Source organism: Acanthochromis polyacanthus, chromosome 1 (genome assembly GCF_021347895.1).
Source record: "Acanthochromis polyacanthus isolate Apoly-LR-REF ecotype Palm Island chromosome 1, KAUST_Apoly_ChrSc, whole genome shotgun sequence".
NCBI classification, from domain to species: domain Eukaryota; kingdom Metazoa; phylum Chordata; class Actinopteri; family Pomacentridae; genus Acanthochromis; species Acanthochromis polyacanthus.
In genome coordinates this window covers 39224162-39368340 of record NC_067113.1, presented here as the reverse complement: position 1 = coordinate 39368340, position 144179 = coordinate 39224162, and the positions used below count along the sequence as shown (strand labels likewise).

At 38.5% G+C, this 144179-nt stretch overlaps 5 protein-coding genes and 1 long non-coding RNA gene across 10 annotated transcripts; 5 read left to right on the top strand and 1 right to left on the bottom strand.

Annotated features, from left to right (window-relative positions):
• Window positions 1-23519: 23519 nt before the first annotated feature.
• On the top strand, window positions 23520-30998 carry LOC127535001 (interferon gamma-like). Its single transcript, XM_051951612.1, has 4 exons — window positions 23520-23747; window positions 25864-25935; window positions 29254-29514; window positions 30355-30998. The coding sequence occupies exons 1-4, from the start codon at window positions 23628-23630 to the stop codon at window positions 30493-30495; spliced, it is 594 nt and encodes a 197-aa protein (XP_051807572.1). The 5' UTR covers window positions 23520-23627; the 3' UTR covers window positions 30496-30998.
• A 17037-nt stretch (window positions 30999-48035) lies between these two features.
• dyrk2 (dual-specificity tyrosine-(Y)-phosphorylation regulated kinase 2) lies at window positions 48036-73322 on the bottom strand. 2 transcript variants are annotated; one of them, XM_022200942.2, is made up of 7 exons: window positions 73195-73322; window positions 63458-63561; window positions 59690-60023; window positions 59448-59611; window positions 58114-58503; window positions 57942-58032; window positions 48036-57279 (listed from the first exon to the last, which is right to left on the bottom strand). In XM_022200942.2, the coding sequence occupies exons 1-7, from the start codon at window positions 73232-73234 to the stop codon at window positions 56630-56632; spliced, it is 1773 nt and encodes a 590-aa protein (XP_022056634.1). In that variant the 5' UTR covers window positions 73235-73322; the 3' UTR covers window positions 48036-56629. The 2 variants fall into 2 exon arrangements, with proteins under 2 accessions (XP_022056634.1, XP_051804025.1); XM_051948065.1 differs by lacking the exon at window positions 73195-73322 and adding an exon at window positions 72763-73169.
• A 10427-nt stretch (window positions 73323-83749) lies between these two features.
• LOC110955798 (F-box only protein 15-like) lies at window positions 83750-94139 on the top strand. The gene is made up of 10 exons (XM_022200924.2): window positions 83750-83988; window positions 84061-84144; window positions 87488-87592; window positions 88654-88866; window positions 88942-89142; window positions 90821-90944; window positions 91285-91367; window positions 92091-92236; window positions 92518-92642; window positions 93490-94139. The coding sequence occupies exons 1-10, from the start codon at window positions 83762-83764 to the stop codon at window positions 93754-93756; spliced, it is 1575 nt and encodes a 524-aa protein (XP_022056616.2). The 5' UTR covers window positions 83750-83761; the 3' UTR covers window positions 93757-94139.
• Window positions 94140-99118: 4979 nt separating this feature from the next.
• On the top strand, window positions 99119-117157 carry tspan9b (tetraspanin 9b). The gene is made up of 8 exons (XM_022200925.2): window positions 99119-99311; window positions 109406-109468; window positions 110387-110506; window positions 112904-112978; window positions 113070-113159; window positions 113367-113480; window positions 114736-114819; window positions 114914-117157. The coding sequence occupies exons 1-8, from the start codon at window positions 99255-99257 to the stop codon at window positions 114986-114988; spliced, it is 678 nt and encodes a 225-aa protein (XP_022056617.1). The 5' UTR covers window positions 99119-99254; the 3' UTR covers window positions 114989-117157.
• Window positions 117158-122032: 4875 nt separating this feature from the next.
• Window positions 122033-141685, top strand: LOC110955809 (23 kDa integral membrane protein-like). 2 transcript variants are annotated; one of them, XM_022200943.2, is made up of 9 exons: window positions 122033-122194; window positions 124187-124252; window positions 126392-126517; window positions 137143-137217; window positions 137288-137383; window positions 137563-137654; window positions 138697-138766; window positions 139221-139304; window positions 141216-141685. In XM_022200943.2, exons 1-9 carry the CDS (start codon window positions 122135-122137, stop codon window positions 141336-141338), a joined length of 792 nt encoding a protein of 263 aa, XP_022056635.1. In that variant the 5' UTR covers window positions 122033-122134; the 3' UTR covers window positions 141339-141685. The 2 variants fall into 2 exon arrangements, with proteins under 2 accessions (XP_022056635.1, XP_051809006.1); XM_051953046.1 differs by lacking the exons at window positions 122033-122194; window positions 124187-124252; window positions 126392-126517 and adding an exon at window positions 135429-136376.
• On the top strand, window positions 128266-133055 carry LOC127535332 (uncharacterized). Of its 3 annotated transcripts, XR_007944186.1 has the most exons (7): window positions 128266-128433; window positions 128969-129044; window positions 129158-129213; window positions 129332-129420; window positions 130147-130229; window positions 130427-130599; window positions 132571-133055. It is a non-coding gene; the product is annotated as an uncharacterized LOC127535332 (long non-coding RNA). The 3 variants fall into 3 exon arrangements; XR_007944184.1 differs by lacking the exon at window positions 128969-129044 and having other exon boundaries at window positions 128267-128433; XR_007944185.1 differs by lacking the exon at window positions 128266-128433 and having other exon boundaries at window positions 128470-129044.
• Window positions 141686-144179: the final 2494 nt, after the last annotated feature.

Genomic DNA, 144179 nt, shown 5'->3' with positions numbered 1-144179 from the left:
AACCCTCCGACTCACTACAGAGGATGTGGTGTGTCTTAGCGACGGTTGGCCCACAGCAACAACAAAAACCTCTACCAGGCTGAGACTTCAAGGAAACATACTCATAGAGCTGGTTTTAAATACAGCACGTTAATTCCGTAGAAGAATCATTTACCTGGAAAGCACCAGTCAGTGTGTCAGTGTGGCAGACTGATGTTCTGCAAAACCAAAGCAAAAAGAAATGCTGCAGGAGCGTTTTACCTTCTCAACATGCAGTCTTTTGATGCATCTTTTCACATTGATGGGAAAATATCCTGACTTTTTACGCATACATCTGCAGAATTCTGCCTTGTGCACTGTGAAAATAAATTAAAAATAATAAATCAAATGTCATATGTCGACAACTTGGTCACCAAAAATGCTGGACAGTAATTTTTCATAGTTAAAATATATTTCCCAGCCTTAATTTGACGTTTTTTGGCAGATTAAGGAAAATTATTTAAGTGCAAAAATGTAAAATCACCTGTAATATATAAAAATTATATATATTATTAGATATATAGTGATAAATAATACATTAAATAATTAAAACTGTATTTTGAATGATCACCAGTGCTTATAGTGTACTTTTTAAAATTAAAACAAATTAATTCAGCAATTTTACTGCTGAAACCTGTGCAAGTACAAAAGTTCTTTCTCATTTAACAAACTAATCAGTTTATAGTAAGAACACTTCTTATCGTGGTCATTCTCATTCATTTGACCCAGTTCTAGAAATATATTCAATTAATGTTTCAAACATTAAAAAAGGATTTCCATGAAATTGTGATGTATTTGCACATTTCTTTGAACTGTTTTTGTGTGAAAGTATTTCAGTTTCCTCTTTTTCAAAAAAAGGATTTTTTGTTTAATCAAAGTGATGTTTTTAATGTTATTCTACATTAGGCATGTAAAGTCAGGTTCTGTTTTAGTGAATTTATTGATATTTTTGTGTACATCAAACACACAGAAAGTCTGCAAAATGAAGAACAAAAATTTCGTAAAATTGCAGATGATTTTTAAAGTCTGTGTATGCATGGTTAAAAGTAGAGAAACTGCAGAAAAGCTAAAGATATTGTCCAACATTTACAGCAATAAAATCGATTGAATTTTCTTTAAAACACCAAAACCAAATGACAAGACTTCAGAGTAGGGCTGGACCCGAATATCCGGCGGTATCCAGATATTAATTTTGGTATCCGAATGTCCCCCCCCCACCGTTGGACGTTACTACTCTTCCCTCCATCTATGTGATCACCCCTTCCTCCCCCAGACGAAAATATTTGGAGCTCGTCTCGTCCGTTCGTCTTCGGCTCATCTCGGCTTATCCTGAATGGCCGGGTTGCTGCCGACTCTGACGTCACGCTTCACTTCGTTGCATAAACACAAGACAAGATGCTGAAGACCTCCGCTGTTTGGGAATTCTTCAGTTTAACTGAAGACAAAAAGAAGGTAAAACTTGGACGTTACGGGGCGGAACGAGTATTCGGATATTCGTCTTTAATAGGGCCCGAATATTCGGAGGCCAGAAACCACTATTCGGGCCAGCTCTACTTCAGAGTAAAAACCTTCACTTCCTTATTTTATCACATATCAGCCTATATGCAGATGACATGCGATTCTATATGATTAAATATGTTTAGCCTGATCTTTCTACCTCTTTCATCAACGTGTTTATTTTCATTAATTACACATTTAATGTTATCTTGGCACATGCTTTAGTTTTTTCCTAACTTTACACTTTAATCAGGGTTGCAGCTGCAAAGAAATACGATGCTACCGTATAATCCAAATGTGCACCGTGAGGCCTGTTTCTCCATCCTGATTCCTTGGTAAGCTGGTCAGGATGTGTCATACAGTTAAAGGAAATGTAAAACCAGAAATAGAGAAGAAGTTTTCCGTTTTCTAACTGGCGGCATTCTTGTTGTTGCTATGGTCACTCAGTAACCATGGTGACCTGGAAAAACCCAGATTGCAGCAGGTTTCCTGATAAGAGTAGAGTTCCTTGAAACACTTCGTGTCTGGGTGCCCTTCGTAAGAACCTTTGAGCATTAAAAACTTCATTTCCTGCATTTTTGTTTTTATTAGACATTTTCTGCATCAATTTGTGACAGAAGTATTTTATTTATAGAAGAGAAAACACAAAATATAAGATTGTTTGTTGTAAATATTGATGTGGATGCATCTCCTGCATCACCTCTGAAATCTACACCAATGGTTTGAAAGTATCGTACAGATAGTCTTATTTAAGCGTACAGTCAGTGGTGATTACTCAGTTGTATGATTAACTATTAAACTACTCACACTGACTCATCTTTGGATTGAAGGCTGAATTAATTTTATTGGGAAATCCCTAGAAATAAATGTTTCTATTTAGAGTAATGGCATTTCTAGCCACAGTGATGATTCAGGTTTCGCCTCGCGGTTGCGTTTCCACCAGCGGAGATGCTGCCGGCACGGTGGTACCTGCTAAAACCTCCACTGATCGTATTTCCACCGGAGCAGAGGTACTTCTACCCACAGTGTTGAACACAGTTCTTCCTGCCGCATTTCTTGATTACATGACATTAGGATGGGCATTAATCTGCTGCTGTCATGAAGAAGTTTGTGAGATTCAACCAATATTTAAGTCAGGTTTATTTATAGGACATAACAGAACCTCAGATTACTCAAAACTATATATTTTTATAATCACTTCACACCAAAACATTTCTAAGTAGACTTGGACATTTGGCATGGAGGGAACCAAATGTCTTGAGAGATTATTTAATCAGATTTTCTTTGTTGGAGTTGTGTTGCTCTACCTTTCTCTTTATAATACCACCAAGGAGTGGTTGTACTTTTCACTTTGTTCCTGTGTAAACTGGTTCTTTGGATGGTTCTCCTGCTGGAATATTCCTTTTCTTCAAGCTTCTGTAGACTGGAAGTGATCTTGTCAGCCAGTATTTTGGTTTATCCACAGAGGTTTATCTATACATATCCACTTTTGCTCTCGTGCAGCCAATATCGGTGCACTTTCATCTCTGTGCTTCACTGTCAGGACTGTGGTAGTCCTGGTCAGGTTCACACCAAACATCTTAATTTATCTTCATCTCAACATTACTTCCAACATCCATGAGGCTTTTTTTCATGTTCTTCAGCAAACTCTTAGTCATGCAGTTCGGTTCTCAACAGCCACAAGAGTGTTTATCTTCAGCGCTGTGCGTAGAGCTCGTTGTTCTGAAGTGTCTGATCTCCACATAAACTCTGATTTCCATTGATAACTCCTGAACCAAGTCTGAAGCAGCTGCTGTTTGATTTTCACAGCTAGATTGTGAAAGTAGTTCATTTTCTGTGGAGTCATTTTAGGAGGCCGACCACTGAAGCCATGATTGGTGGTACTAGCTTTACACAACTTTACCTGTAGGCCGAGTCTACCACCATGAACACAAACTACTCCTCTCATTCAGTGTAATTGTTTTTAGCTGTTCGTTTGTCATTAATGGTGTTGCTGTTTTGCGACATTACTGAAGAAGAAAGCACGCCTTAATGATTCCTCTGGGTTTGGACTGAAAAAACTGAACTATTTTAGGCCTGCTGCATTTGCTTTACAACCACAACACATCAGACTGAGTCTAAATCGAAACCGCTGCACAGAGGCTGAGCAAATCTGAACCAGATTTAACTGAGATAGTTTAAAACACCTTCTCCGAGATCTGACACCTTTAAAGTAGCTGTGAAAAAAGTAAAAACGCTGTGTTTTGTCATGTAAACATCACAGCTTCTAGGGGTCCACACATCTCCAGAGTGAAACTGTTTCCCCTTTAATATTGTACAGAAATGACTGTTTAATGTCGTCACACATCAACGGCCTGCAAAAGCAACAGAACATTATAGCACGATTCAGTGGCTTTATAGCTACTGAATGAAAGCTGCCGTCGTCTTTTCTCACTTTTCTTCATTCAGGGTGAAGGACATGAAGTTACTGCTGTCGTCAGGTGTTGTTGAAGGAACTGAAATCAAGTTTTTGACACTTGTGTTTTAGTAACCAACATGTGAGGTAACATGCGTTGGAGTTAGTACAACGTTGACATTTGAAAGTTATTCACTTCACCTCTCAGTGGTTTTAATGTTGTTTAGAAACCATTAAAAGCAAAACTAAAGTCATCGGTTTTGAAGAGCTGTGAACTGATTTCAGTCAGTGAAAAGGTCAAACTTCAACTTCAGGCTGGTTCTGGGGTGCACTGAGAGACTAACAATGAAATATTTAGATTTTCATGAGTTTAAAGAGGTTTAAGTCAGAACTTTGGTCCAGTCTAGAACCCTTATTCTAGCCTGATGGAACCATTTCTTTACCACGTCTGATGTGTGTTTGGACTCATTGTCTTATTGAAACATCCAACTGTGTCCAAGATCAACCTTCTGCTGATGGTTTTAGGTTTTCCTGAAGAACATCGAGGTGATCCTCCTCCTTCATGTTTTACTTTGTGTAAAGCTCCAGTTCCACAGAGCATGATACTGCCACCTCCATGCTTGATGGTAGGTTTCGTGTTCTTGGGGTTGAAGGGCTCACCTTTCGACCTTCTTGACTCTCAAATACAGGAAATGCTGTGTAATGAACATTATGACTCTTCTTTTACTCTGTAAATGTTTGGTTTATGTAGGAACCACTAATGCTCTTTTCAGACATGGGTAATGGAACATTTCTCGGTTTTTTCAGTCTTTCAAAGTGACGGTGGTCTGTCGTTCAGACGTAGGCAACTTTTCCGATGTTGTTCGTCATGGTTCACATGAGATTTGACAATTCATCTGTCTGAAGTGAAGAAAAGTTTATTTTGAGCTCGTGTTAGATCCTGCTTCATCCTGTCTCCATGTTTGGGATCATTTTTAATTAAAATGAACTAAATAACTTGCTGCTGTTGTTGTGTAATAAAAGCACAAAGCTCAGTTTGGAGACACTGCTGCTGTTTAATGCTGCAGATATTTAATAAACTCAGAGGAAGTAGTCCTAAGCAGCCGAAAGCAACAAACTAAACTGTGATGCTGTGTAATAATCTTTATGATTCCTTTTACTTTGTGTAAAGCTCCAGTTCCACAGAGCATGATATTGCCCTCATGCTTTATGGCAGATTTGGTGGTGTTGAAGTTAAATAAGAAAAAAGACCCACCCAAGGCTGAAACCCGTCCTAAACCACTCCAAAACCAAAACTCAAACAAGTTTTAGAAACGGTCTGAAACCATTCCTAAAAAAACAGTCAATAACCAGTACAAAATTGGGACCAAAACTGAATCTAAACTAGTCCTAAAAAAACATCCAAGACCCACCCAAGACAGTCTGAAACCAGTCCTCATCCAGGACCAGATCCAGAGTAAAATAAATCCTAAACCAACTTTAAAACACATCCAAAACCAGGAGAACCAAGACCGGAACCAAACATAAACCAGTCCCGAGAAAGTCCAGAACCAGTCCAACATCCCGTCTGAAACCAGTCCAGAAGCTCTTCTGGAAAGCCCCAGAGCATGAAACTGCCACCTCCATGTTTGGTGGTAGGTTTGGTGTTCTTGGCGTTGAAGGCCTCACCTTCAGTTTTTGGTCCATCTGAACACAGTTTTCCTCCAGAAGGCCTTTTCTTTGTCCATGTGATCAGCAGCAGACTTGAGTGGAGCTTTAAGGTGTAATGTGATCCTGTGGACACTGACAGCTGTGCTCCAGCAGCTTCTCGTTCATTCAGATCTGCTTTCTGATGATTCCTGGTTGACTCTTGACCATCCTGACCAATGGTCTCTCAGCAGCAGGTGATAGTTTGTGTTTTCTTCCTGATGGTGGCAGTAACACAACTGGACCATGAACTTTATTCTGACAAACAGATGATTTTAGGATCTGAAGCTGCTTTGAAATGGCTCCAAGAGACTTTCTGACTTGTTAAAGTCAACGATTTGGTTTTTCCCACTGTTGTGGTTGAGTCTAATGAGTGGATCTAATGGGTTTTATTTAAATAAACTCAGAGGAGTCAGCAACTGTAGTCAAACGTAATAACTCTAAAGAAGTTAAAAGGCCATGACACTAAGACAATTTGAGAAACAAAACTTTCTATGTCAACAAAACCGATGATTCAAGTTGCTGTTTGTATATTTTGGATGATTTTCAGAAGATCTTTAATGAAACTGTGGAAGGACCAAAATCCCAGGTTGATTTGAGATAAAGATTCATGTGTTTCAATGATTCCTTCAGAGACAAGTCAGAAAGACAATGTATATCCTGGCAGTCAAACTCATCATCAATGAATCTTTGTCTAAAATCAATCCTACATTTTGGTTCCTACATCGTTTTATGAAAGATCTTCTGACAATCGTCCAAAATATTCATATGGCAACTTGAATGATCAGCTGTTTGACTACAGCTGATGACTCCTGAGCCAATTCCATTTTCTTTTTAGACTCAGATACAGATCTACATGCAAAGTCATGAACAAAGTTTCTATACACTTGTAAAGACCGTTTAAATCATGTTGGCTGAGTTTCCAATTACTCCCCAAACTCGGAATCTTCTATGAAGGAATCATTGAAACACGTGAATCTTTGTCACAAAAAAATAGTCATGTTTTTTTTGTAGATTTACTAAAGGTTTTCTGGCAATATGACACAGTCTTCTGCTTTAGTGCTCTGCAGCACCTTTAGTTTTAGTGAAACTAAAATGAAGTAAAGATGATGATAATTAACGCAAGAAGGCAAAGAGATTTTTGTTGAAGAGATTTCATCAATCTGCTGCACTTGCAGATGCACAAGCTGCAAAAATGCAGTTTCAGACAGCTTACATGAGGTTTTGTGCACCACTCAAAGACTTCTGATGAACTGGTCTGACTCCAGTTCAACCACTCTGACCAGGGAGTCCCCCCTCTCGCCATGCTGCTGGATGGGAGTGAATGGAAACCTGACCAGGGAGTCTCCTGTCGGCAACGTTTAGCAGCAGCTCAGTGACTTTTAGAGGAAAACTGATGTTGATGCTGCTGTTTCTGCTGCTGCTGAAAGCCCACAGACCACAGAGATGCTCAACCACACGAACAGCGATGCAGGCAGCTGCATAAATAGATCCACAGGTCAACGCAGAGCATCTCACAAACAGACGAGACTCCATCTGAGAAGAAGCTCCTTGCTGCTGACTGAAGCTCCACCATGTTTTCCTTCGCTGGTTCTATCTGCCTGCTGGTCCTAATGGGAGTCGTGTTGGCGTTGGCCGGTCCGGTCCAGTACGTCCCTGACGAGGTGAAGAAAACCCAGGAGTTAATCACTGGAGAACTGGTGAGTTTACTGGAGGTGTTCCTCAGGGATCGACTCTAGATCCTCGGCTGTTTAATTTAATGTCTTAAGTTTATATTTCAGCAAAAAGATGATAAAACAGATGTTGATTTTCGTTGCTGTACATAAGACTAAACTGACATAAAATTAGAGTCAGATTACAAACACCTTCACACTTGTATTTATGTACACTGTAAAAATATAATTAAAAAATTGGAATTTTGAAGGAATTTTTCCTTTTTAGTTTAGACTTTTCCTATGTTTTCTAAAATACACAAAAACATCAATAATATCATAAAACTGAACTTATAATTTGCATATGTTTACATGAAATAATAATACTAAAACATTTTTTGAAATTATGTAATTTCACAGATTTTTTGAAAATCTATTTTTGAAATGTACAGAAATATTTACGACTTCAAAAATAAACTGAATTTACATGTCTAATGTTTAAAAAAACACTGGAGGTGTTCCTCAGGGATCAACTCTAGATCCTCGGCTGTTTAAGTTTAACAATTTTTGAGTTTATATTTATGCAAAATCTCTTCAAGATCATCAAGGCTTGTTACTGTTCAATAACATTAAAATAACATAAAATGGCATTTAGATTCAAATTACAAACAGCTTTGCACTTTTGTCACATAAAATGTAAAAATATGATTCGAAAAAATTATGATTTTTAAGGATTTTTCAATTTTATTTTAGACTTTCCTCCTGTTTTCAAAAATACACAAAAACATCAATAATAGAAAACTAAACTTTGAATATGCACACATTTTAACTGAAATGTTTTTTCTAAATTGTTTTAAAAATTATGTAATTTTAAATTTTTTTCTATTCTGTTTTTTTTTAAAAAATATGCAAACAACTGCAAAAATAAAGTGAACTTTCATGTGTAATGTTAAAAAAACACTGGAGGCGTTCCTCAGGGATCGACTCTAGATCCTTGGCAGTTTAACTTTAACATCTTTTCAGTTTATGTTTAAGCAAAATGTCTTTAAGATCATCAAGGCAAATCACCGTACATTAAGATTAAAATGACAAATTAAGATTCAAATTTCAAACAACATCACACTTTATTTACATACACTGTAAAAATGTAATTTGAAAAATTTTGATTTTTAAGGAATTTTTCCTTTTTATTTTAGATTTTCCCCCATTTCCTAAAATACACAAAAACATCAATAATACTATGAAACTAAACTTTGAATTCATGTAAAACATTTTAAAAGCAGCGAAAAAAAGTAAATTTATTGATAATTTTTTGTATTTTTTGGTTTATTTTTGAAATATACAAAAAAAAACTTCATGGAAAATTAGGAACAATACATTTATTTTAATTATGGAAAATTAGTGTATTTTTTAAAAAATGTTTTTTTTCCCCATTTTTACAGTGTTTTGGGGCTCAAGCTGGGACAATATTTTATATATATATATATATATTACCGTTTTCCTTTTAAAGTGTACTTTCATGAACCTATGATGACTTTATTACTGTAATAACGTGGTGTGGAATCGACACGTTATCTGGAAAAATGTCAACGTCATGGTGAATGTATTTTTTTATAGAGTTAAAATGAAACTCCTCAGTCTGTGGTTTGGTTTGATTCCCACCACTCATGAGACGCCATTATTATTCTGTCTGATGTCTATTAGTTCACATTTAACTCCTCAGATTCAGATTTTATCATCATTAAATCATCATCTGAAGGTTTTAAATCAGTTGTTTCCTCTAAAAGCAGCTAAATCGCTTTAATCTTGAATCCTTTCTGACTAAACTGATCAGAAATCTGAGGTTAAATCATCTGCAGCTGCTTAGAGCACATAAATACACAGTTTGTTTATTATTTATGTTTGTGATGCTTTAAAATGAGTTTTATCTTCCAATGAGGCGACAGAGCAAAAATTAGCATCAAATTCTGTGTAATTTGCGTCTCATTTTTCCATAATATGCTATTCTAGACCTTCTTTTAGAGACAAAAATATGCTGTAAATGTGAAATGTTTGAGTTTTTTTGTCTTTAGAGGACTTTTTAACATCTGCAGGGTCCCCAGATTTAAATAAATGACTTCATTTTCTGCTTGTTGACGTTTAAATGCAATAAAATGTGTTTTTTTGTGTGTTTCCAGGGCCTGACGAAAGCATCGATCGGCGGCATTCCTCTGTTCAGTTCAGTGATGAGGAGCATCAACACGTCCTGCCAGGTAGGAGCGGATTCCCGGGTTTAAAATGCTAAAAAAAAAATCGTCTTTACATCGAAGACGTGTGGAGAGTTTATGCTCATTATTTAAGTGTCTAAAACCTGAGCAACAGCAAAGATTTTAGGGACTCGACTGCATCCAACTGCCAGAGAGTTTTCAGCTGAACTGCAGGCCGTGGAGACGAGCACAGAAATAAATACCCAAATAAAAAATAAATAAATGTATACATACATATATGACCATATAGTTACAAAACAATCATAATAAAATATATTTTATAGCCTAAATTTTAGCTGAGATCAGGTGTATTGTTAAAAAATATTTAATTATTACAATTTTTTAAAAAATTTGGCTTTATATGGAAGGATATTTAAAAGAAGAAAAACAGTTAAATTATCAATAATAATAATAAATATAGTGATATTTATATTTTCACATTGAATAACAAAAGTTGTGCTTTCATAGATTTTACACATTTATTCAATTGTTCACTTAAATCTGTAAAATTACAGAACTAATATTATTTAAAAGTCACTAATTGCATCTCATTTTATTAAATTATTATATTTGTCTTTTTGTGTCACAAATTTTAATTTTTTTTAAAGAAAATTTAATTATTTTGTCTTACATGTGTAATTCAGATTCTATTTTTGTAATTTTATTCATATTTTCATAAAATAATCTGAATAAATAAGAAAATAATTACAGTACGTGGGGTTAGCGTGTTTTCTAGTGTTGTATATGTTAATTTGATTTGATTTTTGTGAAATAAATAATAAAAGTTCCGTTTTTTAAAATGATTTCTGTCGTTCTTATTTATATTTTGGTTTAAAAAAAAAGATAAAAAGTGAGGCAGGAGAATAAAAAGAGGATTAAAACACGACATTTTCTGGACACATTTGAATTTTTTTTTCTTTTTCTGGGTGACTCTGGTCAGATTCATCAACATTAAATCAGTAAACAATAATAAAATGTTTTTCTTCCACCAGAGAGGAGAGAACCTGCAGCTGATGAACGCCACCCTGGACGTCTACATCCGGATCTTCTCCAGCATCCTGCAGAACCAGAACCAGCAGCAGCACCATGGAACCGGGAGCTCTGCTCTGCTGGGCCAGCTGCCCGACGGCCGGCGCTCTGAGGTGGAGGCGGCTCTGATGAAGCTGCAGCAGAAGATGGAGAACCTGAAGAACCACATGAACCCGAGGATCCACAACCGAGATGAGGTCCTCAACAGGCTCAACAAGATCCGGGTGAGTCCCGTCTCCCAGCATGCACCGGGCCCGGCCGTTTGTTCAGAACCTCTACATCAAATATTTAAAAAGAAACATTTGGTTTGACTGAAAACGAAACTAAAAGTGGGTCAAAACGACCACGATGTGAGAAAACAAACGGCAGAATCACGTCAGCTGGAGCCAAAACAACAAAACAATCAAAAATGCAGCATATTTTTAAAATAAACACAATTAAAATACATTTTCTGACTTTAGTTTTGCATGAAATTGGGTGTTTTTATGTGTGGAAGAACAGAAGAAACAAATAGATGCTTTGTATTCTATAAAAAAGTGCAGAATCAAAATTTTTTAAATCTTCTGGCAGCTTTTTCACCAAAAACTTCTACAAACAGAACCAGACAGCAATTATTCACAATTAAAAAACATTATCCTAAACTTTAAAGTGTTTTTTGGGCATTTTAATGCATGATAAAGTACATGTGAGATCACGTAAAAGCTTTTGTAATTCAACGTAAACGTTTTGTGAGATAATGTAAAAATTTGTGATTTAACGTAAAAGTTTTGCGGCTTCCTGCTTTTTCATGCTACTTATTATTACTAGAGGGATTAAATCTGATAAATATTTCCTCCGATCTGCTGAACTGAACAGATTTTCGTGTCTTTGCAGGTCGACGATCCGATGGTTCAGAAAAAAGCTCTGGCTGAGTTCGCTGAGGTGTTTCAGACGGCTTCTGTGATTGGCTCCCGCATGTGTTGATCCCGCCCACATCACCTCCTCATTCACAGCCGCCAAGCAAAAGAGGCGTTTCCACGGCGACTAGATCTCCAGTTTAGTCGGTCTTCACATCCTCTAGGTTTATTTTTTCTTTATTGATTTTATTTATGACACAGTTTTATTTACAGTTCACATATTTATTGTGTTTATTTAAGGGGTTACTTTTGGTCACTTCTCTAAACCAGTTCTTCATTTTTATGGGAGTTATATTTATGTCCACACAGGATAATTTAACGTGTTTTATTTATGATTTATTTATCCTAATTTATTTTTCTTGTAAAACTGCATGTATTTTTGTTTGTTTTGTTTTGAATAAACGCAGAAATTAGCATCAAGAAAAGTTTTACTTTTGCTCTTTTTTTGGGACCAATTTATCCAACAAACAGAAATATTTACAGGAAAAGACTCAACTAGTGAGTACGGAAGCCTCTAATATATAAATAAAACTAACCTTCATTTTCACTTTAATTTCAAAAATATCACCTGAAAAACATTAAACTCGATGAACCTCCACTGTTTTTAATAGTTCCAGGTCATTAAGCTCCTTTTAGTGTCGATGTTAAAATGGAAATGTAATTTTTTTTAACTATTTGAAATAAAAATGGCATTAGATATTTATTTTTTAAAACTTTAACTCAATCAGATTTTCCTAAAAGCGACTTAATGACAGTTTCACATAAAATCTTCAGCAGGTTTCGCTTTTATTTTGAAAAGCTGCCTGGAAAAGATTAAATATGTTGAATTTCCACCGTAGATTAGAATTTTATGTAATAATGCTTATAATATTATTTATATGGAACATTTAAAAATCTGCATTTACAAATACAGCTGAAGAAAAGTAAAAGATTATGTGAATAAGTATATAAATATGTAAATAACTAAAGGGGAAAATGAACATTAAAGCTGCATTCTGTCCAGCAGCCAGCAGGGGGTGACTCTTCTGGTTGAAAAAAACTTTAAATCTATCAGAAGATTCATTTGATTTGTTCCCTCAGTGAATATTTTCGTCATCAGTTTATCATCTCAACATGAGTTTGAATTTAATTTTAATTTTGACAAAAAACAGCCACAAACAAACCTGACAGTTGATCTGAGGGTTTGTTTTGTTTATTTGTTGTTGATTTTTTTATCCATTTAGCTTCTATTTCACTCCGATTTTTATCTTTTTTGGTGTGTCTTTGCATCTTTTTTCATTTTCTCCAGACCATTTTTAATTTATTTCTGATAGTTTTTCATCTTTCTCTGGTCTTTAAGAGTCTCGTAGTTGTTTTTACCTCTTTGGGTTCATTCTGTGGATCTTTGTTGTTGCTTTTTGTTATTTATTGTAGTAGTAGTAGTATTGCAAGAAAATGCAAGAGTATTGTGAGTAAATGCAGTAATGAAGTAGCGCAAAGTACTGCAAAATACCGCACAAGTTCATGTGAGATAATGACGAAATAATTTAGAAGTAAAAGTTTTACGAGGAAAAGTTTTGTGAGGGAGAACGTAGCTTCCGACAAAGTGACCAAAAGTCTTGTGAGATAACGTAAAAGTTTTGCAAATTAACATTTTGTGAGGCAATGCAAAAGAAATGTGATTTTATGCAGCAGTTTTGTGAATTAACCTAAAGGTTTTGTGATTTAGCGCAAAATCTACTGTGAGGAGCGTAAGAGTTTTGCAATTGAATGCAAAAGTCTTTTGAGAGAACCTAGAAGTTTGGCTTTTTTTTTTTTCTTTTTGTATAACATGTTTGATATGTTTATGAGGATCAAAGAAATTGTATCAACACATCTTGAAATAGTAGAAAAACTGCCAAAGTACTGTTCACAACATGTATAAACTTTACCTTGTAAAAGCTCGAAATAAACTCACTCAAACTCATTTTAATGCAAAATTTTAGAATTCAAAAGTTTTGTGAGAACGTAAAAATTTTTCAATTGAATACGAGTTTTATGATTTAACGCAAAAGTGATAAGTCCTGTGAGATAATGTACAACATTTTACAATTTAACATAAAGTGTCGCGATTTAATGCAAAACTCTTCTGAGATAACATGAAAGTGTTGCAATTTAACGCAAACTTTTGTAATATAATGTAAGTTTTGCGATTTAATACAAATTTTTTGCTAGATAAAGTTTTGCAATTTAACATAAAAATTTTGTTATTTAATGCAAAATGTTTTTAAATAGGGCTGCACAGCGCCGTAGTGGTTAGCACTTTGGCCTTGCAGCAAGAAGATCCCGGTTCAAATCCCGGCCTTGGACCTGGGGTCTTTCTGCATGGAGTTTGCATGTTCTCCCTGTGCATGCGTGGGTTTTCTCCGGGCACTCCGGCTTCCTCCCACAGTCCAAAAACATGCTGAGGTTAATTGATTACTCTAAATTGTCCGTAGGTGTGAATGTGAGTGTGATTGTGTGTCTGTATATGTAGCCCTGTGACAGACTGGTGACCTGTCCAGGGTGTCCCCTGCCTTCACCCGAGTCAGCTGGGATAGACTCCAGCACCCCCCATGACCCTAGTGAGGATAAAGCGGTGTATAGAGAATGAATGGATGGATGGATGTTTTTAAATAACATAAAAGTTTTGTGATTTTCTACAAAGGTTTTGTGAGATAACACAAAAAGTTGCCAAAAGTGTTGAAAATTGACACCAAAACAGAAAGCAAATTAAATATTTCTCTTCTGGCGTCTGCAGGCCTCCGTAGTTCCTCCTTGATAAATGACTGATGGGTGATCCCTGCAGTCAGCAACATGTTTGTTCAGGAGATGATCAGAGTTTCTACATAGTTTTAATATTTTTCATGTTTTTGTATCTGAACTTTAATAAACACACGAAAAGAAGAAGGTGCATAACAGAGAAGCCAGAGGTGGACACAGTGAAGAGGAAGGAAGAGAAAAATGAAGAAGAGGAAAACGAAACTCTGTGGAATTAACTCTGACATCAGCGTGCGGCCCGGCTCTCCACCAATCGTGCAGAGGGATTTCCCCTCCACCGTCTGATGTCATCAGAGATTCACAGGAAGCACCAGTGACATCATTCAATCATAAACTAACTTATTCAGGCAAAATTCCTCGAAATTAAACCCAAAATGTTTTTTTTTTTTTTTGGAATTTTAGCAAAATAATCTAAACTAGAATTGAAGTTCCTTTTAGAAGTCAGATAATCTGGAGGTTTAAAATGAGAGAATATTCTGGAAAACTGATCAACAAAACATATTTGCACAGTTTTTTTTACGGTTTCAGGAGAAAAAGCATCACATTTGGCTCCATTTTCTGTCATATTTCATATTTTAATTCAGTTTTCTAATGTTTCTGTGACAGTAAACATCTAGAAAACGGATCCGAGCAAACGGCAGCTCCAGCGTTTCTCTGAAGTCGACTCTTTTCTTTACTTTCACTTTCTACCTGCTGCAGGTTCAGGTGTGAAGCTCGACCTTCAGGAGGTTTAAACCTCAAACCAAAACCCAGTGCCGGGACTTCACAGCAGAAAAGGTGACGAAGGCCGAAGACAGAAATCTCCAGGTTTAGTCCAGGGTTTAGAAGAACTGAATCATCCGCCTAGCATCTGGAAAAACTGAACTTATAGAGTCAGATTAAATGAAATAAAAATAGATGCAGTGTTTGATCTGATTGATAATCCCTATAAGGTTGTATTTTACTCTCAGATTTACGGTTTTGTTGAATTGGAAGAAAAATATGAGTTGTTGCTTCAGTTTTTAGGTTCTCACATCATTTAGATTTTTCTTTGTTTTCGAAAAAACTAAAAGGAAACGTCAACATTCAATCGAAACTTACCCAGTTTTGCATTGAAATATGATCCTTTATGATCAATAGAGATGCTTTATGGACTGTTTGGGAGATGAAGACACCTCTTCAGAATAAAACCTGATCACGTGCATGGATCAGATGTTTGTTTTGCTGCTTTTGTCACCGAACAGCATAAAATACCAGCTAACATGAAAGAATTATCACAACTTTACAGATTTGAAAACAGTTTCTTAAGGGTTATTTTATGCTGATCTCGTAGGACAAAGTCAAAATATCTTCAAGATATTTGGGGGTTTTAGCTGCTTTTTGCTGAAAATCTCAGAAATTTTGAAGCTCTTTATTGTTTTCGTCTCCGGATAACATGAAAGAACAATTACAACTTTCCCAAAGTGAGAAGAGTTCCTCAAGGCTTCTTTTAATTCCATCTCATCGACACTTCTTACTTGTTTGTTCTTCTTCAAGACTTTTTTTTTTTCAATTTAGCCTAAAATCTCAGAGGCTTTAGAGGTTGTTTTTTTTTGCATGATGGACCGGATGTTTCTTTTGTTGTTTTTATCTCAAAAATGAAACGTCTGATACCAGCAAACATAAAAGCATATTTGCAACTTTCGAAAACAGTTCCTTAAGGCTTCCTTTCATTTTGTCTCATAGACGGACAAAGTTTTACCTGTTTCTTCTTCTTCATGTTTTTTGGCAGTCTGTCTGCAGTTCAGCTAAAAATATTTTCTTTTTTACATTAGTACGTTTTTAGTTGTGCCGATTGGATTGGAAAACTTTATTTTTAGGGCAAACTTTTCAAAAAGACTTGTACAATAAAATGATTTGGACAACAATTTTAAGCTTAGGTTGGGCTGGTTTAAAAACAGAGCACACAATTAGTTTAAGGTCTGTTGGAAAATTAAAAATCTGGCTTGTTTTTTGTGTTTTTGCAGTTTTTTTGTGCTGAGAAGTTGTGTTAGTTGGTGAGTTTTTGGGTTCAGCAGAAATGTGGCTGTAGAATGGTCTGACTACACCTCCTTACCAGTGACCTTAGACTGCTGTTGACGTTGCTGTTTGTGGAATCTAACTGAAACTGAAAGAGAAGAAAAATTTGACTACTTGCAATAACTTTTATTGTGATCTGGCCGATGTTTTAAAAGAAACTGCCGTGGCTTTCACAAAACGCAGCTGAAACAAACTTCCAGCTGTGAAACCCCTCCCAGTGTTTGTGGTGAGATCAGGGGATACCCAGACATGTCGACACCAACCCTGCCTGTTCGCCATCCTGTTTGCCTTCTTCTGGTTCTTCAGAAAACCTCCTGGTTCTTCAAATCACCATCACGTACCAGAACCTGTTTATTTCATGTCACCAGATTTTCTTCACTTTTATTGGAATTACTTGGTTTGGTGGAAGTTAGCAGCATTATCTTGGAGCTATTGCTAACTGTTTTTAGTGTTTAATTTATTATATTATCAGAAAGCAGTGGGAAATTCCCATCACAGTTTCCTAAATCCCAAACTTCCCTGTCGTTTTCCAATCATTAACAATCTGCTAATGCAAATTATTAGCATCTCTATGTGACAAAATGTGAGTTTAGCATCACAATTGCAACTTGGATGGCAAACTAAAAGCTCTGTGTACAAGTGGGGAAATTGATGACTTTGATATGATGTGAGTTAAACTTAAGCTAACTAGGTGGCTAACTTCAAGCTAGCTCTCGGTTAACAATCAACTAGCAAACTTGTTAGCTTCCAAAGCTTTTATGCTACACATTAACTTTATGTTGAATAAATTGATGCTCAATCTGCAGTTCGTTATACAGAAAACAGGAGGTAGCATGTAGCATTAGCATGCTCCCTACTTGTGAGCATGATGGCAGTTGACATGCTAGCTACTCTAAATGTGAGTTTAGCATCATAATTACAACTTGGAAGCTGTGTCCAAATGGGGAAAGTCTTGACTTTGATAGGATGTGAGTGAAGCATAAACTAACTGGGTGGCTAACTCCAGGCTACCTCTCAGTTAACAAGTAGCTAGCAATCTTGTTAGCTTCCAAAGATGTTCAGTTGTTGTTATACAGAATGCAGGAAGAAGTGTGTAACACTTGCATGTTCTAAACTTGATGGCTAACTGTAAACTAGCACTCACTTGTCAAGCATCTAGCAAGCTTGTTAGCTTTCAAAGCTGTGGAGCTATATATTATCTTTCTTCAGTAGAAATAGTGAGAAATTCCTGACACAAAATATAAATTAAAGGCAATTACGAGATTAAAAGTTAATTGTTAGCATATCTATATGACAAAATGTGAGTTTAGCATCATAATTACAACCTGAAGCTTTAATTTGAAAGGTGTGTACAAGTAGTGCTTCTGAAATAATGTGAATAAACTAACTAGGTAGCTAACTCCAAACTAGCTCTCAGTTGTTGGCATGTTAGAAGCTTGAAGCTTTTAAGCTATGTACTCTCCTTTATAAGAAACAAAGTGATGCACAGTAAACTGTTTGTTATACAGAAAACAGAAGGAAGTATGTATCAGTAGCATGTTCCAAACTTGTGAGCATGATAGCAACTAGTATTGCTCGCTATTCCCAGAAAAATAGCTAATGATTCTCAAAGGCTCTCATTCTTTTAAATGCCATCACCAATTTAAAAGCCTATTTATTTAGGCGGCTCTTCATGTACTTTGTGAAACTGATTTCTCTGCTCTGACTAAAAGAAGCATACGCTAACTAGTTCGCTAACTCAAAGCTAGCTCTCCACTGTCAGCATGTTAGCTTTCAAAGGTTTTTAGCATTATACTATCTTTATATTTCATAAAATAATACACAGTCTGGAGAAAACTGTTATACAGAAAACAGAAGGAAATGCACAACACTAGCTTGTTTCAACTTGTGTGCATGATAGCATTTAACATGCTAGCTACTGTCAGAAAAACAACGGTTCTGGAAGGTTTTCATTCTTCACAATGTCATCATTAAAAAGCCTCTTTATTTAGAGGATAGTTCTTTGTGTACTTGTATGAAATTAGTTTCTCTGCTCTGACTAAATGAAGTATAAGCTAACTAGGTTGCTAATTCTGAGGTAGCTCGATATTGTCAGCATGTTAGTTTTAGAGCTTTTGAGCTGTTTTCCATCTTTACGTTAAATCAAATGTGTACAGTCTGCAGTAAACTGTTCATTATACAGAAAACAGAAGGAAGTACGTAACACTAGCATGTTCTCAACTTGTGAGCATGATAACAGTTAGCGTGCTAGCTACTGCCAGAAAAATAATGGTTCCCAAAGGCTCTTCTTCTTCAAAATGCCACCACCAATTAACAGCTTCTTTATGTAGAGGATGGTTCTTTGTGTACTTGTATGAAATTAGTTTCTCTGCTCTGACTAAATGAAGTATAAGCTAACTAGGTTGCTAATTCTGAGGTAGCTCGACATTGTCAGCATGTTAGCTTTCAAAGCTTTTGATCTGTTTTCTATTTTATATTAAATAAAATGATGTACAGTCTGCAGTAAACTGTTCATTATACAGAAAATAGAAGTATGTAACTTTAGCATGTTTTCAACTGATGAGCTTGACAGCAGTTAGCGTGCTAGCTAATCTCCAGAAACAAAATGGTTCTTGAAGGTTCTCTTTCTTCAAAATGCCATCACCAGTTAAAAGCTTCTTTATTAAGAGGGTAGTTCTTCATGTACTTTGTAAAACTGGTTTCTCTTTTCTGACTAAATGAAGTGTAAGCTAACTAGGTTGCTAACTCTCAGTTGTCAGGCAGCTAGCAAGCATGTTAGCTTTCAAAGCTTGGGAACTATATGCTGTCTTTACATTGAATAAAATGATGTGTAGTAAACTGCAATGTAGAATTTATTACACAGAATAATGTTTTATCATTATATAATCTATATTTCATTTATTATTCCATCTATTCATCTATATAATTATGTATATAATATTATTCTATATCACTGGTAAGTTCATAGTTTGTGAATAAACATGTAAATATATCTCACTACTGTAATTGAAGGTTGTACTTCATTTTATACAAGCAGTCACTGAAGACTACAATACAGCTTAACTCCACTGCTAATGGGACACTATTTTCATGTATTTTGTTCAAAAGTCATATTTTATTCATATTTTGCTGCAAATTTCAAAGTGCCACTCCTACCTACTTACAATAAAAGCTTTTCTCTGAAGTGAGACCCTCCTCTGATTTCACTTTGCAGGTTTTTTCCACCTGCTGCATGTTGCAACAATATTTTTAAGCTTCTTTGTTACTCAGGAATTCATTTGTTTTTCACATCGTTGTGTCACTCTGTGTATTTATAGATAAATACATGTGCAGCTGACAAGAAAAGCCCCGTATGCACACTTGTATATTTAATCCGTTTCCTTTAAACTGAGCGGGAGGCTCAATCTGCTTCTAGAAACTCTTCACAGCTGAATCAGCTTCATGACTTTATTTCCTGTCTTGCCTGCCAGCCTCAGTTTTATTCTAATTTATTGCACCTTGTACTATGATGGTTCCTGAAATGCTGCGAGCTTAGTCATCAGATCATGTGTGATTTAGGTGCATTACAGAAGAAAAAGTCAACTTGTAGTGTCCATTCATTGTTTTCCATTTTTGCATTAGTCCAGAATGTAACTAAACCTCAACTAAGAAACTACAAAATCATTGTTTTGTTTTAAAGCTATAAGAAGTGCGTCACACCCGTATTTTGTTATCGTATTTTCCTTGGAATGGTTCTAACAGAGTGTTAGTTTATGAATGTGGGTGTAAAGTCAACTAGACCTTTGCTGTGTTTTCTTTTTTAAGGAGTTTGAAAAGCAACATTTATGTAAAGGAAAAATTAACCGAAGAAACAATAATGTATGTTAAGCATGAAACCCATAGATCTTTCTCTTAGTTGTATGACAATAAATTAAACACCATTTGTACTGAATCAACTTCTTCTCCTGCAAGAAGAGCCTGGATTCATAATTAGTCCGGAATCAGTGAATGCAGATATGCAGGAGCACCATCCCTGCATGCTGGGCTGAGCCTCAAGAAAACTATGACTGTGTTAAATAAATGCAAACTATTAAGTGTTACACTGGGATCAATAAAGGTTTACTATCTGTGTGTCTGTCTGTCCGTCCCCTAAAGCAAAAATAATAACGATGGCTATGTTCAGTCAGACGTTCTACACGACACGTTACCAGATTAGCAGGAGATGCTGCTGTTGTTAAACACGTTTCAAATAGATTTTAGTTTTTATTACTCGTATAGATTTATGCGGTTGAGACATTTTTAATCCCTAAATAATGATGAGTCAGACCATTCTACAAAATAATGGTTCCTAAAGGATCAAAGATAAATAATCTACAATAAATGGTTCGTCATACAGAAAACAGAAAGAAGAACGTTACAGTGGTATGTTAGCTTGTTAAGTTCTTTCAGAAAACAGTATACTACATAGTGTATTTTACAGCGTTCAGACGTATTTTATCGTATTAGACATATTTTTTTCATGTTATGATGTATTTTGTAGAATAAAGACGTATTTTCTGGCATTTGTACTACTGGTATTTTAAAGCTTTAAGACATTTTCTCTTGTGTTGAGAAATATTTTATAGCTTTAAGATGTATCTTCTAGTGTCAAGATGTGTTCTCTATAACTAAGACATATTTTATAGCATTGAGATGTCTTCTCTGGTGTTAAGATGTATTTTCTATCGAATATATCTTTTTCTTGTGTGTCACTTGTTGAAATATCAGCAGGTTTAAGACAAATCCATGAGTTATGGCGCTTAATATTACAAGTAAAAGTATTATTTTAAACTGATGTTTAATGGAAGCAGAGGGATGTATCACAACAAAAAGAAATAAAAGTTATATTCAAATCTGGATAATAATCTTAGAAAAACATGGTTAGTGTAATAAGAATTTATTGCAAAAATGCCGGTCAGTTCACTGTTACATTGATCTGATATGTTTTAATTGAGTGACAGTAGTGACGGAAATAATAACGCCGATACTCGAGTAAAATCTTAAAGTTTGCAGAGGAGCTTCCTACATAGTTCACTGTATAGTACTCATAGATAGGAAGGAGATATAAGTGGAGGATTTCAGACAAAGGAAAGGTATTTGGTGCCTCAAGGCCATGCTAGTCGACCTTTAACCCCCATGGTCAAAACCTCTACGCCGATGACTCCCTGTTTTACATCTCAGATACCGCTATAGGAAACCATGACCATCTGCACTTTCTACAAAGACTGAATGGCTGCTACTTTCCTTCTGCTAAACACAGATTAAACTGAACTTATTTCACCTTGGATAACAATCAGCAAACATAAAACATTCAGCCACAAACCCGGGATTTGTTTTCTACCAAAAGCACAACTTAATCAGCTCACGATGCCTCTAGAGTTCAACTTCAGATTCTCTCGATTGCTTTTAAATCACTATGTCTTCTGGCTTCACTGTGCACCTGAAAACCTTTAATGCTTTATTCTGCACCTCAGATCTGAGCCAACAGTCAGAATTAAAACCAACTTTTACTATTTTAGCTCCAACAAACTCCTCATTACAGTTAGAACAACTCAGTCTGTTCAAAAACCGCGTACACTACCATTCAAAAGGTTAGGGTCACTTAGAAATGTTCTTATTTTTGAAAGAAAAGCAGTTGTTTTTCATTGAAGTTATCATTAAATTAATCAGAAATACAATCTAGACATTATTAATGTGGTAAATGACTATTCTAGCTGTAAACGGCTGATTTTCAATGGAATATCTCCATAGGGGTACAGAGGAACATTTCCAGCAACCATCACTCCTGTGTTCTAATGCTACATTGTGTTAGCTAATGGTGCTGAAAGGCTCATTGATGACTAGAAAACCCTTGTGCAGTTATGTTAGCACATGGATAAAAGTGGGAGTTTTCATGGAAAACATGAAATTGTCTGGATGACCCCAAACTTTTCAGTGGTAGTGTAGGTAGAAGCTAGCTAGTTGTCTGTGCACAGAGAAGCTTCTAGTCTCCATCAGCTACTGCTGACTGCTGTGAGATCAAAAATTATGCTGAAATAAAGTAAAATAAGGCATTTTAAAGTTAAATTTAACCAAATTGAAGCCAAGAGGTCTATAGAATTATGTTGTGTGAGTTTTCATGGAAAACATAAAATTGTCTGGGTGACGACAAGCTTTTCAACGGTAGTGTAAGTCTTAACTAAAGTTTTATTGTCTCTTTTTTTAACATAAAGTATGACTCTGATGTATCTTTCTGCTTTGGTGGAGGCATTTTACTTTTGTAGATTCTGTCAAGTTGAAATTGCAGTTTGTCTCAAACTGGTTTCCTAATTTTTTTATCAAAAGTGCAAAAATTGGGCTTACTGCTCCTTTAGTACCTGATGTCAACGTTTCGTCAAGCTATTTTGATGCAGTTTAATTTAGAATCATATTTTACATTATACACCTGGGTAAAGTGAATATTTAAGTTGTAGGATTTAGTTGCAAACGGTTCATTTGAGAGGAATCAGATGGTTTGAGTCGATCTAACTTGAAACTGTGGTATTAATGTTCATTTGGATAAAACAGTTACTGAATGAAGCAATTCATTGAAATTGGTGCACCAATTGTCTTTTTTAATGGGATGTTTGGTATAATTTTATGTATTGTAAGGCATCTTGTATGTTTGGTTTATTAGTCTTACTATTATTCAGGTTTCTGACCACCTGTGGAACGTAAATGAACAGCTTTGAAGTTTTTTTATTGCGTTGCTCTTGTGCACATGCATGGGATCGACCTGATTTCAGTAGCTGTAAAGTGCTTGAGGTGTGTTTTATTTTGGACTATGGCACAGAATGGGGGTTGGTTTCGGGAAAGCTAAATTTGAAATGACTCTGGTCAGACTTTGGGGTATAGAAACTTGAGGGGAGATCCCGAACATCGGTGATGGTAACGGTTTCCATGACTGGATCTAACGCTTCCGACGCAAAATGTTGCGTTTTCCTCCTCTGACGTTCCATCGGTTCCATCCTCGGGCCTCTGTTCTGTCCAGCAGAACTCCCAATCTGACCAGTAGGACCACTGCTTCCAGTCAGGCAGCTGGGAGGGGTGAAGCTGAGCAGTGGGCAGGCGATTTGTGTTTGACATGCGTGAGTGGGAGACCCCTGAGTGGCTTCTATGAAGTTTGGTGATTTAAAGGAAACAGCACAACCACAGTTTTCACACCTAGATCATCGCTGCTTCGCTCTCTCGCTATAAAAGCTTCAGCTCAGGTCGAACACTCTGAGTTCAGCTGTCAGCCAGTCGAGACTCTGATCGACCTCTCAAAGCCCCTGCAGCCGACACTGGTGGAATCGAGGATCGGGAATCGAACCAACGACTCTCTGGACGTTCCTGAAGACATACAAGCGTTGCTAGGATGGTTGCCGTGGCGAGGATGGCGGTCTGCCTGTCCCTGTTCCTGTTGATCTGCCAGGTCAGAGGGATCTACGTCTCCCAGAGGGTGAACGAAACCATCCAGAACCTGCTGCGACACTATGTGAGTAACAGAAGCTGTTCTGCTGCCGCCACTCAGCTTCAGGCTCCAGCTTCCTCCTCTGGTCTGTTTCACATGTGATGCTCTCACCGCAAACTTAGCGGCTTTGTTCTGCTCAGAGCCTGTGGTTAAAGGACAGCTCTGTGTTTTAAACTGCTAGATATCACTAAGGAAGTCATAGTGCAGCTAGCTGGTGCAGCAATGTTGTGTTTCATGGTGCATTCAAGGACACTGAGTGGGTTTAAGACGAGAAAGTATTTCCATTAGCTGTCCTGTCATAGATGAGCCAAGCAACCGCAAAACATCTACTTTTAAGGAGCTGCAATCACAGAATTTTGGCTTTTTCATTGACGTGAATCACTAATGTTGATGATTTTACCACCACAGACCATCAGACTTCCTGAGTTTTAGTTTATTTATAAATGTGGCTGCTGCAGAAGAGGAAATCTAAACTGGATGCCTCCAAAACAAACATGACATGATGACCGATTTCACTGAAAGTCATTATTAAATTTGCTGAAGGACACTAAAATCAGAACTAAAAATTTGAATTTAATCATCTCATGACTGATTTTTTGGCTATAAAATGGTGAAAAATGTTGGTCTGGTATAGGTGAGCAAAGAGATCACAAAACAATCCACATTAAAGGGGCTGCAATCCAAGAATTCTGGCTTTTTCATTGGCATGAGTCACTGAAGTGGATTCATTTAGCACCACAGACCGTCATAGTTCCTGAGTTTTAGTTTATTTATAAATGTGGCTGCTGCAGATGAGGAAATCTAACCTGGATGCCTCCAAAACAAACATGACATGATGACCGATTTCACTGAAATTCCTCCTAAAATCCGCTGGAGGAGACCAAAATCAGAGGTAAAAATCAGGATTAATTCATCTTTCGGGCTTTAAATTGAAACTTTTTCCAATGGCCTTTGGTTTGATGAAGGTTCCTTCAAGTTCTGCAGCAAATTATTTTCAATTGTTGATTATTTTCACAATTAATCCATTGATTGTTTGCTCTGTAAAATCTCAGAATATTGCCTATTTTGTCCACAGTCCAAATACATTTGCATAGAGGAGCAAATGAATGACAAAGCATCCGCATTTAAGAAGTTACAAATCACAGAATTTAGGCTTTTTTCATTAAAAAAGTTGAAACTACTTGAGTAATCTTTGCTCTACTCGCAGAAATTCGTCCCGATTCTAAAATCTGCTGGTGGTGACCAAAACTGGAGCTAAAAATCAGGACTAATTCGTCTTTCGGACTTTAATCTGGAACTTTTTCCAATGGACTTGGGTTCATTCTGGGGCAGCTGCTAATTATTGTAATTATTAACTAACCCGTTGATTATTATCTCCATTAATTGATCGGTTATTCAGTTGGTAGAAATGGTGTTAAATGTCTTGTTTTGTCCAAAGATGTTCAGTTTACTGTCACAGAGGAGGAAAGAAACCTGAAAATGTTCATATTTAAGAAGCTGGAATCAAGAAGTTTACACATTTTCTCCTAAGAATGATTTAAACCATGACCAAAATAGTTGACGATTCATTTCATATTTAATCAATCAATTTCTGCAACTACAATTTAAAAGTTTTTTTAACCAAAAAAAACCAAGCTCATCATTGGTTATTTGTCAACTGATGACATCTTGTCTATGAAGTGTTTTGTAGCACAATCGCATCCCAAATGTCCGGGTGTTCTTGAATGAAGACAATGTAGGAAATCTAACACAAGAAACCAAACAAACAAACATTATCATTCAGTTGTTTAATTTGCAAATTTGTCATTTTCAAGTATTAATTGTCAACAACTCAGATGTCGGACTGCCCTTGAATGCACCAGTAATGATAGTAGAGAAGTATAATTACCGAAACAAAACTCATGTTATCTATTTGATCTATTTAGCAACATGTTTGAGTATTTTTTGTCTGTTATTTATGATTTGGTGATTTAAAAAGAGGTCGTCAGCAACATGGATTAATCTCTGATGCCCAACTGTCCCTGAACGCACCAATAAGTTCATTGTTCTCACCTTTTGATTTCATTCTCCCTGAATAAAAACATCAACGTGGCTGTGATCTAAAACTAAAAATATTTTTCTTTCTGTCGTTTCTTTGCAGAAATTTTCGAATAGAGAAATATTTTCCGGGAATCCCATCTTTCCCAGAGACCCACCGCACGGGAAAAGAGAAGTAAGTAAAACTCCTGATGCAACAAACAAACAAACAAACAATTTTCAGAACAAGTTTTAAATTCCTCACATTAAACAGTCTGAATACAGCTGAACTTTAGAGGCGTTTTTCTGGACTTTGGACAAAGACCGGCTAGCTTCTTTTAGCTTTAATGCTAAGCTGGACTGGTTAGCATCCTGACATGACATTAACTCTCAAATAGGAGATAAACAAGCTTATTTAATATTTATTTATGTAGTTTCTGAATGTTTTTTCTTCCATCACAAGCTGACATTTAGCTAAATGTAATACGATCTCCATCTGAGACGCTTTAGCAGTTAAACATGTCGGTGCATCACATCACGAACCTTTATGAGGACGATTAGTGGTAGAATCTGTTCAAAATGAGAAAAACTTGACTTAAGTGACTTGAAACTTGTATAATATTGTTCAGAAATTGCCCCAAAGAACTGAAAAATCATCCAGAACCACACAAAAATGTCCAACATGACTTGACCAACTTGCCTGAAAAGACTCACAAATTGTCCACAATTATGCAAAATCTGTCCAAATGCATAAAATTGTCCATAAACGGTGGCTTTCCCAATGTTATATACTATAGATATTGATCCATTTCTATGTTTCCAGCTTCTACAAACATTAACTGTAGAAAGATGTTTCACCATGCTGAATGTATCTCCGACAACCTGCTCCTCTGTTCACTGTTTCGGAGCCATGCTGCATTTATTTGTTCATCCATTAGCTTTGGTTTTACTCTCAGTCTCTAGAAAGTTCTGAATTTGAGTTTTTGTCCCAGTCGAACCGCTAATGGTGTCACGGTTGCGTCGAGTGAGAGCAGAGTTTTTAGATTTTTACAGAATCTCGTGCAAATCCTTTAATTTTGGTGGCTTTTTAAATGAGTCATGTAGAATAAAGTGATTTTAATGAGATGTTCTGATTTTGAGCCAGGATTTGTTTTGTTTTCGAACTCGACGTCGCATATGATGCATTCAAGGACAGTCGAAAAGTCGATAATCCGACGATTCTGTCTGTTTTAACAGTTTCTTTAATGGCGTACAAACTGCACTAGATGTTGCTTCGTCCCTGCTTACTTCCACCATCTTTGACCGATCTGTAAACACTGAGTCAGCAGCCGGCTGCCGTCTTCTCCAGGTTTCAGGTCTTTTGCGGCGGCGCCAGACTCTGTGAACAGCTTCTGGAGTTTGTGTTGAGGTTTTAGTGTTGTTTTTTTTTTTCTTTGCTAGCTCTGCAGAGTGCAGCCTGTCTGCAGTTAAACTTTCACTCTTCACCTACAATCATCGGTTTCGAGTGCTGAGCAAAGAGTCGACTCGCCGCCTCCTGGTGAAGTGCCGTGCGGTTTACAAGATAAGATAGTGATCAGTATCGGGTTTATAAATGAGGAAATGCGAACTAGCGCCTTTTTCTGGCACAAGACAAATGATATTACACAGAAAACATGTAGGTTTTTAAGTCTGTTGACTTTTTGCTGTCTGGTTTGAAATCCTAAAGCAAAAGCAGTGGAACTAGTTGAACTACGTCTTGTAGAAGTTAGAGAAAAGTGTTGGTAATGGAGCTAAGTTGGGTAAAGCTTAAGGCAACTTTGACCATTTTTTAGTCAGTTTGGATCAAAGAATGTCATGTTATGTTCATCCAGATCAGTTATTAGACTATAGTAGTATTGAGTTTCCTTTGGTTTCAACAGGATCTTATTTTCTGGTTTTTGTCATATTTTAGTGTCTGTGGTGGAACTGAAGGTGGAATTTAGCATAAAGACCACATAGTTTTTGCCCCTCTCTGGGTTTTCCCACCTACATTTTCCTTCATCTCAACAGCACAGGTGTTAGTTTTTGAATTTTTCCCGTCCTGACACTTTTCGTGACTCATCTTTTCAGTTGTGTGTCGATGTCAGACATGTTTTATGAATGCACATCGTTTGGTGGCTTTAACGGCTTCAGGCTGGTTGGAGGACTTCAGGGTTTTAGATGTAGTTTCTGCAGCTTCTGGCTTCTCAGAAGGTTTTATCTGCTTTCATCTCTGCCAGCTTTTCTTCATCATTTTGACCTCGGATCCAACTAAAACAGAGAACGAGGTGTGAGACGGTGATCAGCCTCCACCTCCTGATTCTTGCATCCAAATGAGTTTCAAACTGGTTCGCTAGAATAAGAGCTTCATGTTTCTGAGTGGTATTTCCCTTCAGACCCACTCTGCGCTCAGGTTAGCTCCTGTGGGTGAAACCACAGAGTTTTTTTCCACTGCGTGAAACATTTTCTGCTCCTTCAGGCTGGTAGAAGTTAGTCTGACACTAAAACCAACACACTGCTGCTGATCTGTAGCTTAATTAACGACTAAAACACTAAACTGTTACCTTCAGCCACCAGCATCTGAAGAAATTCTTTCCTTAGTGGATGGTTCTTAACTTACTTTACGTAGTTCTTCAAAATATTAAAGGTTGTAACTGAAATTATTAAGTTAGAGCTGCAATTAATGATTATTTTTATTATGGATTGTTCTATAAAACCTCAGAAAGCCGTGAGAAAAGTCCACCAGAGTTTCACAAACCCAAAGATGACGTCAACGAAGGTTCCAACTGGAACCAAAAATGTTTCTTTGCCATGATGCCATAAAAGAACCATTTTCAGCTCCAAAGAGGACCGTTCTTCAAAGGGTTCTTCAAAAAATGGTTCTTTTAGACACGATTAATTGCACTCTGAAGAACTGAGGCAACAGTAGGTTCTTTAAGGAACCATTTTCCAGATAGTTCTTCATTGACCCACCTAGTTTGATGACAGAACTTGATAATCAGTTTTTTTCTAACTCTAATTTCTGTGACCGGTCACCAAACCAAATAACCCCACCAAAAATGAAGAACCTTTAGGAATTTAAAGAACCATCCCCTTTAAGAACCATTGTTGTTCTGTTTGCTGAAAGATTCAGAACTCAAAATATTGATTATATGTAATATCGATGTCTAATGGAAGGAACCCTGAAAATATTTGACTTTCTCGCTTAAAAATGACAAACGATTATCAAGCACTGTCTAGAAGATGGTTCCTTGGAGAACTATCTATTTATGGTGCCGATGAAGCTTTTTTAAGTGGTTCTTTGGGTGGTTCTATCTTCAGGGGTTCTTCAAAGAATTGTTTGAAGAAATGGTTCCTCTTGCTGCAGCTCAGAATGGCTCTTCTGTGACACCGTCTTTGGTTCCAGTCGACACTTTTGAATTTCTTTGTGAATTTTAAACTTTTGGTTTCATTCCTTTAACCTGTTTTAACTATGAAGGATCACCGAGGTTGATTTTATTGTCCGTCTGTCCCTCAGGTAAAGATGGTGTTCATGAGCGGCGTTCTGGAGACCTACGAGAAGCTCTTCGGCCAGATGTTGAATCAGCTGCCCACCTCCACCCCCCCGACGGCCGACTCCACCCCCCCCAGCACCGGTACCCGTACCAGGCTGCAGCCGGGTCAAAGCGTCAGGTCCAACCTCAACTACGTGCTGGGGATGATCAAGGAAATAAAGAAAGGCTACTTTCAGGAGGAGGAGAAGCTTCTGGATGAGCTTCGTGACCTCAGGCATATCCAGGTACAGTTTAATACCACCTCACAGTAATCAGATTACTTCTGAGTTGGACAGCAGAGTATTTTCTCTTCTGATGACCACTGCAGACATGAATAGTGGAACTACGACTCCTTCTATACCTCCTGATAACTCGTTCAGCTGTGTTACGCCGGTTGAAGTTGATCTTCTAGGATCCTTTTCCATCTTTTTGAGGTCTCAAAGTCAGATTTTACACTTCCTCTCTTCAATTCTTTTCCATTTGGAGCCATGATGTAGACGTTGATAGTCACAGCTCAAAGGCCCTTTCATTTTAAAACCATGTTCATGTAGTTAGGTCTGATTGGAGATCACATGTGGACAGTTTAGTTTAAGCGATCATGGGTTTACTAACAAGTCCTTTAGTACTATTTTAATTTGGAGTAACTTTAATTAGTAATTATTATTAGTAGTAATTTTTGGACAGTTTCTTGTTCTTGTTAACAATTCTTGAGTCATTTTGCACAGAATTTAGATCTGTTTGGAGAAATTTTGATCTAATTATGGACAATTTTTCTCTGGCAATAGTTTTTCGTTTGGAACCATGGTGTAGGCCCGTTGATCCAAAAGTTTTGCCATTCACAGCTCATTTTAGAACCATGTTCATGTAGTTTGGTCTGATTGAACATCACAAGTGGACAGTTTAAGTGATCACAGGTTTGCTAATAACCAATTTTTCTCTGGCGATACTTTTACATTTGGAGCCATGATGCATTCATGGTCACGGCCCATAAAACAGACAAAGTTCGGTTATGTGTTGTGCTGTTATTATTCATTATTGTGGTTTTGCGTGATGCTAAAACTCCCCCGTCTGTGTTTCCCTTTCAGATCAACAGCTCCGTGGTTCAGGCCAAGGCATTGTTTGAGCTGCCGAGGATGCTGGAACAGGCCGGAACTGTGGCTCATAACGACTCCATGAGGCGACGGAGACGGCGTCAAGCCAAGTCCAGGATGGCTCTGAGAGGCTGAAGGATATTTCACCACAAACCAATACCCAAATGTGTAAAAAACAGTTCAGATATTTAAGTCTTCTTCAGTTCATATCTCTATTTATTATGTCTCAGTGAGCCAGCAGCCTAAGCAGAGTGAAGATTCTAGTTTTGCAAAAATGTGATTTTTCTAGTGGAAGTTTGGAGTCTGATACTTGAATGCAGTGAAAGGATTTGATAAGTAGTACCTGGAAATACTTGACTTCTTTACTTTTGTATGTTTTAAAAACTCAGATCGGTTTGTTATGAATCAAAACATGTTGGATCTTCAGGTTTATTTTTACAGTAAATTATGTGTAATTTAGCATCAACTAACAAAGACGATGATGTTTACGGTACAAAGTACCCCAGAGTTTAATACTGACGTACTTCAAAGTACTACAAGTCCTTCAAGTACTTCCCTGCAGTGCTGCAGTACGAGTACTACACTCTTCAGGGATGTTTCTACTGAATACTGTAGTTTCTTTATATTTATTTAATTTAAGCTTTTAATAATTTAATGAATCTTACTGTTGTGACTTATTATTGATTATTTATTGTCTATGATTGATCAGTACAAATGTAATGAATAAAACAGATTTATTTTGACTTTTTGTGTTTTTTCTTTTCTTTAAATATGACAATATGTGCTTTTTAATTGATTCAGCGTGGGAATTCTTATTTTGATATTTAATTATTATCTTAAAAATCACCAAAAACACCATTTGTCAGAGACAGAATCTGTAAAAACAGAAAGAATTATTGGTCTCTCAGCTTAAATGTGATGGAAACCTGGAAACGTGTCCAAAATGATTGAGAAAATTGCCTAAAATCGCTTCATAATTGGTCAAAAAAGGCTCAGAAAAGATGAGGTCAATGAACGCAAATGACAGCTTTGAAAACAGCTCCCATGGTGCATTCAAGGATAGTCAGACAGGTGAGGTTTCAGATGTTTTCGGTTTTGTCTTGTTCTGTTTAAAGCAATGCACAATTTTTTTGGTTTGGAGATCCAAAAAACGAGAATTATTTTTCTCAATCCAGTGTAAATGTGAAACAGATCAAGAAATTTATCCTGAAAAGGTTCCATATTGGTGCGTTTAAGGACAGTCAGGGCGTCAGAGTTTAATAGATGCTGCAGTAAGTCATTTCAAAGATAAAATTTAAGATAAAAACACATAATTACGCATTTAAAAATAAATATTGACACATACTTTTAGCTAAAACATACAAATCTGTCTGATTTGACCTGTCATCCTGTAGTTTGTGCTGCTGTTGATTTATATTGATGGGTCTCAAGGTGAAAAAAATTTAAATTATAATTTTTTTTTTTACATTTTTTAGCAGTAAATGCATGTAAATATGAAATTAGAGAGGCTCCATGATTGAGCTGTGTGGAACTCCACCCATGATGTTGTTCGGTCGACTCCTCGCGCTCCGTAAAAAACAACAAATGGAAGTTTTAACTGAGATAACTCTGTGTTTTTAACTGTGTTTGAGCTGCTGATGATTTCTATTGAGCTCTAAATTTGAGTTCTGAAGTAGAAAAGCTAATATTAGAATTCATTTTTTTACGTTTCATTTTTTAGCAGTAAATGCATGTAAATATGAAACTAGAGAAGCTCCAGGGTTGAGCCGTGGGGAACTCCGCCCATGATGTTGTTCTGCAACAAACTGAAGTTGTAATTGCAATAATTCTGTGTTTTTGTTGTGTTTTTGCTGTGTTTTTGTGGTGTTTTTGCTGTTTGTGCTGCAGTGTGAAGTCCCTCGGTGACCACACTAGCTCTGCTGCTTCAGCTGCTGTGGGGAAACTCAGACTGAGTTCTTAGAAGTCGCAGCAGCTCCAGGTGCATTGTGGGTAACAGGCTGGAGTTACTGTAAGAGACGGCCACCCCTCACTTACCAGAAGTGATGTCACAGGAAGTGATATCGCAGCTGTGGGTTGGGGGCTGCAAAGGATGATGGTCCTTCAGCTGCAGCTCAGCAGAGACGACACGGAGACGCTTCAGACTTGAAAACATCTCAGCTCCAGACGTTTATTTATGATTTATTTACTGCAGCATGAAGTCCTGCAGCGTCACGGGAACAGAATGAAGGAGAGAGAATCAGAAACGGTACTTAGAGCAACATTAATTAATTACAAAAAGCTGGATTTTTTTCTTTCTTTTACCAGCAATGAAATGTAGACATCTAAAATGAACACTTTGCACCAAAGATCTCCAGTGGATCATCCCAGTGCACCGTTATGAGGACGACTGCAGGCTATTATGGTTGAATCCTCCCCAATATTGTTCAAAAATTGTCCCAAAAATCCTCCAAAATAATTTTAAAAATGCCTAACATGACGAAATGCCATGAAATTTGTCCAAAATAATCCATAAATCATCCAGAATTATACCAAAAATGTCTAAGAACTTGTTCAAAATGACAGAAGCGTGCCTGAAATGTGTCACAAAGTGTCCAAAAATTGATCCAAATGCATAAAATCGCCCAAAATGAGAAAAACGTCTCTCGCATTATTAAAAAAGTGATCCAAAATCACCCCAAAAATGTCCAACGTGACGAAAACTAACTTGATTTTCCCCTTATTTTTGACACATTTAAGTCATTTTAATTATTAGTTGTAAATCATTGTGGACAAATTGAAGCATTTTGGACAATTTGGGGTAAAATCAAAGTAATTTGGGATGTATATGAGTAATATTGGAGAAGCTTTTCTTGTTTTTAACTGTAATAATCTGCAATCATCCTCATAACGGTGCATTGAGTGATCTACTGTTATAATAATGTTGGACATTTATTTGTTATTTTGGATGATTTATGAGACCTTTTGGTAAAATTACGACTTATTTTGGGCACTTAGAGAGTAATTTTTGACAATTTCAGGCAAGTTCTCGTCATGTTGGACATTTGTTGTTATTTTTGATGATTTTTGAGGCCTTTAGGACAAATTTTGAACTATATTGGAGAAGTTTCAAGTCACTTTGGAGAAATTTTTCTCAATTTTGGCGTAATCTGTTGTGGTTATAGCATCTAAATAGTTAAATATCTATAATATGTGCAGCCTGGGTTCAGTGTTTTCTGTTAAAAGTGTGTCAGACTCGGTTCGTCGCTGGTTGAAGCGGGTGGAGCTGATGAATGATGCTCGTTCTGCAGCCTCTTTGCAGCAGCTCATTGACTCAGAAGCTCCTCTGCAGACATGCAAACTCTCATTTCCTCTCTGCAGCAGCAGCAAGTCGCTGAGTCACACTGAAACCTGAACATTCACAGTCAGGGATGGGGGTCCGTCTCGGTGTCGTCATGGTTTCCATCGCCGTCCTGCAGCCTCCATGCATCTCCACCTCCACCAGCAGAGTTTATCTAGAGCCAGGCGCCTCGGCGTCGGTTTCAAACGTCTCTTCTGGAAGACCAAAAACATACAGAGTGAAATATCAGCCACGATGATAGTTCCTTTGACTCGTCTAGATGTTTTTATCGATTTTTCCTGCTCCGTTTCTCAAACATGTCCAAAATAACTTTTGTTTTATCCTAAAAATGTCCAAAATGATTCAATATGTGCAAAGTGATTTAAAATAAATATTCAAAATGACTCAAAACCTGCTGAAAATGTATAAAATAAACTTAGCTCGGCTCAGAAACAGTGAACAGAGGAGCCAGTTGTTGGAGATGCATTCATCATGGTGAAACAGATGATGAGCATAGACTCAAACTGTTCCAAAAATTGTCCAAAGTGACTCAAACTGTCCGTAGAGACTAAAAAAAATCTCATATTGAACAACTTCTGAGTCATTTTTAGCTCATGTAAAGTAATTCTGGACATTATTTTGGTGCTTCAGACACATTTTGAGGCAATTCAGACAATTTTATGTGACTTTAGATAAATTTCAAGATATTTTGGACAAGTTTTGGACAAATTTTAAGTCATGCAGCACGGCTCAGAAACAGTGCACAGAAGAGCAGGTTGTTGGAGATGCAGTCACCACGGTGAAACATACAGAAAAGGCCTCTAGAGGCTGGAAACATGGAAATGAACATCTGTAGCATTTTTCCCAGTATTCTTGGGTCATAACTCATTTTGGACAATTTCATGCATTTGGACCAGATGTGGATCATTTCAGATGACTTTTGGGCAAATTCTTGTCATGTGGGCAATTTCTTTTGGTTGTTTCTAACAAGTTTTCAGCCATTTTGGATATTTCTGTGATGTTTTTTGGATGATTTATGAGACAGTTTGCACAAACTGTTTCTTTTTTTGACAAATTTTGAGTGATGCTGAAAAAGTTTGAAGCAACTTTAGACAAAATTGATGCAGTTCAAGATGTTTTTAGCATTTATTTTCGAGATTGTTCTTGTTTTGTTAGACTACAGACGATATATTGTACAGTCACACAAAAAAACAGCAAAAACAAAAATATCAACATTTCTACAGTCACTTGTTCTTTGACTATAAAATCACTTAAGGACACATTTTAAGTTCATCTGGACGAATACTGAGTCATTTTTGGACGTATGTACTTTTAGTTTTGTTGAAAAACACAAAAATATGTCCAAAATGATTCAATATTTCTCTGAAATTACTCACAGTATGTGCGAAATTGAATGAATGTATGAATATTTGCGCTAACAAACAAAAACCTGCCAGAAATCACTCAATGCTTGTTTAGAGTTACTCAAAAAGTGGCAGCAACAATCATTCTTCTGAGCCACAGGACTTTAAAAAAAATAAAAAATTTAGAGCCATTTTGGACACATTTCTGTCATCCTGGACCAGTTTTGACGTCATTAAGAACACATTTTAAGACACTCTGGGCAAAAATGTAATCATTTTGGAGAAATTTTGAAATATTCCGGACAAATTTCAAGTCATTTTGGAGAAATACTGAGTTGTTTTGGACACATTTCTGTCATTTTAAATATTTTTTTTTTTAGAAAAAATGAGGTCATTCTGAACTAATTTTGAGTCACTTTAGACACATCTTTGTCATCACAGGCCAATTTTGAAGTAATTAAGGACACATTTTAAGTCACTCTGGACAAAAATGTAATTCTTTTGGACATGTTTATGTTATTATGGACAGGTTTTAAGAGGCATTATGGGAGTTTGTGAGTATTTCTGACAACCTTTGAATAATTTCTGGCAGATGGTTGAGAAATGTTACATAATTTTCAACAATTTCTTTTTCTGGACAAATATTGAATTATTTTGGACACATTCTGAGTTGTTTTTGACACATTTTGGACTCATTTTGAGCCATTTGGGGCACATTTTAGTCACTTTAGACACGTTTGTCATCATGGACCAGTTTTGAAGTAATTAAGGACACATTTTAATTCCCTCTGGACAACAATGTAATTCTTTTGGACATGTTTATGTTATTATGGACAGGTTTTCAGATTCCATAAGCTGCTGTAGTTTGATAAATTATCGTCACACCTTCATTTCCAGCTTCACAGTCAGTAGGTTTGGGCTGATTGTTGTTAATTTTAACTTCTAATTGGTGATTTTTTTCTTCTCAAACTAAATTATTATTAGATATGAACTAAATGACATCAGCATGATGTCCTGAACTGACCTACAAACCGAGTCAAAAATCACAATAAAATTTAGATTGTAAAGGAAAAAGAGTGTGAAGGAAACCACAGCGTTTCTTTTTCGCTCTTCATGCTGGAGGTGTCAAATGTCGAACAGATGGATGTCTAACCACCGACAGCTGATAAGGAGATGAGGAGATAAACCAAGAAGCAGAAATACTTCAGAAGTTCACCGCAGTGGAAAATCACTTAGAGGCTGAATAATTCAGAAATCTATCAGTTCAGCTGTTATTCTTCTGTAGAAAAAACCAACACCCTACATTCCCTTCTTGTGTCATTTGGTTCTTTGGATGATTCTCAGACTGGAATATTAAACTACTTTAACCCTCCTGTTGTCCTCATTTACGGGCACCAAAAATTATTGTTTCCTTGTCTGAAAAAAATCCAGAAAATTCAGCAAAAAAAATCCCCAAATTCTGAAAATTTGCAAAACCTTCAGGAAGAAAATTCCAATAATTCCTTAAAAGTCTCCCTTAAAATTTTTATTTAAAAAAAAAAATCCCCATATCTGGCAAGAAATAAAAAATTTAAAAATCAAAAAATGTAAATATTTTCAAAAAATGAATAAAAATCTTCCAAAAATATCTAAAGTGATTACATATATATCAGTAAAATTCATATTTTCTTTAAGAACATTCAGAAAAAATCAACCAAAATCCAGCGAAATTCTCTGGATTTCGTTTTTTTTTGTTCTGAATGTTCTTAAGAAACATTTTTAACATTTTTTTCCACTAAAAAATGTTCAAATATTTCCAAAATATGTTGAAAATGTGGACATCAGAAGTTTCACTTTGAAAATATATGTTTTGCAACATTTACAAACTTTAAAACTGGTCAATTTTGACCTGCAGGACGGCACGAGGGTTAAAATGTAAATTAAATATGTTCTCTGGGGTGCAATGCATGGTGCCTAAAGGAAGCATTCAAGTTTTCCCTTCCTCCTCATGGAACCTGTAGCAAAAAAAGGGTCCATGTGGAACTAAAAGTTGTTGTTTTGTGGCATGATGTTGTTCTGCCGACTACTCGCTCTCCATAAAAACAACAAATGGAAGTTTTAACTGAGATAACTCTGTGTTTTTAACTGTGTTTGTGCTGCTGTTGATTTCTATTGAGCTCTAAATTTGAGTTCTGAGGTAGAAAAGCTAATATTAGAATTCTGTTTTTTGCATTTAATTGTTTAGCAGTAAATGCACGTAAATAAGAAAGTAGAGAGGCTCCAGGGTCGAGCCGTGGGGAACTCCATCCATGATGTTGTTCTGCAACAAACTGAAGTTGTAATTGCAATAATTCTGTGTTTTTGTTGTGTTTGTCCTGTTTTTTCTGGTGTTTGTGCTGTTTGTGCTGTGGAACTAAAAGTGGTAGTTTTGTGGCATCATTGTGTTTTTAGTTCCTGTTTGCACCGTCATTTATCTGACTGTATAGTAGTGCACCATCTCCAACAACAACCTCAACTCCAAAGAAGTGAGTAAATGTCAGAGTTCTGTCCTCCAATCTAACTTCCATTCACCTCCATGTTTCTCTGAGTGGAAGTGGGCTAACGGCGTCAGAGCGTTGGCCCTTTAAGTAACCCGGGTTCATGTGAAACGGCACGATTTTGAGGAGGTGATTCAGACAAGTTATTTTTAATGTTTAGCTGAGTTTCGCATGTAGTTTCAGTGAAAATGCTGACTGTTAAGACGAGAGAGAAAAGAAAAAAAGAAGCATCTGAGCACCATTAAACAAGCATTAAGACTGAAACACACTGCGGCATTTCCATGAAGTTATGTGTTGTTTCCTGTTGCAGAGGAAGCTGTGAGTGGGTTCACAGTGGCAACCATTCTCACTCACACACACACACACACACACACACACACACACACACACACACACACACACACACACACACACACACTCAGTTATGTTTTGTATCATCGATGTTTGCAAGAAGCAAAAGGTTAGCAACAGAGCAGCAGAGAGCCAAGACAAAGTTTGATTGAAGAATGTTTTAACTCATAATCTGAAGTTTCCTGGAGCTTTCTACCACACTTCATGGTCTTCATCAGCAGCCTGGAGATGTTGTGGAGATGCATCCAAAGCAAACAGAGCTCGGCATCCACAAAGTTCTATCCTCAGAAACTCTTAGTTCTCATTTCATGAGGTCTTAAAGAACGTAATTTACTCAGTTTTAAAAATAGAACGACACTGCCAACTCGACGATAGAAACATTATACGCCGATGGAAAGCTTAGATTCTCATGAATCCGCCGGTATAAACCACTTTCAGATGTGATTACCACAGCGGGTGAGAAAAACACATTTGTCCGACAAAAACAAATATCCATCCATCCGTTCTCTGTACACGGCTTCAACGTACACAGCGCGACTCACATTTCCGGGTTCATTATTACACACAGATGAAAATATTCCACAAAAAACGGCCATAATCCAACCTTGGACATCCAGACGACACAAGCCAGTAAACTATTTTGTCCAAAACATGTCTTGAAGACAGTATATGATCCACGAATAGGTCGTTTTCAAGGAAATGCACCTCGCGATGCCCGTCCAATATTCCCTGTATTTCTCGTCATATTTTTATTTACAAATAGAATATTAGCGATTTTTTGTACTGAAAACGGCTGGAATTGACTGCAGCTTAAAGGGCTACATACAAATCTTCCCAAAAAATCCTAAAAAATATCTAAAGTGATTCCATATATATCAGTAAAAGTTCTAGTGAAATTCGCTGGATTTTGGTTGATTTTTTCCAAATGTTCTTGAAGAAAAATTCTTTAGCATTTCTTATTTTAAGTGGTGTATAGAGGATGGATGGATGGATGGATTTCTTATTTTTCACCAAAAAATGTTCAAAAAATTCCCAAAAATGCTGAAAATGTGGAAGTTTTCACTGTGAAAATAACTTTAAAATGCGTCAGTTTGACCCGTAGGACAACAGAAGCGTAAAAATATGATGGAGATCGGTCTCTAAGAGCTTCATATGTCCAGAGAAGGATTTTAGATTCTATTCTAGATTTCATAGGAAGTCAATGAAAAGAAGCCAGTATAGGATAAATATGATCTCTCAGTAGTCTGGCTGCAGCATTTTGGATCAGCTGTAGATGTTTCAGAGACTTATTGGGACATCCTGATGGTAAGGAAACATCCTGATAGTACACGGCATCACTGTGTAGAACCATTTTCAGTTCCAGTTAGTACTTTTATTTTTCTGAGAGTCCATCTCATGCCCGATGAAATCACCTAGAATAACTCTTTCTTTCCAAATAGAGCATTTTTTTCTTCTATGCTGCAGAAAAACACTAAAGGTTCCTCCATATTTTGGTGGAACCCGGTTGGACTCCAGAACTTGGCGGGTAGAAGATGTTCTGGTGAAGCTTCTCAGGCAGAGTTTTGGTTCATCAGTGATAAAAGAACCATGAGTTTGGGTCCAGACTGCACTGCTGATGTTCTGTGTTGTTCATGTAGAACCCAAAGTCTCTGCTGCCTCCTGGTGGTCGGAGTCTGAACTGCAGCAGGAACACAGCAGCTGGTGAGTAAGAACTGTTGAAGGCCTCATTGTTGATGTTAACCAGCAGTAGAACCTCACAGAACATCAGTGTCTTCTGGTTTGTTTCAGCTCATTGTGTTTGTTGTGAGTCTTTGAAGCCTTTTGTAGCCTCAGTAGTCGTACTTTTAGTGTCTTTGCTGCTGCTTTGAGTCTGTTTGAATCTATTTTCAGCTCTTTTTTAGGTTATTTAGCATCTACTTGGGCTCATTTTGTGTCTTTGTTTTGAATCTGATTGCAGGTTTTTGTGTCTCTTTCTGTATGTTTGGAGTCTTTGTAGCCATTTTACATCTGGTAGCCAACCTTTTGTGTGTCTTTCCAGTTGGTTTGTTGTTGTTTCTGATGGTTTTGCACCTATTTTGTGTGTCTTTTTAGTTGATTCTCTTTTTTGTGGTTGTTTTGCATCTACTTGGGTTAATGTTGAGTCTTTGTTTTGAGTTTTATAGTAGTTGTTGGCATCTCTTTGAGGTTGTTTTTAGTCTTTGCAGCCATTTTGTGTCTAGTCATTGTCCTTGTGTGTCTCTTTGCTGTTATTTCAGTTTTTTTGGAGTCTTTCTGCATCTTATGTCACCCCCTTTGTGTGTCTTTGCAGTAGTTTTGCATCCATTTTTATGTTTTTTCAGTTGATTTCATCTCTGTAGTTTGTTTTTTTTCATCTACTTGGGTTCATTTTGTGTCTGGTTGTGGTTGTTTGCATCTCTTTGTCATCGTTTTTGAGTCTGTGCAGCCATTTTACATCTAATAGTGCATTTTGTATTAATTTTCTCTTCATTTTTAGTGGTGTTGTACCTTTCTGTGGTCATTTTGTGTCTCTTTGTTGTTGGTTCTGCCTGTGTGGAGTCTCTACACATCTCATATTGGTTCATTTGTTTGTCTTTCCAGTTGTTTTGTTGTTGCTTGCAGTGAGTTTGAAGTTGATTCTTTTTTATGGTAGTTTTGCATCTGTTTGGGTTGATTCTGCAGCTTAGTTTAGAATCTTTTTGTGGTTGGTTGCATCTATTTATGATTCTTTTGAGTCTTTCCAGTCATTTTGCATCTAGTAGTTGTCCTTTTGTGAGTGTTTGCAGGTATTTTGTCTCTGTTTCCAGTGGTTTTATACCTATTTGTATTCATTTCGTGTCTCTTTATTCATTTTTTGATCATTCCACATCTCATATTGGCCCAATTGTGTATGTTTGCTGCTGTTCTCTCTGTTTCTAGTGATTTTGCATCCAGCTTTATGCTCTTTTTAGTTTATTCTAGCTCTTCATGATAGTTTTGCATCTGTTTCTGATTAATTTTTTGCAGCTTCTACATCTAGTAGTTTTCTTTGTGTGTTTTTGGTGGAATTGTGTCTCTGTTTTTAGTGTTTTGCCTTTAATTTGTGTTCATTTGTTTGTGTTCATAATTTGTTTTCATTTTTTTCAGGTGACTTTTGTTTCTTCAGCCCTGATATGAACATGACCTGCAGAGCTCCATGTTGCAGCTTTTAAACAGCAGGTGGCAGCAGAGCATCTAAAACTAACCGGCTGAACTTTTCTGTCACCATGACTGGATCCTCTGTCAGGTCAGAGAATATCTGAGAGTCCTGCATTTTTTTCTGCACAATAGTCACATTTAGCCAACAACAGTATAAATACACATAATTATTAATGGTTTGTTCTGTCCACTGCAGCAAATTTCACTGTAAAATTTCACTAAATAATGTATGAGCTGTGAAAAATACCATAAACAAGAAAAAAAATCCATTAAAAAAAATGGTAATAATTTGGCAGCAAAGGTGCCAGAAAAAAAAAAACATGAAAAAACTGTGGAATTTGTAATGTTGATAAATTATGTGAAACTAATGTTAAGTATTTGTAAAAATAAAACTACATTTTTAACTAATTTTAATACACAAAAATTATTATCATCATTATTGTTGTTGTTATTATTTTCAATACAGATTTTTGATGTTGACATTATTTTTTGCCTGTTTTTCTATGTAAAAATGTAAATTAATACTAATATTTCCTGTTATTTTACTAGTTATTATCTGTAATTTAAAAACAGCAAATTGTCCCTTAAAATCTTCATTTTTAATCGTGTTCGGTAAGGCACTACTCTAATCAGTGTTTTGTTGTATAAAAACATTTTGCTTACGTCCCTCTGACATCAATGATTTACAATACTCTAGCCATGCTAATGTTAGATGCTACATTAGCTTGCTTTAGCACTAGCTAACTAGCTCAATTTAAGCTATATTAATAATGTTACATGGTACCCTAGCTTGCTGTAGTGTTACCTATCTAACGGACGTCATGTCAAGTGAATGATTTCATTAGCTTGTGGTACCACTAGCTAACAAGCTGACTGTAATTCAAGCTAATAATGTTATGCAATATTAGCTTTCTGTAGCACCAGACTTTGTGTCAAGCTAAGAATGTTATCCTTGTACTTTTAACTTGCTGCTGACTTTAAGCTAATAATGTTATCCTCAATTTATATTTCTAGCTAACTATAATTCAGGCTAATAATGCTATGTGACTGTAGCTTGCTGTAACACTATAGCTACCTCGACAACTATGTAAAACTAATGGAAAATGCTATGTTAGCTAGCTGTAGCAATAGCTAAATAGTTGACTTCATGTGAAGCTAGTGGCATAATTCTATGTTATGCTATAACACTACCTACCTAGTTGACTTTATATTAAGCTAACAACATTATGCTATAATATCCTGCTATGGCTTAACTTAGTAGCTAACAGGAATTTAGGGTAATTATGTTATGCTATATTAGGCTGCTGTAGCACGAGCTAACTAGTTGATGTTTTGTGAAGCTAAAGGCATAATGATATGTTTACCTACTGTAGCACTAGCTATCTAACTGACTTTTTGTTAAGCTAATAGCATAATACTTCATTAGCTCACTGTAGCACTAGCTAACTAGCTAGCTGACTTTATGTAAATCTGATGGTATAACGCTATGTTAGCCCACTGTACCACTAGCTAACTAGTTTATCCTTTGTAAAGCTAATGGCATAATGCTATGTTAGCTTGCTGTAGCACTAGCTATCTAGCCTGAATTCTTTGCAGCTGTTGGCTAAACATCCCTGCTGATGTGAAGTTATTTTGATGTCGTGAATTTTAAATACCGGTGACAATAAAGTAAACTTTTGAAAATGAGCAATCATCAAAGTTATTTTTTTGCATGATTAACTTTTGTGTTTTGATGAATTTATGCTTGTGAATTTAAATTATTGAGGCTGACTGATGTAAAATATGATTCTTTAGGATTTCACATCTTATTTTATTGACATTTGTTGTCTAAATCCTGCTTCTTGTGTTCATATAATTCTGATATTAGATAAATATTTATTATACATTATTGTCCTGTTATTATACAAGTTTATTAACGGACCAATGGTGTTGGAAGCAGTCGTATGATGAAGACAGACGCTGGAAATAAACTGACCTCTGGCCTGAACAAATCTGACACCCAGCCAACACACACACACACACGGTTTTCCATGAACTCGTAGACCCTCTGTGTTTCTATATTAATTATACAGTCAGACGGCTGCTTTTAAATTTAACCGTCTGCAGGAGGTGAAAAGTTGGACTTGGACTTGAAAATGTTTGTGTCTCGTCTGTCTTCCCAGACATCTACTTAGTCTCTTTTTGGTTAACTCTAAGCAGTTGAGTTCATTTTTATGGCGTCAAATTTGGGTTAAAAGTCGTGCACGCGAAACACGTACCCCGCGCCAGCAGAAAAAAGTCTCCACGGGCGCAAAAAACACTCTGCGTGCACGTGGCAATGTCTCCGTGCGCGAGGAGCCTCTTACGCGCGTGGAGACATTGCTACTCATCCGTGTATGGTGCCATAATTATCCGTGGAGCTCTGATTTACGCGCACGGGGAGAAGACTTTTGACCCTTTGTGGGCGGATACCAGTGCTCGCCACAACCTCCCTATGATTGGCTGTCTGCGACAGCAAGAACTGACCCCCCCACGTGGGCACAGTCGGCTGGAGCCCCTTTGATGCTGCTGCCGGTGTTCTGCAGCTCTGCCGAACACACACAGAACCGAGCCCGGATCTCCAACTGCCGGTGGGTGAGTGTCTCCACGTGTTTCTGCCCCTTAACGGGAGGTCTCAGTGCTCCATTGCGGGGCTGTCAGCCTTTAGTACAGCAAAGTTAGCTCCATTGCTAACGGCAGTTACCCAGGTGGACTGACCAGAATCGGCCCAGAAGCCCAGCGTCTCTACACCCCATGGACTTGAAATGTACCCCTAATTATAGAATCACTCTTAAACTCCCTGTCAGAATCACTGGAGTAGACACGCTGGGCTTCTGGGCTGATTCCGGTCAGTCCACCTGGGTAACTGCCGTTAGCAATGGAGCTAACTAATGTCTAATTGCTGTACTAAAGGCTGACAGCCCCCCCGTTTAGAGCCAGAAATACGTGGAGACACTCACCCACCAGCAGTTGGAGATCCGGGCTCGGTTCTGTGTGTGTTCGGCAGAGCTGCAGAACAGCGGCAGCAACATCAAAGGGGCTTTTTAGCCTGCTTTACTACAGTTTGATGTTTATTTAGTAAATTATGGTCCCATTTAGAGGCAAATAGACGATAAAATATGAGATGTTTGATGAACAAGTCCTTTATTGTCACATAAATTCTGTAATTTATGCTCATATATTTCATTTAACCCATTAACAACAGTTGTGATGTTTCCATGACATCTTTTTAAGCATGAAATAGAGGAATATTGAACATATGTAAAAATCCAAATATAACTACAGAAAATAAATGAAAAAGAGGAAATCAAATATTTCCTTCATGTTTTGAGGCTAAATAAAATCAGACAGGCTGGATGTTCAACACAGTTCTCTGTATCTGTTTTAAATTCATGACTCAGTGCCAGTATTTACATCACAAACACTCCTGCTGACTCACCTGGACAGGTTCTGGCTGTCTCACACTCTGATTGGCTGGACCAGTGGAGTGGGCAGGGCCAGGCGAACAGCGTCAGGTTTATTTGGGGATTAATCCGACGCTGAGTCACTGGTCGCCTCCTTGTCTTCCATCTCCAGAGCAAGTGTGAACTCCAGCAGAGGAATGTTTCTCGCTTCACAGCTAGCATTAGCATAGCATTTTTCTGGTAATTCTGACCCACAATCCCTTGCAGATGAGTCACAGTTTCTCCTTTGAGTGTAAACAAGTTTATGACATTCCAATCGAGCTTTTTTTTTTGCTGCTAATCCGGACTGAGTCAATATAGTTAGTATCTGTTGATTCCCAGCCCCACGATCCAAGATAACAAACACTAGAAGTACTGCAGGTTAGTACCTGGTTGTTGAGCTTACTGTGTGATACAGAACCATTAGTAAACGCCTGACGGGGATTTTCAACAGCTTTTCACTGATGTTGTAAATAAAGGTTATTTTTACAGAATGACACCTGAACATCTCGAGAGCGTTGCATCCAACACCTTCTGCTGCTCAAGCTGAACTCTGCATTCATTAGCACCTAGGAGGAAGTGTTGTCATGGTAACTTCTGACTCATCTAGCATCCCATCCCTCCATGTGCAGATGTTTGAAGTTCCACCTGGATTTCTACCTGTGTCATGAAGCTGAAAACATTTTTGACGCTGCAGAACCATGTTTGCCAACGCACTTTTCAAAGTCATAGTTTTTGCTTTGTTCTTAAACTCTTGTGAGATTTGGTTCTCTGGACTCAGACATTCATGGTCCCCAACACTTTTGACATTCATACATCCCCACATCATCAAACTCCCATCTCCATTCTTCAGTCAGGACCATGAATCCAGTGTGGTTCACACAGTGGAGTTTATTTCACCTTTATCTGACCAAAGAATGTTCTTAAGCCAAGTTTTGTCTTGCAATTTTGTTCAGTTGCGACCCCTGCAGCCATGATTAGTGGTACCAGGGCTCCTTCTACAGTGGGTACGGGAAAGTATTCAGACCCCTTGAAATTCTTCACTCTCTCTGTCATTTTCCAAAATCAAAAAAGTTCATTTTATTTCTCATTAATGTACACTCAGCACCCCATCTTGACAGAAAAAAACAGAAATGTAGAAATTTGTGCAAATTTATTAAAGAAAAGCTGAAATATCACATGGTCAGAAGTATTCAGACCCTGTGCTCAGTATTGAGTAGAAGCTCCTTTTCAGCTCGTACAGCCATGAGTCTTCTTGGGAATGATGCAACAAGTTTTTCACACCTGGATTTGGGGATCCTCTGCCATTCTTCCTTGCAGATCCTCTCCAGTTCTGTCAGGTTGGATGGTGAACGTTGGTGGACAGACATTCTGAGGTCTCTCCAGAGATGCTCAATTGGGTTTAGGTCAGGGCTCTGGCTGGGCCAGTCAAGAACGGTCACAGAGTTGTTCTGAAGCCACTCCTTTGTTATTTTAGCTGTGTGCTTAGGGTCATTGTCCTGTTGAAAGGTGAACCTTCGGCCCAGTCTGAGGTCCTCAGCACTCTGGAAGAGGTTTTCCTCCAGGATATCTCTGTACTTGGCTGCATTCATCCTTCCTTCAATTGCAACCAGTCGTCCTGTCCCTGCAGCTGAAACCCCCCCCCCCCCCACAACATGATGCTCCCACCACCATGTTTCACTGTAGGGATTGTATTGGGCAGGTGATGAGCAGTGCCTGCTTTTCTCCACACATACCGCTTAGAATTAACACCAAAAAGTTCAATCTTGGTCTCATCAGACCAGAGAATCTTATTTCTCATAGTCTGGGAGTCCTTCATGTGTTTTTTCAAACTCTATGTGGGCTTTCATGTGTCTTGCACTGAGGAGAGGCTTCCGTCGGGCCACTCTGCCATAAAGCCCCGACTGGTGGAGGGCTGCAGTGATAGTTGACTTTGTGGAACTTTCTCCTCTCTCCTGACTGCATCTCTGGAGCTCAGCCACAGTGATCTTTGGGTTCTTCTTTACCTCTCTCACCAAGGCTCTTCTCCCACCATTGCTCAGTTTGGCTGGACGGCCAGGTCTAGGAAGAGTTGTGGTCGTCCCAAACTTCTTCCATTTGAGGATTGTGGAGGCCACTGTGCTCTGAGGAACCTTGAGTGCTGCAGAAATTCTTCTGTAACCTTGTCCAGATCTGTGCCTTGCCACAATTCTGTCTCTGAGCTCCTTGGGCAGTTCCTTCCACCTCATGATTCTCATTTGCTCTGACATGCACTGTGAGCTGTAAGGTCTTATATAGACAGGTGTGTGCCTTTCCTAATCAAGTCCAATCAGTTTAATTAAACACAGCTGGACTCCAATAAAGAAGCAGAACCATCTGGAGGAGGATCAGAAGAAATGGACAGCATGTGAGTTAAATATGAATGTCGCTGCAAAGGCTCTGAATACTTCTGACCATGTGATATTTCAGTTTTTCTTTTTTAATAAATTTGCACAAATTTCTACATTTCTGTTTTTTTCTGTCAAGATGGGGTGCTGAGTGTACATTAATGAGAAATAAAATGAACTTTTTTGATTTTGGCAAATGGCTGCAATGACACAGAGAGTGAAAAGTTTCAAAGGGTCTGAATACTTTCCGTACCTACTGTATACCTCCTGCTTACTGCTACAACTATGTTTCACTTAGAACTAGGGCTGCAACTAACAATGCGTCGACAAATTGTCTGAGCACAATACGTCATCAAAAGCGGAAGTGAACGGGCAATGCAACAGAAATCTCCATCCGACCGACATCAGCGCAGCATCGTGCATATATTATGTATGCACGATGCAGCGCAGATGTCCGCCTTTATCATAAGCTGTATAGTAAACGCTGACATCTGCGCTTATGATAGATCACGGATGTCCGCGCTGCATCGTGCATACATAATATATGCATGATGCTGCGCTGATGTCGGTCGGACGGAGATTTCTGTTGCATTGCCCGTTCACTTCCGCTTTTGATGACGTATTGTGCTCAGACGATTCGTCGACGCGTTGTTCGTTGCAGCCCTACTTAGAACCTTTTCCATGTTTGTCAAGACTCAATCAGATGGTTCAGTTGCTCTGATGATTATTTTCCACGTGGAGCCACGATGTAGGAATAGATAGACATTGTCTATAGGTCTAAAACTGAGAAGGTTCTGCTGTTCAGTTCATTTTAGAGCCACATTCATCAGTTGGACTGATGGGAGATCACAGGTGGACTTGGGTTTTCTGACTTTTGTTGCAGTAAATTTACCTTAAAGTTGTTGAGAAAATACTGCTCAACTTGTCAATACTGTGAATATCTAGTTAGTAAAAGACGATGCAATTTTGAACCATTCAACATTTCACTGATAGTTCAGTTCTGTTGTCTACTGTTATTTAAAATCTTAAGCTAAAATGGACTTTTGATCACTTTTCAAGCTTCAAACTTCAAATTCTGATTTCACTGTGCATCGACACACCTACTCACTGAGACCAACACATACAGATGAACAATAAAATTGTTTTATTAATAATATTTTTTCACCACAATAAAATTTAACAAAGGCTCACTAAAAAAGTGTCAACTTCTGTGTTCTGTACAGTAGATACAGTACATTGTAAAACTGGCCGCGGTGTGGCACAGCAGCGCATTTAATCCCCCCCCCAAAATGTATTATTGAAACACTTTGCACATTATTTACAGATAAAATCCACAAAAAAACCCAGCTGGCAAACATCACAGAAATACAGCGCAGCTTCACGCTAACAGCCGCTAACTCCTGGCTGCAGAGACCTCCCGATAGAAGCTGAATGGCTAATGAGCTATCGGGCTAACTGGCTAGCAGGGTATCAAGCTAGCGAGCTAGCTAGGCTACAGCTGCTTTCACATACGAGCGACAAATTACTTTCTGGATGCTACCAAGAGGTCAGTTGAACCAGACGTCGTGTTCTCGTGTGACTGCAGCCAGTGACTGTAAAACTTTTCAAAAAACAAAACATTGTTGCGTTTTCTGTCCCTCCTCATCGTCTGAAAGGCAGCAGCTGCTTCTCCTCTGATTGCCTTCCTGTTCACTTACAGTCTGCTTTGCTGTCAGACTTTCTAACTTCCTGTCCGCGTGTCTGTTTGAGCAGCTAGTGCTCAGCTAGCTTTGTAAAGGAATGCACTTTGGTAGATTCAACCAAATGCCCTGGGTGTTAGTCACAACAATGACAACAATAACTGAGCAATCTGAGGTACCAACATGAAAAAATAATGCTTTAAAACCACATTAATGCTAATGCTAACAGTTTCCGTCAGCTCCTCAGTGAAAAGCTCAATGCAACTGCAGCTAGCTGGCAAAAAACTTGCTATTTGCTACTAGCATTCAGTTAGCAGTAAGCTAGTGCTAGCTTCACTGTATACAAAAGAAACATCAGTGTAGCAGCTAACAGGTGAATGCTAGTCAAACGGCTAGTTTTAGCTTAGCCCCGTTTTAAAGCATGCCTTAAAACCACATTGATGGTAATGCTAACAACTTTGTGATCATCTCAGTGAAGAGCTCAACTGCAGCTAGCCAACCGAAATGTACTGGTTGCTACAAGCATTCAGTATGAAGCAGGCTTTTGCTAGCTTCACTATAAAGAAAAAACCATCAGTGCAGTGGTTAGCGGCTGGACGCTAGCAGTCGAACAGCAAGTGTTAGCTTATCCTTGTTTTAAAGGATGCTTTAAAACCACACTGAAGCTAATGCTAACGGCTTCTGCAAGCATCTCAGTGAGGATCTCAACGCAACGGCAGCTAGTTGGTAAAAACTTGCTATTTGCTACTAGCATTCAGTTAGCAGTAGGCTAGTGTTAGCTTCACTGTAGAGATAAGAAACGTCAGTGCAGCAGCTAGCGGCTGGACGCTAGCAGTCGAACGGCTAGTGTTAGCTTAGCCCTGTCATCAGCAGGCGTCGCCCATCCGACCTGAGGCGACGAGTGGCGACAGTTGGCCGATATGTGTCTGTACATTGTGCAGCCATGTTAAACACCCCCCGACCCACCCACCACCCCCACCCGGCACACAAACACCCGTCCATGTCGGCGCTGATCGGTTTAAAGCTACTTTCTGCGGATGGGGCTTCGGTCTGTGCTGCTGGCTCTGGAAAGGAGCGTAGAAAATTGTTCATGGCAACAGGAGTTAGCGAGATAGCTAGCATGTCCAGATTAACAGTCTAAAAGGTTGAGTCGTAACAAACTGTGACCCACCGGTAGGTTTGAAACTATAAAAACTGACTGAATCAATAGAATAAATGTGATATGGAGCACATACACGCCGCCAGCATGTTGATACAGTCAACATGGTGAATAGTGCGACAAAGTTTAAAGCAGCTGGAATATTGTTTTTCCAATTGTTTAGATGCTATACGATACATTGACTTTATTAATCCCCGAAGGGAAATTCAAAATCAATTCAATATTCAAGATCTATCTGCGCTCAGAAACCGTCCGGTTCGGAGGGTTTAACAATTAAAAAGTCTTAGTTGTTTTTTTATTACGAAAAATACCCCAAGTTTACACTAAACTCAACATCTTTCGATTTTTGACTGTCAGTCATACTAAAAAGCAAATTAAAATGAGTTTATCTGCTGTTTGAACCATTGACTAAAAAACATAAGGAAACAGTGAAAAAAGTTCATTTTTGCCATTGAATTGATCAGAGTCATTTAATGTTTAGCATCTGTGGATATCTAACACATTTTGCACGATAATACACATTTAAATTACGGTAGTTTGGTTGTAGTTCCTGGTTGTTCGACCAGGTGGAGCCTCTTACTGTTCAATACTGTAGCAACCGGAGGAGGCGTCACTCAGACTACAGGAAGTTCATGTTGGCAAGCAGAGAGCATTGGGGGGCTTTGGCTAGTGAAGGGGCACCATGACAAAGACTTCTGTGGCAGTTAATGACCCCTAACCACAGTAACTGTAAAAAGTACTGAAGAAATTTGGGCCATTTTGAATAATATTTGGCTAATTTCAAGGTTTAGCTGGTAAAGGCGCACCATGACAAAGACTTCTGTGGTGGTTAATGACCTCCGACCGTCACACATTAAATTGAGCCATCAGCTTTTCTATGTCCCAGTGACATATAGAACAGCATTGCCTGCTAACACTGCATTATTTTAGAAAAGCATTCTAATTTACGACACCAGTGGATGTAAACAACGATTAGGTTCGGGTGGACCAGTTTGCCTTGATCAGTCTCAGTGCTGTTCCATCTGACCCACAGTCCACAACCCAACATCTAAAATGGGTTCTCATGAAAGAGATTCTTCAAGATCAAAACAGAACCATACAGCTACGAGGACGATGCTTCCTGTAAGGACCTATTTTTGCTAAAGCGCCATCTAGGGTGCCAAAGCGAATGGTTTCTATGAGGTACTTTTAGGGGTTCTTAAATGAAGCTCTAGCTTAAAGGGTCTCGAAGTGGTTCTTCTATGGCATCACTATGAAGAGCCGTTTTTGGTTCCAGCTAGCACCGTTGCTAATGTGCTAACATAGCTAGCCTCCGGTGTTCTATTTGCTACGTTCTAATAGAACCAGAGGTATGATTTGTTCTGTTGCGCTCAGAGTCGTGATTGAAGATGTTGGGATTTTACGCCGTCTTAACCGAGCTAATCAGGACGCAGACTTCAGCCGCCAAGACTCGCGTCGTCGAGAGTCGACACATGTGACGCTAAGTGATTGTTGTCGTGGCAACACCGACACCGTGGGCGTGTGTGCGCTGGGCGGGCGTGGCATGGCGATGAGATACTGAAGGCACAAAGTTACGACTCTCAGCACTCCGTCTCACAGAAACAAAAAAATAAAAACACAAAACACAACCAAACCAATCAAATCCTTAGAATAAACAAAAACACACATACACACACACTTCCTCCTCTTCCTCCTCCTCTTCCTCTGGGAGGGGGGCGGAGCTTCCCCTGAGATGGGTGGAGCAGGTAGCGTCTGTGTGTTCAACATCACGTATTCCTTCGTCATCCACTTCCTGTGTGCTACATTACGTCCTCGGCCCAACGGCGCCGACCTTCCTCCTCATCATCTTCATCATCCTCCACCTCCTCCTCAATTTACAGAGTGCGTTCAGATTGTGTGTCTGTGTTTGTGTACATCTCCATATAAATGTGTGTGTTTGTGTGAGGGAACAAGCTTTAAGAAAACCTCTGGATATTGCACACACACTGCTACATACGACACACACACACATTCAAGTATACAGCACGAACCGCACGGCGTAGTAAATATGTGGATTAATAAATATTAAAGTGTAGCAAATAAATAAAAAGCATTGTCCAGTCCTCCCCGATCACGACCATAGATCAACACTGAACTCTGATCAGCAGCAAGATTACTGCTCTTCATTCTGCGATTTAGATCCGTTGAATCGATTCAACGTTCTACTACAACTACTTCCTCTTCTGCTGGATCAATAAATCTGTTATTTAATGGAATCGGGGCTCAATCACAGCAGGAAATGACGTTCTCAGAGAAATAACGGTTCTTCAGGAGACTACCTGGTTCTTCAGAACCAGTTGTCTAAATTTAGGTTGATGGTTCTTCACGTACGTGTCTGGTTCTTTAAAGGACTAAAGGTTCAAGTTATTTGGTTTTGTGGCAAGAATGAAGACATTGAGAAACGATCATCACAGTTCCACAAACCCCAAGTTGGAACCTTCAGTCATGTTCTGTCTGATCAAGAACCCAAAATATTAAATGTGTTCTAGCGGAAGAACCACAAATGCTTCACATATACAAAAAAGTCCAAACGCATTTGGGGTTTCTTGAGCCGCAGTTTGGCTCCTCAAGATAATTTAAGATTTTAGGGTTCCGAGTTCGACATCACAATGACTAATTTTGTATTTTTGTGTTACTTTATGCGTTTCTGAAGCAGAAATTGTAAACATCATAGCTCCTCTTACAGAAAACACCCCAAGAATGATCTAAAAACAGGTGGTTCCACAACCTAAAAATAATTCCTCAAAGAACCTGCTTTTAGAGAAGTTATTTGTGGCACCTAAAGGAACCATTTTTTTGACAGTTCTTTGAGGCACCGTTGGGGAACAAGGTTGAAGAAATGACTTTTTAGAGAACCTTCTGCTAAAAGGTTCTCGGTAGAATAAAAAAATCGTTCTTTTATGGCATCACTGAGACGATTCCAGTTAGCACCGTTACTATTTTGGAGTGTGGGCTGATGAGAATGTTTTTTCTTTTCTAGAAATTTTGTTAAAATTTCACTACAAGCTTCAGAAACGCATAAAAACACATTTAAATAAAGCGTATCACACAATCTGCCGTGAATGGGTCCGTTCTAAAAGAAAGTGTTTTTTTATTTTAAATACTCAGAGGTGTTTAGTACTAAGAAGGAAACCAAAAAAAACAGCTAGCGGCTAGTTTGATAAACGGGACATTGTCCCCTAGCATCATAGCAGCACTGATAGTTTGTTACAGCACATTTTGAGTTTGCTGCTTGCTGGGATTTTGTTCCAAATTCATTGATCTAGATTCTTATATTAGCTGGAGAACAGCTGAGCTCTGGGATTTCTTTGTACTTCCCGTTATGGAAGGTAACTTCTGGCAATCAGTGTGCATAAAAACAACTTTTTAATTCATTAAATTGAAGATTTAAAGCTGTAAAGTTTCACTTGTGTTAGCTTCATTGTAGAGAAAAGAAACATGAGTGTAGCAACTAACGACTGAATGCTAGCAGTCAAACGGCCAGTTTCAGCTTAGTTTTAAAGCATGCCTTTAAATGACACTGATGCTAATGCTAATAACTTTGTGAGCACCTCAGTGAAGAGCTCAACGCAACTGCAGCTACCCGATAAAAACATGCTGGTTGCTGCAAGCATTCAGGTAACAGTAGGCTAGCGTTAGCTTCTCTCTAGAGAAAAGAAACATCAGCATCATAGCTAACAGTTGAATGCTAGCTGTCCAACGGCTAGTTTTAGCTTTGACTGTTTTAAAGCACGTCTTAAAACCACACTGATGCTAACAACTTCATAAGCACCTGCAGCTAGCTGATAAAAACTTGCCAATTGCTACAAGAATTCACGAGTGGCTAGCTGCTAGATGCTAGCATTCAAATGGCTAATGTTAACTTAGCCCTGTTTCAAAGCATGTCTTAAAACCACGTTGATGCTAATGCTGACAACTTCATAAGCACTTGCAGCTAGCTGATAAAAACAACGTACTAGTTGCTACAAGCATTCGGTACGCTAGTGCTAGCCTCACTGTATACAAAAGAAACGTCAGTGCAATGGCTAGCGGCTGGAAGCTAGCAATTGAGCGGATGGTGTTAGCTTAGCTGACTTTTAAAGGATGCATTAAAACCACACTGATGCTAATGCTAACGGCTTCGGTGAAGAGCTCAACACAATGGCAGCTTGCCAATAAAAACTTGCCATTTGTTACTAGTATTCAGTTAGCATTCAGATTCTTATATTAGCTGGATAACAGCTAAGCTCTATGATTTCTCTTGGCCGGTATGGAAGGTAACTTCTGGCAATCAGTACGTAATAAAAATACAGTTTAAATGGACTAAATTGAGGATTTAAAGCTGTAAAATTCCACTTGTGTGGCCACCTCTTCTGAATTTAAACACTGTTTCATTATGGAGGATAGTTTAGTGTCTTGAGGTTTCTGCGTCCTCATTTTCTTTTTGTTCCCAGCGACAAAATCATTATTTAAAATTAATTTCCCAATCTCTTATTAACCCTCTGAACCCCAGAACCTGCCAGCAGGTTTGAAAGTCATGATATCTTTTTTTGTTTTTTAAAAAAACTGTTAAAATTTACAGTCAATCATGAAGGAATCTTCTGGCTCCGTTGGTAAAGTTAACCCGAAATAAGCTTAAAATTGTGATATTTCGTAAAAATCACTGCATTCTTTGTGTCTTGTTAAAAAATTGCACAAGATTCTGTAAAAAACCAAGAATAAAAAAGTGTGTTGAGGCTGTAAACATGAAAATACATAAATATCTACAGAATGTTAATTCATCATATACATGTCGATTCCGCGTTTTCTTGAACAATTTCAACTTTTGCTTCTTTCTTTTTTCCATTTATGGCTTTAAAAACATGTCAGAAGGCGTTTTATTAAATCTTTGTACTTGTTCATGAAACTACCCAGGGTTCAGAGGGATAAAACAGCCCTTTCATTTGATTATTATCTATAACTTGTCCGTAAAACCACCTTTCGTCCACCTTCTCTATGTTCGCTGCTCCTTCGATGGTCATCTTGTGCCCTTAATAACTGCATTAAGTTCATTTAAAGGGGAACAAAATGCCATTTGTAAACCGCAATGTCCTTCTTTTCCAGGCGTTTTTCCTCCTCCTTCCTCTGCTAACCCTAAAACAACAAAAAAAAGCCAAAGTGTGGAAATTAAAAACGTCATTCTGTCTGTGCTTCGTAAGGCCAGGCAGTGGAGAGCTAAGACGCTATGGCTAAATAAAGGCTAAGGCTAGCCACCAGACTGCCAAAAAAAGGCTAAAACAGCGAGCCGGCTGTCGCTGGCTGACTGATTCAAAATTGTGCTAGGCTAGCTACTAGCCAGTTAAATGGTAAATAGGTAGCAATACGACAGCTAGACGCAAACAAACAGCTGTCTAATAACTAACCAGTGCCAGTTAACTATTAGCCAGCTGACAGGCACTATGCTAGCGTGATAACACAGGCTAGCTACACACTGTAAAACAAACGGCGGCTAAGAAAGTTAGCCGGCTAACAGGTAGACGGTTCAGTCGGGGGGTCTCGAATCTTTGATTATCATGAATATCGACAAACGTCCCCGAAACTGAGAAGCAACACAAAATTAGTTGTTTCATATGGACATGAAACGAAGACCAGCAAGCTAATCGCTGCACAGCTTTAGCATTATAAGGATATATGAACCTTTTTTTGTCAGTTAACTACGTAAAAGGGCTGATCGAAAAGTTCTGAGACTGCTTTTGCTTCAAGCTAAAGGGACACAGTTCAGGAAAGTCAACACCCACTGCGGACAGTGCTTGATCTGTTTACATACAGGGACTTCCAATGGGTGCTGCAGGAGCACTGGGAGCAGAGTATCGCTGCACGACGAGAATACTAGGGCTGGCCCGAATAGTGGTTTCTGACCTCCGAATATTCGGGCCCTATTAAAGACAACATAACGTCCAACGGGGTGGGGGTGGGGCGCTTGTGGTGGAGACGGCCCGAATATTCAGATCTATTCGTCTGGTCTCCCGGGTCCAAATTTTGCCTTTGTTTTGTCTTCAGTTAAACTGAAGAATTCCAAACAGCAGAGATCTTCAGCATCTTGTCTTGTATTTATGCAACAAAGTGAAGCGTGACGTCAGAGTCGGCAGCAACCCAGCCCCAGTGGGGGGGGTATTCGGATACCAAAATTAGTATCCGGATATCACCGTAGCAAACGAATATTCGGATATTCGGGATATTTGGGTCCAGCCCTAGAGAATACTTCAACAGGAAGGCGGATAAATTCAAATCAGGTACAGTTTTAATTTGGTTTTTTTAGTGTCGGAACTTTTGGACCAACCCTCGTGAACGTTCTCTGTAAGGCCGTCCAAGTGTCGGAACATATAACCTCGTAAGACTGAAGTCGGAAAATGTTTTTGGTGTGTAATCAACTCGGCTAAAAGATTCTGTGCTAGAAACATTAAACAAGCCTTGTTCCCTCCATGAGCACCATGTTTGTTGATGTGTTTGTGAGTTTGGAGCTACAGAGTGGTGTGATGGGTTCTGATTGTCTCGAGTGGCTCCACGGTCGTTTCAAACGTGTGGCTGCCGCTCAAAATGTAAAACAACTCCCGTCTTTTTTTCGGACAGGATTGAGAATTCGAGGCGTCTGAACGCACCCCGGTTCCATCAGGTTTCCTTCAGCCCAGCTCACGTCCCAGCCTGGCCACTCTGCACATTTTAACACCCCAACGCCAAGTTTCAATTTGTCTTGAACGCACCCCAACAACGCTGAACAAAACCAAACGCTCTTCAAAACTGGACCAACCAGTTTAATTCAGTTCCAGTCGGTTGCTCGGGAGCACAGCTTTCATTTCCCACCACAGCGAGCGGGGTGCATTCACTCTCAGCTGACCAGTTTGGGCAGAACCGTCCTCGGTTGGATGTTCCCGTTGGCGTCAGTGATCGCCGCCAAGTTAGTCCTGGTTTTGGAGGAGGAGGAAGTGGTGGTGGAGGAGGTGGTGGCGAGCTTGGAGATGGAGGTGAAGGCGCCGTCGGTGGTGGTGGTTCCCCGTTTGGACGAGGAGGTCTTTTCTCCCGCTGTGGTTCCCGTCGGTGGCTTCGGGAGTCGCCTCCTCAGCCATGGGTGTCGCAACGCCTGGCTGGGCGTCATCCGGAGCACAGGGTCCCACTCCAGACACTGTTTGAGGAAGTCCAGGAAGAGCGGGTCGTCGCAGCCCTTCAGCGCCGTGCTCCAGTCTTTGCTGCCCGGCGGGCCTCGCACCTTCCCCCGCCGCGAACGCCCGCCGTTCAGCACCGTGCTGCCGTCGGGTAGCGTGGTCACGGTGCAGTACCGCGGGTAGCCTTTGGATGACACAAAGTTCTTGGCTCGCTTGGAGGCATCCAGGAGCTTCTGACTGGGCATCCCCAGCAGCTCGATGATGCAGGCCAGTTGGTCGGCTTCATCTTCACCCGGCAACAGCGGATAGCCGGTCAGCAGCTCGGCCAGGATGCAGCCCAGAGACCACATGTCAATGGGCATCCCATACCTGGAGCCTGGACAGGACAAAGACACAGCTTTTAGACTGACAGAATGGTTCTATACCAATCAGAGAACTTTAATATACTTCTAGAAATCTGAACCTGCAAGACTAGAAACTTGGACAAGACTTTACGTACAACTTTTAGTCAAGTTGCCAAAGACTGATTGATGATCCAAAAGAGATTAAAAAAAAACAAAAGACAAACAGACCACAAAGGAAACATAAAGGAAATACAAGGACGGAAAGACTTGGCAGGAAAAGAAAGACACTCCTTCACACACGACAGTTAGTCAAGTTGTCAAAGGAACTGCGACTGATTGACAATTACTTTCGTTTACCAAGAAGAACAGATTATTGCTTGAGAACTTGCAAAATCGTTGGTGTTAAGGGAAATTTTTGGACATTGACAATCGTAAATGTTGTGCAACTAATATTCAGTTTCATAAAATGTACACAGACCAAATAGTTTAACCATATGAGGTAGATGCTAATATTGAGTGTTTTTCCATCATAAACGGCATGAAAACATGAATTAGTACAGAAATGAATGGAAACCAGAGGTATTAAATCTATAATATCTACGAAAGGTTTGTAACTGCTTTATTAGAACGTTTCGTGGGTCAGATTGTGGATATTTATTGAAGACCAGAAGCTAATTTTGAGTCTTTTTCTTACCCAGAATAACTTCTGGTGCTCGGTAGAACCTGGACTGGATGTAGGTGTAAACTCTCTGATGTTCGTAGCAGCTGGAACCAAAGTCTATGACCTGTGGGGGGACAAAGGAAATGGTTTACTGGGATTGGACGGACTGGAAGCTGCTTCGTGGCTCCTGGTTTGGCTACCAGACCTTGATGCCGCTGCGTCCCTGCTGCTTCAGCAGGATGTTCTCGGGCTTGAGGTCGCAGTGGATGATGCGGTTCTTGTGCAGCGAGTCCAGACACTGCAGGATGGAGTGGGCGAACTTCCTGACCAGCGGGAGGCTGAAGCCCTGGAACTTGTTCTTCTTGATGAGCTCGTACAGGTTCATGCTAAGCAGCTCGAAGGTCATGCAGATGTGGTTCCTGAAGGTGAAGTTCTCCAGCATGTGGATGACGTTCATGCTTGAGTCCTTGTCCTGCTTCCTCAGGTGCTCCAGGATCCGGATCTCCTCGGCCGCCTGCCGGTGGAAGCGCTTCTCGTTGCGAACCATCTTCAGAGCGACGTGAGTCTGAGACTTGTGATCGAAGGCTTTAACCACCTGGAAGACAAAGAGAAACACCCAGATGATGGTTTAAGGTGATGACCTAACCTCTTTCACTCCAACTGAGAACCGAGAAACACCCTAAAGTTTCCTTAGATCTGCCCTTCCATATACAAGTGCCCACCTGACTTCCTCAGAATCAGCTGTTCTTTTATCTAGAATAACTTGTGTATTTAATGAAACCAAGCAAAGTTTTAGCTTCACACTATGCTAACCTACACAGTAAAGATCCTTTAAGTATATAGAAGTGGGTCTAAAGGTACCACGTCTATTATCAAAAGATCATATAAGACTCAGTAACCAAAAAATTCAAGAAGTCACCTCAAAAGAGACAAAAAGATGACAAAGACGCCAAAACTGACGATGAAAACACTTAAACCAACCACAAAGAGATTATAAATGACGAGAGAAAGCAACCAAAAGCAGACTGAAATGACCACAAAATACTAAAACTGATGACACAAAGACAAACCAAAGATAATGAAATGGCAACGTTACTCGAAATAGCGACAAAAAAACTATAAACAGCTACAGAAAGACTCACTATGTCTACAAAGAAACCAAAAATGACTACAAGAAGACAAAGATTGACCACAAAGACTTAAAATGATCCCAAATAACAAAAAATTATCACAAAGAGATTGAAAATACTCTCAAAAGGACTACAAATGGCCACAAAAGTACTAAAAATGACTGCAAAAATACTAAAATGCCTGTGAAAAGATTTGAAATGCTCAAGAGATAAGAAGCGACCACTAAAAGACTCCCAACAGCTGCAAAAAGATAACAAATGAACATAAAAGACTACAAATGACCATAAAAGACTACAGATGACCATAAAGACAGAGAAAACAACTTGAAAAAGACTAAAACAACTGGAGCAAAGTAACTAAATACAGACAGAGACTAAAAACAACAACAAACCGCAGCATTAGCCATACCTGACCAAAGCTGCCTTTGCCGATGACCTTCAGGACTTCGTAGCGGTAGGAGATGTGGTCATGCGGGACGTGGATGTAGGAGCCCTGATCGTCGTCGTAGCCACCGTTGTTAGCTCCGCCCATAACCCCCGACCTCTTCTTCGCACTGGGACCAGTGAAATACACTGAGGAGGAAAAAATGTTGTTAATTCATCGGTTTCGTCTTGGTCACCGCTAACGGCTTGTCGTAATGGGCGTCTCACCTTCGGGGTAGCTGAACACCTCATGGTGTTCAAAGGAGGACATCTTGGACATGAACTGCTTCATGGCCTGCTCCGGGGACAGCGGGTTGGGCTTTGGCTTGCCGTCCGTCGACTTGTTGGAGGCGGCGCTGCCCTGGCGGCAATGATGGGCCGGATCGGACGCCGAGGTCTGGCGGTCGGGCAGCGGGAGGCCCGGCCGGGTGGAGCTGATGGGAGCCAGGCCGTTGGGCTGGGAGGTCAGGACCGGACGCTTGTTGGTGTTCTCCTGGGGGACGTGGACCTGCGACTGAGATGACAGCTGGACGGCGTCCGACATGGCGGCTTTAGAGCCTCCCTGAAGACAAAACAGACATCGAATCGGGACATTCAGAAGAGTTGGAGCTTCAACTGGATCAGTTTTCAGATATACCCTCCAGAACCTGCCTGAGAATCAGCACATTTCTAAGTTTTCTTTACCATCATACTAATACAGAGAGAGCTGAAAAACAGAAGCAACAAAAACATCCACAAAGGACAAAAAATGACAACAAAACGATTAAAAATAACCACCAAAGGAGCAAAAATCACACAGAGACTCAAAATAACCACAAAAACAACAAGACAAAAATTACAAAGAGATTCAAAACAACCACAAAAGTAATGAAAACAACCACAAAAGGGTAAAAGTTACCAAGAAAGAGACTCAAAACAACCACAAAAGATTAAAAATGACCCTAAAAAGATTAAAACAACCACAAATTAATCCAAATAATCACAAAAAGAATGAAAACAGACACAAAGAGAGTAAAATTACAAGAAAGACATTCAAAATAACCACAAAAGACTAAAAATGACCCAACAAGGATTAAAACAACCACAACTAACATAAAACATCCACGAATAGACTCAAAACAACAACAAAAGACTAAAAAAGACCAACAAAGAGACTCAAAACAATCACAGTAAAGATACAAAACAAAATCCGACCAAACTAATAATCACCACCATGAAATATAAAACAACCACAAGAAAGACCCAAAATGCAAACAAAACCAACCGAAAACAAAAGCACTCTGCTACATTAGCCACTCGTTAAGAGAGATGCCGCCCTTGTAAAGGACGACTAGTCTGGTTGGAGGTCATTAACTACGACAGAAGTCTTTGTCATGGTGCCCCTTTACCAGCCAAACCCCATCAATGCTCTTTGGTTGCCAACATGGAACAACCAGGTACTACACTTAATCTATAATAAACTTTCTGTCATAAGACTTTATTAACCTGGAAAGAAATTTTTCAGCCAGAGGAAACAACATTATAGAACAACGATCGATTGATAATCATTAACATCTACAGTTGTAGATTTATGATCTCTGCTCTGTAATTTCAGCCTTCATTGACACATTCCAACATATTCAGTTCTTTAATTATGTTTGTTGTTAAAAAGACCACAGTGACTTTAAATCTTTGTTCAGTTCATTAAAATGTGGATCATTAACAACCACAGATTCGTCTTTCGAGGAACGTATTCGGTCTAATCACTCTGTTCTGATGAATGAGCATCTCTTTCTTTTCCGTGTCTCTCTTTTTGCCCGTCGCTCGGCGAGTTGCTCCGTGTTGCCGCGGCGACCGGCACACCTGTGTCCTTTCATACACACAAACAACACCTCAAAGAGCTGCCGTTTACCGACACGACAACAACGCCAGCGTCCTCACAATCCGGCCGGCGGGGGAAAATAAAAAGCAATCACAATGAAGCGGGAAGTGAAACGGATGCAAAGCAAACACGGCAGTCCGGTTTGTGTGTCTTTGTGCTGCTGTCGTGGTGAGTTTGGCTCCGCCCCCCACCTAAAAACACCTGAACAAACCCACCGAATGATGGCTTTTGTCTCACTGTGGCTGAAAGCAACAATAATAATGAATCTGGAGATGACTGGTGAGACTAAAGCAGCAGAAATAATGACTTTTTTTTTTTAGAGGCTTTTGAATTTCTGTCTCATTTTTCCTCACTGTGGGCTCATTTTTCCAGGTGAACACTGAGAAACACGTGATACATTCAAGGACCGCTGGAGAGTTAGAAATTTGAAGAATTTTTTGTTTTTACAGCTTGTTGCTCTTCTAAATGGAGTCACTTTTGTGATTTTTTTTAAAGCTAACATCTTTAAATTGTGCTGGTGAGTTCAGGTGTTCAGATGGTTTCGCTTCAGGTTAGCTACATCAGAGGACTGGTGTTTAATAACCGAGGCGTTGCTTAAGGCAGCGGTAATCACCTCGATAAGAGTCTGACTCACCTCCCATCACATCCCAGTAATTAATCACAGCAGCACGTTGAACTGTGATAAAACCTTGAACTGGTTGCAGCATAAAACTAGGACTGGCTAACATTATTATTATATTAAACGACCATGAAGACGGTTTCTGTAGAATCTGCTTCTGGCTAACAGTTAGCCTCTTCCCTGACTGAATGCATGATGTCTGCTGAGTGAATTAGAGGCGATTTGCTTCCCTGCAAGTTCTCATTAAAGCTCCATAAAAGCCTCGTCTGATATGCAACAGGAAACCCAGCTAATGCTAACATGCTACCAGAAGCTGTGATCCAATAAAGAGCAATGATAGCACTCTGATGCTATAAATGCTGCACCTTTAGCCCTCTGTGTGTGTGTGTCCTTCACACCAGCCTATAAACCAATCAGCTGTTCAAAGCGTCTCAGAGCTATTATTAGCCATGTGGCTACAGCTGGCCGTTCCACAGAGCTAGCAGCAGGCTAACGTTACGCTAACATGCTAACCACTCAACTCTGACACACACTGCTTCATGTTTTTCATTTCTAACCGTGTTGGAATAAAACTGAGGTCCAGAAATGATTGAACAGCTGACATTAGCGTGATCACGAAGCCGCTCCACATGTCTGATCGGGACATTCACTGATAATCTCTTTACTGAGTCTCATGAATCCAATCAGGACCAACCTGCCGACTCCTTAAAAGAGCCAATAAATAAACACCACGTGTTGCTCACCTTCCCTTTAACATGTCTTCGTTTATTCTGGTAGATTTACTGCAGAAAATGAGCCTTTTACAGTTCAGAAAATGAATTTACTCGTGGTCAACTGCCTTCTTCAGAGTCATTAACATTGTTTAAATTTAAAAATTTGCTAAAAATAAACTGGTTCTAATAAACATATTCTGAAAAAGAAAAAAAATTCTGCACTTCTTGATGCAACCATGAGCAAGGTATGACTCAACTGCGCCTAACAGTGACGTAATAAAAATTCAGAGAGTTTTCAGATTGACGGCAGGCAGTGTTACTGTAAAACAAAGAGAAACACCAGAGACCAACAGGAAAATAAAAACCAAAAAACCAAAATGATGACTCCAAAAAAAATAAACAGGAAAAGAGTTTCCAAATTTTCAATTTTCCAACAGTCCTTGAACTACACATCTGTGACTACCAAATCTTAGCTTAAAATCATGATATTTCATGAAAATTGCTTCATTTTACATGTCCCAGTTTAAAATTCACTAAAAATGAACTGGTTGCATTAAACAGATTCTGTAAAAAACGAAAAATTTTGCACTTCTTGATGCAAACATGAAGCCGTCACTGATGCAACTGCAACTGACAGTGACATAGCAACAATTCAGAGAGTTTGAAGAAACAGTGAACAGAGGAGCAGGTTGTTGGAGAAACATTCAGCACGGTGAAGCATCTTTCTACAGCTTTTATATCGACTCCATGAACACAACAAACGTCTCGGACTGCAGACAAAGAAGGAAAGTGCGCTTAAGTACCGTCAGCGAGTTGTGGTTGTTGTTGCGGAGTGGCGGCAGGGCGACGGGTGACGTCGTCTGAGAGCCGCTGTGGCCGGGAGAGTAGACCGGCTCGCCCACTTTGCCTGAAAAACACAGAAAGGAATGGTTGATGGTCAATAACATCAAAAACATCCAAGAGATTCATACAACCAGCCGTCAAAAACAGATAACTGCTTTGTGGGGCAGAAAATAAAAACCACAACAAAAGCTTTTGTGTTAAACAGGACATAAAAAAATAACGTCTGGACGCACAACATTAGAATTTTGCAGATATCCGATATTTTTAAACTCATGTTGGTCGAAATCAAGTCTGTCCTGCAGCGAAATTAACATTTTATTAACATCTGCTCCCATCGTGACATTACCTGAGCAAAAATTAATCAACTAATTCAGCAGTTATCAACTCATAAATTCATATTTTGATCAGTTTCAGTAATACTGTGAATAAAATGGTCAAAAAATCCCCGATTGCAGCTGGTTAAATGTGAATATTTTCTGGTGTTTTTCCTCCTCAGTGATTGATAAATTGAATGTTTTTGGACAAAGCAAGATATTTTTCACCTTGGCTTTGGGAAACATCCACATTTTTTACAATTTTCTTTGAAATTTTTGAGACCAAACAAGTACAACTGCAAGAATTTCACGTTAAAAGCAAAAATATATATCAGTTAAAGGCTTGGTGTGTAAAAGAGTTTTTGGAGATCCACAAGGCACCGACATGGATCCTCTACTATTCATTACCTGTTTCAAAGTAAAATCACATCTGGAGTACCACAAGGTTCCAGTCTGGGCCCACTGCTGTTCAGTTTCTTATATTTACACCAAGCTTGTTAAATTTTAATATTTTCTGGTTTCTTCCCTCCTCTATGTGGCAAACTGAATATCTTTGAACACAACGAGTTTTTTCATCTTTCAATCCTGAAGAAAGTCCAGATTTTCCCAAATAATGACAAATATTCGTAATTAATTTGATAGTTAGAATAAAGCAAAATTGTGTAATTTTATGGTCAAATATTGTTTAAAAAAGTAATTACACACTACGAAAACAACAACTGTAAAAACGGTGAAAAAAGCAACACATATCTGTAAAGTAATTATATTTTTAATAGTTTTAACCACAGCTAAAAGTCATTTTATGGCCAAAAATAAATAAATAAAATAAATAAATACATAAAATATGCATATATTTGTAAAGATGCAGATTTTTGATTAAGATATTTTTCATAGCTTTGGTTTGCTGTTTTTATTTTTACAATCAACGTGGAAATTAATATTTTTCTGTCTTTTTATTAGATATTATCAGTATTTTAACAAACAACTGTGAAAAAATTATTTCCCATTTTTTCAGTTACTAATTAAGTTTTTTTTAATAAAGGCAAATATCTGTAAAATCATAACTTTGATAGCTTAAATTAAAAAAACTGTAATTTCATAATCAAACATTGTATAAAAAAGTAATTACTATTTGTAAAATTAGAGCTTTTTGTCCTCTTTCTCCCTTTTTGAAAATGTAAACAAAATGTTTTTCTTACATTTATGATTTATTATGTGTAATTTAATATAGAAAATTTGTAAATTAACAGTAAATTGTTAAAAAAAATCTAAAATGTAATTTTATATATTTACAGCACACAACAGCAGCTTCTCAATAAAAACTTACATTAAATGTTCTTTTATCAATCAAATATATTGATAATCAATCGAGAGCAGCAGCAGCCTAAAATGGCCCGGACCAAGCTGCTGATTGACTCTAAGGAGGATGAAGGTTTTAATTTAGCCTGATAATCCTGATACTCCTCGTCCAGCTCCTCCTCCTGTCAGGTCAGAGATCGGAGATCCTGAAACGAGTCCAGCCGGCCGATAACGACGTCAGACTTTGACCGACATCTCTCCCACATCTCTTATCAGCATCGGCCAGTTTCCAGCACCGAGACGCTGAAAAGCTTCTTTCTGGCCATGTTAACGTCTGAATAAACAACTCAGTTATTTTTAACTAAACTAAGATCATCAAGCACCAATGTGGGTGTTTGGAGCATCTACAGACATTATAAAGCCCAGATTCTAAACGTTTACAGGTTTATAGTGCACATTTTATGGTTTAATGTTTAAAAACATTTTTATTTCCATTCCTGAAGCACTTCTTCTCACTTTCAGTTTGAAATAGTCAGTTTAAGCTGCAATCTGTGCTGCAAAATGACCACAAAGAGACACAAAAAAACAAACAGAAAGGCAAAATGACTGAAAACAAACGCAAGAAGATCTCATGCAGATAAAAATGAGAGCAGAAACGCAAAAACAACCAAAAGAGACAGAAAATGACAACAAAAATGACCATAAAGAGACAAAACGACCGCAAAGAAACACAAAATTACCCCAAAACATGACCACATAGACACAAAACGAACCAAAAATGACCACAAAGAGACAAAAATGACCATAAAGAGACAAAAACGACCGCAAAGAAACACAAAATTACCACAAAGAGACACAAAATGAACCACAAATTACCATAAAGAGACACAGAGGCAGAAAATTACCCCCAAAAATGACCATAAAGAGACAAAATGACCGCAAACAGACACAAAATTACCCCAAAACGTGACCACATAGACACAAAATGAACCAAAAATGAGCACAAAGAGACAAAAATGACCATAAAGAGACACAAAAGGAACCAAAGCTGACCATAAAGAGAAAAAACGAGCACAAAGAGACTCAAAATCAACCCAAATATACAGAAAATGACAACAAAGAGACAAAACGACCACAAAGAGAAACAAAAGGAACCAAAAATTAACATAAAAGACAACGTGACCAAAAAGAGACAGAAAAGGAACCAAAGCTGACCATAAAGAGATAAAACAAGCATAATTAAGGAGAATGTGGTTATTTCTCCATTTTTCTGATAAAACTCAACAAGCCCAGTGTTAGCAAACTCCATAACAACATCCTCGCTGTGTAATTCTTCCCTGCTGTGATCACAAATCGTTGCACATATTTAAATCTAAAACTCATTCATTTATCTCTTTGAACCACTGAATCCACGCAGCTCCGAACGGCATGTTGTCTTTAACAGAAACAATTAAAATGTACCAATAAAACGAGAAAACTCGACTTTCCAACGGTCTCTGAATGCATCATGTGTGAAGCATGGATCTGCACAGAAAAACAACCGAATCTAAACCACGGCACTTCATTAAAATCACTCTATACTCGTTATAAAACACCAGGCCCTCGTTCTGTCTGAGCTGAGCAGGACAAACCGAGCACAGCCAGTTTCTGCGGCTGAATGTGAATCCGACACCGAGCTGAAAATGTCGGAGCGCCGGTGAGAACGAGCGGCATGCGGCCGGACGGGAGGGACGAGTGGGAAAATGAGCAGCAACGTGACGAACACGCCGTGACGCCCGGCGGGGTCAGCGGCTCAAAGAAAGCCGGACGAGAATCCTGGAAATGACGGCGCTCTCTCCTCTGTCCCTCACAGGCCACCGTACAGCACCGTGGTGGGCCAGAAAGAAAACAAACCGCATGTTCTAAGGCTTAATTAAAAGAAAAGCCATTTAGACCAACTTTTTAATCTGCAGACATTATTTTAACAGACTGCGTTAACATAATAATAGATCTGGGCTTAAAATTGAGTCACAATTCTGCTTTTAAAGGCAAATAAACTGATGAACTATTTCAATTTTCACTACAATAAGACTCGGAACGACTACAAAAGATTAAAATTAACCAGAAAATGTTAAAATTTACCAAAACCAGAGTCAGAATGAATACAAAAAGGCAAAAACAACCACAGGAAAGACACAAAACGCAAAAGGTAACCGAAAATGACCACAAAAAGACTTGGAACGGCTACAGAAGATTAAAATGAATCAAAAAATATTAAAAATTCACCAAAAACAGAGTTAAAATGACCTCAAATGGCTAAAAATGATCACAAACAGACTCAAAACAAGCACAAAAACAACAAATGAAGACTAAAAATTAACACAGAGACAAAAATAACCACCAGAAAGACACAAAACGCAAACAAAGGTAACCGAAAACGTCCACAAAAAGACTCAGAATGGCTACAAAAGATTAAAATTCACCACAAAATATTAAGAATTTACCAAAAACAGATTCAAAATGAGTACAAATGGCTAAAAATTACCACAAAGAGACTCAAAATAACCACAAAAACAACGGAAACACAACCAAAAATACAAATGTTTGCAGAAATAACTAATTTTGAATGCTATGTAATTATTGGAGTTAGTCATCAACTATTAAACTCATCATCCAGTCTTCTTAGGATCAATGAACTGATAAATGGATTTGAAAGTTTCAAAATTTTAAGTTTAGATTTGGTTTGACAGAATTTCAAATCCCAGATGAGGCGTTCAAAGACCAGTGGATGGTCGGAAATCCAACAACTTTCTCAATTTTTGACTGACTCTGCCTCTGATAAATGGTTTAAATGTCTTTGTTTGTTTGTTTTGTTCAAGAAAACTCACCTTTAGCGTTTTTGTGTGCAACTTACTGCAGAATCCGCCATAGACGAGAATAAAATCGAACTAAATCTGCTAATTCTAGCTTCTTAGATGTAAATAGTTTCTGGTTCTGTCCCCTGCTGTGACGGTAAATTGATCGTTGGGTTGGCACGTTGGGTTTTGGGAAATAATTGACATTTTTTTAACCGAAACAACTCTTCAGTCAGTGGAGGAAGGTATCGTTGCATAACCAAACTCCCCCCTTGAACCAAACCGGCCAATCGGATCTCTTCATAACGGAGAAGCATGATGTCATCCGAGGTTGGCGTCTGTCCATTAGCATCCACTAGTTTGTCATCCACACGGGGACAGCGATGATCAGCACCGGCTAAAAATAACCAGCGGCACGTATTTACAGAGATTTTAATATCGAGACACCGGAGAAACCAATTACGATGCAGGACTAAAGTTAGCCAGGGAACCTCATGTGGAACCCTGCGGCTAGTTCAGCGGCTGACATAATCAACGAAAGCTCATTTTTACCCATTTTCTTAACCAAGAGTCGGCTATCATTGGTCAACTATCAATAAATCAGTATAATAATCAGTTTGGCTTGGTTCATAGAAACACTGCCCAAGAAGCGTTTCGACAGGACTTGAAAACAGGAAATCTAATATAAAACAACCCCAAATGAACTAAAAACGATCGCAAAGACACAGAAACATCCAAAACGCAATCAAAAGTAACCAAAAACGTCCACAAAAAGACCCAGGATGGCTTCAAAAGATTAAAATTTACCAAAAAAAAATACAAAAAATGTTCCCAAAATTAGAGTCAAAATTATCACAAATGGCTAAAAATGACCACAAAGAGACTCAAAATAACCACAAAAAGGAATGAAAACAACCACATAAGACAGAAAATGACCACAAAGAGACCAAAACAACCACAAGAAAGATAGAAAATGCAAACAAAGGTAATGAAAAATGTCCACAGAAAACTTGGAAAGATTTCAAAAGATTATAATCAACTAAAAAAATACACAAACGGCTAAAAGTTACTAGAAAGACTCAAAATGCAAAAAAAAGGTAACCTACAATGTCCACAAAAAGACTCAGAACGGCTACAAAAGACTAAAATTTACCAAAAAACAAACAAAAACCTTTCCAAAAACAGTCAAAATGATCACAAATGCCTACAAATCAATAACAGAGACACTTAAAATAACCACAAAAACAACAGCAAAAGACTAAAATTAACAACTAAGAGCCAAAATCAACCCCAAAACAGACACAAAATGAAAATCGATTAAAATAAAAATCCACAAAAAAACTAAAAATCACCAAGAAATAGACAACTGAACATCTGAACACTAATCCGTTAGCTTCTCTCCTGCTCCCTGTGCTCAAATAAACTGCATTTCAAAACAAACAAATTCCCAATAAACCTGTTTTCATTTACAGACGTTTATGTTTGTGTTGTCAGACAGCAGAACGAGGACGAAACATCGACTGAAACTAACTTCCTGTGAGCCGCCGGTCGCTTCGAGCTGAGCTAAATTCCTCCATGAAGACGTAGAAACCCGTTCCACCAGCACTGGGAATTCAGGTTTACTTTCATGACAATCAGAGCTGCTACCAGAGGACGACGACACAACAAGGAAGGAAGGAGCTGCTCCAGCTTGTTGAGCTTCATTAAATAACCAGACTCAACTTTCACCTTGTTGAGTCGTTTAACGGAAGCTGGTGGAGGAGTTTCCATTTTAACTACAGTTTTATGATGTAAATTTGTGTTGCTGTTACACAGGAACATGCAGTCTGTCACAACAAAATCAACTTGCATTAAATGGTCGCTTTGCTTTTTAGAGGAAAACTAATTCCTTAGATCAGGGGTGTCAAACATTCGGTCCGTGGGCCCAAAGCGGTCCTCCAGAGGGTCCAATCAAAGTGTAAAAATCACAGAGAAGACTTTAACTGCAGATTTTAAATCAGTAAAACTATAAATTTAAAATAATTTCTAGACCATGACAAGTTGTTTGGATCATAAAGTAAAATACTAGATTGTTCTTTTGCCGCTTTGTGTCTCGTTTCTGTAATATTTTGTTGTGCTTTTGTTGTTTTTTGCCTTTTTGTCTCATTGTTGTCGCTTGTCTCATGTTTTTGTCATCTGTGTAATTTTTTCTTGTTGGACATTTTTTGCTGCTTTGTAACTTTATCAAATTTTTTTGTCTCATTTTTGTTTTTGTTGTCTCATTTATAATTGTTTTGTTTCTCACTGTTGTCATTTTGTCTCAATTTTGTAATATTTTCTTTATTTGTCCGATTTTTGTTGTTTACCTCGTGTCTGTTGTTTTGTTTCTTGTTGTCGTTTTGTGTTTCCTTTTTATCTCGCTTGTGTTTTTTTGTCTTATTTTTGTCATTTTTTGTTTCATAATAATCGTTTTGTGTAGTTTTGTGTTTGTTTTTTTGGTTTGCTTGTGTTGTTTGTCCATTTTTTGGTGCGTTGTAACTTTTTGTCTAATTTGTTGTCTCTTTTTGGTCGCTTCATTTCTTGCTTTTGTTATTTTGTGTCTCATTTTTGTAAGTTTTGTCTAAACCAATTTGAACACTAAACCAAATAAATTAAACCCACTAAATCTGTTAACTCCCAAAACGGTGTGCTGCTAAATTCAACTGTACTTAACACTGTAAAAATTAGACTAATTTTGAGACTAATTCATTCTTCACCCTTCATCATGAAAATAGCGTTATTAATCATAAATTATCCACTTTTAGAGCAGTAAAAAGGGACTAGAGCTGTAATTTTGTTACATAACCTTCATTAAATTACACTAAATTTTCAGCTACAATGCCCGTCGCTCCAAAAACATCACAGTTAGTGTTTATAAAATGTGAAACTGGGACATAAAATGGTACAAAACTGAAAAAATAGAGCCTGAAGCAGCACAAACTGTCACTGAACAGCCTGCAGGTCCAAACCCTGCCTCTAAAATAAAACCACGGATAGACCAGATTTGGTAAATACAGTGCAGGTGGTAGGTGGGGGGGATGAAGGATGAGATAAACATGTTTGGGTGTAAAAAAAAAATTACAAAATAAAACATCTCTCACACCACCACAGTGCTGATTTAATTTGGAGTAAGCAAGAGGCTAACACTGAATAATCAGATAAGTCATCGTCTACAGTGCAGCTAAATAAAGACTCAGTACGAATACATCTAGCTGGTTGTCTGTATTTACATTAACATTGATGTTAGCATCAATGAGGCTAACAGAGGCTAACATTAGCTTGTATAGACTAAAATAACACTGTCTTGCTCAGGCTAACAGCAGCTAAGTGTATCTTTTTTGTCTACCCGTGTCTAATTTAAGCGAACATAGCAGCTACCGGCATTTTAATTAGGCTAATGCAGCTGTTAGCAGTAGTCTGACTGGTTAGCAAAACAGCTAACAGTGTCCTACTAAGTATATTTTAGTATCTTGTTGAGACTAAAATAGCAGCTAGCATTATCCTGGCTGGCTAACATAGCAACCAACAGTATCATGCTTAGGCTAACACAGTGGTAAACGTTATCTCAATAGGCTAACACTATCTTGTGTTGGTTAACAAAGCAGAAAATGGTGTCTTGTTTTGCTTAACAACAGTTAACTGTACCTTCTTTAGGCTAACACTGCAACTAATCTTATTTTGCATACGTTAACACAGCGGCCAACAATATCTTGTTTTGGCAAACATCAGCTAACAGTATCCTGTTTTGGCTAACTGCTACCTTTTTTTAGGCTGACATTGCAGCTGACATTATCTTATCTATTGTAATATGGGAGCTAATGGTATCTTGTTGTGGCTATGGCGAAGCTAACACGATCTTCTTTTAGCTAACTGTTGGCTTTTTATTTAGTAGCTAACATTTTCTTGTCAAGGGTATTGTGGGTGCTAATGGTATCGTGTTGATGCTAATGCAGAAGCTAACAATATCCTTTTTAGGATAACTGCAGCAGCATCTTTTTTTGGCTAACGTAACAGCTAATACTGTCTTGTTTAGGGCATCAAGGCAGTAAATGGTAATTCGTTTTGGCTAATGTAGCAGCTAACAGTAATTTGCTTAGGCTGATGCAACAACTAATTGTATTCTGTTGAGGCTAAGGCAGGCGCTAACAATATCTTGTTTGGGCTAACCAAGCAGTGCTGGTATCATATTTATGCTAACATAGTAGCTAATAAAATTTTGTTTTGGGTGTCAAGGCAGCAAATGATAATTTGTTTAGGCTAATGTAGCAGCTAGGCTAACACAGCAGCTAATTGTATCTTGTTTAAACCTTTTGTTGTGATAATTTAATATGTCATCGGTATTTTTAAAGAGTTGAATTATCTAAAAATTTTATTACACCAGCCTAAGTAGCAATGAGCTAACGTTAGTATGCTATTATATCAACTGGGCTATACATGCTAAATGACAACTGTCTGGGAGGAACATATTTTACAGTAATAACCTGATTAATCATTAAACATTCAATCAATAACCATCACTGAACCCATGGAGAGTAAATTACCCTCTAATGGTCCAAAAGGAGAGCAGGAGGTGGACTCAGGTTAGCACTTTCAGTCGAATTATTAGCTTAAACGCTCCATAACAGCGTTAGCCTGTGTTTTATGGAGCCTCCAGAAGTGACAGTTATGTCGGCCAGAGAGGAACTGAGTGTCCCCTGACTGCAGGCCACAAATCACCCAGTGATCGGAAAAACACATACAAAACACCACCGGATACCGAATAATGGATCGTTAAACCAGAGAGAAGAGAAGAAAAAACACCTTTAAGGACACCGAGAGGCAGCGGTGGAGGCGGAGAGCTGCGGGAAGAGGCTTTACAAAGGGCCGAGAGGGAGATAAACAGACCGGAGAGCCGCTGTCACCTCTCATCTGTCGGCTAAAAATAAACCTGACAGACCGCGGAGGAAGGGCCGCCTTCATCCCAGCTGCTGCTCCTCTCCTCGGCCGCTCACGCTCGGCTCCTGTCCGTCCGAGCCGCTTTATGAGATTACAGTTAATTTAATGAGCAGATGGAGAAGCCTCCAGCAGTTTGTGCCCTGTTAGCCAGCAGCTCTTCCTGCCTGCCCTGCACCGCTTCAATCCGCCCCACGACCGCTGTCTGTACGGCAAACCGAAGCGGAGACCCGGCAGAGTGTCCCCGCCGCAGTGGCTGGGCTCAGGCGCCCTCCGACCGGCTACGGAAGCTGTGCTCACCCGTCGGGAGGACCGAGGCTCCGGGCTTCTTGGTTAACATGGCGGCCGCTCCTCTCCTCTGGACGCAGACGGACAAGACGCCTCCTCTTCCTCCATCCGCAACTCCTCCTCTTCCTCCTCTGTCTCCTCCTCCTTCAGATCGCTCCTTCCCAATAACTGATTAAATTAAATCCCTTTTGTCCTCAAATCTGCTGTTTCAAATCAATATGATACTTATGATTAAATCAAGGTTCTATTATTGTCTCCTGCAAATTATTGTATTTTTTCAAACTGGATACTAGAACTTCTGTAATTTTAAACCAGTTCTATAAACATTAACAGACATTTAATTTACATACAATCTTACTTATTTTAGAATGGTCTGACTGCACTTTATTAGCATTCAGCTAAGAGGGAACTAAATGTTCTGGATTGTTTGTACTTTTTTAAAAAAACGATCCTTGAGATTTAAATGACAGATTCGCCAAAACAAAGAATAGAAAAAGGTTTGGCTAATATAGCAGCTAGTGGTATCTTGTTTTGGGCTAATTTGGTAGCTAGCTGTATCTTAGCTGCTAAAATACCAGTAGCAGCTAATTTAACAGCTAATAGTATCTTGTTTTGGCTAATGTAGCAGCTATCAGTATCTTGTTTTGGGCTAATTTAGCAGCTCACGGTATATTGTTTTGCGCTAATTTAACAGATAACAATATCTTGTCTAAGCTAATGTAGTAGCTAAAAATCTCTAGTTAAAACTAATGTTGCAGATAATAGTATCCTGTTTTGGGCTAATTTAGCAGCTAATGATATCTTCTTTTGTGCTAATTTAACAGCTAATGGCATCTTGTTTTGGGCTAATTTAGCAGCTATTGGTATCTTGTTTTGGGCTAATTTAGCAGCTAATGGGATCCTGTTTTGGGCTAATTTAGCAGCTAATCGCATCTTGTTTTGGGCTGATTTAGCAGCTAATAGTATCTTCTTTTGTGCCAATTTAACAGCTAATGGCATCTTGTTTTGGGTTAATTTAGCAGCTAATGGTATCTTGTTTTGGGCTAATTTAGCAGCTAATGGGATCCTGTTTTGGGTTAATTTAGCAGCTAATCGCATCTTGTTTTGGGCTAATTTAGCAGCTAATGGGATCCTGTTTTGGGCTAATTTAACAGCTAATGGCATCTTGTTTTGGGCTGATTTAGCAGCTAATGGTATCTTGTTTTGGGCTAATTTAGCAGCTAATGTATCTTGTTTTGGGCTAATTTAAACATGCAGCATTAGCCCAAGGAAGATGTCATTAGCTACTATAATAGCACAAAACAGGATACCATTAGCTGCTACTTTAGCCCAAACCACGATGTTTTTTAGTATGGTTAGTTCAGGCTAATGTAGGAGCTAAAAGAAACTTTGTTTATGATTGTGCAGAAATAACATTTGCTTACGGAAATTTAATTAAATGAATTAATAAATAAAAAACTATTTAACGTACTGTTGGGACGTGCAAAAGAAAAGGTTGCTAGGTTTGCTAACAAAAGATTGTATTGTTTGCTAAAAGAAGGATCCAGTTTACAGGTTTAACCTCATCAAGCGTATAAAGTTAACACTGGATCACAATTAGGGATGCTGGGTTTAGAGTAAAACCTTAGCTGATGTTGAAAAGCGTGGTTTAAAACAAGTGCAACAGAATTTAAAGTTCATTTGATCAGGTTTACTAATGAATCCTCGTTGATGCAGCCCAGACAAAGAATATTTAAACTGCAGGTAACCATAGCAACAACACCGATGCCACCACGGAGGCTGTACTCACCACAGACGGTGGAGCGGAGGACGACTGTGTTTCCTGTTCCTCAGAGCTGTGATCCTCAGAAAGCTGCAGCTTCATCTTCATCACTTCACACAGCCTTCATTGTTTACGGAGCTGCCTGGAGACCGGCGACATGTTTACACTGCCGAGGCGACGTCCACGCTGCTGAGTCTGCACCGCCGCGCTAATAAAGTTCCTTCAGTCGCTCAGAGTGTGTGTGTGATCTCAGGTTCCACAGCTTTTAGTTAAATTACAGGCAGCAGCGAGCTTATATAACACACACAACACAACTCAACCCACTGGCCACACTCACCGCTTAGCTGTTATTATCCCTAACTTATCAATCAATCAATCATTTGATCAATGAAACATCAGAAGAGAATGGGAAACATCCAACTAACATCCTGGAGTCCAAAGTGACATCTGCAAATGTCTTATTTTGTTGAACCAACAGTCCAGTGTCACAAAAGTCTTCATATACATAAAATAAGTCTGTTTAGAAATATAAAGGTTCTAACTGGAACCAGAAATAGTTCTTCACTGTAATGTCATTTTTAGTTCCACAAAGAATTTGTCCTAAGCGAATCCTTAAAGATGCCTCCTCAAAGAACCATCGAACCATCGCGTTTCTAGATAGTTCTTTGTCCTGACGTGTTGTATAAAAAATGTGCTAAATGGAACCAAAATTTCTTCTTCAAATTGATGCCACAGAAAACCCTTTTTTAGTTCTGCATGGAACTTGTCTTAAAAGAATCCTTAAAGGTGCCTCTTCAAAGAACTATTGAAAAACGGTTCCATTAGACACCATAAGTCGTCTTTCAAAGAACTCTAGCCAGAATAGATTCTTTCAGGAAGCATTTTCTAGATACCGGTAGGTCTTTGTGCTGACATCTTGTACACTCAGAAAAGAAAAGGTGGTATCTGGACCTGGAAATTGTTCTTCCAATTGTCGCCACAAAAGAACAGTATGAGAGTTCTACAATGAACCTTTTAATGAGAGGTTCTTTAAAGAAAACCCAAAGGTGTCTCAAAGTTGATGATGTCTTCAGACTTTAGCCAAAGTAGATTCTTTAAGGATCGGTTTTCCAGCTAGATTTTGTGGTGATTGATGAATCACTTGTTCTATGAAACATCTTTTAAAAAAAATAGAAAAATCCATCATAGTTTCCCAAAACACAAGCTGACAATTTGTAAACTCAGGAAAATAAAGGTTCTAACTGGAACCAAAACTTGTTCCTCTCACCAAACCCACAGAGAACCATTTTTAGTTTTTCAAAGAAACTTTTTGAGCTTATCTAAAGAGAAACCCACAAGTCCCAAACAAAAACACATTCTTTAAGGAACCATTTTCTGGATTATTTCCATAACTGATGAATCATTTGTTCTATAAAACATTGGAGAACAGTAAGAAACGTTCATCACTTTCACAAATCTCAGGCTGGTATTTTGGAACACGTTCTTCTGTCTGAGCAACAGCCCAGAACCCAAAGTACAAAACATCTTTTCATGACAGGATCCCAGAAACATTGCAATGTTTGACTTTTGTTGCTTCAAAAGGACAAAATGGTTATCAAGTTATGTCATCAAAATAGAACCAAGTGGGTCCACAAAGAACAATGCAGAAAACGTCCTGAAATAACGTAGTTTTGCCAAAGTTCTGAACTGAAAAACAGGACAAAGTTTGGCTCCAGTTATCATTTTTTGATGTTTCTTTGAGGAGCTTTTGGGGATATTTGTGGAACTTCTTGCTAAAAAATTCTTTGTGAAACTAAAAATTGTTCCTCCATGACACCAATTTAAAGAACAAGTTTTGTGAGGAACCTTTGGGTGCCCTTCAAAGAAGAACTTGTTTGTGGAACTGAACGACAGGACGTTTTTTGGGTCCATTTAGCACTTTCAGTTTTCTGAAAGAACAAGACGAAGAAAGACGAAGAACCTCTACTGCATTTTAGAACCACATAAAGTACATGAAGAACCATCTCCTCAATAAAGAGGTTCTTGCATTGATGGTGGCACTTTGAAGAACTTGAGAACCTTCTGAACAACCAGGATTTTTTTTACATTTGAGAACCTCAAACCAGCTATTTTACATTTATTGTATTATTAAAACAGTCACAGATTGATTGATGAATGACCGATCAGTGCAGGTATCTTTAGAACAAATGTAGGTCAGTAACGGGTCAGAGTTTGTCTCAAGGTTCTTCCTGGAGCTTTGGGTTCTTTAAAAGCCCCTCCAGTAATCGGAGTATCTCTGCGTGAACCCTGAGCTGCTCCACATCGCTGCTGTCCAGGATTCAAAAATAGTTTTGTTCCTGGTGCCCAACCTCGTCCTGAGAACCGTCCAGTAAATCATTCTGCTGGAGAACGCGGAACCGTGTCCAGAGGTTAAATTAGAACCAGGATCTCCTCAGAGGAACCAAATCCACAACATTTCTTAGTCAGGTTCTGCTCCAGGTTGGGGATTTATTGACATTTAAAGACATTAAAGGCAGAAAAAATACAACAAAAACAAACAGTGGCATTCTGTAATCCTAGTGTAATATTAAATACTATAAAAATGTGACAATAACGGCTAATGTTTGCAACATAATATTTTTAGATGAAGTTTTTATGACATATCTGTAATTTAAAAACAGAAAAATAATCGGTCAAATAGCACAGTAAAAAATTATATACTTTTATGCTATGCTTGGCATACTTTTTGTTTTTCAATTAATGAGAAATATCTGTAAAATAATTGTATGACTTGACTTAAATACAGTGACAATTGTGAAAAATAAATACCGGTTGTGGGGTTTCTTGTTTGAGTTAACATGTAAATTATTACATTTTGCTGTGATTTCAGATATTATCTTTATATTAATAAAACAGGGAAAATATGTAAAATAACTTTTAAAAAGGGTCCTGTACTATTTTAAAGTTCTTAATATGCATCATTTTTATTTCAAACAGTAAATAAAAACTTTTAAAATAATATCTGTAAAATAACGATTGCTGATTTAAATAGTATTATTTTTCAATAAAAAACATTTATTTTTTATTTGTAATTACGTTTCTCCTGTTTTTCTGTTTGTTTGCTTCACGGTTAACTTGTAAAATTTTGGGGGGGGATTTTAACAGTTATTTTCTGTAATTTCAGAGAAAAACCTGCGAAAGTCTGCAACATAAAGACCAGAGTTCTTCTACTGGAGTTTCATTTTCAACGTGATCCAGATGTCCAGGTGATGGCAGACCTCCTGCAGGTCTCCCAGCATGCACCTGGGCGTCACCTGAGCAGGTGAGGGGGTTCTCTGACCCACAGACCCGCATCATGACGAGTCAGCTGATGAGAGCAGCAGATGAATTAGTAACAGCTGCCACACCGTCGGCCATGTTGCCAGGAGGTTGCCGTGGTAACTGCGTTTATGTTGCCATGGCGTCATTCTGACGCCATGGTGTCGCTCCTTATTTTCTGCATATTTACACACTGAATATGATTCAGAACCAGTTCTAATCTGTTCTGGTGAACTTTTAATGGGTTGTATTTCTTTTTTAGAACCACAGATTCCACATTAAACACATTCGGATCCTCATCTAAATCCATTCTAGCACATCTTCAACCCAATCTAAACCATCTGAATCCATTCCAGGTTGCCTTAAACCCAATCTAAACCCCATTCCACATCTCCCAAACCAGTTCTCAAGTCCCTTTTAACCAGAAACCAAACCAAAGTTGACTAGTTAGACCAGTCTTGCAGTAGATCATCCAGTTTAAACCACCAACAAACCATCAATCATACACTTATTCTATCTTTTTCCATTTAATCCCAACTCTGAATCCACTCAGACTTCATATTTCTAACCTGAAATGACCAGTACACTAAACTAGGAGACAGCTAATCATTCCAAACTCATTCTTTGGGTACAAGATTAGTGTAAAACTCACTGTAACACAATAAAAAATCAATTCTTATCTCATCATAATTGATTGTAATCTGTTTCAAATAATACTCAATGTGTCTCCTTTGAACCCTTTATCTGGAAACATCATAAGATAATTTAAAACCATTCTAGATCGTTTTATACCAATTCATTCTGGCAGTAGATAATCCAGTATAAACCCTTTAAAAAACACCTGAAATCTCCTCTAATCCCTTTATAACCTATTCTGAAATCCATTTTACCCAGTTTAAAGTCTGTTCTAGGCTAATTGTTAAGCCATGGCCGTAGAAATGGAACCAAAGTTGACCATTTAGATGAGTCTAGAGCCCCTACAAACCATCAGTTTTCAACATATTCTAACTTCTTCCATCCAATCCTAACTCTGAATCCACACTAACTCAATACTTCTAATCTGAAATAACCAGTAGACCAACATGAAAGGACAAATCATTCCAAACTCATGCTGAACCCACTGGAATCTATTATAAATCAGATTTAATCACATCGTCATTGATTTTAAATCTGTTTAAACCAATACTCAATGTGTCTCCTTTGAACCCTTTATCTACAAACACCCTAAGATCATCTAAATCCATTCTAGTCCATCCAAACCCAATATAAATCCCCTTCTGATGCCTCCAAAAATGGTTTTATACTCAATTTTTAAACAATATTTATGAAAATCTAACCAAAGATGACCATTTAAACCAGTCTGGCAGTACAAAACCCAATCTACACTCTCTACAATCCATTTAAAATCCACTCTAACACATTATAACCCAAAATGTACGGCGTCAAATTTGGGTCAAAAGTCGCGAGAGTGTTGCGCGCAGACAGCCAATCATAGGGAGGTTGTGGCGAGCACTGGTATCCGCCCACAAAGGGTCAAAAGTCTTCTCCCCGCACGTAAATCAGAGCTCCACGGATAATTATGGCACCATACACGGACGAGTAGCAATGTCTCCACACGCGTAAGAGGCTCCTCGTGCGCGGAGACATTGCCACGTGCACGCAGAGTGTTTTTTGCGCCCGTGGAGACTTTTTTCCGCTCGCGCGGGGTACGTGTTTCGCGCGCGACTTTTGACCCAAATTTGACGCCATATTAATAAACTCAGAGGAAAAACTCCTAACCAGCCGGAAGAAACAAACTTCAACACTTTGATTACATTTATTAATTTCACCAGTTATTCTCTCTTTACTGCAGTCAACATTTATGATTAATCTTGTTTTCTTCCTAAAAGTTTTGCAAATTAAAAATTTTAAAATGTGGGAGAAAAAAATCTCTTCAGATATTTTTAGGATTTTTTGGAAGATTTTTACTCATTTTTTGCAAATATTTACAAAAACTTGCTTACCAAATTTGGGGGATTTTTTGAAAATAAAATTTTGGAAGGAAACTTTTAAGGAATAATTGGAATTTTCTTCCTGAATGTTTTGCAAATTTAAAGTTTAAAAATATAGAAAAATTCTATTTTCACAATGAAACTTCTGATGTCCACATTTTCAACATTTTTGCGAAATCTTTGAACATTTTTTGATGGTGAAAAAGAAATGTTAAAAATGTTCCTTAAGAACATTCACATAAAAATCAACCAAAATCCAGCGAATTTCACTGGATTTTGGTTGATTTTTTTTGTGAATGTTCTTAAAGAAAATATTAGAAGTTTTACTGATATATATGGAATCACTTTAGATATTTTTAGGATTTTTTTTGGAAGAATTTTAATATTTTTTGAAAATATTTACAAGATTTTTCTTTCCAAATTTGGGGGATTTTATAATAAACATTTTAAGAGAAAATTTTAAGGAATTATTGGAATTTTCTTCCTGAAGGTTTTGTAAATTTTCAGAAATTTGGGATGTTTTTTTTTTAATTTTTGGATTTTTTTCAGACAAGAAAACAATATTTTTGGTAAATGAGGACAACAGGAGGGTTAATATCTTCACAGCTCCAAGTGTTTTATCCTGCTGGTGACTCAGCGGTCGTCACGGCGACGGTGATGTGGGATAATCTGGTTCATGTTTGGGATGTTTCCACCGTCTCCAAACAAACGAGATCCACGGAGAGAAACACGTGGAAACAAACCTGAGGAGCTATTTTAGACACACACACCCACACACACACACACATCCACACACACACACACACACACCCACCCACACACACACACACACACACACACACCCACACACACACACCCACACACACACACACACACACACACCCACACACACACACACACACCCACACACCCACCCACACACACACACACACACACACACACACACACACACACACACACACACACACACACACACACACACCCACACACACACACACACCCACACACACACACACACACACACACACACACACACACCCACACACACACACACACACACACACACACACACACCACACACACACACACACACACACACACACACACACACACACACACACACACATGTTTGTTTTTCTATACCGGTGGGGACTTACCATTGACTCCCATTCATATCTAACTCCTAACCCTTACCCTTTACCTAACCTTAACCATCACCAAATCAATGCCTAACCCTAAACAAACGTTTTTGCACTTTTACATTTTTTATTAACAACAATATGGCCAAGAAAACGGTGTTGCCACCCGTGGGGACCTCATTTTAGGTCCCCACCGTAAGACAAGTCCCCACCTTTATAGCAAATAGTCAGGTCAAAGTCCCCACCGGAATAGCAGAAACAAGTACACACCTACCTGTAATCTGATAGAGTGTGACTTGCTGCAAAGGATTATGGGTCTAAATTAATATCCACTTACTGTGCAAATGTTAACGAACTCTTTCTGACCTGCAGCTGTTCACTCGTTCTCCTGCTGCTTCCACAAAAATAAAATAAAATACAAATAATTCTCTTATTTAAAAAAATGAAAAAATCTGTCTGGAAAAGGAACCCAAAAAATAAAAATAAAAATAAAACAGTGGAATATTGTCCCAATGAAAAGATGAAAACTGTGGAAATAAAAGAAAATATCAGGAAAATAATTGTATTTCTAGCTGATGAAAATATTGCAAAACTGTAATTTTGTGGTCACAGTTTCTAAAGGAACGCATTACTATTTTTTAGAAAATATTTTCTTTTTGTAAAGTCAGTTTAGTCCCTAATATATACATTTTTTCTCTCAAATAATGTCAAATTATTATTCTTTTATTTTTTATAGTAAAACTGTAACTGAAAAAATATTTCTAAAAATCCATTTTTGATCTGATCGTTGCACAGTTTTGTTCATTTTATTTTTATTTTTAAACAGCAAACTTGTAACTGATTATTTTTGTGGTTTGTTTTTGTTTGTCAGTAAGGAAAAAATAATCTGTTAAAAAAATTCCAAAATAAGTGATAAATTTTAATTCTAATTTTTTAGGAGGATTTGAACCTGATAAAATCATTTTAAAGTTAAATAAATATTAATAAATTGAGAATCTGTTCACGGTAAGTTGATTTAACTTTCGATGTTTTACGGCTTTAATTGTGGTTTTTAGATGAATTTTTGCAGTAATTTGTGAACCTTTAAATAAACCAGAAGCTGCTGAAAAGAAACTTTCACTCATAAAGTCCAATAAAAGGAAATAAATCTGCTTCAGTCCAAAGTTTAATGTATGAAACAATAAAACAATAAAAAGTGTTTTTATGAACAGAATAAAATCACAGCAGCAGGGAAAACAGAACTTCAGCTAACTGAACTAAAAGTCTTCGTTTTGTTAAAGATAGACTCTGATTCTGAGGAGGAAACTTTAAATTAATTATATAATAAAATAATAATGATATAAGTAATTAAAGCATTAATTCAATGGTTGTATTAGTATATTATTAATTATGTATATAAAAATAATAATATATATTTGTAACAGTTTTCATTCATTTATTTTTGGGACTGATTTAATATTAAAGTTACATTTCTACAGTATATTTTATATTTTATATTTATAATATTTACCTGATGTCACTGTAAACTAATGTTAATTTAATGTTCATATTATTAAAATATGTAATAATTATCTGAACTTGCTAATTTATAAATTCAATATTTTAAGTACATTTTTTAAAGTCATATTATTTTAGATTTTTACATATTTTATAACATTTTACCTGATGTAAACTAAATCTAATTAAAACGTTAATTTAATATTTATATAATAACTTTTATTAATTATTCAAACATGCTAATTATATATTTAATATTTATTTTTTATATTAATATAATTTAATATTTTTATACATTTTATAATATTTTCCTGATGTCACTGTAAATTAATTAATGTTAATTTAACGTTGACATTATTATATTTATTATCTAAACATATTGATTTGTATATTTAATGTTTACAAATATTTTTTAAAATTATGCTATTATTTTATATTCTTCTATATTTTATAATATTTACTTGCCTTAAATTTTAACTAATTGAAAATGTTAATTTAATGTTTACATTATTATAATATTTATTAATTACCTAAACATATCAATTTGTTTATTTAATATTTAAAATACATATTTTTAATAATATTATAAGTTTGTATTTTTGTATATTTTACAACATATACCAGCTGTAAATATAAACTAATTAAAAACGTTAATTTAATGTTTACATTATTATAATATTTATATATTATCTAAACATATCAATTTATATATTCATCATTTAAAATATGTTTTTAAAATAATATTACTATTTAATATATTTCTATTTCATATAACATTTGCCTGCTGTAAATTTAAACTGAATATAAACGTTAATTTACCGTCTTACAGCCCTCCGGTTCCTCTCTGGTGGAGCCGCAGCGCCCTCTACCGGAGCGGCGGAACAAACACCGTCATGGCGGCGGGACGCGGTGAGTTCTTCAGCAACTTCCTGCGGGGTTTGGAGCGGAGACCGGCACCGGAGAAACCAGAGAAACCAGAGAGACACGGGGGCCCGCAGTCGGGCCCCGGGAGAGGAGCGGCGGGCCTCCGTGGAGCAGCGGCCCCGGAGAGAGGCCCTGCGGGCGGCTGGAGGAGGACGAGGCAGCCGGTGAGAGCCTGGAGCCCCGCAGAGGAGAGCAGGTGAAGGAGAAGAATTAATGAGAGATTAAAAGTGTGTTTTCTGTTGATTTAAACTCGTTTTTTCTTTTCCAGCTGCTCCAAACCGCAGAAACACGAACAACAACCCGCATTTACTAAAGTCACAAGTTCAAGAAAAAAAGAAAACTTGGTGGAAAAGTGAGTTTAAAAGATTTTTACCGATTTATTTAAAGATTTACTGACTCTCCTGTTCATTAAAAGCTTCCATTTCTCAACTTTAACCTTCACTGTTGCACTGGAAACATCTTTGATTCTGTAAATTCATCCTAATAATTCAAATATTAACCTTTAAAACACACAGTGCACAGGAAACAGAGATGATGAGGAGGTCATGGGCAGGTTTGGTATCCAGGAGAGGAACGCAGAAGGACAGATGGTGGTTGACTTTGCAAAAAGGATGGAAATGGCTGTAGTGAATACTTTCTTCCAGAAGAGGCAGGAACATAGGGTGACCTGTAAGAGTGGAGGTAGGAGCACACAGGTAGACTACATCTTGTGTAGACGGTGTAATCTGAAGGAGATCAGTGACTGCAAAGTAGTGGTAGGTGAGAGTGTAGCCAGACAGCATAGGATGGTGGTGTGTAGGATGACCCTGGTGGTGAAGAAGATGAAGAGGGCAAAGGCAGAGCAGAGGACCAAATGGTGGAAGCTGAAAAAGGAAGAGTGTTGTATGACTTTCAGGAAAGAGTTGAGACAGGCTTTGGATGGTCAGGAGGTGCTTCCAGATGACTGGACAACTACAGCAAATGTGATCAGGGAGACAGGTCGGAGAGTACTTGGTGTGTCATCTGGAAGGAAAGGAGATAAGGAGACTTGGTGGTGGAATGAGGAGGTGCAGGAGTGGATCCAGAGAAAGAAGTTAGCTAAGAAGAAGTGGGACACTGAGAGGACTGAAGAGAGTAGACAGGAGTACAGGGAGATGCAGCGTAAGGTGAAAGTAGAGGTGGCAAAGGCCAAACAAGGGGCTTACGATGACTTGTATGCTAGGTTGGACAGTAAGGAGGGAGAGACTGATCTGTACAGGTTGGCAAGGCAGAGAGACAGAGATGGGAAGGACGTGCAGCAGGTTAGGGTGATAAAGGATAAGGATGGAAGTGTGTTGACAGGTGCCAATAGTGTGATGGGAAGATGGAAAGAGTACTTTGAAGAGTTGATGGATGAGGAAAATGAGAGAGAACGAAGAGTAGAAGAGGTGACTGTTGTGGACCAGGAAGTAGCAAAGATTAGTAAGGATGAAGTGAGGAGGGCATTGAAGAGGATGAAGAGTGGAAAGGCACTTGGTCCTGATGATATACCTGTGGAGGTATGGAAGTGTCTCGGAGAGGTAGCAGTAGAGTTTCTGACTGGGTTGTTTAACGGGATCTTAGATAGTGAGAAGATGCCCGAGGAATGGAGGAGAAGTGTGCTGGTGCCCATCTTTAAGAACAAGGGAGATGTGCAGAGTTGTGGCAACTACAGAGGAATAAAGCTGATGAGCCACACGATGAAGCTATGGGAAAGAGTAGTTGAAGCTAGACTAAGGGCAGAGGTGAACATCTGTGAGCAGCAGTATGGTTTCATGCCAAGAAAGAGTACAACAGATGCCATATTTGCTTTGAGGATGTTGATAGAGAAGTACAGAGAAGGTCAGAAGGAGCTGCATTGTGTCTTTGTAGATCTGGAGAAAGCTTCTGACAGGGTGCCCAGAGAGGAACTGTGGTTTTGTGTGAGGAAGTCTGGAGTGGCAGAGAAGTATGTTAGAGTGGTGCAGGACATGTATGAGGACTGTAAGACAGTGGTGAGGTGTGCTGTAGGTGTGACAGAGGAGTTCAAGGTGGAGGTGGGAGTACATCAGGGATCAGCTCTGAGCCCCTTCTTGTTTGCTATGGTGATGGACAGGATGACAGACGAGGTTAGACAGGAGTCTCCATGGACTATGATGTTTGCAGATGACATTGTGATCTGTAGTGAGAGCAGGGAACAGGTGGAGGAGAAGCTAGAGGCGTGGAGGTTTGCCCTGGAAAGGAGAGGAATGAAGGTTAGCCGCAGCAAGACGGAGTATCTGTGTGTGAATGAGAGGGACCCAAGTGGAAGAGTGAGGTTACAGGGAGAAGAGATCAAGAAGGTGGAGGATTTTAAGTACTTAGGGTCAACAGTCCAGAGCAATGGAGAGTGTGGAAAAGAGGTGAAGAAGCGTGTACAGGCAGGCTGGAACGGCTGGAGAAAAGTGTCAGGTGTGATGTGTGATAGAAGAGTTTCAGCTAAAATGAAAGGAAAGGTTTACAAAACTGTGGTGAGACCAGCCATGTTGTTTGGTCTGGAGACAGTGTCCCTGAGGAAAAGACAGGAGGCAGAGCTGGAGGTAGCAGAACTGAAGATGCTGAGGTTCTCTTTGGGAGTGACCAGGATGGATAGGATCAGGAATGAGGACATCAGAGGGACAGCACATGTTAGAGGCTTTGGAGATAAAGTCAGAGAGGCCAGACTGAGATGGTTCAGACATGTCCAGAGGAGAGAGAGTGAATATATTGGTAGAAGGATGCTGAGTTTCCCACTGCCAGGCAGGAGGCCTATAGGAAGACCAAAGAGGAGGTTTATGGATGTGGTTAAAGAGGACATGAAGGTAGTTGGTGTGAGAGAAGAGGATGCAGCAGACAGGGTTAGATGGAGGCAATGGATTCACTGTGGCGACCCCTGAAGGGAAAAGCCGAAAGGAAAAGAAGAAGAAAACACACAGTGCACATGAAGTACATGAATTTATTCAACTAATTTCCATATTTTAGCTCAGATTCTGCTTTATTTTTAAATTAAATGCATTTAATTGACTAATTTTAATCTAAACTTTCACATTGTGTGAAATTATTCTATAAATTTAGCTCATTAGTTTAAACTTTCAGGTTCAGACTCAACTGTAATCAACTATTATGCACATTTATCTGCTTATTTTAAACAAACAAGTCTTCCTATGCTATTCATTATATTTACTAATTTAAATATTGTTTAAACCCTACGATGCTCTCAGTTGTATAAATGTATCTGACTAAATTAAATATTAATATTATCATTATGTATCAAATAAAGCTACCATACTAATTTAAATATTGAATTCAGACCACATATATTAGTAATTTTTGATTTTTTTCTTTAATTTAAATTTTGTGGTTCAAACCTCTAAAAAAAATAGAAATAAGCAAGAAAAATGCAGAAATAATTCAGATATTTACCGTACTAATTTAAATTTTAATGGATATATTGTTAATTATGTTTATTTTTCAAACTCATTTAAATGTAATTAATTATGCGGGTTTCTTATATATGTTTTTATTACGTGTTCAGACGACTGTGTTTCATCCTAAAATATGAAGCATTTTAGAAAAAAACGTGTTCATTAGAGTTTTGCTTAAAATGTCGCTTTGTGATCTTATTTTCTGTTTTTACATCTAATTAAACAATTAAAAAGTGTGTTTTTTAAAATAATTGCTGTTTTTTGTGGTTCCTTCAGGCTGCCGTCGGAGATTCTGTTTAAGATTCTCTCGTATCTCGACGCTTCCTCGTTGTTCTGCGTCGCTCACGTCAGTAAACTGTTCTACCGACTCGCCAGCGACGAGTGAGTAATAAATAATACACATTAGATAAGTTATCTGTGGGAAAAGTTTTTCTTCTGTGTCTGGATTTAGATTATCGCTAACAGAATGCTAAGCTAGCTAGCTGTGCAATGAGTTATACAGACTTCATGCTAGCTGGAGGGCTTTTACTGTGAAAGAGCTTGGGTGCTTTTATTGTGAAATAGCTGGAGGTTTTGACTTTGAAAAGGTTTGAGGGCTTTTAATTTTAAGCAGCCTTAATGTTTTTATTGTGGAACATTGGCTGAGCTTTCACTTTGAAGGGGTTCAAGGACTTTTATTGTGAAGTATCGGGATTGCATTATCAGTGTTTTTCCTGTAAAACAGCTGGAGTACTTTTATTGTGAAGCAACAGGAGGACTTTTATTGTGAAGTAGCTAAGTTGCTCCCACTCTTCACCAGCTGCCATGGTTTTACTGTGAAGCAACTCTAGGGCTCTTATTGTGAAGGAGGTGGAGGGCTTTTATTGCAAAACATTTGCTGGATTTTCACCTTAAAGTGGTTTGGAGGCTTTTATTGTGAAATAGCTGAAGTATTTTTCCTGTACAACAGTGAGAGGAGTTTTATTGTGAAACAGTTTCAGGACTTTTACTTTGAAGTGGGTTGCAGGACTCGTGTAGCAGCTGAAAGGCTTTTATTGTGTAGCAACTGAAGGGCTTTTATTGTGTAGCAACTGAAGGGCTTTTATTGTGTATTCGCTGGAAGGCTTTTATTGTGTAGTCCCTGGAGGGCTTTTATTATGATGCAATTTCAGGGTATTTACTTTAAAATGGTTTTCAAGGCTTTTATTGTGAAATAGCTGGATTGCTTTTACCTTGAAGTAGTTCACACTTTTTTTTAGTTTTGGGGCTTTTATTCTGAAACACCTCAACTGTTTGTACTGTGTCTCAACAGAAGGCCTTTTACTTTGAAGTGCTCTCAGGGCTTTTTCTTTGAAGCACCTTGAGGACTTCTATTGGTTAGCAGCTGAAATGCTCTTATTGTGAAACAGCCTGAGAGCTTTGATTGTGAAGTGAACTTCCTCTGTGACCTCCTCTACTTCCAGCGTCATGTGGAAGAACCTCTACGTCTCCGAGTTTGGGAGTCAGACCTGGAAGCCGAAGCCGGCGGACGAAACCGTGGAGGGGAACCAATCAGGACGCTGGAAGAAGATGTACTTCCGGACCGTCGCTGGACAGGAAGTGAAGAGGTGGAGGAAGGAACTGCGAGACATCAGTCCGTACACGGGACTTCCCAGACACACGGAGTGGGTCCTCAGGTATGACCTCAGCATGGATCCTGACTCCGTAAACATCAGCAACGTCTTCTAGCTCCAGATCTTTGCGGTTTCCAGGAACCTGAATCTAAGCTGGGAGCTGACGGTGACCGATCGACTCGGACAGGAAACGACGCTGGAGCAGAGCCGGGCGTACTTCTTCGAATCCTCCGTCATCATCCGCTGGAGTGAAGGAAGTTTCCCCTTGTACTATCATATCAGCAGCATCCAGATACACGGAGTCAGGAAGGAGAACCGGAAGAGCGCCAAAGTCAGCAGGTCAGATACACCTGGTTTGTCTTTACCATTACTATGACTAGAAGAAGGTCATGTATGCTAGTAAAGGGACACCATGACAAAGACTTCAGTGGTGGCTAATGACCTTCAACCATAGTTAAAGTTAGTAAGTAGTGAGCAGATTAGGAATAATTTGAATAATTTTGGGGAAATTTCAAGGTTTACCTGGTAAAGGGGCACAATGATAGACTTCTGTGGTGGTTAATGACCTCCGACCAGAACTAAGACAAACAAGGATTGATTACGACATGACTTTCATGACATGATTTTCCTCATTTGGGGTTGTGTTTGACACATTTTGGACAACATTTGAGTAATTTTGGACAAATTTTGAGCAGTTTTGAAAAATTCTTGAGGAATTTCAGACACATTCCGAGTCATTTTTGCCAAATTTGTAGACAATTTTGGAGTAATTTTGAACGGTTTTAGAGTTGCTTTGAACAAATTCGTTCATTGTAGAGATGTTTTAGGTTGTTTTGATACACGTGTCAAAGATCAGCTGTACTACCGGGTTGTTCCACCAGATGGAGCCTCTTCCTCTTTAATCCTGTAGAGACCACAGGAGGTGCCAATCAGACTGCAGTTCATGTTGCAGTTTAGCTAGCAATGGCACACCATGGCAAAGACTTCTGTGGTGGTTAATGACCACCAGCCAGAGCTAATGTAGGAAGAACTGAGTAATTTTGAATCATGTTGAATAATTTTTGGCAAATTTCTAGTCATTTTAGACAAATTTTGAGTAATTATGGAGAAATTTTAAGATGTTTTGGACATTTTTTTTTTTTTGTCATTTTGGAATATTCTGAATGATTATGGACAAGTTTTGAGGCATTGCGGCAAAGTTTCAAGATGTTTTGGTAGTTTTTGAGCTTAGCTGTAGTACCTGGTTGTTCCAGCAGGTGGAGCCCTTTACTATTTAATACTGTAGAGACCAGAGGAGGCGTCAGTCAGACTACAGTTCATGGTAAAGCAGAGAGCTTTGTGGGAGTTTGGCTAGTAAAGGGGGACCATGACAAAGACTTCTGTGACACTTAATCTCTTGGTGAGATTAGTAATAAATGTTGTAAATCAGCTGTACGACCTGGTTGTTCTACCAGTTTAGCTAAACCAGAGTTTACCTGAGAACGGTGCACCATGACAAAGACTTTTGAGACGCTTACTGACCTCCGACCCGAGCTCAGACAATCAAGGATTGATTAGGATGGTGTTTTGAACAAGTTTTTTCCTCTTTTTGCATAATTTGCAGAATATTTTGGAAAACTTTTGAGCAGTTTTGCTAAAGTTGTAAGAAATTTTGGACAAGGCTTTCTCATTTTGGACAAATTCACTGTCCTTCTGGAGGTTTTTCGAGTCGTTTTGGAAAAGTTTTACTCACTGTGGCAAGCAGAGAGCATTGTGGGAGTTTAGCTAGCAACGAGTAACATGGCAGGGACTTCTGTACTGGTTAAAGGCTTCGGGCACCCTTCTCATCTAGATTGTTTTGGTTTATATCTCATGTTAGTCATTTTACACCTTCGTTTTGGTTGTTTGGCACCTGATTTTGGTTGTTTTACGCCTTAGTTTTGTCATTTTGCACCTCTTTTTGGTTGTCGAGGTCCAGTCCTGAGTTGTATTCTGTGTTGAAGAGGTCTACCGTCACCTCCTTTCCGTCCTCTCCTAGGCCTAGGTGGCGCTCTCTGATTTTGAAGCTGGATATAAAGACTCATCCATATCGATTCAAGGGCAAAGACAAACTGATCAACCTGAGGTATCTGCCACAAGGCGTCATCATCGGCCTCTGGAGGGTAAATCTTTTCAGACACAATGCTTGAACACATTTTAATGAAAAGGCAGCCTGACACTTCTAGTACCTTTTGATTTGTTACTGAAAATACATTTAAAATAAAGGACTGATTTGTGGTGAGTATAACAAAAGAAGGTCACGCATGTGTTGTAGATTAGGTGTAGCATCTGGTTGTTCCACCAGGTGGAGCCTCTGATCTTAAGTGCTGTAGTTCCAATAAGCATTGTGGGGCTTAAGCTAGCAATGGGCACCATGACCAAGACTTCTGTGGTGTTTAATGGTTTCTGGTTGTTTTTTTTCTATGGTTCATTTATAAAAGGTGAATATTTTTGTCCTTTAAGGGTCAGAACGACGTCGCCTTCATCATGGTCAGTCTGCATTTCCACAAGCTCGTGGAGAAAAGTGTGTTGGGGTCTCCGGTCTGGTAAGTTCTTCTCTCATTAAAGGGCACGTTCGCAAATATTAAAATATGTTAACAGCTAAGGTAGGAGCATTGCAGGAGTTAAGCCAGCAAAGGGGTACCATGACAAAGACTTTTGTGACATTTAATAACCTCCTGCCCATTAGGAATGTTCATGATTAGAAAAAGAAGGTCATGCGTGACCACAGTTGTACCATGACAAAGACTTCTGAGACACTTAATGACCTCCGACCATCACTCATGCACTAAGTGCTGAGTAATTTTGAACCAAGTTGAATAATTTTTGGCAAGTTTCAAGTCATTTTAGACAAATTTTGAGTAATTTTGGAGAAATTCTAAGACCTTTTGATCAAGTGTTTTTCTCGTATTGGAATATTCTGAATGATTATGGACATGTTTTGAGTCGTTTCAAAGTGTTTTTATTGTTTGAGTTTATCTGTAGTACCTGGATGTTCCACCAGGTGAAGGCTCTGATTTTTTTAATAATAATTAAGGCCAGAGGAGGCGTCACTCAGGTTACAGTTCATGTCAGAGCAGAGAGCATTGTGGGAGTTTAGCTAGTAAAGGGGCACCATGACAAAGACTTCTGTGATGTTTAATAGCTTCCGACCAGAGGTTACACGTTCAAAATGACCTGGGATTGATGAGGATGGGGTTCCTACATTCTAATTACTGACATTATTGAGTTCACGATCATTTGTGCGCTGTTTTTTTCCCTTCCTGCAGCCCGTATTCTGATTGTATCGATCCACTGCCAGTGGACGATTCGGACCCCGAGTTCGGTCTCCACGGTTACACTTTGCACTTCGTCCTGCACAACACCGGAACCGAGATCATGTCCGGACACTTCCAGCAGCTCTCCTGCAACCCCGGTAATCTGATTACAGGAAGTAAAATTCTTCCTTCCTGTCATTTTCTACATCTATAGATTTAAGGGAATTTGCTTAAGAAAAGTGGGAATCATCTGCAAAACATCCAAACCAAGTGGGACATAAATCTGTGGATCTTCTTTTTAAATTCTGAAATTTTGAAAACTTGTCAGAAGAGTTCATTTTTAACCTAAAATCTAACATTTTTATAGACTGGTCTGACTGTTTTAATCTTGGGTCTGTATATGAGGTGGGAACTGTTCTCATTGGGGTTCCTCATTCAGCTCAGGTCCAGCGTTCTCTGATCAAACTGGACGTCATCAACAGAACCAACTTGTCTCAGCACAGATCTCTGTCTGGAAGCATCAAGCTGCCCTGGAAGAGCGACGAGTTGGAGGGTTCAGTGGAGGTAAACCTGTCCAACAGAACACTTTTTACATTGTGCAAATACAACATATAACTGAATGGATGGAATAAATGGTGGTAATACTGACCCACTTTCTAATTTTTTACTTTCGTGGTTTAAAACGAAAACTTAATGTTTTCATCTTATATTAGCATGTTAGCATACTAACATTCTAATATAAGACATAAACATTTGCAGCTAAATGTTTACGTCTGAAGTTAGCATGTTAGCCTACCATGCTACCATGCTAATTTTAGTCCTGTATTAACCGATTAACTATTAGAAAGAAGACGGTTGTGCATGCATTTAATCTAAATGTTAACCCAACTTCTGAAGTTATGTCACACAAAATTTCGAATGAATAAATAAAAAAAACATAAAAGTGCCTATCTGAATGTAGTTGCTGTGATTATTCAGGTAGCTAATCTGTCAACATTGTGGTCGTCATAAAAAAGCAGGAAGTAAAAATTTATCTTGAATAAATTAATGAATCTGAGTGTTGGTTAATTTTAGTGCAAATCAGCCAGTGTTAGCATGCTAACATGCTAATTTAAGATATGAATATTTAGCTGCAAATGTTTACATCTTTTATTAGCACAACAGCTAAATGCTTTTGTCTTATATTAGCATGTTAGCATACTAACATGCTAATATAAGATGTAAACATTTGCAGCTAAATGTTTACTTCTTATACGAGCATGTTAGCCGAGGGTTAAATGTTAACGATTTTTATTAACATGTTAGCTTAACTTGCAAACATGCTAACATGAGACGTAAACATTTAGCTACAAATTCTTAGCAGCTAACCAAACAGAATAAATGTAGTTTTTGACGTTCCTTCTTGTTCTAGAACTGCTGCATCATGACGTTGACTCTGCTGGACGAGTTCCAGACACCCTTCTGGTGCGTCAGTTCGCCGGTTTCCATCCAGGCGGCGAAGAAGTCGCCGTCATCGGACTACAGCGACGACCACTTCCTGATGGACTACTACGACTCGGAAGGCAAGGTGAAGATGGTTCTGGTTTGGTTGAAGGAGCAGAACCAGTTCTTCCTCATCAGCCTCAGTTTGTTCGTCGCCGTCTACAAGGTCAACCAGCGTTTCAGCAGAAACTACTGAAGCCAAACTGGACTAATCACACCTAAGGTTTCTGGTTTTTACGCTTCAGATGCTGTGATTTGGAGTTTTTTTTTTCTTCCAATTGGACCAGTAGTTTCTGAAGTTTAGTTGATGTTTTCGTTCTGAAGAACAAAGAATTCAGTCTGAGGCTTTTGTTGTTGAAGATTTTCCGGAGAAAACTAGTTTTTCAAATTATGTTCTTTCCTTGAGACATTATTAGAAGAAAAGTGATACAACACTTTATAAATTTAGTTCAACAGTTTCAGGTATTTGATACATTTCTTGATTTTTTTTTTTTAATTTCCGGAATAACAGAATTAATTTTTGATGTTTTGATGTGTTGAACGGTTTTGAAAACAATAAAATTTCATTTGTGCGTTCCAGTTTGTTGTTTCTAAATGACACAAGCTGCTCTCAATGTGAATTCAGAGAGGATTCTGACCAGGGGGGTATTCCACGAAGCTGGCTTAGGTCTAAGCCTGGTTTATTTCGGTCAGCTTCGCTAACTTTAGTGAGAGTTTTGTTCCACCAACAAGGCTTAGGGCTAGCCTGGCTTGGTAACCATGGTAACTCAGCCAGAGCGACAAGCCTTGTCCGGGGCAGGCTAACAGTCAAGCTTACTTTAGCTCCATGTCAGAGAAGGTTCTGACGAGCTTCAGAAAGACGCCTGTGAACCGCATGTTACACATTAAATTCATCTTGATCTGTAATCAATGATGTTCTTGTTCGGTGACATACATTGAGACCTTTTTTAAATAACGCCGGAATAACCGTGAATCAAACTATATCATATTACACATTTTGTCACAGTGTGGCTCAGTGGTTAGAGTGTAGTTAAGGAGATTAAATGTGGTTTTACTTTTCATTGGGTTCAAATCCACCAGCGGTAAATACTTGGAAATATCTGATTTTCTTTCTTCTTCCACCCTCAAAGTGCAGTCAACACGTAACAGGAACAGGCACAGATTGTGTTAAAATAAGCAGGACACAACAGCCACAGTTTTCCATAAAGAATACCTTCCTTTTACCAGCGGTCCAATCTGATCATGATGAGAATCCAAAGGTGAGGCCAAATGATGAGAGAACTATTTAGTGTACAGCTCATTTGTGTCTTCTCCCTTATTTAAATGTAGGCCACAGCAGCACTATCATCTCTAATAAAAATGACATCTCCTCTATAGGCCTACATGTTTTTTTCTGCTTTTTCATTCAAAGTTTGAGTGTTTGATGAAACATCTCCACATGAAGTTGCCCCTTTTTTCCAAAGTATTCCTCCTTTGGTTTTAGGTGTTACCTGCTGCTTTATTCATCTATGGTGGATATATATTTGTCACATCAAGAACATGAATTAGGCCTACCAGAGTAAAAAGTGAAAACCACCATCACATTACACAAAACCAGGCCGTAGCCTCTTTCTCTCATATATATATATATGTTTATACACACATAAAAAATGTCTTCAGTGGGTTTTAAAAGCTTTATTTCATCAGATTGATCTCCTCTGGGCCACAGTAGTGTGACAAACTTCAGGGTGAGGAAGAAAAAGTCATCAACCACTGCAGCTGTGGGTTATCCCTAATCAGTGTCAAAAACTTGCCCTCTGAAAATTAAATTTTCAGACGTGTGTACGCTCAGACTAAGTGCTTCATTAAAAAGAAAATAAACACGCATTTAAACGATCGCCGATGAAGGCGCTTCCGTGATTCGTGGTGAATCTGCGGAATGAATGGCAGAACTAACAGCAAACTATAAGTATTTTTTTTTACCTTCAAAAGTAGCGACAGACTATTACATATTAACAACCTAAACAAAACCCTGACGTATTTTCTGCGTCTGTCAACACAGACACTATCACAGTCACTTTAATGTTAGCGGACTCTGTTGAATGGCTAAGTTACATAACCACAAACAAATCTCACAATATCACAGTAAATCGAGTTTGTGGGTTTTTTTTATTCATGCCGAATTAAAGAGCTGCTCCTCACCATTCACGAGTGTTTGTTTCATATTCGGCATCCTTAACTTTATCTTGTAAATTAGCGTCCGAAATTAAATGGGGACATTTGCAATGGAGTTCGTCAGCCGCTTCCACCACTTTGCTCTTATTTTAGTAAATGTTTTGGTTTCAAATTGCTGCATGTTGTAGTTTTATGAAGCGTCCACTAGATGGAGACAAAGAGTCACAACTTACTGACCGGATCTTTCAATAGTATTATGTTGTTAGAACTTCGTGTTGTTAGAACTTCGTGTTTACAGCGTATTTAGATGTGAAACACGAGAAAATAAATTATTTTCAGTATAAATAAGAAGTGCAGAGGAAACAAAACAGCCATGAATTCAGAAATGATGAAAATCGGTTATTATTTTTTAATCTTCCAAATGTCTACTGATGTTGCCGATTCTGAGGGGGGAAAATTGGAGGCTCCACATATTGTCGATATTTTAATTTTTAAGTTTCCCAACTTGTCTCATTTCTGGAACACTGCCTGCAGTTCAACCAAAACCTGTCTGAAAGCTGAAGAAAGAACATCCAGCTATTTTGGCATAATTTCTCCTCTTGCTCAAGCATTTTTGTCATTCCTATATCCAGTGAAAGGTAAGTTCAACTGACTTCTATTGCTATTTCCCTTTAGCATTAGATAGAAGATAAAAGGTGCATTTATTCTGAAAAAGAGATATTAATAATGTATGTGTACGACAAGAAAATGCTTGTAAATAAAGCTGCAGTTAAAAGTTGGACCTAAAAATGTATCTTGAATGAATTTAAAAATGAACCTGGGTGTTGCTAATGTGCTTGAAAATGCTAAAAGAATTCATGTGTAGCAGAATTGGTTAGTTCTGGTGCAAGTTAGCCAGCGTTAGCATGCTAACATGCTAATATAAGATGTAAACATTTCGCTGCATATTTTTAGCAGCTAAACGTGTATGTCTTATAGACCCTTTAATGACCCACGTCACGAATGACGTCACAGCTTTAGCTGGAGGCAAAAGAGGAAGCCCGCGGCCGTGACCGAAAGGCGAAAGACTGAGGGACTAGGCTCTATCAACTTTTCTAAAATGTCGTCCTGCTGTGTTTTTGGATGCCAGCATAGGAGGAATGACATTGGCGAACGCAAATTAAAGTTTTATAGGATTCCACCGAACACTCGTGCTCAGAGGGAACGAAGACAGTTGTGGTTAAATGCACTGAGGTGAAAAGGATGGACAGAGACGATCAGCTGCAGTCAATTCCAGCCATTTTCAGTACAAAAAATCGCTAATATTCTATTTGTAAATAAAAAATATTCAATTCAATTCAGCTTTATTCCAGACACTGGGTCCAAATACACACACCATAAGAACAAGGACACAACAAGACACAGAAAAAAATACAATCAAAAACAATAACCCATTAAATATGACGAGAAATACAGGAAATATTGGACACGCATCGCGAGGTGCATTTCCTTGAAAACGACCGATTCGGGGATTTTATACCGACTTCAGGACATGTTTTGGACAAAATAGTTTACTGGCTTGTGTCATCTGGATGTAAAAGGTTGGATTATGGCCGTTTTTTGTGGAATATTTTCATCTGTGTGTAATAATGACCCGGAAATGTGAGTCGCGCTGTGTGCGTTGAAGCCGTGTATAGAGAACGGATGGATGGATATTCGTTGTTTGTCGGACAAATGTGTTTTTCTCACCCGCTGTGGTAATCACATCTGAAAGTGGTTTATACCGGCGGATTCATGAGAATCTAAGCTTTCCATCGGCGTATAGTGTTTATATAATCGCGTTTGCAGCCTTCGGACATTCTTTAAATTCCTATGCAAATTAGTAGGTGTACCGCCGGTGGTACACTGAAGTTTAACGGGTTAAAAATGCTTGAGTTTGCAGCGCAAACTCCCAGCCCAAACTATATACTCCCAGTCCTGCTTGACTTCTCGCTCCGCTTTTGCCTCCAGCATAAGCCCCGCCCACAAAAAACGTCACAATGTTTGTAAACAAATAAAGGGTCGATATGAGCTCAGTAGGTAAATGTTTGTCTTATACTGGCATGTTAGCCTAACATGCTAGTACGAGACGTAAACATTTGGCATATTTGGCTAGCATCCTAATATGAGATGTAAACATTGAGCTGTACATTTTTAGCACATTTAGCACAGCAACATGCTAATATGAGACAGAAACAAATTAACATCTTTGTATGCGAACATGCTGATTTAAAAGGTAAACTTTTAGCTGCAAATGAAACCTTTTGCAGGCTAGGTTAAAATGCTTCTGACATTAGCATATTAGCCTACCATGCTCATATGAGACGTAAACATACAGTATCTAAATGTTTATATATTTTATTAGCATATTAGTATCCTAACATGCCAATACAAGACAAACAGGTAGCTGTAAATTTGTAGCAGCTAAAATATCAGCATGTTAGTATGTTAACTAGCTGATCTGAGATGTAAACATTTAGCATGTTAGTGTGTGACCATGCTGATATAAGATGTAAACATTTAGCTGCAAATGTTTACTTCTCTGAGACATAAACATGTAGTAGCTAAATGTTTACATCTTATATTAGCATGTTGGCATGCTAATAGAAGGCAAACATGAAGCTGCAAATTTTAGCAGCTAAAACAGCATGTTAGTAAAGCTGATGCTGTTATAAGACAAACATTTAGTTGCAAATGCTTACCTCTTATTTTAGCATGTTAACCTAACATGCTAACATGTAAAATGTAAACATTTAGCTGTAATTGAGTCCTTTTGCAAGTTAGACTAACATGCTTCTGACATCACCATGCTAGACTAACATGCTCATGAGACATAAACATACAGCAGCTAAATGTTTCCGTCTTACATTAGCATGTTAGTATGCTAACATGCTAATATGAGAGGTAAATAATTAGCTGTAAATGTTTATGTCTCATATTAGCATGATAGGCTAACATGCTAATATCAGATGTACACATTTAGCTGCTAAACGTTTGCAGCTCATGACGCTGAAAACTTATTCCAGTCAGACTGAGGAAATTGTGTCTAAACTTTGCGTTATTTTTCTGCTGTATTTTAACTGTTTTTGCGTTCATTTTACAGAGTTGGGTTCACATTTCTGGACCAATCGAGGAAACTTTTTCCTGGAGGTCTGTATCTGGATGAGGTGAAGTTATTTAGATTAGTCGGTCACTCACATCCTGTATATAAGACAAGATAAGATGAACCCAAAATATATTCTCAGCAGAGAAATATCCTCCAGTTGTGCATTTGATTAAAGGATTTTCAGAGATGAAGTATTTTCAGGAAGATCTGCTGCCTTCAATTGCAGATAGAAGAAGACATGGCAGAGTTTCACATTAAAAGCAGGAGGCAGGACTGAAGGGAGGCGGCTTCATCGGAGGAAACTGGTCTGACTGGCTTCTGTTCAGTCGCCTGGAGGAGGTTCTCAGTTTCTGCTTCGGTCTGAAGGACGCTGCTGTCGACTCTGAAGCTCCCGAAGGACAAAAAAACCCTCAAAGATGGCTGTGAATAAATGCATCAAATACCTGCTGTTCTTCTTCAACCTTCTCTTCTGGGTGAGTCTGAAATAAGGAACTTTAAACTCTGCTGCTTTCTGACGTTTCAGGTGATTCCTAGGACAGGTGTATGACAGGTAGAGACGATGGTTCAGGTTAAATCTGTGAGTTTATGAGAGGAAGATTCAGTTAGAGTTGATTTTTGGGAGTTCCGTTCCAGTTTATGCTACTTTTAGCAGCAGATTACTTCATTTTTGCTTGATTTTTGCATCTTTTTCCACTTCATCTCCTACTGTTTGTCCTGCTTTTGCCCTCTTTGCGTCACATTTCTGTTTTTCCAGTCGTGGCGGTGGTGTAGAACTGGTTGTTGCCTCGCCCTCCCCAAACAAACGTTCATTCAGTTTCAGGGTGTGGTCGCTCACGCAGTCCCATCATCTCGTTTATCATCATTAGTCCAACAGTTTTCCCTCAAGTCTCCTCAGAAGCCACTTTTTGATTCATTCCTTCACTCAAAACTTTCATTCAGTCGTGCAGATTCTTTACTTGTTGCTCCATGTTTCCTTTACGTTGTTGCTCAACACCAACATGACGCCGCTTGTTGCAGGTTTTTCTGATTAATGCTAAAGAAAAACCACATCTGTTGTTGTTGTAAAAGACAAAGTGATGAAAGGAATGTCTCCATCAGATGCTGTTTTCTTAGGTTATACACACCTCAAAGTTCTTAAGTCCAGTGTTTGTGTTTGACGCTGGAATATCTCGTAAATATGTTCTCTAGGTGTTCAAGAACCTTGTTGTTGAACTTAGAGAACCTGTTTTCTCTACATGATGTCAGTTAATGTATTGTAGACCAGAGAGCATTGTGGGGGGTTTAGGTAGTAAAGGGACACCATGACAAAGCCTTCAGAGACACTTCATGACCTCTGATTCGATCTAAGACAAAGAAGAATTGATTAGGACATGGTTTTGGACACCCTGCCTTCGCCCGAGTCAGCTGGGATAGGCTGCAACACCCCCCATGACCCTTGTGAGGATAAAGCGGTGTATAGAGAATGGATGGAGGGATGATTTTGGACAGGTTTTTTCTCCTTTGGGGTAATTTTTGATACATTATGGACAACTTCTTACTGCTTTTGGACAAATTTTGAGCAGTTTTGAAAAATTCTTGAAGTATTTTAGACAAATTCTGAGTACTTTATGACAAATTTGTAGTAATTTTGGATACATTCAGAGTAATTCTGAACAGGTTCAGAGTCATTTTGGAAACATTTTGATTTGTTTGGGGCATTTTTTTTCCTTGTGGAGACGTTTTAGGTTGTTTGGTATTTTTTGTACATCAGCTGTAATACCTGGTTGTTCCACCAGGTGGAACATAAATTAGCATACTAACATGCTAATTTAAGACAAACATTTGCAGCTAAATGTTTATGTCTGAAATTAGCATGTTAGCCTACCATGCTAACACGCTAATTTTAGTCCTATATTAACCGATTAACTATTTGAAAGAAGATGGTTGTGCATGCATTTAATCTAAATGTTAACCCAACTTTTGAAGTTATAATGTCACACAAAATTTTGAATTTTCAGGGATCACAGCTCATTTTAGCACCATGCTTATACAGTTAGAGGTCTGAAATTTTACTGAAGTGCTGCTACAGTTTTAGTTTTTGATGGTTCATGAGTGGAAGTTGTTGACAGTGATGCAGCTATGAATCATTTGACATTCAGGTGAGTTTTCCAGGTGTGTCCTTCTATTGTTTACTGTATATAAGGGCGTTTGCCATCAGCAGCAGGTGTCTGATTCCATCACACTTGTTGTTTTTGCTCTACTGAGTCTCCACTCTATTTATAGATAAGAAACCAAAGACATTTCCCAAACTTTAGACATCTCCAGTCACATCCTTCAGGTTTGAAACGCTCCACCAAAAACAATCCAAAGTAAAAAGCATCTTTGTGTGTTTGTCCTGCCGAGGTTGTTCCAGCGTTCGGAGTCGATGCTAACCTGATTGCAGCCACTCAGCGGACATGGTGGACATGATGTGTTTACCTCCTGATGAGGGTGGAGCAGCTATTTACTGTAAAGCCCATTTACCGTTGTGGTTTTTTTTTCCTTTTTTTTCAAACTTGTGGCTCTGCAGGAGCTTTTAGCCGCTGAGTGATTCTGAACCACAGAGTCCTAATTACGCCTGGAAGGAAACCATTTATCTGCTCCTCTGTGCTCATTTACATGAGTATGATTGTGCTGTGGAGCTGCTGTGTTTCTGCAGATCAGAATGAAGGATCATGATGATGTCGGATTCTTCCTGCTCGTGCTTCTGCTGTAAACATCTTTAGGTTTTATGTGTCGGACAAACGACTGATTAACTGCGACTGTCTTGGTGCATTAAGGCTCCATGAATTATTCTGAGAGAGATGCTGCATTCAGAAACCGTTTTTGCATGTCGTAGCTCAACACGGTCTCACGGGGATTCGTGAAACTGTTACGTAAATTTTTTGTTTCTTTTTCGTGCGCACCAACACGATTTCGTCATGTTTTTCGTGCCGCTCACCACGAAATGTTTTTCGTGTTGCTCACAACGAAACCCGCTGTGGTAATCACAGCTGAAAGTGGTTTATACCAGCGGATTCATGACGATCTAAGCTGTCCATCGGCGTATAGTGCTTGTGTGATCGCGTTTGCGGCCGCCGGCCGCCAGACATTCTTGAAATTCCTATGCAAATTGGTAAGTGTACCACCGGCTTATGGTTAGGGTTATGGTTAGGGTTATGTTTAGGGACGATGTCATGCAAAATATAGCGTTGGATTCGCCATGGTTTTACATTAAAAATATAATACACACATTCGTTTGAAATACGTTCTGGGTGGCACGAAAAGTCCGCCGTTTAAAATACATTGGTGCGCATTTCGTGGTGAGCGGCACGAAAAACATGACGAAATCGTGTTGGTGCGCACGAAACCGAAACAAAAATTTACGTAACAGTTTCACGAATCCTCGTGAGATCGGGCTGCGTAGCTGCAGAGTAAACCAAATAGTGCAGCTGTACACATCAAAACATGCAAATGAAATCCAAAAAACCCAAACAAGTCATTAGATTAGATTTAGATGATTCTGGAAACCCAACATTTTGTTTTCATGGCACTTGGTAGAAACACAGAAAGCTAAGAATGTCATCACACTGATAACTTTAAAAGCCTTTGAATCCTTTGAATTCCAGTATAAAGAAAGAACCATTGGTGAAGTCCGCTGCTACTTATTAATGGGCAACAAAACGACCACAGTGGCGTTAAACCACCAAATGTTGGGGCATAAAACAGCAAAACTGAGGCACTAAATGACCCAAATGTGATGGAACAAGACCACAAAGAGATATGAGATATAAAGCAACCATCGAGACATAAAAACAATCAAAATGATTCATAAAATGACCTGAAAGACACACTAAATGACTAAAATGAAACGCAAAGCAACGAATTTGAGACACTAAATCACCAAACCTGACATGCAAAATGACTAAAAGGAGAGGAAGCAGCAAAAAGATGCCAAGTGGCTAAAATGATGCGCAAAGCAACAAAACAGAGAAACTAAATTAACAACGTGAGACAAAAAATGACAATGCAACCAATACGAGACCATAAAGAGAAGCAAAAATGACTCAACTTCAGTGTACGACAACCACAGAGACTCAGAACAACCAAAATGAGGCTCAAAACAACAAAATTTAGAAGCCAAGTTATCAACCCAAGGTGCAAAATACCAAAGCTGAGATGAAGCTGACCAAAATTAGATGTAAATGACCGGAAATTAGGAACAAAGTGTAAAAATTGAGACTCTAAATTACCATAAAAGATGCAAAATGACAAAACTGAGATATAAACAGACAGTAAAAGTGACTAGAAAAAGATGGTAAAAGACTAAAATTAGATGTAACACAACCACAGAACAACCAAAATGTGCTGCAAAGCAACAAATTTTGGACACTTACTGAACAACGTGAGACAAAAAATGGCAAAGCCAAGATGAAAAGTGACCAAAATGACGAGAAAGATACTCAACGCAACCAATGTGAGACAAGAAAGAGAAGCAAAATGACTAGAATTATAAGAAAAGACAGCAACAGAGATTTAACAACCAACATGAGGCTCAAAACAACAAACTTTAGACGCTTAGTGATCAATGTGAGGCACAAAATGACCATACAGAAATGCAAAATAGCCAAAAATTAGGTGCAAAGTGTCAAAATTGAGGCTCTAAATAACCAAATGATATACAAGACATCATAACTGAGATATAAACTGCCTGAAAGGACCAAAATGAGACTCCGTATGACCACAACAAGATCCGAGATGACCAAAATTGGGTACGAGACAACCAAAATGGGACACAAAATGACTAAACTTGGGTATGAAACCACCCAAATAGTATTCAGAACGTCTACTAAAAGACTATGTAGAGACAACAATGTGATACAAGTCAACTGTAGACACAAAATGACCTAGAAAGAGTCAAAAAACAACAAAGACACACAACATGGCAACAGACGATGGTTCTATGGCTTTGTGGTTGTTTAGTGTCGGTCTCACGCGTCTGTTGTTTCTACAATCCATTCATCTTGTCACCTGTAGACAAAATTCAAAGTACGTTTTGTTTTTCAGGTTGTGTGTCATTGTGTTGTGTGTTTCTGTCCCTTTTGATGGATGTAAAGACAACAAACCGAGCTGTGAAAGAGGATTTGCCCTGAAGGATTATAAAATGTCCCGTACTAACATCTACAAATGCTGTAACGTCTAATGAGGAGTGTAGATGTTGACAGTAAACACAGCGTCAGTCTGGATTTAACTCCTGGTAGATTTTCTGCTCAGCGGATTCTGGACCAAACACACCTTAACTGTGGTTTTTGTTACATCACTGCTGGAGTTGTGAAACTTCTGACGGATTCATGAAGAATTCTGCGGATGAGTTACTATCTCAGTTGCACAATGGCTCACACTATTGTGTTACCGCTGAGTCACCGCCTGCTACACTTCAATTCACCAGCTGGTAATTAATGCTGCTATCGCTCACGAGCTGCTGCTGCTGGAAAGCACGGTGGTGGTAGTATCACAGTTAGATGGATTTTAAAGATGGTAACATGCACCATGCTTCATGCCATGATGCTGCCTCCACCGTGCTTCACATCATGATGCTGCCTCCACCGTGCTTCACGTCATGATACTGCCTCCACCGTGCTTCACATCATGATGCTGCCACCACCGTGCTTCATCATGATGCTGCCTCCACCGTGCTTCACGTCATGATGCTGCCTCCACCGTGCTTCACATCATGATGCTGCCACCACCGTGCTTCATCATGATGCTGCCTCCACCGTGCTTCACGTCATGATGCTGCCTCCACCGTGCTTCACATCATGATGCTGCCACCACCGTGCTTCATCATGATGCTGCCTCCACCGTGCTTCACGTCATGATGCTGCCTCCACCGTGCTTCACGTCATGATGCTGCCTCCACCATGCTTCACGTCATGATGCTGCCTCCACCGTGCTTCACGTCATGATGCTGCCTCCACCGTGCTTCACGTCATGATGCTGCCTCCACCGTGCTTCACATCATGATGCTGCCTCCACCGTGCTTCACATCATGATGCTGCCTCCACCGTGCTTCACGTCATGATGCTGCCTCCACCATGCTTCACGTCATGATGCTGCCTCCACCATGCTTCACGTCATGATGCTGCCTCCACCGTGCTTCACGTCATGATGCTGCCTCCACCATGCTTCACGTCATGATGCTGCCTCCACCATGCTTCACGTCATGATGCTGCCTCCACCGTGCTTCACGTCATGATGCTGCCTCCACCATGCTTCACGTCATGATGCTGCCTCCACCATGCTTCACGTCATGATGCTGCCTCCACCGTGCTTCACGTCATGATGCTGCCTCCACCGTGCTTCACATCATGATGCTGCCTCCACCGTGCTTCACGTCATGATGCTGCCTCCACCGTGCTTCACGTCATGATGCTGCCTCCACCATGCTTCACGTCATGATGCTGCCTCCACCGTGCTTCACGTCATGATGCTGCCTCCACCGTGCTTCACGTCATGATGCTGCCTCCACCGTGCTTCACGTCATGATGCTGCCTCCACCGTGCTTCACGTCATGATGCTGCCTCCACCGTGCTTCACGTCATGATGCCGCCTCCACCGTGCTTCACGTCATGATGCCGCCTCCACCGTGCTTCACGTCATGATGCCGCCTCCACCGTGCTTCACGTCATGATGCCGCCTCCACCGTGCTTCACGTCATGATGCCGCCTCCACCGTGCTTCACGTCATGATGCCGCCTCCACCGTGCTTCACGTCATGATGCCGCCTCCACCGTGCTTCACGTCATGATGCCGCCTCCACCGTGCTTCACGTCATGATGCCGCCTCCACCGTGCTTCACGTCATGATGCTGCCTCCACCATGCTTCACATCATGATGCTGCCTCCACCGTGCTTCAGCGTGGGGATGGTGTGTTTCTGATCATGTTCAGCGTTTGTCAAACTTAGCATCTAATGTAATTTCTATTTAATATTTCTGCACATATTTTTTCCAATAATAGAAATAAAACTTCAAACGTGTCACTCAGCTGTTGAACATGTTTGTTCAGTAGAGAAAAGGGCAACAAACTATGCTTGTTTAGGCGTTAAAAGGGATTAACTTTGATTTGTGGAGAGTGCAGGTCCTGTAGCTTTAATCCTGGTAAATCCTGGTTTCTAGTCTGAGTGACCTGAAGCTAGCAGGGAGGCGTGTCGGGTTTGGTTGCTATGCTGCTCTGCAGGTTTTTCTCTGGAAATGTAGGCGTTAGTTCATGAACCTCCTGTAACCAGAGACCGCCTTTGTTCCCGTCTGGTTTTATCTTTGTTTTGTTTCCACTGATAAAGTCGGACAAAAAGCGCGAAATCTCTCCGATCCAGTTTCCAGGTTACTGCTGCCGTTACACTCAGTCATACTTTGAACCACATGTTGACAGACAACTGTCAGAGCAGTGACACCAAAGAACAGACTTTAGCTCCACAAAGAACCTTATAGGAGGCAGTTTTTTGAAGAACTTCTAATGTTGCCTTGAAGAACCGCCAAACGGTATTTCAGGTGACATTGATGGTGCTCCAAAGAGCTTAAACACAAATTAGATCTTTAAGGAACTGAGAAATTAAGCCACTATGGACAAAATTTGGTTGTTTGGGACAAAGTTTGAATCATTTTCCGGGATTTTTTAGTAATTTTAAACACATTTTTGTCATTTAAAACTAATTTTGAGCAATTTTTGAAAAAATGTTGCCATTTGGGGCAATTTTTAGGTCATCATGGTCAGTTTTGTAATTTTTTTTAGTAATTTTATACACATTTTTTGTCATTTAAGACAATTTTTGTGTCATTTTTGACATTTTTTTGGTCATTTATGACATTTGTTGAGCTGTTGTAGTCAAATTTTGTTGTTTAGAGCAAAATTTGAGTCATTTGTCTTTTTTTGGTAAATTTAGACACATTTTTGTCATTTTAGACAATTTTTAAAGTAGTTTTTTTTTTATGACAGTTTGTGAGTCGTTTTAGTCAAATGTTGTTTTGGACAAAATTTGTAACCTTTAATTCCACAAAGAAACCTTCTAGCAAGCGGTTCTTTAAAGAACCTCTAATGTTGCCTTGAATAACCATCAAAAACGGTCTTTTAGGCGACATAAACTGTGCTTCAAAGAACTTAATCACAAATTAGATCTTTAAGAAACCATTTCTCACAGAAATTAGGTCACTATGGACAAAATTCTGTTATTTAAGACAAAATTTGAGTCATTTTGGGGACATTTTTCACATTTTAAGACACATTTTAAGGTTTAGCTAGCAAAGGATCACCATGACAAAGACTTGTAGGAACATTAATGACCTCCAACCAGAGTTAGGGATTGACCAACAACCCAGTGTCCAAACCACACGTTTATTGATTAAAACAGCAACTTTTAAGGCTTAGAAGTTGTTTAAATCTCGTGTGTGAGAACTGAGACTGAGATTGTCGCTTCGGTAAACATCAGTCTGAGGTTTTTCTGGTTCTGCTGCTCAGGTGTTTGTGAAGGTGTGAGTCATGAAGAACGATAAAACCCTCGACATGCTGTGATTCAGTCGCTTTAAGGCGCTTCGGGGCGTGGAGTGTTTGTTCTGCTACTGGAAACTCAGAGGTCACCAACTATTCCTGTTTGTCTGTTTCCGTTCATTCACAAAAGAAATCCATCATTCTGTCTTTGTCCTCAGGTTTCCTCAGCAGTTTATTTATAGCAGAAAACACACAAATGTAGCACAGAGGGATTCAGATCGTAGTAAATCAGTCAGCAAATGGAAAATATATTTTTTTTAGGTATTTTTAGTCAGTTTAGATAGACTGTTGACATTTACGACACATTTTAAGTGAATTAAATCAAATATTTGTCACATTTTGAGTCACTGTGGACACATTTTAAGTGTTTTTCATCATTTCGGACAAAATGTAAGTAATTTTTGACAAGCTTTTGGTCATTTTGGACACATTTTGGCAACCCAGTGTACATCAAAAACAGAAGCTGTCTTACTACGACCTCGCTGTGAACTCAGATCTGAGGCGTGTTTCTGTATTTGTCTTGGTCGTTAATCTGCAGCTGTTTGTCTCTGTAGAAACGCCGACGGCTGACCGGTCTGTTTCCTGAGGATGAAATATTGATGATGGATCTTCACTGATGGTCGAGTGAATAATTCATGACAGTCATCGGTCAGACGAGCTGCCGTTCGTTGTTTCTGTTCTGGACGTTTGAATTTCACATCATTTAGTCGGAAATATCGTTTTAAACGAGCCTGGAAAGATACAGAAGGAAATACAAGTCAAATACTCTAAAATGTGTCGCCTGTCAGCATTTTGAAGCAGAACAATTTGAACAATTAAAAACAAACTGTAGAAAGATTATATGAAAAAATCCAGGCACCAAAGTAGCAACTCAATGCAACAAAAGTGACTAAAACTGCAGTTATTAAGTCCACCTGTTATTTTTAGTCAGTTTAACTGCATGAAAGTGGTTCTAAAATGAGCTGAGAACAGGAGAACTTTGTCATTTCTGTGTCTACATCATGGCTCCACATGGGGAAAAAAGCCTATTTGGAAAAATATGATTTTCAAATTTCGTCCAAAATAACCACAATCTGTCCAAAAGGGTTTGGCTGTAGTCTCAGATGACTCAAAAAGTTTCCAAAAATTACTTGAAATCTGTCCAGAACTGGCAAAAATATTCCAAAAATGATTCACATTTTGCCAAAAATTACTAAAACTTTTCCAAAAATGGCTCAAAACTAATCTAAAGTGACTCGAGACTCATCTAAAACCGCTTGAAATTTGTCCACAGTGAGAGTAAAAGTAATAATGGTTTAAAATCACTGAAAATTTTCCCGAAATTGTGTAAAAATGGTCAAAATAGACTTAATATGGAAAAGAATTGCCAGAACTGTAAAATGTGACTGTGTGACTTTACATGGATGGAAAAGAATCCAGGAAGTTCAACTAAAACTCAGTCAGGAGGTCTAGAAGGAGTCGTAGTTCCACTAATCATGGCTGCTTTGGTCATCAGCACAAAATTTTCAGATGATTCTTTGCTAAAAACATGAAAAGAAGCCTGAAGAATGTTGGAGAACATTCTTTGGTCAGATGAGGATAAATTAGTTGGGCTCAGATGGAGTCCAGCACGTTAGAACCAGACCAGAACTACAGTGGATGTTTAGTCCTGACGGTGAAGAACGGAGGTGGGAGTGTAAACATATGGAGGTAAACGAGTGCTGAAGGTGTTGAAGACGATTCTAAAAGGATATCTGAGGATGAACTAAGAGTTTCTGCACGAGAACAAAGAGAAAAACTACAACCAGGACAAAATGTCTTCAATCCACTAGAAGATCTTTGAGTTTGTTCCAAGTCAGACGTTACAGGAAGTACCTGAAACGTGTTCCATGAATGTCAGAACCGTCCATTAGAACCTGAAACTTCTGCGTTTGAGCTGTTGCAGGTTTTCTCCACTAGATGTCGCCAGACGTCCATCAGAAAATTAATGTGCTTGTGTTTATGTGTGTGTTTTTTTTTTTAACTTTCTATTCAATCTTTGTCTCTGCAGCTGAGTGGTTGCATCATCCTGGGCGTCTCCATCTACCTGAAAGTCAGCAAAGATAACAACAAGGTCAGTCACATCATTTATTAATCATGTTTCTTCTCCAAAGACGCAAAATCTTGAATCTTGAATCTTGAAAATTATCCAAAATGACGAGAAATGGTACAAGTTCACATCAGAATTGTCCAAAATGAGTCAGAATTCACCCAGAACTACTCAGAAATGATCCAGATTGACTGAAGGTTTGCAGAATGACACAAAGTTAGTCCACAATGCCTCAAAAATTATACAAAATTACAGGAAATTTGTTCGAAATGAAATAAAAATTGCTTGAAAATGTACAAATTTCCGCGTGAACAATTGTCTAAAATTACAGAAAAAAATGGTTCTGAACGGAAACCAGATTCAGGGTTTAGACTGTGACACCTGGATGGATGTAGAACTGATCTGGTGTCAGTTTTGATGAAGTTCTGAGGATCAGAAATGATGGAAAAAGTCCATTAAAAAGTGATAAACATGGACCCACCTCTATGGACTTCAAGGACCTGTAATGTTCTAAATGAGACTAAACTTAAAGACTGGAAGCAGGAAAGGAGAACGTCCAGTGGAGAAAGTTCTAGAGTAGACCCACAGTTGTTGGTAGTCTACTGTAGAACTTTCTACAGGGGACATTGTTCTCTATGGACTTCAAAGACCTAGAACTCTGGAAATATTCAATCTGAAGATAGAACTCTGATTCTTAGTAAAGTTCCTGGAGATGAAAACTAGGTTGTTCTGAGAAGGTCTGGGGGGATTTTTATTCAGATTTGGTTGATTTTATGCAGAAGAACATGGAATTCTGTGGTCAACCTGAACCTGAAACACTTGTCTAACAAATCAGCCGTTCTTATCGGACAGGTTTGGAAACTCGGTCAGAGTTTTTCCTCCTTAAACCTTCCAGAACTCCATCGATAATCAGAGTTCTCACCTCATTCCTTCTGTCCTCAGATCACTGAAGAGGCTCTTCCTGGCGTTGACCTGATGATCGCCATTGGTGTCATCATCATGGTTCTCGGCTTCCTCGGCTGCTGCGGCGCCATCAGGGAGAACCGCTGCATGCTGCTGTTGGTGAGAATCTAAACCAAAGCAACACTAGGAGTCACCTGTAGACCTTATTCTAGAACATAGACGCCTACCGGATAGATGGATGGATGGATGGATGGATGGATGGATAGATAGATAGATAGATAGATAGATAGTCCTGATGGTGGAGAATGGAGGTCATCTACTCAGGGTTCAATCGAACATAATCCTCCTTCTCCTTCTGTCCACAACTTGGCCCCACCGCCACTCAAAGCTTTTGCCCATTTGATTGCAGACACAAGTTCTCAAGTTATAGCTCCGCAATTGCAAAGTCTGCATTTTCTTATGTAAGTATAAAGAAATGGAACAAGCTCCCCACAGAAATATTGAGCTTAAGTGAGTATCAAACCTTCACCAAACAAGTGAAAGATTGGTTTATGGAGAACCAGAGATGTGGACGTTAAGAGTGTGTGATGTGTAGAAGTGAATGTTACCGTGTACGTGATGAGTGAGTTTATTAAGTTTATGAGATTATAAAGGCATTTGCTTGGGATGATGAATGGCTGACATGTTACGGATGTTTTTGAAGAATAATGAGTTTTAATTCTGCAACTCTATGAATGGGACTATTTGACAATAGTCAGATGTATTTTATGTGTATTTGCACCTTGGCCCCCGTCCCTTTCCCTAAGGACTACAGATGGAAATTAGCTTGAAAAGCTACAGTCTGGTACAAACATCTTTGCTCTTGAGCTTAATGTCATTGTACACTGTCCTGATAAATGCAGTGCCTTGTGAAAGTATTCGGCCCCCTTGAACTTTTCAACCTTTCGCCACATTTCAGGCTTCAAACATAAAGATATAAAATTTTAATTTTTTGTCAAGAATCAACAACAATTGGGACACAATCGTGAAGTGGAACGATATTTTAAACTTTTTTAACAAATAAAAACCTGAAAAGTGGGGCGTGCAATATTATTGGGCCCCTTTACTTTCAGTGCAGCAAACTCACTCCAGAAGTTCAGTGAGGATCTCTGAATGATCCAATGTTGTCCTAAATGACTGATGATGATAAATAGAATCCACCTGTGTGTAATCAAGTCTCCGTATAAATGCACCTGCTCTGTGATAGTCTCAGGGTTCTGTTTAAAGTGCAGAGAGCATCATGAAGACCAAGGAACACACCAGGCAGGTCCCAGATACTGTTGTGGAGAAGTTTAAAGCCGGATTTGGATACAAAAAGATTTCCCAAGCTTTAAACATCTCAAGGAGCACTGTGCAAGCAATCATATTGAAATGGAAGGAGTATCAGACCACTGCAGATCTACCAAGACCCGGCCGTCCCTCTAAACTTTCACCTGGAACAAGGAGAAGACTGATCAGAGATGCAGCCAAGAGGCCCATGATCACTCTGGATGAACTGCAGAGATCTACAGCTGAGGTGGGAGAGTCTGTCCATAGGACAACAATCAGTCGTACACTGCACAAATCTGGCCTTTATGGAAGAGTGGCAAGAAGAAAGCCATTTCTCAAAGATATCCATAAAAAGTCTGGTTTGAAGTTTGCCACAAGCCACCTGGGAGACACACCAAACATGTGGAAGAAGGTGCTCTGGTCAGATGGAACCAAAATCCAACTTTTTGGCCACAATGCAAAACCATATGTTTGGCGTAAAAGCAACCCAGCTCATCACCCTGAACACACCATCCCCACTGTCAAACATGGTGGTGGCAGCCTCATGGTTTGGGCCTGCTTTTCTTCAGCAGGGACAGGGAAGATGGTTCAAATTGATGGGAAGATGAATGGAGCCAAATACAGGAGCATTCTGGAAGAAAACCTGTTGGAGTCTGCAAAAGACCTGAGACTGGGACGGAGATTTATCTTCCAACAGGACAATGATCCAAAACATAAAGCCAAATCTACAATGGAATGGTTCACAAATAAACGTATCCAGGTGTTAGAATGGCCAAGTCAAAGTCCAGACCTGAATCCAATCCAGAATCTGTGGGCAGAGCTGAAGACTGCTGTTCACAAACGCTCTCCATCCAACCTCACTGAGCTCCAGCTGTTTTGCAAGGAAGAATGGGCAAGAATTTCAGTCTCTCCATGTGTAAAACTGATAGAGACATACCCCAAGCGACTTGCAGCTGTAATTGCAGCAAAAGGTGGCGCTACAAAGTATTAATGCAAGGGGGCCGAATAATATTGCACACCCCACTTTTCAGGTTTTTATTGGTTAAAAAAGTTTAAAATATCCAATAACTTTCATTCCACTTCACGATTGTGTCCCACTTGTTGATTCTTGACAAAAAATTAAATTTTATATCTTTATGTTTGAAGCCTGAAATGTGGCGAAAGGTTGAAAAGTTCAAGGGGGCCGAATACTTTCACAAGGCACTGTAAATAAATGAAATGAAATAAATGAAATCTGTGTTCCCTCAGTTCTTCATCAGCCTCCTCCTCATCTTCATCCTCCTGCTGGCGGCGGGAATCCTGGCAGCCGTTCAAGAGAAGAAGGTCAGACAGGAAGTGACTCAGGAAGTGACATAGGAAGTGAGAGGAAGTGACCTTTTTTTTTTCAAACCGTTGTTTTTGTTTCCATGTGAAGGACTGGGTGAAGGAAAATCTGAGTAAGTTAATACCGCTGTCGGCTCAAGATCAGGCTGTGAAAGACAGCGTGGAGAAGTACCAGAGAGAGGTAAGACCATCCACCCAGAAGGAACCGAAGAAAAACATGGAACCACAAGCACAATGAAAAGAATTCAGAGAGAAGAGAGAGCCATCAGAAATGTCTGTAAAGAACACAGTCTGAGAGTTTTATCTAAGAGCAGCTGGTTAAGAGAACATGTTGGGTTCTGGTGTGTCCTTCTGGTTCTGATCTCCAGTTCTACGTTCTTCCTTCCAGCTGAAGTGTTGCGGTCTCATTGATGGACCACAAGACTGGGCAGGGTCAGTTCCTGACTCCTGCAAATGCAACAGCACCGAGACCAGCACCTGCACAGGATCCTACTACAACACGGTGAGAACGTTAGAACATTAGAACTTTAGAACACAGAGCATTAGAACATTAGAACACAGAGCATTAGAACAGGAGAACATTAGAACTTTAGAACACAGAGCATTAGAACAGTAAAACATTAGAACACAGAGCATTAGAACATTAGAACTTTAGAACACAGAGCATTAGAACAGTAGAACATTAGAACACAGAGCATTAGAACATTAGAACACAGAGCATTAGAACAGTAGAACATTAGAACACAGAGCATTAGAACATTAGAACTTTAGAACACAGAGCATTAGAACATTAGAACACAGCATTAGAACATTAGAACACAGAGCATTAGAACAGTAGAACATTAGAACACAGAGCATTAGAACATTAGAACACAGAGCATTAGAACATTAGAACATTAGAACACAGAGCATTAGAACAGTAGAACATTAGAACACAGAGCATTAGAACATTAGAACATTAGAACACAGAGCATTAGAACAGTAGAACATTAGAACACAGAGCATTAGAACATTAGAACACAGAGCATTAGAACAGTAGAACATTAGAACACAGAGCATTAGAACAGTAGAACATTAGAACACAGAGCATTAGAACATTAGAACTTTAGAACACAGAGCATTAGAACTTTAGAACACAGAGCATTAGAACATTAGAACACAGAGCATTAGAACATTAGAACTTTAGAACACAGAGCATTAGAACTTTAGAACACAGAGCATTAGAACATTAGAACACAGAGCATTAGAACAGTAGAACATTAGAACACAGAGCATTAGAACAGTAGAACTTTAGAACACAGAGCATTAGAACATTAGAACACAGAGCATTAGAACAGTAGAACATTAGAACACAGAGCATTAGAACAGTAGAACTTTAGAACACAGAGCATTAGAACATTAGAACACAGAGCATTAGAACAGTAGAACATTAGAACACAGAGCATTAGAACATTAGAACTTTAGAACACAGAGCATTAGAACTTTAGAACACAGAGCATTAGAACATTAGAACACAGAGCATTAGAACAGTAGAACATTAGAACACAGAGCATTAGAACCAGCTCAATGAGACGTTTTCTTTGGCCGAGTTTTATTGTGTTGTTTTTTTTCTATTTTTCTGTGTTTTCATTCGTCTTTGTCTCTGTAATCGTTGTGTTTTACGTCTTCTCTGCTGCTGTTTATGATCCTGCAGCTCTTTGGTTCCTCTGCTGTTCTTCTAAACGTGTTTTGTTGATCGTCTCGTTCTCGTTCTGCAGCCTTGTGCCACTCAGATCGCCGAGTTGGTGAAGAGCAACATGGAGGTCGTGATCGGCATCGCCTTCGCCATCGCCATCCTGCTGGTCGGACAAACTCTGTCCTACGCTGACATTTAACGAGATTAAGAAGAACTAAGAACCTTAAATAAAAGCAGGGATGTGTTCTTTCTCTCTGCAGATCTTCGGTATGGTCTTCTCCATGATCCTCTACTGTCAGATCGGTAGGAAGCAGGAAGCCACGACAACCGCCTGAGCCCATCAGCTGCAGCCAAATCACCTCAGTGCTACTGTAATGCATCCTGGGCTTTTATTGTGATGGAGCATGTCAATGTTTTGTCTGAAAATTAACACAAAACCCCAGTAGAGACAAAAGTACGGAATACCAGTGGTGCCGAAAATACAAAAATGGGTTAAAATCAATACATTCTTTCAGCTAGGTTGTCTCTGATTTGCTTTAAACTTTTATATTATAAACTATGAATGTTTAAAATGGTATCTGTGAAATTTTAGGCTGATATATTAAATAATACTTGAGATTTTTTTTAAAAGTTACTCCTTGAAATGAAGCATTTCTCAAACAAATCTGACAATTCTACTGTTAAAGAGCTTTTTAATATAAAAAAATATGAAAAAAAGGACAAAAAGACACAAAACAGACAAAAAATATGCAAAAATGAAACAAAATGGACACAAAAATATTATAAATGACACAACACGGTCACAAAAGATACTAAAAATTAAATAAAATCACCTTATCACTTTCAGCAGGTTTTCTCTCACGTTGAAATTTGAGGCTGTTTGACCAACAATATCTGAGGAACTATTAAAGCTAAAAGTGTGAAATTTTCTCCCTCATTTCTCATGTCATTGATTCAGAATCTGTAATATTTGGACAAATTGATCAGATATTCTCTGATTGAGTTCCCGTCATTAAAAGTCCCATCTTTAAGCTCATATTTCATAAAATAATCATCAACTAGTGATACTTTCTGAACCGTTTTTACCTGCAGGTCACAATAACACAAAACTGAACATGCTTTTAATTTGAAATATTTGGTCACAGAAATGAAAAGAAAGTTTTTTTGGGTTAACATATAATAACTTATTAATCAGGTTTGACAAGTTGTACCACAAACTCAAAAATTGTCTAAACTGAATAAAAATGAGCTCAAGATTTTAAAACGGTTCCAGTGTTTTAGTTTTTGTGGTGCAACTTGTCAAATCTGCTCAATCAGTTATCAAAGTTTAGTAAAGAAAAACTTTCCTTTCATTTGTGGGACCAAATAATTCAAGTTAAAAGTCTTTTTTTTACGTTTAGTTTTGTATTATTATGATCTGCAGCTAAAGACGGTTCAGAATGTCATTAGTTGACTTTTAATTTTTACAAATATGAGCTCAAAGATGAGACTTTCAATGACGGGAAGTCAATCAGAGAATATTTAATCTACTTGTCTGATATTTTCAGATTGTAAATCCATTAAATAACGAGAAATAACTGAAAATTTCATGTTTTTATCTTTAATAGTTCCTCAGATTTTGTTGCCTCGAAAGAATGTTCTGAAAGTGGGTCGATGGGCAGTTTTTTAAAAACATAATTGTCTTGGAAAATATTTAAGATGTGAAGATAAAATTTCACAAATATCCTCTTAAATATCTATAATTTGTGCTCTAAAAATTTCAGGCAAAGTTAGAGATAGTTGAGTAGAAACTGTTCCTAAAATTTTCCGATTTGAGAGGAAATGAAGCCGATTTTTTTTTGGTAAAATATCAAAGCTTTCTTTTACCTGTTTAGAAATTTTACAGGCATTTTAACAAACAAGCGACAAACAAAACTGTAAAACATTAACACTGTTTTGTCCACATTTCTGTTCACATTGTGGCCTGAAAGAACAGTAAATATTATGTATGGAGGACCATTACTGCCAAAGTATAAAAATACAATAGACAATTTTTTTTACGAATCTCACCTTGTATTTTTAGTTTTTCTTCATGTGCTTTGTTTCTTTTATAGCATTTAATTAGTAAAAGGAAATGTGAAGTAACAGCTGGTATATTATAGTTGTATGTTTCATGGCACAAATGGGCTTCCGTACTTTACATCAAAGCCCTCCATCCACACGCCTTTCAAAATAAAAGACATCCTAACAAAACAATAAGCTTTAAATTTGATATTATTGATATTATTATTATTATAAAAGTAAAACATTTAAAGACATTTGAGCAAAATTTGGTGTCTTGTTTCCTGTTGCTGATTTTATTTTTTGTTTTTAGTCTGGCACTGGTGTTTTCATTTTTGTGTTTTTTTTTTTGGGAAATCGTACCAAAGGCCTCGCAACATTTGCTCATCTTTTATCCTATGGTTCTCCCATAATGAAGTGAAATAAAGCAGAAGAATATATATTCAGATTTACTGAAAAAATGGTCTCAAGTGTCCTATAGTTCTTTTAATTTTGTGTCATGAGTTGGCTTCCATACACCTCAGTATTAACACTTTAATCATGTGTTTCATAGGTAAGTTAAAGGAGACTTAACTCATAATTTCCTGAAAATTGCTGCTTTTTTGCTAGAGGTTAATAAAAATATATTCACAGTTTTGGTTCCAGTTAGTGTTACAGTCGAGTTTTTTGAAAATACAATAGTAAGTTATGGTTTTAAGGAGGTTTTAAAAAAAAAAAAAAAAAATATGACTCTGAGTTCAGACTTAATTGGTAATCAACGAATATTTATTTAACTGACATTTATGTTGAAACTCTGGTGTGAAATTCACCAAATGTAATATTTCCTCAGAGACAACCAGTTGTAGACACATGGAGAACTAATTTATGGGAAGTTGTGGTGTTATAATCGTCCAAAATGTAGATAGAACATCATTTTTAAAGAAAAAATTATATAAAATGTTAGTAAAAATCTTGTATTGCAGTTATCTGCACCAAATAACACCAAACTTGGTAACAGTATCCTCCAAACTGCAGGTATATTTGAGTTTGTTCATGCTGAAAGACCAAGATAATTGAAAAATAACACGAAAAAACTGAAGAACAATGGCACGATTGGTTGGTTCAGCTTCTTCAGACTGGAGCCAGAGTCTTTTGGGATATTTGGGTCGTGTTTCACCACGAGGTGGCGCTGCAGCTACCAGATTTGGTTTCATGAAGCGCTGGTCTATGGAGAAGCTGTGCACCAAATTTTTGAAATATTAAATGTTTTATTGCAAGTGTCCAAAGAAATCCCCATAGACCACCATTCAATGTAGTTAATATTAAAGGTCTGGAACAATGTTTTTTTAATCTTTATTCCAGTTATTTCCTGCAGAAAACAGAAAATATCACATTAAACAAGAGTGGAAATAACAAGATTTCTGCTTTCTCTACATTAATTGACCCTCTCAGACTCGACTTGAGGGCCTTTGAGGGGCCGTGAGCCTCATTTTGGACACCAGAGCTCTTCCGTTGTTGGGAATGTGTTTGAGCAGTCGGCAGTGTAAAGACGTTTTAAGGCTCTTCCTGCTGTCCAAACACCATAAATGATTAAGGGAAGCTCCGTCCGTTGAAGGCGACATTGTTAAATCATGAATTTTTCTGATAAATGCCAGAACTCACTCCTTCTTCTTCTTCCACAGAAACGTTTCTTTTATTACAGGAATAAAGTCTCAAGTGGCTCGAGTTCATCATCGCTGAACCACAGAGCAAAAGGACGAATTTCTGGATGATTAAATCTCACTTTAATCCTCACTGAAGATAAATAATCTCGTAGAGAACCAAATGAACTAATTTTTTGGCTTGTTTGAAATATTTTTTGCTCATATGGAGTTTCTATCTTCAAAAATTCTTTAAAAATCAAACAGAACTTCCTCAATTCCAGTTTAAAGATGAAATACACATAAAGAAAGATGAAAACCCCATTTCAGAAAAAGTTCTGAGGTATCGACCAACATCATTATCAGCAGTTTTTCTTCTTCACTTCCAAACGGCATGAAACTTGTTCAATAGGACCTGATGTGAAAGAATAATCAAAACTTTTCCAATTGAAAACAGACTTTGAAGACTGAAAACAAATTTGTCCATTTTATTCTAGTAGATGGACGAAGTTCTTTTTGTTGGTTGTTGGTGACCAACTGGTTTTGCGTCCGGGTTTTTCTACTCATCTGCAGACTGTTGCCTAAATTGCCACCATACAATGAAAGGACACAAACCTAACTTGTGTTTTCTTTTTTTTCTAAAGTTTTTATGCAGCATTTCCCTTCAAATTTGCTTCCGTTTCATCAGTCTGAAGTCCTAACGGCGCCCTCTGGAGGCTGAACTACACTCCAACACATAAAAGTGTCGAGATGACGCCTCTTAGCATCATTAAAAACAAGATTTCCACCTTTTATCGAGCTACTGTGATGGATGTTTATGGTTTACCACCATCTGTGTGAGTTCGTCTTCATTATCAGTGTGGAGACTGAAGACACGTGGAGGTTTCTAGTAATACGGGGATGTGCTGGGAAAAGGTTCTGTTTATGACCGTCTGTCTCTAACACACTACAGTTTGGACATAAACACTCAATCAGTCCGTCGCCTGCAGTTATTTTTAGTCTAAAGTCAACACAGCGCTGAGCTGAGTGACGCTGCTGGATTCCTTTCTGTTGTACTCGACTCAACGGGCTGCACGAAACACCAGAGATATGAAACAAAACGAATGGTGGAAGATGAAGAAAACGAGAGAAAACTAAACCAAAAAGATCCGCGGTAAATATGTTTTATAGAAATTACTCATAGGTTCTGACTTGCTGAGTTTAGATTGCGGGTTTCAAACCACTATTGATCGTGTTGCCGTTTTCAAAATACACCACAAACAACACCAGAGAGGCAACCTAAAACATTGTGCCTAAAAGCAGCCCTGATAGTTTTTTTGGGTAAATTAATTGTCATAATGGTTGCTTTTTATAAATGCAAATGTTCCACCAAAACATCCCCCCCACCTCTATTCTGAGTGGACGCCATTGGAGCGTCATGTTTGTAGCTCCGCCCAAGTTTATTCTGATTGGTTTAAAGAATTTAAAACACACCCAACGGGGTTTTTTTTCTCCAATAGCAGAGTGACAATGAGACGCCATTCTACAGACCATTCTACAAGATACAGTGTAGAATGGTCTGACTACTCCTCATTATCACAGGTATCATAGATTACCTGCCGGATAGATTATCCACAGAGCTGTGTACGATGGTCTGACTACTCCTCACTACTATGGGGAAAACCATAAATTCATTTTAAGAATCTGGACTGACATGGGTTCACTGAGCCAGACCGTATACAAATGAGAAAAATGATAATAAGGTGCAGTCAGACTATTCTACATGGTGCTTCTGTGTAGAATGGTCTGACTGTACGTTACTGTCACAGATATTACAGACTACCTGTAATCCACACCCAGTGATAGTAAAGTACAGTGGGACCGTTCTGCACAGCGCTGTGCAGAATGGTCTGACTACTCCTCATTATCACGGATGCCACAGACTACCTGTAATCTACAGTGACATAGATTCTACACAGTGCTGTGTAAAATAGTGTGACTGTGCTTCATTGTCATTAGATTCAGATTGCACGTTGTTATATCTATGATAATAATCTGCTGTCAGACGATTCTACAGAGCGCTTTGTGGAATCTGTCACTGTAGATTGCAGGTAGTCTATGGCAGTAAGGTGTCGAGAGTAGTCTGACTGCACCTTATTAACACTTTGCACACTTGTGAATGGTCTGTCTATGCCAAACTGTCTATCCAACCTCATATATTAACTTTATGTTTCTCCCTATAGCATGGTGGTTGTGAGGAGTGGCCAGACCGTTCTACACAGTGAGAAAAGAGTGACAGTAAAGCAACAAAATAAATAGCAAAGATATGTTAATTAGAAATGTGTATAAAGATAGCGTGGCGTACAATCAGAGCTAACGTTAGCAACATTAGCTGCTCAACATGCTAACACTGAGGATTTATTGTTGTAAAAGTGTTCAGTTCCTGAGATGCTGGCAGTGCATGAACACTGTTGTGTTCCCTCTTACAGCCACCAGCAGAACACCTGGTGAGTGTTGCATCATTTTGTACCGCTTGGTGGTTCATGTGAATGACTTTCTGGTGAGGTTATCACGTTTTTGGTCATTTCTTGGTTGTTTTATGTCATTTTGTGGTCACTTTGGGGCCTTTTTCCTCACATTTTGATGACTTTGCATCACTTTGTGCCCATTTTGTGGTTGTTTTTCATCACATTTTGGTCTAATTTTGCATCAGTTTGTCATCATTTTGCTGTATTTTCTCATCATTTTATCATTCTGTTAGCCTAGCCGCGCTAGACCCATGCTCTTAAGACACAAGGGTCTAGGCACGCTCGACAGGGGGGGAGGGGGGCTAAAAGGTTGTCTATCAAATCACTCTGCAGCAATTGGGTAAGTATACAACCAATCAGCGCAACGAATAGGCTCCTAGAGCGCCGGAAATCAGAGGATGCGGGAGTTCAGTGAAGCCTTATTTATACAGTCAATGGGTGAAGCTCAAGTATATTACAGACATGTTAACAGAAAGATTATTCAGAGTCGGTGCTAATGGAGCTCAACGACTGTTGTCGTTTTTGTTGTCGACCCTGGCAGAGAATTAAATTTGTTGCCGTGGGTTGTCAAGCACGGCTAGGCTAGTTGTTTCCGGTTGTTTCTGTCAGAATCGTCGCGCCTCTATCGTCACTTAGTTACGCCCGCCTTCTGACTCTACACTTCATGGTGATTCGTCGGCCAGTTTTAGGAGCATCCAACCTCGAGCCTTATGGAGGGTAACTAGACCCACCCTGGCAGAGAATTAAATTCATTGCCGTGGGTTGTCTAGCGCGGCTAGGCTATCATTCTGTGGTTGTTTTACATAATTTTGTGTCATCACTTTGAGCTCATTTTGTGGTCATTTTGTATTTTCCATGATTGTTTTATCACTTTGTGGTCGTTTGTTGGTCGTATTTCACAGTGCGGTAAAACTATTGGTTACTCAGTCTTCTTATTTTAGCAGCTTTAATTTTACACTTTCGACTTTAAAACACTCCAACCAAGTAATATTTGGTTTCCACCATGTGGTAGTTTTAAAGATGTTCGTCCAGCTGCTCCTCCATCACACTTCCTGGTTCCATCATTAGTCACTTTCATTTTCTCGCATCTCTTCCTGTTTTGTTCACTTCATATCTTCTTAATTAGATGTAATCGTTACCTGTACTAACCTCCCCTCTTTTCCTGCCTCATCCTCCCCATTCCTCTCCTCTCGGCCGATCTTCCAAACTTGGTCATGTTCTCGGTTCTGCAGTCCAACACTCGAGAGCTTTAAACAACATCCATCACACACGGCTGCTCACTGGTCCTTCCTCACTTTCTATTTTAGCTCGGGTCATGGCCGGCTGCAGCAGCTACTTACGAGGACTCGCCATCTGTGTCACTGTGCTGCTGCTGGTAAGCTAACCGCTAACCGCTAATGCTATCTGTATCGTCGTTAGTAAATCACGGGAGACTTTCACTTCTGGGATGTTTTCAGGATTCAGGGGAATAAAAAACAGGAAACATTTCAGCAACTTGATCTGTTTTCAACCTGCGTCATCCTCGGTCACATGAAGACACCATCATCATTTTTTTTTAGGACAGTTTTTCTTGCTTTTGCATCACTTGTGCTCATGTTGTACCAGTTCTGGTTATTTTGTGTTTTCCAGGTTGTTTTATTGCTTTGTGGTTGCTTTTTTGAGTGTCTTTGTGGTTATATTATAATGTTTTATAAGCATTTTGTGTTGTTTCTTGTTATTTTGTCCCTTTGTCGTCATATTGGACAAGTTGTTGTTTTCTGTCACTTTTCTGCAGTTTTGGTCCCCATTTGTGGCTGTTTTATGTCACTTTGGGATGATCTTTTGGTTGTTTTTCCTCACATTTTGGTCATTTTGCATCAGTTTGTCATTATTTTGTAGTCTTATCTCATTATATTGTAATTTTCTGGTCATTGTGCATCACTCTATGGTCACTTTGGGACTGTTTTTCTTCATATTTGTGAATTTAAGCATCACTTTGTGGTTGATGTGTTTAAATGTCTGGCTATTTTATTAGTCAGTGCTCATTTTGTGGTGGTTTTATGTCATTTTCTGTCATTTTGTGGTCGCTTTGAGGCTAGTTTTCTTTACATTTTGATGATTTTACATCAGTTAGTGCTTGTTTCATGTCACTTTGTGGATAATTTATATAATTCTGTGTTTTTATCACATGCTAATATTTTGATTGTTTTTTGTCATTTTCTTGTCATTTTGCATCACTTTGTCATTATTTTGTAGCATTTTCTCTTTATTTTATCTTTTTGTTGTAATTATTTTTTTGTTTTATGTAATTTTTTAGTTATTTTGCATCACTGTGTGGTCACTTAGGGGCTGTTTTTCTTCACATTTTGGTTATTTTCCCTGATTATGTGCTTATTTTGCATCATTTTGTGGTTGTTTTTGTAATTTGTCCTGGTTGTTTTGTCACTTTGTGGTCATTTTGAGGCAGTTTTCATCACAAATTGGTCTTTTTAAGCCACTTTGTGGTTCATAATTTTGTCACTTTTTTTTTAAACAACCTGTGGAGTTCCTCAGGGAACAATTTTAGATTCCCTTTACATCTATATATGGTGGAGTCATTTAAGGATTTTGTGTTGCTTTTTGTGCTCATGGAGAATCTTTGGATTTGTTGAGTTTTTCCACACATCATTTTGAAGAGTCTAACCCCTAATTAATCATGTAAATTACTGGTATTTTGTTGCAGTTTGTAAAACTGAGGAGTCTAAACCTTCATTAATTTCAGTCAGGTGAATTTGTTGTATTTTTTTATTATTGAAGTTTGTTTTAGTTGTTTGATCACTTTGTTGTCATATTTTGATTGCTGTCATTTTGCACCACTTTGTTGCTATTGGTGCTTGTAAAGTCTCTTTGTGGTCTCTCATTGGTTGCTTTTGTGATCATTTTATATCCATCTGTGGTCATGTTGTTGTGCCATGGTGCTGATTTGTGGTTATTTTGAGTTTGCAGTTGCTATGGGTATTTCTGTGGCTGTAATCCAGGAACCTTGTGACCCATGTGGACCTGGACCGGAGCCCAGCAGGCCCATTTAGGAACCCATCCATGCCTCTGTTGTTTCCAACTGGAGACTCCCTCTAATTAGTGTTTTTATTTGCGGTTGATTCACACAGCAGCTACCAAACTGTGGAGATTGAGGAAAAGATATCGGTGTGAGAACATTTAGCAAAACCACCACCAGAGTATACAAACTACGCAGCAGAACATTCAGTGAGCTGATGATCATCTCTCTGGGGAAGAAGAACAGTTTGACAGGAATGTTGCTGCTGCTGTTAAAGACTTCTTCCTCTGTGAAACTCTCAGTCAGAAACATTATTTAAACCAACTGATGCTTCACTTCTTCATCACTCTACAGGTGTCCGGAGTGGTGATGATCGGAGTTGGATTCTCCTCCATCGATGACAACGTACCGGTGGCTGAGGTAAATGTGTGACAGACACAACCCCATGTTTACGGTCAAAGCTTAAATCATCAGTCACCAACAGGGGCGGTTTTAGACTTTCAGCTCTAGGGGTGCTTAGCACCTGGTTGGGCGCGGGGGGGGGGGCACATCTGACCAATGTTAACCCTTTAAGCTTCAGTCAATTCCAGCCGTTTTCAGTACAAAAAATCGCTAATATTCTATTTTTAAATTTAAAAAATGACAAAAAATACAGGGAATATTGGACGCACATCGCGAGGTGCATTTCCTTGAAAACGACCGATTCGTGGATTTTATACCGACTTCAGGACATGTTTTGGACAAAATAGTTTACTGGCTTGTGTCGTCTGGATGTCCAAGGTTGGATTATGGCTGTTTTTTGTGGAATCTTTTCATCTGTGTGTAATAATAAACCCGGAAATGTGAGTCGCGCTGTGTGCGTTGAAGCCGTGTATAGAGAACGGATGGATGAATATTCGTTTTTGTCGGACAAATGTGTTTTTCTCACCCGCTGTGGTAATCGCATCTGAAAGTGGTTTATACCGGCGGATTCATGAGAATCTAAGCTTTCCATCGGCGTATAGTGTTTGTATAATTGGGTTTGCAGCCGTTGGACATTCTTGAAATTCCTATGCAAATTACTAAGTGTACCGCCGGCGGTACACCTACGACGCACTGAAGCGTAAAGGGTTAAGCAACGGCTCACCCAGCTCTTCTGCATTCATAACAGAGCTCAGTCATTCTCTTAGATACTATTCGTTGGTTCAAGAAACAGTCAAAATAGTCCTTCTCAAAATGCTGACCGCTTGAAGTTTGATTTTCAAAATATGTCTGCTAGCAATTGAGTTAACGCCACAAAATAAACATTTGAACACATGCAGTAACGTCGCTCGTGTTCTGTGCTTTGCTCCCCAAACTTTACCTGAAGCTTTTGCTGGAGTTTTCTTGGGAAAAAATGCCCTAATATCCATTGTGACGGTCGGCCTACAAACAACACATTGATAAAACAATGATATGGCACCAGTGTGAAATTACAATAGCGTTTTTTCACCTTCATGTTTGGCATGCCATAAGCATTGCTTGCTTCATTTTGTGATTTGCGAGGCTAAACGAGTAAAATTCGCTAGCAAGAAGGCAAGCTAGCTAGCTGGATTGTTTGTTTAGACAACTCAGGCTTATAAATGCAGATTTCATGGACAAACTTGTGAGTTCACTTCAGGGTATAAATACCAAGTAAATGTTGCAGTCACCTGCAGTTGCTGGCTCTGTTGGCCAGCCTGTCAATCTCTCTGCCCGATCCATCACAGGCACACAGGGGGGGGGGAGCAGCATTCAGCGCAGCGGCAGAGTAGAGGGGAACTTGCTCTCTCTTAATGGATCAAACCATTATCCAAAAGGGGAGGGGGGGGTCAAATTAAGGAGAACTTTACCAGATTTTACATTTGGTTTGAAACGGTAAAATAAATAACACTGTTAATAATTATTTCAGCATTTATTATAAACATAAATAAATAACACCCAATAATTCTAGGGGTGCTTAAAGAAAATTAAGGGGTGCTCAAGCACCCCTGAAAATGGTCTAGCTCCACCCCTGGTCACCAACCTTTCTGCCACCACCGTGCTTCACATCATGATGTTTGGTTTCCAAACATATCATCTAGTCTGATGGACATAAAGCTCCATCCTGCTCTCCTCGGATCAAACAACCTTCTTCCAGGTGTCTTCAGAGTCTCCACATGTCTTCTGCTGAACTCTAGTCCAGATTTAATTGGAGCTTTTTCCAACAGAGTCTTTCTCTTTGTCTCCATGAAGCTCTGACTGGTGAAGAACAGACAACAGTTGTTGGATGAACAATCTGTGGAAACTTAAACCTAAAAAATCTGAAATATTAGAGATATTATTACAAAAATGCTTCTTTTTAATATGCTAAATGTGCAACACTCTCACTATACTTCATTACAAGTAAACAAAACAATCAACATCTGATTAATTTAAGTCATTATCAACAAAATATCCTTAAAGTATTAAAGTAACTGTAGTCATTTTGCGCTAAATGCTTTAAATTAATGAACTCTTAAATCAGATTCTATGTGAAATTTAGATGAATTATTTGCCCCCGTGTGTCTTTGTGTCTTCCAGTTGTTCGACCAGTTGTCCAGTGGTGATGGTTTACTGGTTCTGCAGGTGTTCGGTCCAGTCACAGTGTTTCTGTCGGCTCTGGGCATCATCGCTGCAGCTTTGAACATCAAACCTCTGCTGTGTGTGGTGAGATGAATGAACACACTTGTTCTTATATCTTCATCCAAAATCTGATTCTAAACTGAACCCTGAAACCAAGCTTTGACTCTCAAACAGCCTCTTTTGGGTCAATACTGCAGAGAAAGACGTCTTCACTCTGAGGAAGTACAGAAAGTACTAAACCTTAAAACTGCAAGTATTTGGACCAAAATGACTGTTTTAGGTGGAAAAGCCTCTAAAACTACAAGAATATGGACAGAAAGTAGCATTTTGGTGGAAGAAACTAGTAGAACTGCAAATATTTGGGCCAAAAGTACTGTTTTGGGAGGAATAACAAGTTCAAGTTCAAGTTTATTTGCCATTTGCAGTATAAAACCACATTGGAAAAAAAGGTGGAAGAGCTCAAAGTGCACTGTCAACATCTAAAAAACAGCAGCAGTACAGGAGAAAGTAAAACGATAACAAAACAGAGAACATAACAAACAATGCCACATAAAATACCTAAAAATAAAATGCTAAAAACCAATAAATAGTTCGTAACAGAAATAAAAACATATTAAAAACAAGATACATTATTTAAAGTGATCACAGCTTGTGGGAAGAAGCTGTTAAAGTGACGAGACGTGGTACATTTGATTGAGCGATATCTTCTCCCTGAGGGAAGGACTTCAAACATGGTCCTGGCAGGATGGCCTGAGGAGTCCTTTACGATCTGTAAAGCTCGGTTTAACAGTCTCGCTTCATATGTGGCCTCCAGGAGCGGCAAGGTGTACACTGTAAAAAATGTCTGTAGAAATTACAGTAAAAAACTGTAAAATAGCAACAGTAAAAGACTGTAAAATCCAAAATAGTATATGCCCGTAATTGTTACATTGAATAACTGTAAATCAAGAAACAGTATATAGCTATAATTTTTACGGTTCTAACATGTAGAAATAACACAGTTTTACTGTGAAAACACAAAATATTGATAAATTAACGGGAAAATCCAGTAATATTACAAGCAAGTAATTACTGCAAAATTAACAGTATAATTCTGTTTAATTTACAGATTTTGCTGATGTGTATTTTCAAATTTACGGTATAAAACCATTAACGATCAAGCAAAAACTCGCCTTCATTTATGAAGAAAAACGATGTAAAAAATACGGTATATATTTGTTAAGAATATCACAGTTAAAAGGAAATCTGTATAATTTACGGTGAAATACCAGCAGCTATTGTTGCCAGAATTTCACCGTAAAAATTACGGTGACAGTGTAAAAGTTATGACAGTACTGGGAAAAAATCTGTATAAAATTTATGGTGAAATATGACAGCTGTGGTTGCCAGAATTTCGCTGTAAAAATAACGGTGACAGTGTAAATGACTACTGGGGAAAAAATCTGTATAATTTACATAAAATACGGGCAGGTGTAGCTGTCAGTATTTGTGAAATTTCTCTCCCTCCTGCACAATCAACTGTAAGTGGTATTCAAGCAAATTGGAAGTGTTTAGGAACAACAGCAGCTCAATCAGGAAGTGGTAGATCACTTACAGCTGATCTTGGAATATTTTCAAGAGTAGAAATTTCACAAACTGACTTGTTGCAACGGTGGCATCCCACTGCAGCACCACGCTCACATTCAGTGAACTCTGAGAGAGAGAGAGAGAGAGAGAGAGAGAGAGAGAGAGAGAGAGAGAGAGAGAGAGAGAGAGAGAGAGAGAGAGAGAGAGAGAGAGAGAGAGAGAGAGAGAGAGAGAGAGAGAGAGAGAGAGAGAGAGAGAGAGAGAGAGAGCGAGCGAGCGAGCACACCTGCGCGCGCGTGAGAGCGTCTCCAACGGAAATTCAAAATTTGACCGGGTCACGCAGTTGCATTAGTCGCGCGTTTTCTGCGCTCAACGCAGCTTTGGTGGGGACAGACCAACAGGTCCAAATTTCTGGGGAAAACTCTGGTCTTGAGGTAAGCGTATTATCTACACAAATTGTTGTGGTATGAGAGAAAACGACTTTTTGAAGGTTCGTTTAGGTTTGTAGGAACATGACTGCTAGCTTACTTTACGTCTGTTTTTGCCAGGTCAGGTTAGCTATGTAGCTAGACCTACTGAAGCTAACTTTACATTTATTTCAACTTGCTAAGATGTCTTGTCTGCAGGTTTTGTTGCCCTTACAATAGCAGTTACATAACGGTGGGTTAAATTAATGAGTTGACTTTTGTCTAGAAACGGAGTAAATTAGGTTTGGTGTTGATGATTAAGAGGCTATTGATTGTTTTCGGATTTATTTATTCATAGTCTGGAGAAGTAGACAATACTTTACTGCTGTGCATGTACTCCTGTCTGTTCCTCCAAACACGGGATGTGCTGACAGTAATCTACTGTAGGTACTGACTATGGAGAAAGTAAAATCACATAACCCTATGCCACATTTTTTTGTAAGTCAATGCTGCATTTAAGTTAATAAAACACGGTTATGAAAAGCATTTTAGTCTGTTTCAGTACTTTTGTGACACCTTCAGTGGAGGTTGACGGCTGGTGACATTGAGCATTGCCAATCTAAGAATCTCCTTTAATGGTAAACAAACTGATGTCACAAATCGTATGTATCTTAGGAATAAATTGTCATTGTTATTTGTCCTCACTGCTCTTGTATAAATTATCTTGTCTTTCACTCCTGCCACCTTTCAGGCATTGCTGTGAGTAGGTGTAGACTTTGGGGCAACAACTCGTTGGTGAGAAAAACGGTGAGATTGTAATTCATTTAAACTCCAAAAGTAAGCAGTTTTTAACTTACAAAAATTTGGTTTTGTAATATATGTCTGTTATTCATTTACTTTTACATTTATTTCATTCATTGAACAGTGTCTGAATAGATAACAGAAAACAATGGAGAGAGAGGAATTTGAAGCAAAGGGTCCAGGCTGGAATTTGATTGTGGCATGTGGACTAAGGTAAGCCAATTGGTAGGCCCAGCTGTTAATGTTTTTGGCATGTGACTGTAGCCCTTTGATTGTATTTGGCAACTTGAATATTTAATAGAGTGAATGAAATATATTTTGACTGTACTGCTGGCATATACTGTACAAGATTGGCCTAAATCTTCTGTCAGAAAGACTGCAGCAATCCAGGCGTTTATTGAATACGCTTTAATTCTGTATCCAACAATACAGGCACTGTGTTGTAGCTGTGTGGCTTTAATGAAATAAAAAAATAAAATTTTAATATTAACATTCTGCAGGCGCTGTACATGGAATGCAATAAACAAAAATGGCCACAACTTCATGACAGTGGCAGACCACATGTGTTACAGACATTAATCCATGGCTACTCAAGCTAACAGTATTAAAGTTGTATTAACAACAGAAGAAGCAAAATCACTGTGAATATGGAAAATATAAGTGCTGCTAGTAAACATAAATAGGCTGAGTGCCACATTACAACACTTATATAAACATATAAAGCCTACAGGAGAATAACAAAACTAAGATAGCTCCACTCTGGCGGAGCTCAGCCTGCAGGCAACAAATGGCGAAGTAGTCCGTTGGATGCACTGGATTACAACATTTGGACTACCTGAGGGTGGAGCAGGAAAGTTTGTACAGTGTATGTTGAGGATGAAGATGATTTCATCTTTCACTTTGTTGTCTTACCTTTTTTGTCTCTATTCTTTCTTCCAGGTCTTATTACGTCTTATAGTGGCTACCCTTAACATGGACTTCACCAAATGGGTTTGAGCGGCTCCTGAAATCATTTTTTATAGGTTGGTCTTTTGTGTGAAAATTTGAACTTACTGTTTGTTCACTATTTTCTCAGTTTGTGTTGTTACTTCTTTAATGTTTGTTTTTATAGCTCTTTACCTATGTTTTTGTTGTGAAAAGCATGTTGCAACTATGTAAAGACTATATAAATGTTTGTATTATCTTTATATATTTAATATAATTTTTTTTCTGATTGCAGAGGGGATCGTGCCAAGCCACAATGCACACCTGACTGACAACTTGTGAATCTTCAAGCTAAACTGATGACAGCACATCCTCAAAGTTCCAGTTTGCTGAACATTGAACATCTGTCCTACCTGTGTTTAGTCAAGTCTGGACCCTGGACCTCAATCTTGTCAAGGGAAATTAGAGGTAAGCAATTTATATAATTCAGTGTAGCAAAGGATATAGATGCAGAAACAACTCAAGCATCAATCTATGTGGACTTTGTACATACATACAAGAAGTACTTAGAAAAATTGTTTTGCACCTCACATTTACAATTAATAGTATTTACCACTCCAAGAAGGTTGAGGTCAGGACAGAATAAGTCATCTTTTACCATAGCATAAAGAGGCAAAATAAAACAGTATTTTAGTCACCTAAAGGCGAAGTACAACTCAGCTAAAGTAAAAATTTGTTTTAGTGTACGCTATATTTAGAATATTTTTACCACTTTACCTTGTTAGATAATCTTTTCTTCTGGTACTTCACGTTTCCAACTTTAGAACTTTGTCAAAGTTCACACTGCAAGCCTTACTGCTCAGTTCAGATTTTTGCCAGATCTGATTTTATTGGTGTGGCTGTTGACATTATTTTTTAATGGAAAATATCAGATTTCAGTGTGAATAGATCAAGGCCCTGAGGTGACTGGCATGTGCAAAAGAACAATAAAATCACACACAGAACACTGTACTACAGAAGTAAGTTTGAATCCTCAGCCTCTTTGAACTGAGCTTTTGGCACTGCAGCCAAGTTCCTTTGTGTCTGGTTAGGCCATTTCTACCTAATAATTTCAAATAAAGACCCTTTACAGAGCAATCTACCAGGTTTTGCTTGTATGGCTGTATCGGCCCAATTACTTATGTCTACATCTCCCCCTCCTCTAATGTGACTTGTATCAGAAATCAGTGCGATTTTTACGCCACTCTAGATCGACATACAGCAGCTGGCGAGGAGGAAGGAGTGGGGGTCTCACTCAGTGAAAACAAACATGGAGGGCAGTGGTGATGGAAGTACACTGTGGAGGACAGTGAAGTTTCAGACCTATTAAGTGTTTGTGGTATTACAGCCATGCAAGCAAAACTTTACATGTCGTACCATGACCAATCTGTGTTTAAAACTATTTTGACAGAAATGGGTAAAAAGGGACACTAAGGACATGGCTTGGGTGTCGAAGGACAGTGATTGCTCATTTGTCTACTTCCACTGCATAATAACTTGTAAATCAGGCAGTAAAAACTGACTTCAGAGGCAGCCATGTTTCCAATATCTTCTTATTTACATTCGTACTACAGCGTTCTGTGTGTGACGTCTTGTTATTGTTGAAGAACGGCGTTACTTTTAAACGACAACTAAATGAGAAAAGTATGGTTTTACCTTGCTGACATGTTTCAAACAAAAATGACAAAATGAACACTAATCCAACTATCTTGTTGTTTTCTTTTGCACATGTGAGTCACCTCATGGCTATGATCTGCTCACATTTAAATCTGATATTCGCCACATTAAAAAAAAAAGTTACTCGCCACACACAAAACTGATCTGGCAAAACATCTGAATTGAGCAGTAAGGGTTAGGGTCCTGTGTCTCCTAAATGGGTCTGTGCTGACCAAAATCTACTGCAGGTAATACACTGACTGTGGGTAACCCCATTAAAAAAAACAAAAAAAAAAACAAGAACAAAAACTTCCCTTTAGACGCACAAAATAAAACTGACTAAATGGCACCAGACCTAGTAGTTGGCAAATACAAAATCTTGCATTGAACTTGTGATACATATATTAAATTGCAGGTCTTGTTCACCACCGTCATGTTTTTGTGGTCAGTTACTGTGTGGAGCTGTGTGTGGTAACAGTCGTGATGATTGTCTTACTGCTTAAGTGGAGGCGTCTGTGTATTTAGATGTCAAGTTAGCGACAGAGGTTAAGTAAACATTTTTGACGTGTCCGTTTCCCAGAAGTGACATTGGTAAAGGATATTTCAGAGAGTTGGTTTCTTCTATGTATAGGTAACTGGGGCTCAGTTAAACAACAGAACACTGTTTATCGCTGCGTTATTGTGTAGGCATCATTGAAACAACATCAATATAACTTTTACTTTGTTTCTGTTTTCTGGATGCAGAGAGAATCATGCCAGCAGACATCTGATGGTCAACAGTGAATCTTCAACAGAAGCCAGTGGTTCCAGTTGCAGTTCCAGCATCGTGTGCGATATGATCCCATTCTGAGCCTCCTGTTCAGTTAAGTCTGAACTCAATGAATTATTAATCTTAACCAGGCAAGTGTCTATGTTTTTGCATGAACTATTTCTCATGTGATCACATGCTGTTTTTTCCCCAATATCTAAACACTGCCTTGTTGCTGTAGTGGATAAGTTGTTGTATTTCAGAGAATGCTTAAAACAATTTCTTAAAGTTTATTAATGATAATATGTTTAATTTGTTATTTCCTTTGTAATTTACCTTTAGCAGTTTTTGACTGTAAAATCTGTGCCAACCAACTTTATTATCTGATGTGTTGTATTTCTTGCAATGACATTATGGTGACCACAGCTGCTGGTAATTCACTGTAAAGTTGAACTTAGTAATAAAGTACCGTAATACCTCATACAGTTGTATTGTGTTTATCACTGAGAAACTGTAAATTGGGTTTACAGTATATCTGTTGTTAAAATTGTTTACTGTCAATAGGTTTATAGTTTAGCTATTATTTTTACTGTAAAACACTGTAAAATTTCCCATTGCCATAGAAACATACCATGATGTCTCTACACTATCACCATAATTTTTACGGTGAACTACTGGCAACCACAGCTGCCAGTAGTTTACTGTAAATTATACAGATTTTTGTCCAGTACCGTAATGACTTTTACATTTAGACTGTAAATTTTACGGTAAACTACTGGCAGCTGTGGTTGCCAGTAGATTACCGTAAATTATACAGATTTTTTTTCCAGTACCGTAATGACTTTTACATTTAGACTGTAAATTTTATGGTAAACTACTGGCAGCTGTGGTTGCCAGTAGATTACCGTAAATTATACAGATTTTTTTTCCAGTACCGTAATGACTTTTACATTTAGACTGTAAATTTTACGGTAAACTACTGGCAGCTGTGGTTGCCAGTAGATTACCGTAAATTATACAGATTTTTTTTTTCCAGGACCGTAATGACTTTTACGTTGCCAGCAACCACAGTTGTCGACATTTTACCGTAAATTATACAGAAATTTTTTACTTTACCGTAATGACTTTTACATTGTCACTGTAGTTTTTACGGTGCTGGCTACCAGAGCTGCTGGTATTTTACTGTAAATTATACAGAATTTTTTTTGGTGTACCGTAATGTCTTTTACATTGTCACTGTATTTTTAACGGTGAACTACTGGCAACCACAGCTGCCAGTATTTTACCGTAAATTATACAGATTTTTTTAACAGTGTAGCCAATTGTCCTTCTGGCTGAACAGACCACTTTGTCCAAAGCTTTCTTTTCTTTCACGGTGAGATTACCAAACCACACAATGAAAGAGCTGGTTAGCACACTTTCAATCACACAATGATAAAAGTTTAAAAGAATCTTCGTATTTTGGGTGAATTTCCTAAGTTTGCGCAAGAAGAAGAGGCGTTGTTTAGCCTTTTTAACAATGCTGGTCGTATTTGAGTTCCAACTCAGATCATTTGAAAGAGTGACACCCAAAAATTTACAGTTTTCAACAATCTGCACCTCAGTGTTCTGAATTGTAATGGGCAAATGGTTTCTCTTGTGACGAAAATCAATAATCAACTCACAAGTTTTTGAAGTGTTTAGAAGCAAGTTGTTTTCTTTACTCCAGCAAACAACATTCTCTACCTCTTCTCGGTAATGTGATTCGTCGTTTGAACTGATAAGTCCAATGATGGTTGTATCATCTGCATATTTGATTATTGCATCTCATGCGATATTTCACAGTCATGTGTATACAAGGTAAACAGCAGTGGGCTTAAAATACATCCCTGTGGGGAACCAGTACTGACACATAACTCATCAGAAATACAGCCATTGATTTTGACCTTTTGTGGTCGACAAGTTAAAAAATTTAAGATCCACTTACAAATGGTATCATCTAGTTCAAGAGATGTCAGCTTGTGAACAAGCTTTGATGGGACCATCGAGTTAAAAGCTGAACTATAATCTATAAAAAGCATTCTTGCATATGATTTCCCTTTGTCAAGATGCTTATAGACAGAGTTCAAAGCAAAGGAAATAGCGTCCTCAACACTTCTGTTTTTTCTGTATGCAAACTGCATCGGATCCACAGACAGGTATCTGATCTCTAATATACTCCAACACCAAACGCTCGAAGGTTTTCATGAGAACAGATGTGAGGGCCACTGGCCGATAGTCATTCAGACATGTCACAAGTGTCTTCTTGGGCACAGGGATTATGATTGACCTCTTGAAGCTGAGTGGTACAGTACACTGCCTGAGTGACATGTTAAAAAGGTCTGTAAGAACAGGAGCAAGTTGCTCAGAGCACAGTTTAAGAACTCGTGGAGGAATGCGATCTGGTCCAGGGGCCTTCCTAGCCTTGGTCCTAGACAAAACCCTCTGGACGTCCTCCTGGAGACAGTAAAACCTTGACTGCACTGCACAAAACAACAGGTTCAATGTCCTCAATTTCAAAGCGACAATAAAACTGATTAAGTTTGTTAGGCAAAGAGGGGTCAGAAATCACAGCAGATCCTCCGTTTGGTTTCCAGGAAGTGATGGAGTTCAGGCCCCTCCACATGCGTTGTGAATCCCTCTGCATGAAATGTCCCTCTAGCTTGAGCCCATAGGCACGCTTTGCAGCTTTTATGGAATGTTCCAAAGAATATCTGGATAGCTTATAAGCAACAGCATCACCAGATTTAAAAGCCGCATTCCGCTGTTGAATTTTAGTGTTTACGTCAGCATTAATCCAAGGGTTCTGACTAGCATGTCTTTTAATTACCTTCTTAGGAACACAGCAGTCCGTGCAAAATTCAATATACCCAGTGACAGCTTCACAGTATTCATCCAAATCCTCTGAATGAAACACAGACCAGTCTGGAGCATCAAAGCACCCTTGTAGTTTAATGCCACTCTCTTTTGTCCAGCACTGGACAGTCTGTAGAGCTGGCTTTGATTGTCTGCTCCTCTGTATGTAGGTAGGAAGAAGGAGTACAGAGGAGTGATCAGATTTTCCAAAAGCTGGTCTGAGGCTCAACGGATAAGCAGACTTGACGTTGCTGTAACAATGATCCAGAAAATGCGCTCCTCTAGTAGGGTATTTAATGTGCTGATAGTAGTTGGGAATAACAGTTTTAAGATTGCATTTGTTAAAATCACCAGCTACTATAACCGCGGCGTTAGCATGGGAGTTCTCAAATTTATGTAAGATGTCACTTAACTCAGCCAGAGCAGGAAGAATCCGCCCGTGGATGTATGTAAACAGCACCAGAAGCAACACAGAGAACTCCCGGGGGAGATAAAAGGGGCGGCACTTCACAGCCAAGCATTCCAGGTTAGCCTTACATGTTTTGTTTACAATGACACAATCCGTGCACCAGTTTTCATTAATAAGAAGGCACACACTTCCTCCCTTCGATTTCCCGGTCCGCTTTTCCACTCTGTCCGAGCGGTGAACGGAGAAACCAGGTGGCTGGAAAGTAGAGTCCGGCACGTTGCTGTGAAGCCATGTCTCGGTCAGGCAGAACACGGAGCACTCCCGGGCCTCGCTGGGTGTTGATGCGGCACAGCAGGTCATCCGTCTTGTTGGACAGTGACTGGACGTTTGCCAGGTAGATGGATGGCAGCGGAATCCTCGACGGGCGGCTACGTAGCTTCACGAGCAGCCCTCCCCGCTTCCCTCGGTGTCTGCGCTTCCGCCGCCAGCAACCCGTACCGTCCCCGCTCTGAGGCTCAGGTGAGCGGCGTGTGTGGCGATGCCTCCGCCCAGCTCCTTCGCTCTGCTCCCGGTCTCCGTGGCTCGACTCATGGTTTCTCTTGCCCCAAGCAGGGCACACATCACAATCGGCGCACTTCAGTTCGGGAATAACATGTAGTAGTCCACAACCTTCATCCCGAATCTTCAGAAGCGCCTCCCGATCATATTTAACCGTGGCAAGTGTTACAGAAACGAATAAAAACATAAAAGTGCACCAGAAAGCTCTAGCGCCTTCGCCCGGCGCCACTACAAGTATTTCAACAGAAAGTAACATTTTCAGTAGCATGAATCATAAAGAAAAATCATAAATCTTTGAACAGAAAGTGATATTTGGGTGAAACACACCTTTAAAACTACAAATATTTGGACCAAAATCACTGGGTTTGGTGGAATAAACCTTTAAAACTCGATGTATTTAGACTGAACGCTATATTTGGGTGGAATGAACCTTTAAAACTACAGATTTTTGGTCAGAAAGTAGCATTTTGAGTGAAATAAACCTTCAAAACCATAAATGGTTGAAGGAAAAAATCATATTTAAAACGAATAAATCTTTAGAACTACACATATTCTGACTGAAATTCATATTTTGGTAAATTAAAACGTCGAATCTTCAAGTATTTGAACATGAAGTAGCATTTAAAGTCCAATAAACCTTTGAAACAATAAATCTTTGAACAGGAAGTGCTATTTTGGCGGGGTCTTAACAAAGGTAAAAACTGTAATATGTGCTTCCCTTTCCCAGTTTTCTGCTCTAATATTCGTGGAGTTCGTGGCTCTGATGATTGTAGCTTCACCGCTGGTTCAGGTTCAGGCTCAGGTAAGTAACGGATTAACTCGATTCAAAAAAGTCAAATCCGATTAATTTTTCCGTGTTTTCTCTTCTGCAGATGGACGGAGCTGTCGAGGAGTTATTCCTGAACGTAACTCCGCTCCACAGGGCGGAACGTTACATTCAGACTGAACTCAACAAACTAGAGGCCTCGGTAGGAGAACAAAAACTACAAATAAACCAGATTTAGTGTCAAGAAACACATAAAACAGCGAGCTAAAGTCGCTAATCCTGTTAGCCTGTTCGCTCTCTGACTACAGGTTTTATACGTCTAAAATGATAACTGAGGTTTTCTAACTTCATGATTTCTTTAATTGACTGAATTCACTGAAGGACTCTTGCTGTGGTTTGAGGAGTTTTGAAGACTGGGAGAATCAACTTCCTGTTTCCTGTTTGTGCTCGCCTCCCCCTGATCTGGACACCAAGTGAGACTCAGAAAGTTTCTCAGCTTCTTCAAGGATTCCTGGTTTTCTACAGCACTCTTAGTTTCTCTAAAAGTCTAGAAATGAAAATGTGTTTTCTGTCTAAAAGAGTTCTTAAATTTTTTGATGAATTGTTCAGTTTCTAAAGAAGTTTGCATGTTTCTTGGTAACTTTTGAGTTTCTAGACAAAAAAGTATTTGGAGCAGAAATACCACTTTGGGTGAATTAAACATTTTAAACCTTAAGTTGTTCAACAGAAAGTTGTATTTAGATTAAATAATAATTTGAAACTACAAGTGTTTTGGCAGAAAGTAGCATTTTGAGGAAAGTCCAGAAAATTGTAAACGGATTTCTAGAAAAGTTTTCAAGAATCGTAAAGAGTGTTAAAGGTTCTTGTGTCTGTAGTTTGGTGGGACAGTTCTTGAGATTATCAACCTTTACAGATTGCAGATATGTTTGGATGTCAAAGACTTTTGAAAGAAATTCGGGGTTTCTGGACAACTTTTCTTTCTGAGTTTGTCAAACTGCTTTTGAGTGTCTAGATAGACTTGGGAAATTCTTAGAAAAAAATAGGACTTGAAGAGCAATTTCTGTATTTCAAGAAAAGCTTGTAAGGTTCTTTAGAGATTCCCTTGTATCTTGATATTTATTTGTTGGTCAGTATCAACCTTTTGCAGATAGGTTCAGACTTTAAAGACGTCTTTTTAGATGAATTATAGCGTGTCGGAGGGAGTTTGTATGTTTCCTTGGGATTTTTTTCTGACGTTTTCTTGTAAAATGTGTTTGTCTAAGAGCTATTGATGTTTTAGATAAACTTGTTTTTCTTAGATTTGATGAAATGTTGATTTTCATCAGTTTTTATACTTAAAGTTTTGAAGCATCATAAAGAGTTTTGAAAAGTTCTGAAGATTTCCCATATTTCTACATTTCTCAGATTAAGTTTTCGAGTTTGTAGGCTGTCCTTTAGAAGCAGCTGATCATTGAAAGACAAATCATGCTTTACGTTTACGTGCTCTTTCATAGCTTTATGTTCTTGCTGTCGCAGAGTTCCTCCTGCTAACTCCAGCTCAGATGGTCTATGTGTGGTCTCACATCAGTTCTGGGTTCACTCCAAGGTAGTTTTATTATTTTCTGTCTGTTTTTAATTCTTTATTTCTCCTTGGTGCTCTCCCTTCCTATCTTTTTTCTAGAATTTTTCCCTTCCTTCTTGTCTTTCTTCATTCTTGCTTTCATTTGAACCTTTTTCTTCCTTCTGTTCTTCCTCTCAGTTTACTAAACTCCTGCTTTCTTTCCTAGTAAGTCATTTATCCAAAGTCTTTCTTTAGTTCTTCTGCTTTCATTGATCCAACTGTTTGTTAAACTGAACAATGAGATTTTTGTTTGTAGTTTTCTGAACAAACCGAGTTTTTGCGTCTCAACAAACACATTTGCTTCACATCAGACTCAGTCGTAAACAAACCTTCACTCTGTGTTTTTTTTTAAATCTTTCACTGACTGTAGTTGTGGTTGAACAAAGAGAAGGAAGTTTGTCTTCGTGTTTTATGCTGTTGTCTTGGCGTTGTGTTGCAGGCCTGCGGTCCCATCCTGAAGAGCTACCTGAGTTTTCCCATCAAACTGCGGATTGGGATCATCTCAGCGTTCGCCACCATCACGGTGACCCAGCACACGCTAATATTTGTAGTTTTAAAGCTTTCTGCTGCCCAAAACTATCAAACTGGCTTACTTTTCCAGTTTTTAGTCTTTTTTTTAATCTAAACTCTTGACTGAAACATGACATGAAGGGAGCTTGTAGACTTTAGTCTGAAAACTGAGCAGCAAAATGACCAAACTGCAAGTGGAAAGAAGAAACGGCATGAATCCAGAGAGAAAATCATGGCTTCTAATGGTTTTAGGTTTAAAAAAAAAAACAGTTTTTGGTAAACGTTCTCTGAACGTTTAAAGCTTCTAAAAATGTAAATTTTTACCAAATACTTGATAACAGGGAGTGGAATCATCTAGATGAGGTTCTACTTAAAAAGTTTAATATCCTTTATTCTTTTCTGGAGGAAATAAGTTTTAAGGAAAGTTCATTGTGTTACCAAAAATGTTTACAAATTGTGGTAAAGTTTAAGGGGCAGCACAGTGGGGTAGTGTGTAGCACTGTCGCCTTGCAGCAAGAAGATCCCGGTTCAAATCCTGGCCTGGGATCTTTCTGCATGGAGTTTGCATGTTCTTCCTGTGCATGCGTGGGTTTTCTCCGGGTACTCCGGCTTCCTCCCACAGTCCAAAAACATGCTGAGGTTAATTGGTTACTCTAAAGTGTCCGTAGGTGTGAATGTGAGTGTGATTGTGTGTCTGTATATGTAGCCCTGTGACAGACTGGTGACCTGTCCAGGGTGTCCCCTGCCTTCACCAGAGTCTGCTGGGATAGACTCCAGCACCCCCCATGACCCTAGTGAGGATAAAGCGGTGGATAGAGGATGGATGGTAAAGTTTAAATGTTTATGGAAGTTTCCTGAAGAACGCAGTTCCAGAAGTGTTAAAAGTTTCAAGAAGACTTTTGACTTTTCTGCAATGTTTGGAGTTTTTAAAAGTGGTTTTGAGCTGTTTGACAACTTTACATGATTTAAAAGCATCAGAATAGTCCACCGCGAGCTACGGAAAAGGGATTTTTAATACAGTTTCTGTAACACCTGCTGGTTTAAAGCTGAGTTTCTGGAACTGTTTAAAAAAGGTTTCCAGTTTCTAGATAGTTTCTATTCTTCTCCTGCGGTAATAAAAGTTTTTGTGGAAGTATATGTTACTTGAAGTGTTTCAGTTTATGGAAAAGTTTACAAATTGTGACGAAGTTCTTTTGTTTCTAGATAAGTTTCCAGAACAGTTTCTAGCTTTTTGGAAGTTTCTTGAGGTTCTAGATGTGTTAAAACTTTCCAGAAGAGTCAGTAGATCTTCTCCGACAGTTTCTAAAAGTGACAAACGTTCACACGTCTAGATCAGTCTAGACTCTACACCGATGTCTTTTGGAAGTTTCTTGACGTATGCGAGTTTCTAGAAGTGTTAAAAATTGTTTTGACTTCATGAATTTTCTGCTAATTCTTAAAAGTGACAAAAGTTCACATATTTCCAGATCAGTCTAGAGCATCAAAGGCGTCTCTGGAAACACTACGAGCTGCAGTCACCACTTTCAAGATGAGTTTCTTGTATATTCTGGATGGAGCTTCTACTTCTTAACGGAATTTCTAGATATTTTATTATTGTTTTAAGGAAAGTGTGTGATGTTATTGAAAGTGTTTCAGTTTATTGGAAAGTTGACAAATTGTGACTGAATACTCTGGACGAGTTCTTGATCAGTTCCTGGAAGTTTCTTGACATCTGCAGAACAGTTGAAAGTTTCTAGGGTTTCTCTGACTTCAGGGTTTTTCTGCAGCATTAAATAAGTTTCAAGATCATTCAACAGTTTCCAGAAGTCATTTGGATGAAGGAAGGAGCTGCTGATATTCTAGTTTAGTTTTTTTGGTGCCACTGTGTGACGTTCAGTCGATGAGTAAACATGAAGATCTTCTTGTATTTTTGTTGTTGTTGCAGATGGCGGCCATCGCTCTGTGTCTGGCTCTGGGTTTAGAGAAATATTGGAAAACTCCTCCAGTGGAAACTACAGTCGACGACTACAACAGAGTGAAATACCAACCGAAGCCCAGCTACACCTGACCTCTGACCTCTGACCTCAGACACCGTAACCAAAACCAAGCTTTGTTTTGGAGGCAGCAGATCTTCACTTGTTGAGTCCAGTTCTTCTTTAAAGATACGTCAAAGTGGGACGTTGGGCTGTTTTCAACCGACGTTTCCACAATGTTTGGTTTTTAAAATAAAACAAAAAGTCCTGTAAACACCAGCAGCTGCTCAGACAAACCACTGCGGCTGTAGAAACTTTATGAACAGTTTTCTCCTTCTTGTTTGTGTAGTTTCATCCTTGGACCACCAGATGGCGGTAGAGCTGAACATAAAGGCTGTAGCTGGTTTCCAGTCAGTTTCAGTCAATAAAAGAATTAAAAGCTTTGAGAATTAAATGCCTGTTAATTCTATCGTTAAGCAGCTCATTATTCAGACGACATCCACGGATACGAAGACTAAATGTTGAACCAAACCATTTTTTTATTTCAGTTTTTTCCACTTTCTGCTGCAGATTAGATCTGGATGAAGCAAAACAATAAAGTTAAAGTTTTCTGGTGCAAGAAAAACTGCAGATAATTGAAAAGTACGTGAACTGAACGATTAAAATGCACCAGTTAAGCGTTGGAGCTGTTTGAGGTGGAGCCTGTGGGGGCCAACATGAGGGCCGGGGCCCTGTGAAGGGTCGCAGCGAGAATCTAAAGGGGACAGAACGAAATAGGACGCCACAAACAGAAACTGATTCTCAGTTTTTAGCAGACAAGATAAGAGCCTTTAATAAAATGTTACATTTTACAAAACTTTTTAAAGCATTTCAAAGCAACTCATATTCTCCAAAACTTTTCTACTCAGTCAATAAAATTTGTAATCGACAGGAAGCTGCTAATGAGTCATTCTGTCTGAAATCATCAATTTTTTTAGAGCAAACACGCTGATATTTGTCTGAAATTAAATGTAAAAGCCTTATAGACACCAATGTAAGGAATCCCAGTAGTGACAAAAAGATAATTATCGATTATTCCATCTAAACTCATCAGGTTCCTTCTTCATCTTGATTTTATGATTTGCTTTAGACTATTTAAATTTTTATAATAAAATATGAATGTTGAAAATGTTCTCTGTAAGATTCCAGCTTAAATACTTTCGGAGATTTTTACTGTTTTTGATTGTCCGTCGACCTCCTTTAGGTTTTTCTTGAAGTTTGAGTCTGTTTGAACAACAATAGCAAAGAACTTCTATAAAAAAACCAAATAGAAAGTTCTGCTGTTATTTCTCATCATCACATTGATTCTAAATGTGAAGAATCAACTCATATATAAGTAGATCAAATAATCTGTAAATAAGAATGAATGAGACAGACGACATGAAACAAACAAGAAAGAGACAAAAAATTTGACAAACAAGCTACAAAGCCATAAAAAAGGACGGAATGAGACCAAAAATGAGAAACAAAACGACAAAAACATGATACAAATGTCAAAAGTCAGTCAAAAAAAGACAAAAAACAAAACATATTACAAGAAATGAGACACAAAATAACAATGAGCAATCTAGTATTTTACTTCATGATCAAAACAACTTATCATGGTCTAGAAATGATTTAAAATTTGAGGTCTGATCGAGAGTTTATCACAAAAATCAAAAATGAAAGTTGGTCCAACAAATAAAAATGAAACCGAAGACAACAAGCAAAATGTTGCCAAAGATTCTAACTTACCGACTTATCTGGAAACTTTCTGCAACTTCAAACACACTAATGTTGACTTTTCTTGCTGTAAATTCACATTTTGATTTAAAATTTATGATTTTTAAGCGAATATGAGCATCCAGAGGGTTTTATTCAGTCGTTGGGCACCACTGGGTTAAAGTTTTAAAGAGATGGATCCATTATGTGGAATGATTTGGGCTGTAGGAGGCAGCATCGAGTCGAAGAGAGACCAAGCTGACATTAAAACCAAAGAAGAAGAAGCTGCATGGTGGGAAAAACAAACATGAAGAAGGTAGGAGACCAAATGTTTGATTCAATGGATTTATTGGGTGAAAATGGGGATTTATTGCTTTGAAATGGGGATTTATTGTGTGTAACTGAAGATTTATTGGGTGTAAATGAGGATTTATTGGATATAAATCTGGATTTATTGAGTGTAAATTAAAGTTTATTGTGTGTAACTGAAGATTTATTGGGTGTAAATGAGGATTTATTGGATATAAATGTGGATTTATTGAGTGTAAATTAAAGTTTATTGGGTGTAACTGAAGATTTATTGGGTATAAATGAGGATTTATTGGGTGTAAATGAGGATTTATTGGATATAAATGTGGATTTATTGAGTGTAAATTAAAGTTTATTGGATGTAACTGAAGATTTATTGGGTATAAATGAGGATTTATTGAGTGTAAATGAGGATTTATTGGATATAAATGTGGATTTATTGGGTGTAAATGAGAATTTATTGTATGTAAATTGGAATCTGTTGGTGACGGTGATGTTCTTGTAGTTTTGATTCACAGAGTTTTGTACTAAAAACCATATAACTCACAGAAGCAGTTAAACATTTGGACAGACAGAAGTGACTGCATTAGCTTAAAATAATCATATTTAAATGTGAAACATGTATTTTTACAGTGTAGAAGGCACGTAATTTTCACACATTAATAACTGTAAAATTACACCATTTTTAGTGTATTGAAATCATCAAAAATATCTTTATTTTACAGATATTTGCTGCTGTTTTCACAGTTTTTACAATTTTCCACAATTTTTAATTTTTAAATATATACTTTTAGTGTAAAAAAAAGTCACTTTCAGACATAAAGAAATGAAAAATTACACAATTTTTATTGTATTTAAATCAGCAAATTTGTCTTTATTTTACAAAT

Excerpts from the sequence above, each read along its gene's own strand:
- dyrk2 (XM_022200942.2), bottom strand. The coding sequence starts at position 73,234 with ATGTTAACCAAGAAGCCCGGAGCCTCGGTCCTCCCGACGG. Across the intron at positions 58,033-58,113 it reads AGGGACGCAGCGGCATCAAG|GTCATAGACTTTGGTTCCAG; the intron begins GTCTGGTAGCCA and ends GTCCCCCCACAG. Across the intron at positions 57,280-57,941 it reads AGCACCAGAAGTTATTCTGG|GCTCCAGGTATGGGATGCCC; the intron begins GTAAGAAAAAGA and ends TGTCCTGTCCAG.
- LOC127535001 (XM_051951612.1), top strand. The coding sequence starts at position 23,628 with ATGGTTGCCGTGGCGAGGATGGCGGTCTGCCTGTCCCTGTTCCTGTTG. Across the intron at positions 23,748-25,863 it reads AGAACCTGCTGCGACACTAT|AAATTTTCGAATAGAGAAAT; the intron begins GTGAGTAACAGA and ends GTTTCTTTGCAG. Across the intron at positions 25,936-29,253 it reads CACCGCACGGGAAAAGAGAA|GTAAAGATGGTGTTCATGAG; the intron begins GTAAGTAAAACT and ends TCTGTCCCTCAG.
- LOC110955798 (XM_022200924.2), top strand. The coding sequence starts at position 83,762 with ATGGCGGCGGGACGCGGTGAGTTCTTCAGCAACTTCCTGCGGGGTTTG. Across the intron at positions 88,867-88,941 it reads CACACGGAGTGGGTCCTCAG|GAACCTGAATCTAAGCTGGG; the intron begins GTATGACCTCAG and ends TGCGGTTTCCAG. Across the intron at positions 92,643-93,489 it reads AGTTGGAGGGTTCAGTGGAG|AACTGCTGCATCATGACGTT; the intron begins GTAAACCTGTCC and ends TTCTTGTTCTAG.
- tspan9b (XM_022200925.2), top strand. The coding sequence starts at position 99,255 with ATGGCTGTGAATAAATGCATCAAATACCTGCTGTTCTTCTTCAACCTT. Across the intron at positions 109,469-110,386 it reads TCAGCAAAGATAACAACAAG|ATCACTGAAGAGGCTCTTCC; the intron begins GTCAGTCACATC and ends TTCTGTCCTCAG. Across the intron at positions 114,820-114,913 it reads TCGCCATCGCCATCCTGCTG|ATCTTCGGTATGGTCTTCTC; the intron begins GTCGGACAAACT and ends TTCTCTCTGCAG.
- LOC110955809 (XM_022200943.2), top strand. The coding sequence starts at position 122,135 with ATGGCCGGCTGCAGCAGCTACTTACGAGGACTCGCCATCTGTGTCACT. Across the intron at positions 137,384-137,562 it reads TCAACAAACTAGAGGCCTCG|GACTCTTGCTGTGGTTTGAG; the intron begins GTAGGAGAACAA and ends AATTCACTGAAG. Across the intron at positions 138,767-139,220 it reads AGTTCTGGGTTCACTCCAAG|GCCTGCGGTCCCATCCTGAA; the intron begins GTAGTTTTATTA and ends GTTGTGTTGCAG.